Source organism: Seriola dumerili, unplaced genomic scaffold (genome assembly GCF_002260705.1).
Source record: "Seriola dumerili isolate Sdu_G_001 unplaced genomic scaffold, Sdu_1.0 BDQW01000025.1, whole genome shotgun sequence".
NCBI lineage: Eukaryota > Metazoa > Chordata > Actinopteri > Carangiformes > Carangidae > Seriola > Seriola dumerili.
In genome coordinates, this window is record NW_019174280.1 from 20850460 (window position 1) to 20964150 (window position 113691).

General features: G+C 43.2%; 5 protein-coding genes across 7 annotated transcripts; 3 read left to right on the forward strand and 2 right to left on the reverse strand.

Moving 5' to 3' along the window:
- The first annotated feature begins 8136 nt into the window (after window positions 1-8136).
- On the forward strand, window positions 8137-40358 carry ankrd6 (ankyrin repeat domain 6). Of its 3 annotated transcripts, none has more exons than XM_022770302.1 (16): window positions 8137-8389; window positions 17878-18215; window positions 25041-25139; window positions 26789-26887; window positions 27410-27508; window positions 28036-28134; window positions 29220-29318; window positions 29728-29826; window positions 31455-31532; window positions 32530-32634; window positions 34014-34127; window positions 34248-34418; window positions 34772-34924; window positions 36872-36985; window positions 37721-38024; window positions 38535-40358. In XM_022770302.1, the coding sequence occupies exons 2-16, from the start codon at window positions 18090-18092 to the stop codon at window positions 39128-39130; spliced, it is 2355 nt and encodes a 784-aa protein (XP_022626023.1). In that variant the 5' UTR covers window positions 8137-8389; window positions 17878-18089; the 3' UTR covers window positions 39131-40358. The 3 variants fall into 3 exon arrangements, with proteins under 3 accessions (XP_022626023.1, XP_022626024.1, XP_022626025.1); XM_022770303.1 differs by having other exon boundaries at window positions 37724-38024; XM_022770304.1 differs by having other exon boundaries at window positions 37772-38024.
- A 1012-nt stretch (window positions 40359-41370) lies between these two features.
- Window positions 41371-48406, reverse strand: lyrm2 (LYR motif containing 2). The gene is made up of 3 exons (XM_022770305.1): window positions 48335-48406; window positions 42010-42150; window positions 41371-41710 (listed from the first exon to the last, which is right to left on the reverse strand). The coding sequence occupies exons 1-3, from the start codon at window positions 48377-48379 to the stop codon at window positions 41630-41632; spliced, it is 267 nt and encodes an 88-aa protein (XP_022626026.1). The 5' UTR covers window positions 48380-48406; the 3' UTR covers window positions 41371-41629.
- Window positions 48407-48513: 107 nt separating this feature from the next.
- On the reverse strand, window positions 48514-91084 carry mdn1 (midasin AAA ATPase 1). The gene is made up of 102 exons (XM_022769056.1): window positions 90852-91084; window positions 90338-90564; window positions 88908-89132; window positions 87883-87990; window positions 87417-87609; window positions 87120-87329; window positions 86126-86257; window positions 85896-85999; window positions 85429-85543; window positions 85101-85285; window positions 83505-83586; window positions 83222-83317; window positions 82925-83037; window positions 82193-82341; window positions 82002-82062; window positions 81487-81698; window positions 81295-81398; window positions 80889-81033; window positions 80590-80686; window positions 80351-80464; window positions 79751-79898; window positions 79551-79658; window positions 79275-79426; window positions 77870-78048; window positions 76907-77115; window positions 76596-76742; window positions 76349-76490; window positions 76122-76256; window positions 75742-75880; window positions 75506-75638; window positions 75198-75328; window positions 74582-74720; window positions 74380-74494; window positions 73889-74149; window positions 73596-73793; window positions 72927-73135; window positions 72710-72832; window positions 72415-72612; window positions 72040-72147; window positions 71759-71947; window positions 71583-71672; window positions 71217-71480; window positions 70859-71123; window positions 70599-70758; window positions 70354-70470; window positions 70051-70259; window positions 69819-69967; window positions 69511-69710; window positions 69065-69288; window positions 68806-68919; window positions 68376-68505; window positions 68149-68255; window positions 67900-68033; window positions 67035-67201; window positions 66778-66898; window positions 66473-66686; window positions 65288-65528; window positions 65063-65186; window positions 64741-64905; window positions 64422-64636; window positions 63942-64329; window positions 63591-63703; window positions 62647-63313; window positions 62340-62501; window positions 61894-62176; window positions 61550-61788; window positions 61321-61416; window positions 61120-61214; window positions 60866-60990; window positions 60600-60752; window positions 60352-60461; window positions 60132-60205; window positions 59853-60042; window positions 59555-59693; window positions 59106-59252; window positions 58888-59014; window positions 58649-58754; window positions 58374-58489; window positions 57662-58069; window positions 57352-57578; window positions 57109-57246; window positions 56444-56631; window positions 56104-56265; window positions 55799-55936; window positions 55519-55654; window positions 55216-55388; window positions 54986-55117; window positions 54736-54877; window positions 54174-54472; window positions 53921-54073; window positions 53721-53822; window positions 53416-53614; window positions 53122-53295; window positions 52857-53014; window positions 52656-52745; window positions 52132-52247; window positions 51503-51677; window positions 51310-51383; window positions 51051-51165; window positions 50355-50421; window positions 49782-49924; window positions 48514-49695 (listed from the first exon to the last, which is right to left on the reverse strand). Exons 1-102 carry the CDS (start codon window positions 90945-90947, stop codon window positions 49510-49512), a joined length of 16566 nt encoding a protein of 5521 aa, XP_022624777.1. The 5' UTR covers window positions 90948-91084; the 3' UTR covers window positions 48514-49509.
- Window positions 91085-93206: 2122 nt separating this feature from the next.
- On the forward strand, window positions 93207-102182 carry casp8ap2 (caspase 8 associated protein 2). The gene is made up of 8 exons (XM_022766202.1): window positions 93207-93245; window positions 93375-93475; window positions 93772-93846; window positions 94191-94306; window positions 94449-96886; window positions 97385-100205; window positions 100949-101048; window positions 101148-102182. Exons 2-8 carry the CDS (start codon window positions 93413-93415, stop codon window positions 101208-101210), a joined length of 5676 nt encoding a protein of 1891 aa, XP_022621923.1. The 5' UTR covers window positions 93207-93245; window positions 93375-93412; the 3' UTR covers window positions 101211-102182.
- Window positions 102183-104987: 2805 nt separating this feature from the next.
- Window positions 104988-107633, forward strand: gja10 (gap junction protein alpha 10). The gene is made up of 2 exons (XM_022767005.1): window positions 104988-106388; window positions 107348-107633. The coding sequence occupies exons 1-2, from the start codon at window positions 104988-104990 to the stop codon at window positions 107384-107386; spliced, it is 1440 nt and encodes a 479-aa protein (XP_022622726.1). The 3' UTR covers window positions 107387-107633.
- Window positions 107634-113691: the final 6058 nt, after the last annotated feature.

A 113691-nucleotide genomic window follows, 5' to 3' on the forward strand; every position in this document is an offset into this window, starting at 1 on the left:
GGAACTAGGATCTGTGCTCAACGATGTGACTGTCCTCCTTGATCCTCCTCCAGTCAGTAATGACATTTTCTTCCTCTTTGAACTCTTGAATGCTGTGAGTGGGTTTGGTCTGGTGTGAACAAACAGCTGGTTTTGGTGTTCATTCAGTGTAATATTCCCCACACATATGTCACATATGATGTCATAATGATGTCATACACCACCAGTCTTCTTCTCTGGGGGAGTCCTGTCCTCAGGGTGCACCAGCGCAGTGAGCTGAAATGGTGGCGATGGTGAACACGTTAACAAACAGCATTATCATTCCTTTGGAACTTGTGTTTCTGTCCAGCTGATTAGTCTTTGTTTTGGTTTTCACCGACTCCTGAGAAAGACGGGCATGGTGCTGGGAATCTAGTGTACACTGGGTTTATCTGTGTTTTCTCACTGCTAACAGCCGCCTGCTGCTACTGGAAATGAGGTTGATGAGATATCCACACTTGTAGTATTTGGGAGTTTCTACTCACACATGTTTGGTTACTTCCACAAACTGCTCAAGCGTGCACTGAGACTGCAAATGTGCGTGGAGGTTTATCAGAGCTCACTTAGACAAACACTGAGACAAAGTTTTGTTGTTTTATTTAATTCCAACATAATGAGCAAATATATGGACTCAACCATACGGTATTACAGTTACAATCAGATGATCAAATGTGCGTTCAGGAGTTGAATGGAGTACCGACAACAAGCTATGTGGCACTACATGCACCAAACATGCATTATGTTGTGGATCTGGTTAACTGCAGGAGTAAATTGCAATTATTATGGTTATAATTTCCTGTCCTTGCCAGTAGGTGGCGCAACAGGGTTTTTTTTTTCATGTCGAACTATTAAAATCTGCTGTGCAGCCACGGCAACGGCGTTTAATGAAAACTCATAAACTTGACTAAAAAAGCATCACAAACGTCTTTTTCAGGCTTTTCTGACCAAACTAGAGGTGAATCTGGTCAACCTGCCAGGAGGAGTACGTGAAAGTGTAAAACATGTCATTTCCTGTTGCCAGTAGGTGGTGCTAAGACTATAACTGACTGTTGGTTGTTTTTTAGATTAGACTGATCATATATGATATCAATCTGATTAATCCAAGAGGCCCTAATAATAGCAATCAACATAACAGTTTAAGAGGGCCTCGCATTGGAGGGTGCTTAGGCCCTATCAATAAACATAGCCGTTTAAACTCCTTTCACCACGCCCTGCTGTTTGTAGATTCAAGCTGTGTGCAGCATTAAATCAGATCCCGGTTTCTCACAGTATAATGGAAAAAGGCCAATTATTGCCTGACTTCTTTATTAAAATTAGTTTTACTGCCGCCAGAATTCTGTGATGTGTAGTTTTAAACCATATTTTCTCTTACCACCAGTAACAGGCACCCAACCTCCACCAACTTGACTTGTAGACAGTGGTAAATTGTGGGATACACTTAGCTGAATACTGCTTCCAAAATGGTATAAGGAGAAGTGTGAGTCAACGTTTGCTTAAGTGTGTAAGTGTGTGTTGGCATATTTCAGACATGGGACACAGCAGCAAAGTTGTTATTCTGAGAGAAAGAGAACCGCAGAGTTGGTGATGATTGTCTGTGCGACAAGTCCTCTAAATTATACAACAAAATGTGTGTTGTCTGATCTGACAGCACCATCAATATGACAGCATTGCTTCACCAGAGATGAAACTGTTTTGTGATGTTGCATTGCAGTGGTTAAGGTTTGGTTAGATATAGGTGCAAAACCATCATGGTAAAAGTCAGAGAAGCGTCATGGTGTGGATTAAAATGACCTCTTTGTTACGTTTAGGGGATCTTAATCATCATGGTCACAATGATAACCATGTGGTTGCAGTGGTTCTTGTAGCTTTAAGTTGCTTGAATGGTTGAATGGTTTTAAAGGGGTCAAATGACATGAACCAGCAGTCGGTGGACGACCTGGAGCAAGATCAAGGAGGACGTTCACATCTGTCACCAGAGATACAACCACTTTGCATCATGGGACTGAAGTTTCATACTTGCATTAAATGGTGAAAAATGACTGATGAAGATTGTGACAGTTGCATGGAATATAAAGCACGAATCACTGATTATTGTTTCTAAGGCTACTCTAGGTTCCATACCATGAACCACAAACCATACAAGCATTAATTAAACACCTGAATCAACTCAACCATACTCCCTCTGATGCCTCGGATTATTCGACGTTGTATTCTGCTGACATCTGCTGGTTTTGCTCGAGTAGTCCTAGCTGTGTCTCGTCTAAATCCTCTTGTGCAACTGGCAGAAAATCCACCCTGGAATTTGAATGCAGTTCGTCTAATATTGTACAATTTCTTCTTAGAGATGAAAAGCAGAGAGACAGGCTTATTGTGACAGGAGACATTTTCAGATTCACAGCTGGAACCCGCGATCAGATAGAAAAAACTGTGATGAAAAATGTCTATCAAAATATTCTATGAACTTGCAGAGTCAGTTACTAATTCATTGTCAGTAGAACAACAAGAAAGCAGATGAAATGGACCCCTTCATCATACCTTTTTTTCCCCCTTGACATCCACTTAATGATTTAAAAAGTGTACAAAAGGAAACCTGTCAGTGGGAAAAGAGAGAGGAAGTCTGGAATGTCATGGCTGACTGCAGAAGTACATTTCTCTAACATTTTGCAGACAGCCTCTGTCCCTGAGCATGTGTTGATGTGTGACACACAAAGCATAATGGGGAAAAAAAAAAAAGACTGTCACTCCGTATCAAGCATCCAATCAGTTACTGTTGCATGCGTCGGGAAACGCTGATGAGGAAAGATGCGGTGGAGTGATGCAATAAAAAAGAAACATCAGTGTATCTGTCAGTGGCAAGACCTCTGCAGGCGCTTTCAAATGATTCAGGATGTCAGATTATGAGTCATATTTTCAGGTTGTTTTTCAGAAAAATCATGTTGTTGCTGGTTTGGATCCATATGACTGGGAGTAGAAAAAGAAATTCAGGGATGTTGTTCTTTCCCTCCCTTCACGCCTCACAATAGCTAGTGTAATGCCTTTTGGCAAATGCGTTGAGCCAACATTTCTGGGAATAAATAAAGGTTAAAGACGTGGAAAACAAAAATGGGGAGGATAATGGAAATGCCAAAGGTTATTCTCAGTGGCTTTAAGTGTTGAAATACATTTACTCAACTACTGAGTTTAGCTACAGTTTTGATTAAAAAGCCTTTAATGTCATTGGTCAGTACAAAATACAACTAAATTATGAGTGCTACTCCTGAACTGATTTAGTTCAGTTCATTTCGATCCTTATTAATATTTATACATATTAAATTAGGGAATATTCCTGTTTGAAAGGATTGATTACAGATATGTGTCAGAGGTTTCGCAAATATTTTTAACTAACAACGTATCAGTTTCAGTCCAGTCTGTCGTTTTTTTTTTAACGTTATCAAGTATTTCCTTCCATCAACACTTTCTACAGTTTACATATCATTAATGTCTTCTCCTCCTGTTTGATCGACTTCACAATCTCATTTGCTAAGATATATCTAATTAATTTGCAATTTCTTTTTTATCATTTATGATGATATTGTTTAATTTTTCTCTTTTTTTAATCTTTTCATCAATTCTCTTTTTTAATTACACTGTTGAGCACTTTCCATGTTCCTTGCGTATCATTCTTTCCAGCTATTCCAGCTTCTTGAGATAATATTGCTTCTTATTAGACCTCAAATTACTTATTAATCTATTTTTGCATGTTTTATATTTATTCTCTACTTCTTTTTCTCCTCTGTGTTTTAGAAATCTCATGCATTGTACATTCTTCGTCTTACATGCATTCTCGTATGTTTCATGGTTGGTATATTATATTACATTTAGTCATTTGGCAGATGCTTTTATCCAAAGTGACTTAGAAGTGAGGGACCTCACTGAAGCTTCAGCGCAGTAGGAGACCCGGGTGTAAGTACTGAGTGCTACATCTTTTTAATAAGTGCAAGGAGATGAGGTACAGCAGTGCACTGAATGTGCATAGTAAGTGCTAGTTAGGGATGTTAGGGTGTTAGAGGTGTTAGGAGAGGAGGTGCTCTCAGGGGAGATGAGTCTTCAAGAGATTCTTGAAGACAGAGAGTGTATAGTATTCGGGAGCTTGTTCTGCCGTCGGGGAACAACAGACAAGAACAACAGTAGGGTTTAAAACACTATTAAAAAAAAAGAAAAAGCTTGACACACATTCAACACAATCCTAATATAAAAAGATAAATATAAAGTGTCTCAGTGCAAATATGTTTACAGTGGAGTAAAATATGATTATTGCACAGTGGAAAATTACTCAGGGATGATGAAAGTTGCCCATTAGTTTTGTATGATTGTGATAAATAAGAGTGCAAATGGATTTACTTGAAGTTTACTTGATTATTTCCATTTTTTGGTGTCATACTTCTACTCCACTATATTTCAGAGGGGAAGGATTTTTTTAAAAATGATTTTAATGATGTCACTCACTCATCTCACCACAGGATGGCACTATGTGGTTACCAGACTCTTGAAGACTGATATCACAGTGATACAGTCTCAGGTAAAGTCTGGTTTATTTCTTTATAACTTTGTGACTTATTTTGTTTCTCATCATTCTAATATGAATTCAACTTCATCAAAGAGACTTAGATATTTAATTTCAATATGTCTTTGCTCGCACATAAACTTCTAAACAGCAATAAAAACTGAAACATTTACTGACGTATGCACGAGCAAACAACAGAACAGACCTGTTCAGGTGAAGGCTGCTGACTGGATTTCCCCTGAACTCAACATCTGGACATTCCTCTGCTTAAACACAAAATACAGCTCTGTCAGATTTATGGGAGCTCATCATGCAGGCATTAGCTGGCCCCAGGCAGAGGCAAACCAAGTGGCCAATTAAGGCCCTGCAGCAACCCAGCAGCAAAGCCATTTTGGGACTTCTTTGTCAGCTGTTTTCAAGCCTGTTTCACACTCAATTATAATTTAGCCTTCAGTCTTACACTTTAATGTGTCTTAATTAGATCATTAAGGTGGAAAGATGCCAGGAAATAAAGGAGAGAGAGATGCCGCAACAGTCCCCGGTCAGATTCTGTGTGTGAACCTGTAAACCAAAGAAACACCCCATTACACAATACATTTTAATTTAATTTTGGTGTCTCTGGAAAGATGAGAACCTCCAGGAAAGACTGGAGTGGGTGGAGAGGGGAAGTGTTGCAAGGACAGGTGCAACTGCAGGAAGGTTTGCAAGAGCACAAAGTGACTTGAGATACAGCAATCCATGACCAAATGCGGAAGAAGGAAGGAACAGCAAACCCCAAAGTGAAGCCATAACATCTCCGTGAGGCCCGACCCAGTATTAGTCTGGTGCTCCTAATAAAGCGCTCAGTGAGTGCAAACAATGGTGACATGTGACTGTCTGTCCTCCTCGAGTTTCAAGCTTTATCCAAATTTGTGAGAGAGTTTTGTTGACTAGCAGATTTGACATGAAGTATCACATTCCAGAGAGGGTGACGTTATTTTCCCTCAATGGCAGAAAAATACTTTGAGAAAGTTTTCTTCTCGCAAAACTTGAGAGCCCAAAACATGAAAGCTGTGAAGTCATGTAGAATCAGATTTCTGCTCTGCAATTTGAGACAAGAGAAATGAGAACGTCTTCACTGCTTTTGTTCGGAAGTTCTCCGCTGATCATCAACGATCAGAGGCAGTGAAGTGGCCAAGAAAAGCACTTTCACCTGAAGCCGTTGACATCAGCAGACAAATGACTCGGGGCTTTACGTGGGAGCACCAGGTCAAAAGATAACGCCGATCAGGTTTCAGAGATCTTTGCTCTAAAACAACACTCTGCTTCTTGACATGAACTAAAATTGCATTTGAGCTGCCTTAACTTCCTGCTGTAATTTTGTGTTTAACAGAAATGTGCAGCTGTACATATACATTTGCATTAAAATGATGGGGTTTTTTTTGTTTCTTGAATTCATTCATGTTTTGTTTTTCTATTTACTCATGTGTCATTTATGTGCCTATCATATTCACCATTTGTTTGGCTGTTGCTTGTTGTTGTTTCCATTTTGTGGTTGCTCTAATTTAAAGTCAGCTGTTTTTCATTTATAGACGTGTAAGCCACATAAGAAAAAGGAAAACATTTTGGAGACTTTGCAAGAGTTATATGCAAAGATTGATGTCAATCCATTGCCTTGATGTTCAGTTTGGAGCTGGAGATAGGATGTGGTTAGTTCTGTTCAGTGTTGTCCATCCCACAGAGCAGCAGCAGGAGCTCTGCCCGGCCAGCTGACATGGGGTGGTGGGAGTTGTCTGTGCTATTAATTAGATTTTATTCATTCATTCCTGAAATTAAAATTTAATGTATCAGTTTATATTAGTTTTTTATATGTTATTGAATTATTCATTGATTAGAATTAAGCACCGTCTATAGTCTATAATTATAACACAACACACAGAGAATCTTTATCTAAAGGCACTGAGTTGTTACGAAACTTTGCCACAGAATCTTCATCTTCATCGACTCTCAGAATCTACTTTTCCCCATACCCTTCACATAAGCTAGACTTGTCCCCCAGTCCTTTGCTTTATCCTCTCACTCTGAAATCAATACTTGCAAGCATATTATATGGGTTTCCCGTGGCTCTTTGCATTGTGGATGGATCGGAACGAGCCCCGAGGTGAGTGCGACACAATTTAGATCAGCTCTCGTTCCACCGACTCACAGGATGAGACAATGCTGTTTCTATACGGCTGAAGAGAGCGTGTCGGCGTGCGCGGAGGAATCACAACAGAATCATGAAGTGACAGTTTCGCTGCATATATTCTGCCCTTCTCCAGTGTCTAGTTCCATTCTTTGGAGAGCTATTGTCTTAGTCTGACAGCAGATGAAGAAGAGCACAAAGAGAAGAGGAATGAAACATCCAGGTTGCTGCAGACACACCCTTCTTCCTCAGGATGGGGGGGCCACACTCTGATCTCTGGGGCTTGGGGGCCGGTACTGTAGGTGCAGAAAGAGAGAGACAGAGAGTGAGACAGAGTCACAGAACAGCGACTTGTTTGGATGTCACCATTCTTGAATTAAATACAAAATACTATAAATCTTGAATACAAAAAATGTGAGACAAAGGTTCCCGTAACAAATGACAGCAGCAAGTTCAAACTAATTATGGCATTTCTTAAAACAGCAGGCATGTAGTGGTAAGGCTAAAGCAATTTGTTGACATCAGTTAAGAGCCTTATTACCTGTTTTAAGGAACAGCTGATTGTCAAGGGCTTTCATTATCTTGCATTTCACAAACCTAGATTTGCTTGTGATGCCCTTCTTCACCTTATAAGTACTTCCTGGATGCCCCCAAGGCCCGGTGTTTGGAGATGCTGTTCCTGTTCAGATTCTTTAAAAGCGGGAGTGGAGGTCTCTCTCTAGGCGATAATTGCAGGGGTCATCTTAGCTTGATCGGGGGGGCTACAACTGTGTAATGGAAAGTATGTGTTATAAACTTATGGCATGAAGTTTTAAAGACATCAGCGATATCATGGATTGCTCACTTTCTTTCCTGAGCTGTTAATTCTTCTAGGTTTCGAGTCTGTAGTGTCACCTACACTTGAAAAGTGCCAAATTTAAGTATACTTAAAATGTCTGTATTCATCATTTTATTTTAGTGGAAACAAAGTACCTTGCTTTTTGTATACAACTGCAAAAAAAGATATACTTTGATTACATAGTATAGTAGTATAGTGTAGGTAAAATTATAAGAGTATGGATGCATGTATGCATGTAGTGTCAAGTTGAATTATGGGAAATGTGGGATTTTACTTTGACACATACAGAATAAAAGTCAGTATTTAAGTCAGTAACTCCAATTTTTTTCATTGAATTGCAATATTAAATTACTGAAATATCCCTTTAAATAATCTATCTATTTTGTTGATTAATTTACTTTTAAGACAATACTAAGGGGTTATATAGCAGTTTACTTGCCAAAATTGGTTCCATTATGATCTTTTTTAGGCTTTAAAATGAAAGCTTGTTTCACTTGTCTAAATAGTGGACACACACATGGCTTATTTACTCGGCTCAGCAGCCAAGTAAGTCAAAAGTGGGCAATAGTTTTGAGCAGGGTTTCATTTCACTGGAGGAGGAAACTGAACTGTAACTGGCCAGTGTCTTCTTCCTCCCCTCATTTGAACGTAGCGACAGTCTGTTGACATGTAAATGGGACGGAGAGGGAAGCGGCAGCAGCAGAGACCGTGTGTGGTTTTCACTTTGTAGTTTCCCCTCAAACAACATGCTCAGTACGGGACGGTCGGACTAGCTAACAAGCGTCTTCGTCGGAGTGGACACTTTGTGCGACAGTTTGTTTTCGAGGTAAGCTTCTTTGTTTATTTGTGTGTGTGTGTGTGTGTTTTTTTTTTAATATGAGATACCTGGGTTTAAACGAATGGTTTATTTTGTACTACGTACGTTGGAGGTGACGACGTCTGTTGAGATTCTGCTGACTTTAATTAACGTCCGTTCGAAATTCAAATAATGTTAGCTAGTTAGCTAACGCTAACTGTTTGTTACCTTACTTTTATGTAACCGTCATGTTTTGGTGAATTTATTACGATCTCATCATAAATATATTCTTTCTTTTATCACTGCTGCTTCTACAGTACCTCCTCCCCTTAACTCCTTAACTACAAACCGCGGGAATATACTTACAATATTACAATAACTTATTAGCCTATATAGTTGTAACTATATTCGAGTTTATAGTGACTTTATTTAATTAAATACAACACTTTTAAACGTCTTCCACGCCTCTTTGACCTCCACAATGTAATATAAATCACTGTGTGTGATCCCTAGTATGTTTGTCAAACAAATGCAACTATTTATTTGGCCATTTTCTTAAAATAAGATAATAATAATAATAATTTGAAATAACTCTCTAAGAAAGCTGCTGCATTTATGTGTCTGTGCTGCTCACTACTGAGTGCACTTGCCAAGATATTCGCTTAGTGTTTTCATTATGCTCAAGTAATTCCCCATTAGGGAGTTACTGCTGTTACACAACATATTCCTACAAAATGTATCACTAATTAAAGGGTAGGTTTTGGTCAGGACTCAGAACTATGTCTGAAAATAACAATAAATTAAGCAAGGGAAAAATTAATCAGGACAATGGATAGCTAGTGCTGTATCTTATGCAAATTGGGCTACAGCCCCGGAAAAAAAATGCCAAGGAAATGTGATATAAAGTAGGCTTAGATTAAATCCTCTCCACACCATGGAACTTAGCCTCAGGCTTAACCTAAATATTTAAGTCTACAAGGGTTCACATTGAGGGTATTTAACAGTTAAAGATATGAGCTTATTAAGAAAGGCTGGTCAGTAATGTGTTACAATGACAACGTGTAGCACTGTACATAAACTTACACAGAGAAGGCAGAAGAGCTGTTGTTGTCAGGTAGTAATAAATAGCTTTGATGATGTGAATTAATATGAATGGGATTTGTTTATTGGGCATCAGTGTATTCAGGGTGATGTAAGGGTCAAGGGAGCCTGCAGGGATTCCCTGTACAACAAGGATTCTTTAAGGTGACTTCCCTCTGGAGAGGTGGACCTAGTGAGATAATGTAAAGCTTGAGTTTTCACTTTCTATTATATAACAACTATATATGCTCACTGGACACTTTATTAGGAATAGCACACTAATACTGGGTAGAGCCTCCCTTTGCTCTCAAAACAACCTCGGTACTTTGTGGCATGGAATTTCACAATTTGTTGGAAACCTTCCTTTGAGACTCTGCTCCATGTCAACATGATTGCATCACATTATTTGTGCAGATTTGTCAGCTCCACATTCAAGCTGCCAATCTCCTGTTCTACCACATTGCAAAGGTGTTGTACTGGATTCTGGTGACTGGGGGAGGCCACTGAAGTTCACTAAACTCACTGTTCATTAAACCAGTTTGAGACAACTTTTACTTTGTGACATGGTGCATTATCCTGCAGGAAGTAGTCATAAGGAGATGCTACATCTTATCTGAGTATTGTTTCTGACTATGTGCATCTCTTTATGGCCGCAGTTTGCATTCAAACATAGTGATCGATTGATTTCAGAAATCCAGATTCACCAGACCACGTTTTTCCAGTCTTCAACTGTCCTGTGTTGGTGAGTCTGTGTCCACTGCAGCCTCAGATTTTTGTTCTTGACTGACAGGAGTGAAACCTGACGTGGTCTTCTGTTGTTGTAGTCCATCCACCTCAAGACTGGATGTATTGTTCTGATGATTTCTCCATCTTCCCTGACTCCCAGTTTCTGTTTGCTCAACCCTTGGGCTTTTCAATTTCCTGTGATTTTCACATAAGCAAAAAAGACATGTCTTTATTTTTACAAAAACCTTTAGTTCCTAAGAATATTACATAATTTGGAGATGGACACTTTCCACCTGAATACAGAGACATGTAATGCTGCCTTGCAGTGTGTGCTCTGTGTGAAGCTGATGAATGCATCCATGCAGTTAGAGTACAAACAACAGCCTCATCCGTGTGTCCATCTGCTCATGTCCCCGGGGGGGGGTGATCGGCACAGCACAGTGCTGACGAGGTCAGAGGTCACCAGGTGCATAATGGGCACATAATGAGTCTTAATGGGCCACAGGGCGGGGGTGTGTGGTTGGGGGCACATTTTACAGGATCCAGAAACTTGACACTGAACGAGAGGTGATTATTAGATTTGTCCGTCAGATGGTGAGATGGTGTCCATTGTGAGCGTTTGCTGCCAAGTGCAAGTACAGATGCTGAGATCTGCTAAGTCCCATTATACTTTGTGAGTGAAAATCAATGTAAAAGCCATCACGTTAATTTTTATAGTACCTCTATAGCATATTAGATTTATAATATTGATCCTGTAATGTATTTTAAGGAGATAGTATTACTTTGTAATCAGATTTACACATTAGAATTTTAAACCCAGCCTCAGGTGGCAGTATAATAGGACAAATCCTGGGATTAGCACACTGTTTGTCATAGCACTGCTTCCCAGTGAGGCACTGGACCTGCAAGTGAATATCTCTGTGGCATAAGAAAAGGAGCTTTATTTAGTCTTTTGCCTTGCAGGGGCTCTAAATGCCACTTAACCCTTTGTTGCCTCAAAACAATGAACTCAACGGTCATGCGCAGTCTCTCGCTGTTTCTCAGACTCTGCATCTGCTTTCACTAAGTTTTCTCAGTGCTGAGGATTAAAGAAGTGGCGGGGTGGGGAGGGGGGTTGGTGTATGGATGCCAGGGCTCGACAGTGTGAGCGTGTCACTTGTATTTGTGAGTCTTATCGACCGCTCAAACTGCTTTACACTACAAGCCACATTCACCCATTCACAGTGCTTTTTCTATACATACAGGGCTTTTCTATCACACACTCACATAGATGATACATTGGGGGAAATTTGGGGTTCTGTGTCTTACTTAAGGACACTTATATTTGCGGACTGGAGGAGCTGGGGAAAAAAACTGCCAACCCTGTGATAGGTGATTTACCTGCTCCGCATCCTGAGCCACAGCTGCCCCAGGTATCAGTCATGTTTACTGGGGGACCGGTCCTGAATACCAAACAAGTGTGCATTTTCTGTTATTATTGTGGGTATAATAACAGGCTGTTGAGTTATTTTAAGACATTGGAAGAAGAAAACAGTGGCTCCAGAACTGAAATAATAGGTTCGTGCAATGGTTAAAATAGCATCTTACGAATATATGCTTAGCAGAATAGGTGGCTATCAGGAGGGCTGGGTGTCTGGGACTGGTTCTGGGTTTACATTAAAATGGAAGATAGTGTGTCCCACACATAGACTTTACTTACCCAACAGCCACTAAAGTAAATCCGGTAACCCGTCCTAGCATTTTTTTAAATTTCCATTTTTTTATTCGTCCGAGACAACACCAACCGTAGTCAAATAACCTGTCCCATTCCTGTTCTTTCACCCACCAAAGTCTGTAATTTGTGTGTAAGAAATATTTTTTCATTTCTCATGATCACATAAAAGATCTCTACTGTAGTGTTTTGCGTTGTTGATTCATTGTAGACATTATAGCACATTGATTCGCTCAGCCCCCTTGCCCTGTCTTTCTTTCTCTCTTTCTTTCTCTCTTTCTCTCTCTCTCTCTACCCAACCCAAGCCCGTTGTGACCCACTGGAACCTGCTGGGTTGGGCCTGTTTCGGACAAGAATTTAGAAATGATGTTTTGGTTCGGCTCAGGGTCAGTCATGTTGGCCTTTTCACGGTCATTTACAATTTCCCAAATTGTGTTACTGGTTTGTTTTGGTCTTTTCCTGTTGGTAAAAGCAAGTCATTGAAGTGTGCCGTGACTTATAGAGTTGTACTAAAAGGCTTTACATCTTATTTTTAGCCTTGTGTAGGTTGACATCTGTACTGTTTATTTAGATAGCTATCACATCTGGTTGAGCTGTCACATGGATGACAGACGGTTTATTTCCAGCATTGACCTCAGGATTAGCCAACAGCATATCAGCCTGCCATGTCTCTACACAAAACTGTGATTAAACTGATAATATAGTTGTAAATATCTGTCCTGCATTCTCTGGAGTATTTATGGTAAATTTTGTCCATCATAAATGCCCCAGTCAGCACAGATCTCTCTGCTTCACTGCTGCAGTGAGCTATCACTGAAACAAATCTTGGGATTAGTGAGTGGGTCAAAGGATTGTTCTAACCTGGTTTTGGCACTTTGTCCATAACTGGTGCAGAAAAGACAGATGGCTGAGATTTGAGTGAAATCTGCGGATAGAGGAAAGGGTGGTGGGGGACCTTACACTCTTGTCATATTGTCATCTCACTGATCCTTTGTATCTGTAGTATAAAAGGAAAAGCCTATGATGGCATTATACTGGCAAAATCTGTGAGAGCAAATGAGATTCACGCACGGCAATGTAGAGGAGCTGCACACGGAACTCAAACAGCTGCACACACACCTTATTTTTTGTTCAATCAATTTTATCACACAGAATAGTTCTGCTCGTGCAAGAATTATCGTTGCCTGCAAGGAGAAAACTATACTTTGACCCTGAATGCACGTGACTGTTATTCCAGAACACATACCTACTATTATTGATCTCCTGCTCGCTCTCATTGGCAGTACGTTTGTGGACCTAGTCACCCTTGTATTCCTAAATATAATTGGTTGAGTAGGTCCACCAGCTTGGGCAGCTAGGTACAGCAACACCAGTAGGACAAACCACATAGGCCACTTCTGTATGAAAAGTACCCTGAGATAACTTTTCTTGACTTGACTCATAGACTAGACCCCTAGCTCCAGTCAGCGGCTCATGCATTGTGGAAAGCAGTTGCAATGTTTTTATTTAGTTCTGACTATTGATTAACTAAAACTATGTGAAATTTCAACAGTGCCTCTCATAATTCAAAAGCTTCTGTTAATTTACTCACATCATACTTTCTGTGTGTGTGTGTGTGTGTGTGTGTGTGTGTGTGTGTGTGTGACAGAGAGAGATAGAAGCAGTGGGCACCTATCTGCAGGTTGGAAAGAGAGCTGGTGTGTGTGAGAACAAGCAAACAAAGAATTATGAGCTCATAGTGGAAGATTTAAGTTTCCAAGTTGGCCTCTTAGCAAATCTTTCTATACTACCTCACTACTGAGACAAAGATGCAATGTTTAAGTGTGAGTATATGCTGAACATTAGTAGAGAAATGGAGAGCGAGCGAGCAAGATCTGACTGAGTTGAAACAAAACTTGACAAAGAACAAAATTCGAGACACAAAATCAGTTCACAATGAAATCCAGCACTGAAATTCAAACACTTAGCATCTGCTAACACTTAGTCCTATTGCTAACTTTGCCCAGATCTCAGCCTTACCTGCACTTGATTGCACTTGCAAGTGACCAGATGTCTGTCTGTCTTTTCCACTTCAATAACATCAACCATATCCACTGTCGGAGGTGTGCAGTCCTGTTTTTCCTAGGTAGTCAGCTGGGTCGGGCCTTGCCTCTGTGCCTGGGTTCGACATGATGGAGGGATTCTACAGAGTTTCAACGTTCGGAAAAACAAAAGGGAATCGATCGCTTCCTGCTTCTTTTTGAAACTAAGTGGCTTGCAGTAATAATTAATAGGGTTACAAGGAGTTAATTAGCAGACAAACGAGTAGATTTTCTTAAAATAAAATGTCATTTAGCCATTGTGGGGCACAGTGTGACCTCAGGGTTTATTGATAAGGTTGCGTCACTGGTCACCATGTTATGGATGACATACTGTAAATGCTCTGGAGTTCCTACATCTATGAGGTCACAAATGTTAACATATCAACAGTTCTGTTGCTGTTGTATTTTCCTCTTCTTTGTAATTTTTGTCACTGTAATTTGTTTCTAACTCATCAGAAAAAATGCTTTTCAGCTCTTCCAACTTTTTCCAGGTATTAAAACAACACAGATACGAAGCAGTGAGTCTGCAGACAAGGCGGTTGTTTTTCAGAAGTGAGCAGGTTAATAAGTATTCTCCAGGGCCTCCTCCCTGAGCCATGTGAAAAGCGAGGGCTTGGCATTTCTTGTTTTTGAATTGAGTCCTGAGTTCCTAAAAGTTTGCACAAAAGCCCTGTTGCCTAGCGGCGTGTTAGAGGCCTCACTGCGACGGCAGAGCCTGCTTTGTGTGTGTGGGTCTCTGACTGAGCAGGATCTTCTGGAGAATCAACTGGAATGCAGCTCGGGAGAGAACTCCCCCCTTGGTTTAATCTTGTTCATTTTCAGCTGGCAGGAAGCAGTCATTCAAATGCTTTTTGCAAAAGCTTTTTCGTGCATTCTTTGGCATTCCACACTTTGTGTGGTCCAAGTTGAAATTTTTGGGAATGTTTCTAGGAAGTTTGTCAGGCACACACCACAGGTCACTTCTGCATGTCATCTTGAAATGTGGTGTTTTGTCCACTGTTTGTGGGCTTCTTTATAGATTTTATGAAGGTAGTTGACAAGGAAATCAAAGAACACTTTTTAATTTCTCATAATTTATTATCATTTTAGGTTCATGTGTGATGCAGTTTTTGACTGCACACATTTGGGATACTTTTCACTCCAGCATTTTTTTTGACTACATATGTTAACACTAACACAATTACATGAGGTGGAAATTGAGTTAAAAACTGTAAATGAGAAGCAAAGTGGACATTTTTTTAAATATAAAACGATCCATCTTTTGAAAACACAAACCCTAAACTAACAACTCAGTGTAAACCTTTACGTGATCCAAGTATCACACAGCAGTTGTTTTGTAAAAGAACTGCTTCTAACATCATCACCATAGGAATCTATCCAGCAGTTATTGTTTTCACTAAGGCCCCATGCTGTCATCTGCAACAGTGAGGCCAAGCAGTGCCAAAAAGACAGGGAACGACACAAACAAGTTAACCTCTGTCTTGTGCATAACTGGTCAGTCGGTCGTAGTCTTTGGTGGGGATGACTGGCACACATTATCCAATAACATTTTGAATTTAACAGTACATGAAAGACCATCATTGTATATAAAGTCCAATTCTCATAACTTTTACACACAGGAATTGACGTTTTTGTGAGTACTTTTGCAGTTTTGTTCATTTTTATTGAAATATTTGGTATTTTACAGTTCTAGTGTCTCAGTTATAATGTAGTTACGAGATCTAACGAGGTCTGTTAAACCACTGCTTTAATTATTCACGACTGACACTGAAGGAATCCAAACTGGGAGAAGCTTACAGCAACTAGTTGCTCTGCAACCATGGGTACTGTTTGTTTGTTTGTTTGTTTGTTTGTTGGTTAGTTTATTAAGATTCCCATTAGCCCTTGCATTGCAGCAGCTATTCTTCCTGGTTCTGTGTTAGCCAGGGTTTTTGAAAGTAGCACTTTTTCTTCTTCACTGGCTCAGTTGGTCTCTGCCCACCTGCACCTGCACCCTCTTTATCAGTTGTTGTGTCTGTGTTGGGACTTCTCGTTTGCTCCTTCTCTCCACCAGGCTCATTTTGCATGCACATGTTAATTTAGCAAGGGCTCCAGACTTGACTTTTCCGCTGGTAGCACCAACACGAGCACATGATGTGGTCTAACCCTATCCCTAACCCACTCGCAAGACTTTCATTCAAAACAAATAGAAGAGAAAAGAAACACAAACTCTTTTTGCTTTGGTTATGCCTCTGTGAATTGACTTGGAATAATTGTTTTTTCTAGAACAGTAACAATTTAATTTTGGGTATATAGTTTTTGTTCAGATAAGCAGTGCTTGTATTGCTTTACCAGAGAGTTGGTGTAAGAGGTGTGATAACTGTTCGGTTTTAAAATTGAGACTGTGTCTAGTGAAAATGATTTGGCAGGGAAACTGTATTGCACAGCTGTGTTTTATGGTTGAGTTGAGATGAAGGGCTAACGTCTTGGAATTAATCCATTTCTCTCTCTGGATTTAGCCATGTATGCCTGCAGCGCTGTGAATCTGTCTTATTGATGTCATCTGTACCATGTTGTCTCATTCTCCACTGTGTTTCCAGTAATGAAAAACACAGTCATTAGAGGGACTGTCATCACAGATTAGACTCCAGGGATCAGATAGGACATGCCTCTTCCTCTGCGGGGTGGAGCTGTACAATTAGTGATGAGTTGAAAATGTTGTTTTCACTGTCTCTCACATCCTGTGTTTGTGTCAGGTTACCTGTAGACTCTGTAATGTTCCTGTGAAAATTAATTGTGATGAAGTGATGATCCCTTTTACCACTCATCCTGCTTTTTATGGTGTTATTTTGTAAGATTTACCACTCCTTTCTAGACAAATGGTGTGTGTACCACAAAGGTTTTAGGGTTTTTCTTTTGGTAATTCATATTATTAACGATGTCACTGTGATTTGGAATGAGGTTTTTGCTGCTGTGGATGTTCGAGTTGGAATTGATTTTAACAATTTTATATATTTTTGGGAAGTTTCATCTTTATTCTGTTATATCTATTAAAACCTGTAAATAAACTAGTTACTAAAGTGGCAGGGAGATTTAGTGGGGTAAAAAGTACAGTTATTACCCCTGAATTGCTGTGACGTATAAGGTAGCCCAAATTGGAAATACTTGGGTGGGTTGCGATAGTCTGGTCCAAATTGGTGAAATACCTGCATGAAGAGGCCAGTGCGTGTGGCACACTTAAACTGAGATGCAACAGTCTCAGAGAAACTTCATCTCTGCATCACCCCTTTTTACCTATTAAAAGCCAAGATGTTTTTCACATTTATACAGCAACTTGTGCCCAGGGTCATTTTCTGAAGGTTACAGATAATGTCAGCAGTCATCGACAGTACATTGAGGCAAACTGGTAGATAACAGGAACTCTATGGGAGATTCATGAAATGCCTAACTAGGCAGGAATGTGTTCCACTGAGCTTGTAGAGACGGAGTTGTTGCATGACAGCTGGATGTCTGTCAGTTGACGGATTTAATGATGATGAGAAATAAGATGAGACACTTGAGGTGCGGCAGCCTCCTTCCTTTTAGTCACTGTCTTCCCTGTGGTTACACCAAAACCACAGAAGTGTGTCTGCGCTGTTTACGGTAGTTAGCACTGTGTTCTTGTGATTTTTTTTTTTTATGGCTCACTGTGTGAACGGCTTGCTTTGCTGTACAGCAGGCACTCTGTGACCAAATTTGACCCCTCTTTTTGGCTCTCATTGCAGATTATTTCTGTCCAGCTCACATGATCCCATGAGGATTGTATGGGTTTAGCAACCTGGACAGTGGTGATGGCAATCCACTCTACCCATTCCCTTGTTTTCCTGTTTGCCAGCTTACTATGAGTGGAGCACATGCTGGCTTGTTTTCACAGCATGTGTTTCCTGTTCTCTTCCCTGCAGCTGAGAGGATGAAGGGGACGAATCCTGGGAGTTTGTGGAGTTTGTAGCAACAGAAGAATCAGCACTGGCGGCCTATCCAGCTCCTGTTTGACACCTCTGTCTGAAAGGAAGCTTACCATGAGTTAGAGGGCATCGGAGACCGTCGCCACAGCTGCCTTCCCCACCATCTGCAGCACTGTGTCTGGAGACAGCAGCATCACTCGCCCTGCTTCATGAGCCAGCAGGATGCGGCTGAGGTCCTCGCACTCTCCGAGCGCCTCCTCGTAGCTTCACACAAGGGCCAAGCCGACAATGTGGTCCAGCTTATCAACAAGGGTGCAAAAGTAGCAGTCACCAAGGTGAGTGTGTGGACCTGAATGTGCTGATGAATACTGTTGTGTCTTGTGTGTTATTTACCTTTTTGAAGAGTTGGTCTGTCTATCTAACACTTTGGCCTTGAACAACTTACAATTATCTTGACAACTACTGACCATGAACTTTGATAAGGATATTCATGCTCCCCAGAGGATTTCTGATAATGTGGGCGACCCTGGAATTTTCCCCGATTACTGCAGTCAGTCAATTTGGTGCTTGACAAGGTATCCAAAAAAAAAAAATTTGTATTCAACAGATGGACCCATTCTTGATGAAGCTGAAGTGTTTGAGTTGGTTCCAACAACTCTGGTGTGTTTGCTTCTTTGGTGCAGTCAATGAAAATCTGGCGCAGGGAAAATAACTGGACTGAGGCTGGACTGCTTTAAAAGGTGGCTCTCAGCCTGCATACAGTCCAACTCTTGTGCACTTAGTTCGTGGTGTAAAAGCAAAACAGATTTTAACAGAAACTCAGAAAGCTCAACTATCATTAAATCCACCTGCTGCTCATTGTGAACTACTAGGGATGCGTTCTGATTCGTCAAAAAGTGACAGATATATATACTTGAAGATTGATCGAAACAGATTTGTCCTATTTCATGTTTTTTTTTTTTTGCAGTTTCTCATTACACCCCCTATACTGATCCCCACTGACTCAGTTCTGTATATGAAATGAACTGACCTCCATTGACAGTATTGTTGACTTGTTGATCGTGTCACAGTGAATTCAGTTACAGAAGCAACTGGTTTGCTCAATTTGACTCACTGACTTTATCTTCCTTGTTGGTGGCCTGTATTATAGTGTCTTGGTTTAAGGTGTCATTTTACTTCCATTGTGGAGTTGTGTGACTCATGGTCTAGTCTAGTGAAAATAGCAGGGACTGCAGGGACAGCTCTTTCGTTTGTGGGTTTTGGTTGGCTGAGTCATCAGTCAGACCTTCCTTTCACTGCAGGGTCACCACTGTCTCCTAGAGGTAACATTGTTTATTTAAAGAACGAAGCAGCACATTTATTAACTTCAGCAGACTTGTAAGGAGGTGGTTGGGAGGATGGCGGGTGTAAAATGCACGTGACTGACACACTGTAGTCGAGTTTTGGCATCCTCAGTCCTGTCTGTGGTTAGGGTTAGGCAACAAAAAAGGTTGAGTAATGTTGTAGTGGCTTATGAGCGGATATTTTATTGCAAGATTGTTTATTTTAGCGGGAAACACCTGAGAATATTTTACTGACGTGCTCAGTATCAACATAATTGCTACTAACCAAATATATTTAAGAGCTCATGTTTATTTGCTCTCTCTCTGGCCACGCTCCTGTTCAGACATGTTGGGCCAATCACAACCATTTATTGAAAAGATGTGTTTGCTGTACTGCCAACTTGGGATTTGGTAAAAGGTTAATTTACCAACTGGCTCTGCTCTGCACTGTGTCACATGCTTCGTTGCTCTGATTGGTTGTAGGTCTATCCAGTTGCGTCCAGAGTCATTTTGCTCTGCGACCATTAATAACACCCCTTGGAAAGTGGAAATGAAGTGAGGCTCCAGACCCATTTGCAAATGCAAATTGTTCTGATGATGATATCAGATCGACCACAGTGTTTTTTTTTTTTCTTTTCTTTCCCCCCTCTGGCTCATCTGCATCTCTTAAATGAGTTAGAAACAAAGCAGAGCGTGAAAAGTGTTAATAGCACTGGAGCTGCTGAACCTTGACTGTGCATGACTGTGTCGCCTGTGATATCAGTGAGGAGATAATACCTTCTCTCTAGATGTTTCTGTTGGATTTGCTCGGATTAGCGGGCTTTCCTTTGCGAACATCTGATTGGCCCAATGGGTCGGGTGTCATTTTGAAGTTTTTGATACTAGTGCCAATCTGATACCTAATTTTAAGTACTAAAGTTTTTAATTTTTTTATCATTTCCTTCCTTACTTCCTTCATCACGGCACAGAGTTTGCTCAGTTTCCATTTTAGGCAGTTTTTATCCCCTTTCCCTGGTAATACTGAAACATGAGCAAATATCTAAAAACCCTCCATGCTTGCCACCTCCTTAATGTCAGAATTTGGAAGCCTGGATTTACAATCAGATTACCATACTTCAGATCCTTGTACTGTACAGTGAGTTAATTTTCTTTTCCTAGATATTAAAATACAAAGGTTTCACCAGCTGAGAGTGAATGAAACTCAGATTTAGCTGACTGTGAATTGACCCAGCACACTGTCTCCACACTGAGTAACCCCCACCAGAAGTGGCCAGTGTATTGTATGCACCCAGATGTTTAACAGTATCACAGCTGAACTGCTGTGTGGCCAGATGGATCACACTGACACAGCTTTCAGTCTAAGAGCCACACACACACACACACACACACACACGGTGACACTCAGACACGCAGTCAGGCAACACAGCCCCCTGAGGCTGTGCTTTATTCTTTCATCCCAGCTCTCGCATTTCCTGTAAACACAGCAGAGTTCAAAGGTTGTTCACAAAGACATGATGTAATCCTCCCTTGTGCCAGTTAGTGCTAATGCTCAACTACAAAAATGGCCTTGATCTTAGATGAGGTTCAGTGAGAACAGGCAGAGTACCTCATCAGTGCTGGGTATCAAACCTCAACACGCAAAGCAAAGTTCTTGTACAGCTGCTTCTGTTTTGACTTTAAACCTCAGCTTATTATGTTGAAAGAAAAGAAGAAATTAGTTGTTTTTGTTTTTTTTAAGTAGCAGTTTGACACAGAAATCTACTAGCTGTTTCCAGAGCTTTTAACTGCATTTTAAGGGGTTCATCAACTATGGAATTTAAGTCACGTGATAACAGGTGGTCAGATGCTAATACCCGTCTCTAACCCCTTCGCTATGCCCGTTCCCCTTCGTTACTGTTGGCACACCTGTTAAACAGTCCATTGTGACATAGCATATATTGTACACAATTTACAACAACTTTCTTACCAGTGTAAAAAAGTGTAAACCTCCTGTGTTATGTGGTTACATGAGATCTGGGCTAGAGTGAGTATGCGTTACGTGTGATGGTACTATAGTTGTGTGTCTTGTTTCAGGTGTTTTGGGGGATTCTTGTAGCGTCCTAGCAGTATAGTATAATGTTACTACCAGACTAAAGTCTACAGCATCTCTGTCATAGATGGTTTACAGTTACAGTTTTATCAGACCTGTGACCTCACATTGTTTTCATGGCTCTGTGCTGGGCAGCTTGAGACTAATGTACCTGTAGTGATGTGAACAGCCTGTATCTGTGTCTCCATAATGGAGAAACTTAAGCTATCAAGGTACGGTGTAGATCAAAGCTTGTAGATCTCCACACAGTTTATCTTTACAGTCTGCAGTATGATCCTAATGACGAGACACTGGAATTTCTTCTCTGAGCGGCCGTCATAAATCTGCTTCTCCAGACACAGTAACGACAGGGGTTTTTTTTTGAGCTTCATGTTTCCTGGAATTACAACAAGTTTAACTTTGTTTTGATTAAACTGAAATAATTAGTTTATTGATATACTCTATATCAGATGCCTGAAATAAAAGAGATCTTATGTAAAGCCAGTGCTGAGTACTATTCACGTGTGACTGCTTTATCCTGCATGTTTTTGCATTTTCTGTTCTGGCACTGCAAACCAATTTTCCATGGGAACACGAACACATGGCATCATATTGTAACAGCTATAACAATATGACATGTGCTACTGCTCGCTCTCATGATTGTGTTCCAACTAGCTGTATTTGGGTGTTTTGGCAAGGCGCCATTATGAAAAGCTTAATCTGGGATAAAGGAGGTAGAGTTTCATATGAAACATTCCTCCGCTCAGGAAAAGGAATGTAGGGATAATATGATGAATGGGACTGAGAAAGAAAAACATAAATCAGATGAAAAGAAAAGAAGGCAAAAGGATTAAGTAGGGCGTTAGATGAGGTTAGTAATGAATATGGGAGGAAAAAGAGAGTGATGTTTTAGCTTCCAGCTCCTGATCAACTCCGGGTTTACAATCTGGAGAGTTCAGAGGTCGACTGTTTCAGCCGCTCAGTGAGAGAAACAGCTTGATTTTCATTTGAGTTTTTATTTGTAACTAGAAAAAACAAATGAAACAATGTGAACAAAACATCTCAACAATTTCATTTTCATACATACATTAGGTTTGTAGCTTCATTCTCAACCTTGGAAATGGTAGTTTGACACACACGCACAAAAAAAAAAAAAATCTGAACTCAAAAGTCCATTTACTAGCTTTTCTGGTGCTTTCAAACACATCTCATTTCTTCATTCAAGCTAGTTAGTTAGGGGATCTTAGTACTTTTTTATCAAACCTGCATGCACGCTGTTTATAACACGTAAATTTGATAATGTTCCCTTTAATTTATGTTATGAAAACGCACAGGTGTTTTCACTCTGGGGTCATGACACTACATGTACCAGTGAGAATGAGGAAGCTGTGAGTTGTCTCACCCTAACAAATGCAACACAAACTATCACGAGAATGAGGCAAAGTCTGTACACACCCACACACACAGTCTGTACACACCCACACAGATCACAGAAGAGGTCTTATCAGGAAAACTCCTCTATAGGCCTTTAAAGAATTGTGAATTGTGTTTTGACTGGGGAAAATTAAACTGTAGTCAACACACTATGGAATGGAAACTCTGTTTACATGACTTCAAACATGTCTTTTTGAAAAGCAATTTTTTTCTAGCATCCAGGCTTCCAGAAATGACAGGCCTCACAGTTTGCATGGAAAATGTAGGTAACCAGCAGTTGGAGCACGTCAATGCTTGGATAGACATGAAACTCTCTTATTTGGATCATCACTGCAAAATATAAACATCTGAAAACATCTGGTTCTTTCATAAAAAGACAAAGGAGATAAGACCAGGAGAAGAGAAGTCATCTATGAGAAACATCTGGTACTTTCTACTAAAGGTAGAAATTAAAGATTATTTTTAGTGGATCAGTTTATGTCAGTAATCTTTCAGATTTAGTGTTTTCTTCTCAGTTGCTACAATGAAGAGTTCAGAGTTTGACTGACAGGATATTATTATAAGAAATCTTTCAAACTGTATATTTTCACTTTTACAGGGAAGAAATCCTCCTCTTTTGCAAGGAGAGTGAGGATTTCAGGTTCCCGTTAAACAATCTTTGAACATATGCTTTATATGTTCAGAATTTACTTTTGGGTAATTTACACAACACAAACCAACAGAACATTAGGATGTGAACTCAACATACCGCCTGCCACCGAAAAACCAAACCCTCAGAGCCACAAACAGACCTTCAGTCAGTCTGGAGACAACAGAGCTGCTAGCTTGAGACCTGCTGTTTACCTGAGCTCGGTTGGTGGCTTCCCTCCAAGCCTGGCCCAGTGTAACCCAACCCCAGGAACCACATGAATGCAGAGCAGAGCCGAGACGCTCCCAAATAAAAGCACAAACCTTCAAACGCTGAGATAATACCTGGCGTGTAATGCGGTTTGTGCTGTTGTGTGGGAAACACACTTGATCTGTCATTAAACTGTATTTACTCAGTATAATTACAGATTAAAAGAGATTGTCTAGATCTTGTGTTTGAAGTTTGAGTGTTTGGCTACATCCTGCTCTGTCATTCATTCATTCATTCAACCTTTATTTAAACTCGGAAATACATTGAGATGGATGTTTGATGTAATGCTCAAAAAATGTCAGGATGTGTTTGAGGGGCTGAAAGAAAGTTTCCTGCTGTTGATGTCCCATATATCATCAAAACATAGAGAGTATTCAAACTGCTGCGTTTTCCATTATCACAGTGTCAGTTACAAAAATAGCATGTAAATAGTTTTTTTTTTTTTTTTTTTGTTTTACTTGTTTGTGGAAAAAAAATTTAACCCTCTTTTTAGCCCTTAAACAGATCTTAAACCGCAGTGGCTGTAAACCAGCAACCAAATCACATCACCCCATGTGCAATAGAAAATAACAACTGACAGACATCAATTCATTATATAACAGTTTACGACATTACACAGAGGGGTAGAAGATTAGAAACATATAGTGAGAAATACATATACCCTTAAATGTTTCACATTGACTGAGTAAATTAATATAAAACGAATGCTTCAGGAGCATCAACTGCAACATACATGTTATTAAGGCTGCAAAAAGCTAACGTCACTTTAAATTTTAAATTTAACAGTAACATGTTGTTCTTTATCTAGTTACTCTGAATAATCCATAGACTGTGCTGTAGGAAACACATTTAGCTTTTTAAAAAAAAAAAAAAAAAAAAAAATTTCAATCCTGTGAGTACCACCAATGAAATTCAATTTATTTACACTGTATTTGGATGGAAGCAGAGATCTTTGACGTGGGCAAATAAAACTAAACAAAGCTGTCTGCATGGCTAGACACGACCGGAGGCAAGTACAAAATATTAGTTTTTGTAATTTGGGTGAACAGATCCTTTAAACCTCCCCAAAGTTAAGTAACCTTTTTGCCTCAGTGCCCACCCACAGATGCTTATAGTGGCAGGATGCAGGGTTTATCCTCTACCCGGCTAACATGGACAGCTGTGCACTGATTGTGCACTGTTCTCTTAAACCATGGATTAAGGATCTGTTTGTTTTCTGTCGACTCATTACTGAGATGTATTGTACTCTTGTCTTCCGTCATGCCACCAGCTATCACCACGGTTACTTACACTGCAGCGATATCTGACTCACAGCACTGTGACTTGGTGTGTGGTAAAGCTGTGGTGGCGTCTTTTAATCAGCTTTGTGTGCTTACATTGCGTGCACTGCTGTGTGTTGTTTGGTGGGTTGAGTTGTTTGTGTGTTTTGTGTCCACAGTATGGCAGGAGCCCGCTTCACTTGGCCGCCTATAAAGGCCACATTGAGGTTGTGCGCATCCTGCTCAAAGCTGGCTGCGACCTGGACATCCAAGACGACGTGAGTAGACTCATCTGCGTCGGCCGTGTTTGCAGCTCTCATCCACCTCCGACTTGCACTGCGGTCCTGATTGATGGTCACCAGCAGCTGCTTCTCTTTTTGCTTTCAGCTCTATTAAATTGGAATAATTTTTTTTTTTTTTTTTTTTTTTTTTTTAGACTTTAATTTCTTTATTTTAACACAATCACAACTGTAGTCTAATGACCTCTAGTGGCCTTGAGTGGGACTATTTGGACTTCCCACTTGTGGGGTTGCCCTCAGGATGCAAGTCCCCCTTCCCCACAGATAGTGATAACCCAGATCTCTGGCGCTGCCAAATTCACTCTCTGTGGTCAGTGAGCTCTGCAACAGGCTGCAGTACATCCTCCAGGAGTGGAGGGAGCAGGAGGTGCAGACTGAGGCAGGAGGAGGAGGAGGAGGAGGAGAAAGAGGAGGAGGAACAGGAGGGGAGAAGACAGTGGAGGAGGGCTGGGGAAGAGCCTGGAGGATCAGGGAGAGTGAAGGAGGTTAGCCAAACCTGCTCCTACTGAGGCAGCGGAAATCTGTTCCCTCATCCTTCCTTCCCTGAACAAACGCTGCTCATCCAACGCTGCTGCTGCTGCTGCTGCTGCTGCTGCTGCTGCTGCCGCCGCTCAGTTCCTATCCAGCTTGGCTTGACCCCCCCACCCTCCTGTCCTTCCTGTTTCTCCTCTTTCTCTCGTGGAAATCACTGCTCATTGCTCCTCCAGCGCTCTAATTTCAAACCTGGCTTGCTAAATCTCATTCACCACTAATCTGCTCTGTGTGCAGAAATTCCATTTATGGCTTAGTATAAATGTGAACTGAACCTTTTTTTTTTTTTTTTTTTTCCCTGGGACTTTCAGTGCTTTCATATGGTTATACAGACCACAGTGGACTCTCAACAGCAACTAGAGCTATCAGAGATGGACTTTCTGTGGTCTGTATAACTGGCACACTGGGATCAAATTAACATCATCATTGCTTAAATCAGTAATAACTCTGCTGAGATTGGGGATACCTGCTGTGCTTATTAAAAGTTATTTAAGCTGTCAGCATGTAAAGGGATAGTTTGTTTTGGGGGAATTTTTTTAATACTATTTTCATAACAAAATTCATTTAATTTAATCCAGTTAGTGATGTCTATAGAATGAATATACAAATGAGATTAATATTAGTATTCTCATCTCACCCTCACAAATAGGGAGAAGTGTATTCGCCTGAAGGTTGGACTGTTTGTTATCTGTAAATCGAGACTTTACAAATATGTAAATTAGGGCTTGCAGACCAGATATCCCTCCCTTAAGATACAGCCATCCAGCTAAACTGACCTAATTTCATTCATTCATCCATGTGTTTGTTCAGTCAGAGGAAGTAGAGCTAAAACCAAAGTCCCCGATAACCAAACTATTTCTTTACAAGAGCATTTTCCTACAATTTTTGAATATCTTTGAATCTTTGAATAAGATTTATAAACGTTTGTGACATGAAATGATTGAGCAAGAGAACTGTAAAGTAACACTATAATAAAAATGTCATATTGGAGGTCCAAGATTTTTATGTGACAGAATAGATATTTTTTTCCTGTGGGTTGTTTTCTTGTCATGCTGCTGACTGATGTAGGCGTTGTGTGTTTCTGCCTCTGTTGACAGGGGGAGCAGACGGCGTTACACCGGGCTGCCGTGGTGGGAAACAGTGATGTTATCAGCGCTCTCATCCAGGAAGGGTGTGCACTGGACAGACAGGACAAGGTGCACTTCAAAAGACAGAAACACACACACATAAAAACACATACAGAGGCTAATGGTACCTCTGTTACAGTCAGTCAGACCGATAGGGGGCATTTCAAAGCCATCATAAGCCATCTGATGATCTGAGGGAAACCAATCTGTCTGTAATCTGCTCAACCTCATTCTCCCATGAAAAGTAGAGTAGTGTAAGAGAGATGGTTTGTTCACAATCTTAGTTAGACATATAGGGGTTTATAGCCATAAACACTCACATTATTTTACCTTGTTTTTCTATCATTTGATGTCAAAACTCTTTACATTGGTATCAAGGGGTCCAAAGTGTGAAAAGAAAACATTCCCCACACCATTACACCACCACCACCAGCCTGGACTGGATCAGTACCAATATAATTCACCACGGGTTCCCTAAAATCTATGAAGGACGTGAGTCTTCAGAAATGCTAGTATCTCAAAGATAAAGTCCAGGGCATCAGTCTAACTGTTGCTGTTATTAAAGTGTCTTTTTGTCTTTTGTCCCGTCAGGATGGCAACACTGCTCTCCATGAAGTGTCTTGGCATGGCTTCAGCCAGTCTGTCAAACTGCTGGTGAAAGCTGGAGCCAACGTTCACGCAAAGAACAAGGTGATTCTACAGTGGAGTGGCCACATTTGGACCACAGCATTGATTAAATATGTTCACTTACAAACTCAGTTCCAATAATCCTTCCTTCTGATTGGTATTCAGTGCCAGAAATTCATCATAAAATAAAGCAATTGTACCAACACATCCTTAAAACATCCTCCAACCTACTGTGTATAAACTCTAGTTACACACCATATCTGACTTGTCAGGATATACATTCTTCAGTGTCTTTAATAGTTGTTTATTACACTACAGAATGATGTCATGGCACAGAACTTTGGGCTCTATTTGAAGGTTTTCTATTCAGGACTAACAGTTTAAATGCCTCCGTATGTCTGGCTCAAACTGTAAAGCTCAAACACGATGAAAGTGTCAGCAGCAGCATGATTGATGTTGTCAAAGAATCAATACAGAGTAAACCTAAATGAGATGATTAAAACGCACAGCTGATTTTTGTGATGACAAAAAAACTCTACTCAACACTAATAAATGCTGACACTGACTCATTCCTCCTCCTCCTTTTCCAGGCGGGGAACACGGCTCTCCACCTCGCCTGTCAGAACGGTCACACTCAGAGCTCCAAGGTTCTGCTCCTGGGAGGCTCCAGGCCTGACAGCAAGAACCATGTAAGAGCTGAGGGTGAAGGGTTAGTGAAGGGTTAGTCTGAACTCTGTTTAGTCTGAACTCTGTTTCTCTGTCTCTCCAGAGACATCTGTGAGTTACTGCAGATACTGAGGAAGTTAAGACAGATAGAGCCCGACCTTGGATGTCCAGCAACAAGTGGTTGGCATTCTATGACTTGCACCTGGGCGAGCGTAAATCAGTTGTGTTGTTTATGGTTAATGAACCAATAGAATGATCACACATCCCTCTCTCCCCATTCCTTTTTATATATTATACCAAATATGGAGAATACACTATCTTTGCCATTCTTTGGGGCTACTTAAGGGAAAGACACCGGGACTCTCGTCAGAATTGAGGTGACATCATGCATATTTGCCTGTATTGATGATTCCTCCGTTCTCCTTGGCTCAATAAGCTCAATAAACATCTTCAGCGTAAGACATCCAGGCTCCACCGGTCTTTCCTTCTCTGAAAACCTCAACCATCGATAATAAGATTTTCTCCCTAACAACCACTTTATCTTTATTTTTCGGATGAGCGGTGCTTTTCAGTGTAATCACCTGAAGCAGAAGGAGCTCAAGTTTAAGACAAGTGGCAGCTTCTGTTCTCAGAATCAGAATCAGGTTTATTGCCAAGTAGGTGTGAGGAATTTGCTTTGGTGTTTTGTTGCATAACAACAAACACAGAAGAAGAAAAAATAGTTTTTCTAAAATAGAGACCACAATTCACATAAACTTTCTCCCAGTTGTACTGTGTAGGTGTTGAGTAGGTAATGCTACTGTAACTGTGTAACACATGTAGTCATAATACTGGACCAGTCCGTCTCCTGTGAATCTTTTGTTACTACTTATGTTTCAGCTTTTCAGACACCTTCAGCCCGAGTTGTTCTGCCTCTGTTTCTGCCAAGTGATTGTTTCCTCCAGCACCTTTTAAAATATACAGAATCCAGCCTGTAAAAATGATTAATTGTCCCTTGTATTTCTATAGTTCTATAATAATATGTTTCATGCTCTGCTGAGACACATCTTTTAGCTTTAACTGAAATTAAATTCTTGAAAAGTTGCTGATCTCTCAGTTTTATTTCTAGGGAGGGGACACGTGTCTGCATGTGGCAGCCCGCTACAACCATGTGGCCATGATCCGCATCCTGCTGGGAGCCTTTTGCTCTGTTTCAGAGAAGAACCTGGTGAGTTACTGACTGAGTAGAAAACAATCACTCACCACCAGCTAAATACTGAAGAATCCTGTCTGTGGTTATTGTGCAGTACGAGAATCTCTGGCGTTGGAGAGTATGGATTTGAACTGTTATCATATATCATCATCATAGATGGTTTGTAAAGGTGGCTGGTCTATTTTTAATTCACTTGTAATTAGGATGCATTCAAAAAAAAAATCATGTTCTTAAAGTATGTTTGTTAGATCTGTTGTCATGAAATGTGGATTATACAGTTAAATCATGTAGTTTATTTCTGTATTATGGAAGTGGTTGAAAAAGCATCACATCTGTGTCTGTCTGTGTCTTTCTGTGTGTGTCTCTGTGTCTGTGTCTGTCTGTCTGTGTCTGTCTGTCTGTGTGTATCTGTGTGTCTGTGCAGGCCGGGGACACACCACTCCACGTAGCAGCTGCTCTGAATCATAAGAAAACAGTACGTCTGCTGCTGGAGGCGGGTGGAGACAGCCGCATCTGCAACAATGTGAGTGCCTGCGGCCTCTTTCTACATCATTAATGCTCAGAGGAAGTGTTTGTGCACTCACTTTGTCTTTCTTCATCTTCAAGTCAGCACAGCATTTCTGTTGTGTTACCAGTCTCCTCTTGAGGGATTCTCAAAGCAGCTGTCCTAGCTTCCTGTCGTCTGTTCTAAGCATGAGGTTAAATTGGGATCACATTTTTTTAACATTAGAAAATAGGATTTGAAAGGTTCAAAGTAAATTTTGAAAGAAAAAACAATAATTTTGAAACAGAAAAGCAGGATTCAGACATTTGAAAATAGGGATTGGATAAATGAAGTTTTGAAATTTCAGCTCAAGTTTCAACTCAGTATTTTCATAATTTTCACTTACATTCACCTGTTTTTATGCACATTTTCAATTTGTGCATCAAAAACTGAAGTGGAAACAAAAGAAACCAGGAAAAAAAGTCACAAAAAATACCTCCTGACCTCTCCTGTCAGGTGTGTCACACTGAATACATTCATATTGTGCTTTCCTCCTCTGAGCATCAATGTTTTAAATCTTGGCCTAATTTCTATTTAGTTGTATTGATATAAAACAATGTTTAATAACAATTAAACCACGGGGAAGTTCGGACATTTTAAAAGTCATGTGAGTGCAGCCGTGGTTCCTGCAGTTGTACCTAACCGTGGGGGATCTAATTGAAGACCAGAATGGGCTGTGTCTCAGAGGACAAACCTCTAACTGAAGAATTAGGATGTCAGTCAATGAATAATTCACACTTACTTAAAAAGCCAGATACAAATGTATAAATTATAACCCACCTTTTAAAATGTTTATGCTGTTTTTGTCAGAAATAGAATATTATTTCACTATTTACTGTTGTTTGTAGTCACTATAAATTAAAAATTACATTTCACATTATTAATGTCAATGTATAAGCATTATTTATTTGATTTTTTTTTTATTGTTTTTGGCTGAATTCTCTGTTATAAAACAATCCGGCCAGGTTGTTTACTCCATTACTCATTAAATAAATTTGATGTTGGTGTCCACAGGCAAAGGGGTCACATCGTAATAAAGACTGGTCACACAAGTTCACTTACAGAGGTCTCCTGTTACAGTTTTACTATAAATAAACAAAATGTGGTTGTCAAACAAAAACTGAGTCTCAAAATATAGAATAAATACAGACGTGTCCGACCATAATTGAGCATAATCAGTGCTATACTTATACTCACCACTCTTTTTAAACACATATACTGTTTATATTCACTAATGGATTCCCTGTAGCTTCCACTTTGCTGTTTTTCTAGTCATTGTTAAGTTACTGTCTCAACAGCACGGCACTCAACACTTCTTTATAATTTGTTTCACCTTAAAAGCCCATCCAGAAAAAGAGGAAATAGTTGCCATTGAGCTGTTGGTCGATTTTTAATTTGAAACACCTGTGCAGGATGTGTGGAGTTAATTGATAAAAGTTTAAACCGCAGAGTGGTTTACATGACGTGACAACAGCATGAAGGACATTCACATTCAAGAGTTCACCTTACCTGGAATTAGGAATAAAGAACTTTCCGTAATATCAGTTTGTTCCAAATCTCTGCCACTGTTTTGCCCGTTTGGACTGTGTATGTTTGTGTTTCTACAGGCAGGTGAGACGGCTTTGGACCAGGCCAGAGAACATAACAACCCAGATGTGGCTCTTCTTCTAACCAAAGCTCCACAGGTGAAACCAGTAACTCCCAGTCTGACCAGTACACGCAGCTGTAAACAGAACTCATACTTAGAGATACATTTTTGTGATCATGTCAGTGAAATGTCAGTGTATTGCTCATATTATTATGATATGAAATTTGTGACATGCAATGTCTTTCCTTTTCTTTCCTTAAACCCTACATCTTATATTTTCCAAAATTCCCCCGACTAATAGATTTACAGATTTTAACGGTTACATGTTCAGGTGATTCATTTCTTAGAGGCTGATACACAGCGCTCAGGGGAAAATCACTAAAATGAATTTAATGCGTGATTGCATTTGCTGTTCTCAAAATATAAATGATAAAGGTTGCATTGTGTTCAGACACACCTCAATCTCCTGGAGAAAGGTTAACTCTGCTGTTTGAGTCTGTATCATGACACCAGAAGACACCACAGATTGGACTATGTACAGACTGTCAATAATACCTGGATAAAGATAAGAAATTATAGGAATGGTAATCTGACATAATTTCTCATAATCCAACAACAAACCACAAATGTCCCTGGTAAGAAAACCTGTACACAGACTGAACCGTAGAGATACTCAAGGCCACTTCTGGTCAACTGGAGCCAAACCAGACTCGAGGGAGGCTCTGCCCATACAAGAAGCTTCTCAGGAATTTTATTTCTCTGCACATCCCTGACTGTGTACCACTAGTCTACTACTGCTCTGAAATTAAAGACTTATTTAATCAAAGCAGAAACAGAAAGCAGCAAATTTATAAATAGTAAAAAGAGATTAAAGTCACAAAAAAGCAACAAAAATGTTTCAACTAATCTCATTTTAAAAAGTTGTTTGTGACCTGCAGTGTGTTTATAAAAACGAATGTTTACCTTCAAGGATTAATAATCCACTGTTTTATTTTATTTACTAACCACGCATTACGATGCCAGTTGTGATTATAATAATTGTCTGTGTGTGTGTGTGTGTGTGTGTGTGTGTGTGTGTGTGTGTGTGTGTTCAGGTGCAGAGCTTTGTGCGTGGCAGGAGTGTGAGGAAGAGGAGAGATAAGCTGAAGGCAGAGGGCAGAGCTCAGTCGGTGCCCAGAGATGAGATGCTGCCCTGTAAGGTAAGAGCTGGACCATTGTGTCAGAGTGAATGTAAATTATTGTATTCATAATTAGAATTAGATTCAATTTAAATATTAAAAAACGAGAGGAAAGCAGCAGCGAGAAGAGCAGAGAGCTGAGGACTGAGAGTTTCTAAGAAAGGAGATATTTAAAAGACTTTCCAATCCAGTGGTGAAGAAACAGAGAGGCAGTTTGACTGCTTCATAACCCACACACACACACTTATCCACTTAATCCATTTAATCCACTTAAACTGGAATGGGATGATGTTGATTGAAAGTTTGGTATTGGCATGTCTTCAGTTCTTTTGCCAGTGGACTGTATTTCTTCTCCTGATATTTTTTGAAAAGGATTCAGAAACATTTTGTGTTCCTCCTCATGTAAGACACATTTAATGCCAGTTCCTAACCTGGTGGCAGGAGTCAAGGGCTGAGACGATCTCCTTGTATGGTCCTGTGTGTTAGATTTAAAAGAGGGTGATATCACTCTCCTCATTATTACTGCTGCCCTTGGATTTAATAAAAACCTCCTCAAAGCACAATATTTTATGAAATATTTGCCCATTTAGGGCATCAAGAAGAAGAGAGGGCATCTATCAGGATTCTTTAATGACGATTAAGCCACGTGAGATGTAAAAGATGTCTGACCTTCTCTTCATGACTCCCTCTTGATCTGAGTTACGTGGTGGTAGAATCGGTAGAAATCGGTAGAAAAGCCTCATACCAGCAACCTTCGTCAGAACCTTTGAATGTTTCAGGCTGTTGCCCTAAAGAGCTGTAAACAGTTGTTAGGATAGGAGCCAGTTTGTCAACAAATTTCTCATAATATCGTGAGGGAGAACTGAACTGTCTAAACCTGGTGATTATTGGGTCTTCATTAATGAAACAGCTCTTCTACTGTTATGGGATTGTCTACATAATCTTTCCTGACTCAGTTAACACTAAGTGAAATTTCCACAGCCAAGACTCCATGTTTTTGTGGCTGCACATTTCCATCAAACAGAAATATTTCAGATGTCTTGTCCATCATTTTAGACACATTTTTTGGAAACGTTGGGATCTCCTCTACAATTCATATAAAAGGGAACAAAGTTTGGCTGCAGAGTGTGAATTAAAGATGGTTGAAGAGATTAAACAAAGAGTAAATATTACTAGGAAAGTAGCAGAGTGTTTTTGATCCTAGTGAATTTCCTTATTTGAATGATGGAAACATTTAGAAATGAGCTTCTTTCAATCAGCAGCACAAACCACATGTTTATGGGAAACTTTAAAACGTGCTTTGGATCTTTTACATTTTTAAGATTTTACAGTGTCCCGAGTGTTTAAACATTTCCAGGAAATTGCACTACTGAACCTTTCCTTCTTCCTGTTTCCTGCAGGACAATGCATCTGCTGCTGATGACACCCAGAGCAGCGACCGAGCTGCCTGCAAACACACTGAGGTGACGGAGTCAAATACCAGGAGGGGAAAGAACAGGAAGCAGAAAGAAAAGGTAGGTTCCTGCATGTGAGGTTTGAGAGGCTGAACGCTGCTGCTCACAAGATCTGGACAGGGTCAGAGGTCAGAGGTACGTTGGAGTAATTACTAATCTGAGGTGCTGTTGCTGTTGCAGCCGTTTATGTCTGAGCCCCTCCGCCGCAGAGAGACCAGGCACGGCGAAGCCTTTCACAAGAGGAAGGGTAAACTGCGAGGACTCTCCCCTCATGCAGCCGTCCCTCCACACAACTTTAAAGCCTATCAGCTTTACACGCTTTACCGAGGCAAGGATGGCAAGATCATGCAGGTACTGTCAGCTCACAAACACTCCCCTGTTGAGTCAGATTAAGACTGTTATTCATGTAGTTTCTCAGTTATGTGGTAAATTCATTCTTCAAATATGCAAATGATTGGCTCATCTATGGATGACTTCCATCTATCACTGAGCAGCTGCACCAGAGAGATTTACTGAACCATCTGCCAATTACCAAAGGGCACCATAAATTTAAATGTTTTATGTGATGCTGAATAAAACTTGTAAGAAAGACTCGTCCCTTTGACTCATGAATCAAAGTTTCTCAGTAAAAAGTAGGACTAACGGATTTTGTATAAAAAAACAACTGAAACATGAATTTGAGCAGTTTGATGACTGTGTCGCAGGCTCCTCTGAACGGCTGCCGCTGTGAACCGCTCATCAGTAAACTGGAGAACCAGCTGGAAGCCACCAAGGAGGAGATGAAGACTGAGATCCACACCGTCCAAGACCTGATGAACAGCAAGATGGGTCAGCTGGACCGCAAGAACAAACACCAGGTAAGACACACGAGCTCACGCACCGCAGCAGCTTTTACACGCTCCACAGAAGAAAGGAGTCATTTGGTCTGAATCATGCGCTCCGTCATAATCAACTGCAGTTTGTCCTTAAAAAGATAACATCGTTTGCAGAGACTTTTAATTTTTGTGCGATCACATGAAACATAGACAGGTCCCTATCTAAACCTCTGCTCTGTTATGTGACTGTTAAGCCTCACTCCCTCCGCCTCCAAAGATTTTTTCATCACCGCACAGAAAGGTGCTAATGAGATGAAGAAAAAGGAGTCGCCTCACCACCCTCACTGTTCAGTTTACATACAGCAGGTTACATTTCTCTGTTTCTGATAATGTGAAAATAAAAAAACATTTTATTACCTGTTTTATCCTAAGACACGACTTGTATCTGTGATGATGTTTACGAGAAGTTCAGATATGTCCTTACCCATCAGGAGCTACCAGGATCTGGCTTTCAGGCAGAGATATTCTGTATAAGACATAGCTAACGTTAGCATTACCAGCTGTTTACCTACTAGTCTAGAAGAATCGTTTCAAGTCCTTTACTCACCAAGAGCTGTCTCCAGTGGTGGAAAGCAAGATCAAAGTGAACACTAGTTTTGCTTCTATTTCTAAGTAAGTAAACAGCTGTTAATGCTAACAGTGGCTATGTAGCAATAGCAAAACTTACAAATAGCTCCTTTTAAATCATAGTGCAGTTGATAGGAGTGATTCCGTCTGACGGATACAGGCTTTAAACAAACTTACCAGCATGTTTCTTCAGAGTCACGTAGAGTTCAGTTGGCATCTACAAAAGCTTCACTGTGGCCGTGTTGCTGAACAGAAACAACACATCTCTGACGCTGCGTGTTTTAGGGGGTTCTCTTCCCTGTGTTTTTCACAGGGTGGGACATTGTAGTAACAGTACAGTGACTTTGGCCTCTTTTCCTCCTGGAGCCACTTCATGCATAATACATTCTCCCACAATACTGTAAGACGCTTCAGATAAAAGCTTCTATCAGCCGTTCATGCGTGTACTCCGAGCATCGCTGCTGCTTGAGAAAACACAACAGTGGGTGTAGGCAGGAATTCATAATCAGTGCGATCAGAACAACAGAAGAAGGTATGCGCGCTCAAGGTGAAGTATAAGGTAAACAATTCTTAGACTGAGGGACTGATAAAGCTCTGTGTGCTGGAAGGACACTCTCATACACACGCAACAACAAAATACAAAAATAGGAACTACCAACACGCACTGTGGTAAGGTTTTGATCGACCATGAGCTTCTAAAACGGCTCCAATGCTCCTCCTGGTTTTAATGATGGTGCTGGAGAACGCTGTCTAACACCACGTAGCATAGCAGTGTGTAATCCTATTTGGCTGTATGTGTGACAAATAATAATTTCTATTTTAAGTTCACTTTAGTTGAGTTACAGTGGCTGCAGAAAGTACCCCCTCACTTTTTACACATATTGTGTTGTGGATTTCATTTTAAATGGATAAGATTGCATTTTTGCTCATTAAGCTACACTAAATAACACATCATAACAAAGTGAAAGCATGTTTTTAGAAATAAATTTATTAAAAATCAAAGACTGAAATCTCTCATTTACCAAAGTATTCAGAGCCTTTGTTGTGGCTCCAAACTGGTCAAGTGCATCCTGTTTGCTTTAATTATACTTGATGTGTCTAGAACTGGAGATCACATGTGACAAATTGAATTGATTCGACATGGTTTAAAAAAAAAAAGGCACACACCTGTGCATAATTATAGGGCCCACTACTCACACTGCTGTATTCTAAAACATCCACATTTACTTGCATCTAGAATGTAAAACAGTGTATAATATATACAGAATTATGAAACTAGAGGACATCTAACAGCAAATAATTCAAACAACCAAGACGCCCTTGTGTATTTTTACCTGTATCCTTGTTGTTTACCCGTGTCAGATCTTGGCTCTTGATAAGATAACGGTGGAGAGAGTGTCAGCAGAGAGGAGCGAGTGTCTGCAGAGGATCGAGCAGCGGGCCCTGCAGGAGCGACTGGAGGCGGAGAAGAGACAGGTAACATTAACAGCAGTGCCACCCTCGTCTCTGTGCACACTCAGCTGGAGTCTGCAAGGCTCTGTGGTCGATGAAGTCATCATGGAAAACAAAATTGAACTTGGCATGTTGAAAATGTCAGTTCTGATTATACCTTATAAAAGATGGTCAGTTTTATGGTGGAGGATTTAATAAAGACACAGCTGCACTTTTTTCTGCCCACCTCTAACTTCTCTCACAATTTTGACTTGTCATAGAAGGACAAATGCAGGTGTGATAGATAACATCAATAATGGCTGCATGCCATTTAGTTTGACCAGCTTTTGGGACAGAAACACTGACTCAAAATGTGGTCTCTCTCTCTCTCTGAAGTCTCTTTTAGCTCTGGTTTGGTCTCTACAAACTCCAGAGAAAGATGTCCGTCTCTTTAGCTGCTAAATGCTCCACTATGTTCACCAGTTAGTGTCTGACTGTGTCTGTCTGCTGTCTGGTGCTGGGCAGGTAGTGTAGGGAGGGTTTATCAGAGGTTTTTCACTGTAAACAGCTTCATGTTGCCCCTGGAAACCAGATTGATAAAAAAACAAAAACAATGAATTCCATGTGCAACATCTTTTTACATTTCATTTTTCTATTCTTAAAAATTTAGATTACTGCCGCTTCAAATTTTTTTTTATGTTCAACAAATGTGACCTGAACTAAATGTTCAATAACAGTAATATCATCATGTCTTGTGTGTGGTTGTATCTGCCCTTTAAGCAGGCGTCTCTGGTCAGTGAGTTGAAGAGCTGGTGTCTGTCCAAACTGCAGAACATGGAGTTTCGATTCACAGGAGACCCCAGCAGCACCAAGCTGCAGCGCTCCTCCTCTGTGGCCGAGGGCCTGAATGAAGCCGACGGCGGCGCCGGGCTCACCGTGCTGCCCGCCGGACACGGGGACAGCTCCCTCTGTCCAGAGCTCCACCACAGTCCTACACTCCTGGACTCCAGCCGTGGGGAAGCCAGCGTGGCAGAGGGCGGTCCAGCCAATCACTACTTTGTGGTTCATGTGGAGAGTTCTCCAGGTTCGTCCTCAACAAACATATAAACTTTCTCATTAAACACAGACAGAGACACTGAGTCTAAATCTTCATTTGTGCCAACTGTTTCCTGTAAATTACAAACAGGAAATCAACGCTGAAATAAACGGTAAATGATGAACCTATTAAAAGTCACCATTGCTGTATATTGTTGTGTATAAGATACAGTATAAGCACTCTGACTGTAAATCATTCACCTGCTGTTATTTAAACATTGTCAAACTATATCACATGTAACTTCTGAACCCACATCACATTCATTCCCTTTCTGCAGTGGATAAAGGCTTCTGAAATGACCCTAAGTGCACTGTTTCTTTGTTGTGACCTTTTTGGAAGGAATATCATCACTGCCGGAGCAGAATATCACTGAGTTGTTCATGATTCAGTTATACTCGTTCTAATTAGCAGGATGGCATGAATAATAATGAATTATATTGTCCAGTGGTTTGTGTGTGGTTGAATCTGCTCACTGAGTCTCTTTTGAACTTTCAACAGATTGCGATAAGGCACATAACGCAGAAGTTGCCTCTCCTGCAGCAGCCAAGAGGTCACTGTCATCTGTCCAGGTGGTCCGGCCGAAGGAGCGTTCGGTGATCTGTGCTGACCCCCAGAGGAAGAACAAGGACCTGCAGGACCTGGACATAGTGGAGTGCGGCGCTAGTGGAGGCAGAGGCCACAGAGCCAGCAGCCTGTCTCCGGCCACAGAGCACCGCTGCAGCAGCAGTGGTGAAGCTGGGCTCAGAGACAAGGAGCGAGGCCGGGACAGAGGGAGGCGCCATAAAAAACTTCCCCAAGGCAGGAGTAAATCCAAAGGAGCCACAGGGCCCAGGATTCTGGAGGTCTTTGGAGACCAGCCCAGTGACCCCACCTTTGCTCAAGAGCGGGACAACATGCACGCCATGGAGGTGACTCAGTACTTCTTTGAGGCCGTGTCGACGCAGATGGAGCGCTGGTACGAGAGGAAGGTGCAGGAGGCTCGCTGGCAGGCCAACGAGAGGGCTCAGGCCGACAGAGCCGCCCTCATCGAAAGGATCGCCTACCTGGAGGACGAGCTGCGCCTGCTGAGGACTGACAAACACGACGACAGCTAACACAGAGCCCATCTGTCACCACCACACTGTACACACCACACAAAACCAGTGTGGGATTAGATTTGATGACATGATCTAGATTTATGACACAAAGAACCGAACTGTCACAGCCATACTGAGTTGTTAAGTGCTGTGGGGCCTGGATCCACTTTTCTTTTTCTTTTTTTTACAGATGACTAAAAATGTCCCACATCCAAAATCCTTTCCTGTTGGTTGTCATGGTAGCGGCGGGCTGGTGTGTTGAGATGTGTACATACAGTACTATAGAAATAGGGGCAGCTCTACACTGTGCTGTAAATAAACCAGTTAATTTAAAGCTAGCTGTCAAAACATTGATCTAATGTGCCATTTATAAGACTGGTGCAGTGCTCGTTTGAGGTCTGTGGATTTTCTTCACAACTACTCATCTGAAAACCTCACAGTCGACGCTGCACTTCCTTCACCCGCCAAGTTAAAAGTCAGTCGAATGAGCGGTTGTGGGGAGAAATTCAAACTTACAGACAGATTCCTCTACTTATAGTTAGATACATTACATCTCATCAACACTGAGCATATATTTGTCTAACAACACACTAAATCTACTGATTTGAATAACACAATGAGACGTTTATACATTTTATTTCTCCTGTTGCACATCAGACATAAATGTGCACATTAGTATAACTGAATCACAGTGAATTCTGTCTGCATGGAGGGAATTACAGTACAATAAGCTTTTTGTTGGTATCTAGAAGCTGGAATCAGCCTTGTGACTTTAAAGGAACAACCTACTGCTTATTTATGAGAATGTAGCTGAACTGACACTGTATATAAAAACCCTAGTGAAGGTTTGTTTTAAATGTATTGATATTTGATTGTGCTGCATGGTGTGATTTGTACGGAGGCTGGAGAATGACAATAGAAGACTTAAAGACTTTTACAGTGTTTAAATACAATTAATTTATTTTTAATTAATTTCTAAACTGATACAAAGTTTGAAAAGTAATAAATGAACTGATTAATTCATTGACAATTTAATTAAAAGTTTAAATATATACACACATACATATGTATTGATATACATCCAGACGGCTGGCAAATTAAAGGACAAACCAGTGATGCCTTGTGTCCTATGGATGTGGGTCATTGACATCCAGTTCAAGTTTTTAATCTAATTTGTCACCTGTCTGTTTTTGTGTGTGTGTATATATATACATGCACACACATTTATTATATAAATGTATATACACACGCACACATATATATGTAACATTTGGTTATTCTGGCTAAAAACAATGAACTGAAATGTTAAAATTAGTAAGTAAGTTCATAAGTAATTTCCAATCTTTATTTTTTGGTATTCCATTTACTAATTTCTCCATCTCACTTTTATTTGTCCCCAGTTTTAACATTTACAGTTTAATTTAAAGATGACTTTTTAAATAAAAATGTGATTGGCTCTGACAGGTACAATGAAGGAGCATTTAAAAACCTCTATTTTCTTTGTTTCAGTTTTAAAAAATATTATTTTGACTATAAAAAGGGACGTCTTTAATTGATTATATTAAACACTGTAAAAGCGCATTATTGTTCAGTTGCCACAGCGCCCTCCAGACTCCATTGATCTGACATTACAAACCTGTGAACTAATTTTAACTTCAAGCTAAAAAGTTGCTGCCACATAAATACAGTTTTGACATATCCATCCTCCTACTGCCATCCACACCATGTTTCTGGAGGTTTCTGTAGACACTCAACAGTTCAGCTGTGTAATGGATAGTAACCATATATATATATTAACCCTAGTGTCTTAGGAAGTGTGAGAGGGGAAGAAAGTGTTTACAATCCACTAAAATGGACAGTAAAAGATGATGCAACACTGGCTTCTGACACAAAACTATGACCTACTACAAGCTTGTGCCCATACTTCCTGTTTGTGGCTAAATCAGCTGATCTCTCACTACAGGTGACAACTATAAACCAAGTTCTGATCAGTTGAACACCGATAATCTGGTTTCCCTGCCAATCATGTTTACCTGTAAAGGACAATCTTGACCTTTTAAGATGAATTCAATCAGAAGATGTTGTATGAAGAAAGTTGTGTTGCAGTATTAACTGTCTGCTGTACATTTGATGTAGTGACTGTCTGCTCATACAGGGTTAGTTTTACATGAACTCTGTGGATATGAATAATACAGTCTGTATAATGAGGCCAGAAAACATATTTTGTATTAAAAAATGATTGTTCTTAAATCTGCCTGTTGTTTCATTACTTCCTGTTTAATACATATATATGTATACAGCACAAACAACAGCAGGACGATGTCTTCAGGTCAACACCATCAATCCATCCTTGACAAGTAAGTAGGTAATGATGAGTCACAAGAGTGAGGGGTTTCCCAATCTCCATGGTTTCCCTCAGCACTAAAGAGTCTCTTCTCAATAAAAACCACATGATGGTCTTCACTGAGAACTGTCACAGATAAGTCCACATCAGGGATTCCCAGCAGCTCTGAGTCCTTAACTTCTGGCCAGCGCCAGAGACTTCTGCAGCTCCTCCAGATGGTTGTTAGCTTGTGTGACCATCATGCGGATGGCGTCCTGAAAAAGCAATGAGAGGGAAAACGGTCGTGAAGAGGATGCTGGAAACATAAATACAAAGACTGTTAAATGTGGTTCAAAGCTCCAGGAAAAAGCCAGTGAGCAACAATGAGTTCATATAATTAGTCTGCCGAATCACCACTTCTTGATTTGATGTTGATACATTTTATACATTACACAACACTGTTTATTGTGGACAGGTGATGGAAAGTAGTAGTCATGACAACAATAAATATGTATGGACATGAAAACTGAGCAACAGCAATAGAAAGGTGAACACAATCTTACTATCTCTTTACCTGGTCTGTGGCGCTCTTATTCCTCTTGAACTCATCTCTCGCCCAGTCTCTGAGGTACTTCCTGTCCGCCTCGTCTGGTACCTGCCGTATGGTCCTCAACATGTTTCTGTAAATCCCCAAAATCCTCTGCCTCTGTAAAAACTGAGAGCGACTCAGCAGTTTAGACTCAACAGGACAGTCACATTTACTTTAAGAATCTAAAACATTTTTGACTTTTTTATGCGTTACTACACTATGTTGTTTTTTTTTTACATTTTTATCTTACTATAACTATGAAGTTTTTATGCCTTAATATACTGTGATGTTTTTAAGCCTTACTAAACGATGACATTTTTTGACGTTCTTATGCCTTACTATACTATGATGTTTTGTTGACTTACTACACTATAAATTTTTTTTTTTTACATTTTATGCCTTACTATACTATGACTTTTTATGCCTTACTATACTATGACGTTTTTTGACGTTTTATGCCTTACTATACTATGATATTGTTATGCCTTACTAAATGATGACGTTTTCTTACATTTTATGCCATACTATACTATGACGTTTTATGCCATACTATACTATGATATTGTTATGCCTTACTAAATGATGACGTTTTCTTACATTTTATGCCATACTGTACTATGACGTTTTTATGACTTTTTATGCCTTATTATACTATGACGTTTTATGCCATACTATACTATGATATTGTTATGCCTTACTAAATGATGACGTTTTCTTACATTTTATGCCATACTGTACTATGACGTTTTTATGACTTTTTATGCCTTATTATACTATGACGTTTTATGCCATACTATACTATGATATTGTTATGCCTTACTAAACTATGACTTTTGCTTTACATTTTATGTCATACTATACTATGACATTGTTATGCCTTACTAAACGATGATGTTTTCTGACGTTTTATGCCATACTATACTATGATATTGTTATGCCTTACTAAACGATGATGTTTTCTGACGTTTTCATACCTTACTATACTATGACTTTTATTTTTTTTTTTACATTTTATACCATACTATACTATGACGTTTTTTGACGTTTTATGCCATACTATACTATGAAGTTTTTTGATGTTTTATGCTTTACTATACTATGACTTTTGCTTTACATTTTATGTCATACTATACTATGACATTGTTATGCCTTACTAAACGATGATGTTTTCTGACGTTTTATGCCATACTATACTATGATATTGTTATGCCTTACTAAACGATGATGTTTTCTGACATTTTCATGCCTTACTATACTATGACTTTTTTTTTTTTTTACATTTTATGCCATACCATACTATGACGTTTTTTGATGTTTTATGCTTTACTATACTATGACTTATGTTTTACATTTTATGTCATACTATACTATGACATTGTTATGCCTTACTAAACGATGATGTTTTCTGACGTTTTCATGCCTTACTATACTATGACTTTTTTTTTTTTTTTTTACATTTTATGCCTTACTATACTATGACTTTTTTTTTTTTTTACATTTTATGCCATACTATACTATGACGTTTTTTGACGTTTTATGCCATACTATACTATGACTTTTTTTTGACATTTTATGCCCATACTATAGCTAATGAAACCTGTTTTTTTTTTAACATTTTATGCCTTACATCATACTCTGATGTTTTTGACGTTTTACTGCCATACTATACTTTATGACTTTTTTTATTTTTTTACATTTTATGCCTTATACCTCATACAAATAATTCTTTGGACGTTTATGCCATTACTATACTATGGAACCTTTTTTTTTTTTTTTAACATTTAATGCCCTTATATCTATGACCGTTTTAATGCCTCAATACTATACTATGAATATTGTTATGCCTTACTAAACGATTTGAAACGTTATTTCTTACGTTCATGCCTTACCCAATACTATGACTTTTTTTTTTTACATTTTATGCCTTACTTACTATTGAATGTTTTTTGGACAATTTTAATGCCATACTATACCCATGATATTGTTATATGCCTTAACTAAACGATGATTGTTTTCTGATGTTCTTCATGCCCTTACCTATACTAAGACCTTTTTTTTTTTTTTTACATTTTATGCCATACTATACTATGACGTTTTTTGACGTTTATATGCCCATACTTATACTATGATGTTTTTTTTTTTTTTTTTTTAACATTTTATGCCCCTTCTAACTGTTTTCTTTATGCTTTACATATACGTTTTTGTTTACTTTTATGTAGACTATACTAGACTGTATCCTTTTAAGATGTTTTTTTTCTGGCGTCATGCTTATATCTAATGACTTTTTTTCTAATTTTATTAGTCATCTTATACATTGTTGCCTATACTAACGTATGATCGTTTCTTTTGACGTTTCATGCTAACTATAACTTGACTTTTTTTTTTTTTACATTTTATCATCTATTATAGCTTATTTGACGTTTACTTATTTACGGACTTGTTTTTTTTTCAATTTAGCCATACTTACTAGACTCTTAGCTCCGATGAACAATTTTTTTGACATTTATGCATTACTATACTATGACTTCTTTTTTTACATTTATATGCCTTACCTATACTATGACGTTTTTTTTGACGTTTTATGCCATACGTATATACTTATGGAATATTTGTATGCCTTACATAAACGAATGATGTTTTCTGACGATTTTCATGGCCTTTACTACTATACTTGACTTTTTTTTTTTTTTTTAACATTTTATTGCCATACGCTCATTACTATGACTGTTCTTTTGATGTTTTAGCTTTTAACTATTAGCTCATTGACTTTTTGTTTTACATTTTTAGTGTCATTTACTATACTATTGACAATTTGTATAGCCTTTTACTAAACGATGATGTTTTCTGACGTTTTGCATGCATTACTGTAATACTAATGACCTTTTTTTTCTTTTTGTTTACATTTTATACATACTATACTATGACTTTTTTTTTTTTTTACATTTTCATGCCATACTATCAACGACCGCCCTATGTTTTTTGTTTGTGACAGTTTTGATTGCCATGACTGATTAACTATGACTCTTTTTTTTTTTTTACATTTTATGCCATTACTATGCTTTTTGTTTTTTTTTTTTTTACTTTTATGCCATACTATATACATAATGAAGACGTTTTTTGGACGTTTTTATGCCTAACTATACTATGGACTTTTTTTTTTACATTTTTGCTCTATTTACTAATGACGTTTTATGCCATAACTAATACTATGATATTTGTATTTTCCTTTACTGAAACCGATACGGTTTTCTTACGTTTCCATGCCTACTACTATACTATGACTTTTTTTCTTCTCTTTTTTTTTTACATTTCTATGCCATAACTATCTATGGACGGTTTTTTGTTGTAGCATTATATTGCCTCTAAACTATAGTATGTATTCTTTTTGAGATTTTATGCCATACTATACCATGATATTTAGTTTTATTCCTACTAAAACGTATGATGGTTTTCTGACGTTTATGCCCTTACCTATACTAAAGACTTTTTTTTTTTTTTTACATTTATGCCATTACTATGGGCTATGACGTTTTTGAACGTTTTCTATGCCATACTAATACGTTATGACGTTTTGATGTTTCCTATCCATACAGTATAGTACTATGACGTTTTTTGATGTTTTTATGCCCAACTATAACTATGGGAACTTTTTTTTTTTTTACATTTTTATGTCCATACTATACGTATGACTTTTTAATGCCTACTAAAACGTATGACTGTTTTGGAACTTTTATGCCTTTATAATACTATGAACGTTTTTTTTCTTTTCAATTTTATGCCTTTACTATACTATGATGTTTTTTTCACATGTATTATAGCCCTTACTAATACTATGACGTTTTTTTGACGTTTTATGCCATAAGCTATATCTATGACATTGTTAGTGCCTTCCTAAAGCGGATGAGTTTTCTGAGGTTTTCATGCCTTACTATACTATGACTTTTTTTTTTTTTTTTGTTTACATTTATTATGTCTTACTATACTTATGACTTTTTTTTTTTTTTTTTACATTTAATGCCATACTGATACTATGACCGGGTTTTTTGACGTTTTTTATGCCATACGTTATACTTATGTGCTTTTTTTTTTTAGTACAGTTTTTATGCATGACTATAATGCTATGACCCTTTTTGACGTTTTATGCCATACTAAATAACCTATGACTGTTTTTTTTAAACATTTTATGCTTACCATACTAATGACGTTTTTGACGCTTTTGATGCCATTACTAGAACTATGGACTTTTTTTTTTTTTTTACATTTTATGAACCTACTATTAACTATGACGTTTTTTGACGTTTTATGTCCATACTATCTACTGACTTTTTTTTTTTTTTTTTTTTACAAAATTTTATGCCTCACTATAACTATGAACGTTCTTTTGTTTTTTTTTTTAACATTTTTTATGCCTCTACTTATACATATGATATCTTTTATTTTTTTACATTTTATGCCTTACCTATTACTATGCTTTTTTTATTTTTTTTTACCATTTTTAATTGCAGATACTATCATATGACGTTTTTTGAAACGTTGTTAAAATGCCATACTATTAACTATGACTTTTTTTTTTACATTTTATGCCTTACTTATTACTATTACGTTTTTTTTTTTACATTTTATGCAACATATACCTATGACGGTTTTTTGACGTTTGTATGCCGATACTATACTATGCCTTTTTTTTTATTTCTTTTTTTCTACATTTTAATGGCCTTACTAGTACTATGGACGTTTTTTGTTTTTTTTTACATTTTATGCCTTTACTGATATATATGACGTTTTATGAATGTTTTACCGCCATTACTATAACTTATGAAGTTTTTTGCATTTTATGCCTTACTATACAATTGAAACGTTTTTTGACGTTTTTTATGCCATAGCATAACTTGACCTTTTTTCTTTTTTTTTACATCTTTATATGCCTTAATATTACTTATGACTTTTTTTTTTTGTTTTCACAATGTTTATGCCTTACTATACTATGACGTTTTTATGCCTATAATATACGTATGAATATGTGTTATGTTGAACTAAACGATGAACGTTTTTCTTACGTTTTTCATGCCTTACTACATACTATGACCGGTTTTTTTGACGTTTTATGCCCTCTACCATTTACTATACTTTTTTTCTTTTAACATTTCTTACTGCCTTACTATACTATGAACGTTTTTGACGTCTTTATCCCATAGCTATACCATATCAGCCATATGTTCTCTGATGCCCTTACTAAACGTGATGTTTTTCTGACGTTTTTTCAGCTTTACTAACTAATTGACTTTGTATGCTTTCTTTTTTTTTTTTACATTTTTATCTGCGCATACTAAATACTATGACCGGTTTTTACACTTTTAGTGCCTTTACCACATTACTCATGGACGTGTTATGTTATTTTTTACCATTATTATGCACTTACTTACATACTAATGATGTTTAAGTTAGACCATTTTTATGCCAGTTTATACTATTGTACGTTTTTTTACGTTTTATTGCTCGTTTTCCATACCCTATTAGCTTTGGACGTTTTTTTGACGTTTTTTTATTGCTTACACACTATCACCATGATATTTTCGTTATAGCCCTTTTACAGAACGATGATGTGTTTCTGTCTGTTTTCCAATGCGTCTTTACTATAACTATGGACTTTTTTTTTTTTTGTTAACACTTTTTATGCCATTAACAGTAACTATGACCTTTTTTCGACGTTTCTATTGCCACTACTATACGTATGAGACTTCCGTTTTTTTTTTTTTTACACATTTTTAAATGCACTTACCTATACTTCATGACGGTTTTTTTTTTTTGTGTCTTTTTTTTACATTTTTTTATTGCTTAACTAGGACTATGACGTTTTTTGACGTTTTATGCCATACTATACTGACTTTTTTTTTTACATTTTATGCCTTACTATACTATGACGTTTTTTTTTTTTTACATTTTATGCCTTACTATAACTATGACGTTTTAATGCCTTCATACCCAAGACGTTTTTTGACGTTTTATGCCATACTATACTATGACGTTTTTTGCCTTACTATACTATGACGTTTTTATGTCTTAATATCCTATGACGTTTTCTGACATTTTTGTCTTACTATAAGATGACGTCTTTTGACGTTTTTATGCCTTAGTATACTGTGTTTTTGACGTTTGTCTTACTATACTATGACAGTAGATGCCTTACTATACTACGACATTTTTTGCCTTGTTGAGACTGACCTACGCACTTACTACAGTCCCGTCAGTACAGACCAGCTCATCTTTAGGAGATGGAAACACTTCCACCTCCACAGCTTCATGTATTTACCTGTTTCAGAGAGAGAGCTGCGGTCGGTAACCTCGACACTGCCATGTTTGACTCCTCGAGACCAGTGAGCCTCTCAGGCGGATGTTGTGATGACGCTAACAGGCTAATGTAGTGTTTACTGCCCCCTAGTGGAGCGGAGGATGATAACAATGATCACAAGCACAGACAGAGCAGCCTTGTAAACTGTTTATTGTCAGGATCATTTGTGTCATGGTATTACAGATCGATGCAATGAAGAAACCATCTCTTAAATAATGTCGACATCTGCTCACATGTATGTCCACGTTACAAAACACAGAGATGATAATAAACATTTCATCGACACCTACTCCTAACAGACACAGTGACGAGCTCCGAGCTCTCGTTTAGCAGAAGTCACACAAGTTATGGATGGAAGATCAACACAGCAGATATGTCGTCTTTAAACCACAAAAACTGGTCATACTGGGGCATTTATTCAAAAGTGTTGTCTGCAGTCCCTGTGCTTCAAAGTGCATGAGATCTGAATTTCATTAAAAATCTCGACAGAGCTGTGGCCGCGCCTCTGATCCATCACCCCGACAGCTGATTCAGGTGTGAAGTGAGATGCAAAAACTGTTTTCCTCTCCCAAGGCACATGTTTCTTTGAGTTCTTCTGAATGTCGGGTCACGACCGCGCCGACAAGTTACGATTCAGTCCTGACGTTCAAAAACCCAGCTCTGTACATCTGCTGTTGCGTTCACATTGAAGATTTGATGATCTTTGCAGCACTGACTATAACATCCACACAAAGGAACAAATGATTTCAGGGGGAGGGGGGAGGAGGGTTATTGTACAAGGTGGACAGAGGTATTTACTGACTCTTCACTGAGGTGGTTCACACGCAATGAAAATCACATTTTTTTTTGTTTCTATCATTTCATCTGAGACGTGCAAGTTAAAGCAATCCTTGTGACGTTTACAAAAGAAACAGAGAATTACCCTGATAACAAAGATCAAAAAACAGCAAAGGTTGCTATTAAACTCTACTAAAATCTACAGTAAAAATAAGAAAATAAAGGCACATGTACAGCGGCAAATCCGTCTTTCTCTTTTCTTTTTCTCAGTTCTGGTTGAGAAGCTGGCAGCCGAGTGGCATTGTGCAGTTGGTCGCTGCCCGCTTCTCCCTTCCTGTGAAAGATGGCTTCTCGTTGGTCTACTGGTCGGCCGCCGTGACAAGCTCAAACCACTGCCGGAGCGCGTCGCTCAGGGTCTCCGGCAGGGCGTTGACATCTCGCAGGATGACGTAGAAGGGGAAGGGGAACTCCTCCATGTAGGAGCGGATCTCTGGGAGCTCTCCCGGCCCTTTGAATATGGGCACCTTGATGTCGAGGATGGAGTCCTGCAGCAACAGCACCACAGTTTTCGTTACACTTTGTGTTTAGAAATTTAGAAAATATAATAACTGTCAAATTCTGCCGTTCTCACCCGTGAGTTGGGGTTGTCAAGTACCACGAAGATGACGAACACGTTTGCGCCGCGTGCCGCTCGTACAGCTGCCATCACCCGCTCCTTCCCTTCCAGGAACAGCCCCCTGCCGTCGGACACGATGACCAGCAGCTGGGCCGTGTCTGTGGAGGGAGGTCAGAGGTCACAGGGGAACAGTAGAGGGTATTTACATGCAGCTCGTCATGGAAACTAAGTAGGTTTGTTTGCATAAGCTACATTTTTCCAAAGCTAACGGCGAAAAGAGAAGTTAAATCACGGGAGGTCAGTGAAATTATCATGGTTCCTTGTTCTTACTGACGGCTGGTTCCCTGGTTGGTGAAAGTGAATGAGCAAGTAAACAGCTATTTATTTTAACATCAGACACAAGAGCAACACTGGTGCTCATATTCACTCTCTTTCTAGCTGTTTTGTCTCCACCTTGTGATTGATTACAACAGGATTTATGAGCCAAAAACCCAAAACAACGAGCTAAAAGAGGTCAGAGGTCACAGGGGAACAGTGTGTGTGTGTGTGTGTGTGTGTGTGTGTGTGTGTGTGTGTATGAGCTGTTACCTGAGTTCATAGATCCTGGAATCTGCTGCCGAGCTGCGAGAAACATTTTGGTTGACGTCTCCAAAAACTACAGAGGAGAGAGATGAAGAGTCAGTCTGAGGGGAGGGACGTTTAACCGCGAGGTGAAGGGGAAATAGAGCAAAGAACTCATTTTGATTAAGGAAAAATAACATAATAAACATAATAGACTTTTCTTTGCCTTTTCCTTGTCTTCATCTGTAGCATCAAATGTGATTTTCACTCTCCTGCACCATTAAAAAAGTCTGTTTCATGTAGTCTGTTGGTTTAGAGTTGTGCTTATCATCTTTCTGTCAGTAACACCTGGAGGACCCAGAGAGATCCTCCAGTGCGCCACCTAGTGGCCGTACTTCCTTCATATCTCTGTTGACTGATTTTGTAAAGTGGAAAAATAAAAGTAAATAAAGTTTTCTTGAATTCCATTAGAAATATTTCTACATTTCTATGAGGCAGGGATGCTCACACAGAGAAGCTATGTTGTTTCATCTCTCTGTGGGAACACATTATCGAAGTCAGGAGTAAATCATGATTCGATATAAACGATTCTCCCTGACTCCCAGCATCCACTGCAGCATTCTGATCGCAGTCACTCTCATCACAAAATTCATGTTTAAGGATTCACGGTCGAGAGCCGGGACGTCGGGTTAGAGTGAACGACAGCGGGTGGAGGATTCTCACCTGTGCTATCCTGGTCTTCTTCTGCTGGAACTGACAGAGTCTGAGGATCCGAGCCCCGGACTCGTCACTGAACTGCTGCTGGAAGGGGTGGAGCAGCTGCACCTGCTCGCCAAAACTGTGACACGGGCAGATGTTAAACACGTCACATCAGTTCGTTCGATAACAAACTGCACATCTGCACGTCTCATCTTTTGCACCCGAGCATCAGCAACGTGCAAATAAACCAAAAACAAGAACAAAAAAAGAAAAGCGTTCTCACCTGCACACAGACACCTGGCCGACCTCCAGCAGAGTGAGAGCGTTGATGATCACTGACAGGGATTCAAACGCCAGCTGCAGCGCCACACACACACAGCGGGGGGTCATGTGTTAGATACTGACTTTCTGACTGTGTCTATTCCGTGTGAAGAGCAGCACGGCAGGTATAAGGTAAGACAACAGGGCAGCGTTACCTGTTTGGAGTGGTTGTCCACCATGCTGGAGGAGTCGTCCACAGCCAGGCAGATGTGGTACTCCCTCTTGCTGGGCTTGGTCCTCCTCAGCCAGATCTTGTCTTTGCGGAACTGGCTGGCGATGTAGGGGATCACCTTCCTCATGTTCAGACGCTTCCCCGTGCGGTAATCGCCTCTGTGGAGCAACAGCACGAAAACCATCAGCTCGACCTCCGACACATTCAACCACGCTGTGTCGACGACGGGAGGAACAAGAACTAATAGTTCATTGGAACAGCTACATACAGCGGTTTCATTTTTTGCACAATTTACGATGTTGAAGATTAAATTTTAAATGGATAAAAGTTTTTGCTCATCAATCTTCACTAAATAATCTTTAATAACAAAGTGAAAACATGTATTTTAGAAATGTTTGAAAATGTATTAAAAATCAAAAACTGAAATCTCCAATTTCAGTCATGTCAATGTGAAACAAAATCACCTCAAATTTATATAAATGTACTTTCACTTTGTCATTGTGGCTTATTGAATGTAGAAAAACAACAGACGGCAGAGCGTGCCTCGCGTGTGTGTGTGTGTGTGTGTGTGTGTGTGTGTGTGTGTGTGTGTGTGTGTGTGTGCGCACTGACTTGAGCTTGGTGGCCTGTGTGGGCTCCAGGACGAGGCGGAGCTGCTCACACAGCTGCTGGGACAGAGCGGAGGTCAGGGTCTGGTACTGATGCCACATGGAGGCCGCTGCAGTCTCCTGGAACACAGACGGGAAAACATCAGTCACACACACCGACATCCTGTCCCCAGGTGACTAATACGGTCACATTTATTGATTGTTATTGATTGTGGATTGGCTTTATTGGTTAAAGGTCCCCTGTGGAGGGAGTAGTAGTGGCTCTATCGTACGTATCGTCCTTCCGATGGTTAAACGATGGTTCCACTGATCCACAGGTGGAGGTCATGTGCGCCACGAAGTGTAGCAGCAAAGTGCCAACAAATACAGGAGAGAAGAAGACGACGACCGCTCACAATTAAACATGGATGTAAACAATCTGCTTTACAAAAGAGGTGCACTCAACAAACGAGCTGAAGGACACACGCTGAGTTTCAGAGACGTAAAGCCTTTTGACACCAGCCGGTTCAGACTCCTGTTCTCTCTCACCTCCTCCTGCGTTCCTGGAGCCAGTTTGTGCCAGGCCTCCAGCTGCAGCTCCATCTCCCTCCTGATCTCCTCTGGGTCTCTTTCAGCTCGCTGCAAACACACACACACACACACACACACACACAGGAGAGGCTTTAAAGTCTGAGCCTGCAGCTAAACAAGAGACTTCAGACGTAGCAGGATCAGCTGATGGTCTTGTACCTGCATGGCGTCCAGCAGCAGCTCAGGGACAGTGTGGATCGTGGACTCGTTGTCTCTCTCTGCTCGCTCTTCTCTGGGATGCTGTCGGTCCTTCCACCTCTCCTCCTCATCTTCCTCCTCTTCCCGCCGCTGCACCTCCATCTCCCCGCTGTCTGCACCTGCACGAGAGGACGAGGAGGGAGAGACGTCAGAGGATGTTTTACACGTTTCACAAAAAAACAACTCTGATCGGTGTCATCGTCAGGAGACGGAGATGTGGCGACACCTTTCTGGGAAGCCTTCGTAGAGTCCAGCTGCTCGGGCTTCAGCTCCTGGACCTCAGCGGCTTGGAGGTCTTCTTCCTGGTCCTCCGTTTCCATGGCGACGTCCTCGTCGTTCTGATCTTCGTCCTGGTCCTGCGGCGCCCCCGCTGCTTTCTGCTGGTCTGCGCTGGCCACATCTGGACACAGAGAGAACCAGCAAACGCCACCGTCATTCATCCGCTGAGACGCAGCTAAAGAGGAGTCACTGATATTTACGCTCTCCGCGCTGCGTCCGGCGCAGACGGGCGATCACTCACCATACGTCTGCGTGTCGTACGACGTCTCTCCCTGTTTGATGTGCTCGTACAGGTCCGACTCCTGCTGGGCGTCGCTCTGCCTGCTGTCTGCACTCCTGTCCTTGCTGCTCTCCACCGTTCGCAGACGCTTGTTCACGTGTTCGTTGTAGTCGCCTGTCGACCGCTCGTTGTCGGCCTGACCGGGTTTCCTCTTGAAGCTCTGGGACGGGGGGGGGGGGGCAAACACTGCGATGAGATGGACTGAGAAACAGAGGGGAGGTAGAAAATCTGGATCTGGGGTTAGGGTTAGAGAGAGTCGGTCGTACCTGAGTCTTGCTCTGAGTCTGTCTCTGTGAAGCCATCCTCGCCGTCAGCTTTGACTGGTGGCCCTCAGACTCGCTGGCGTCAGCTGCTCCGCTCCCGTGCTCCTGGCAGACGGGAAGATTTAGATTTCATTGAATGAATGAAGCACTGTGTGAGTGAAGGTGAAGGTGAAGGTGAAGGTGAAGGTGAAGGTGAAGCGAACCTCTTTAGCCTGGTCTCTCTCCGACGCCTCCCCTCCCAGCTCCACAGCTGTGTCGCTCTGGACGTTCTCCTCTCCGGTCTGACCGTCTCTGTCGTGTTCCTTCCTCTCCGCCGACTCCGGCTGCTCCTCATCCTCGGCCCCGCCTTCCTCCTCCTCCTCCTCCTCCTGTGAGCACGACAAGTGATGAGAGAGAGAAACGCAGAACAAAACCACATGTGGAGAACATCTGTGTTGACCAGGTAAAGCAGCACACCTTTGGTTTGTGACCTTTGTCATTAGGAACAGTCAGATCTTCATCTCTCCCTGCCTCCTCTCCTCTCCTCTCCTCCTTCTCTTCGTCTTTCTCGGCAGACTCTTCCTCTCCCTCCGCTCTCTCTCCTTCTCCCTTCTCCTCCTCCTCCTCTTCAGTCTTGGACTCCTGATCCTTCTCCTCCTCGTCCGCCTGGTCCTCCTGCATCTCCTCCGCTCCCTGCTCCTCCCCTCCGTCTTCCTCTCCGTCCTCCTTCTCGTCCAGCTCCATGGCTTTCTCATTGATGTCGAAGGGATTCTCCTCTGCGGACGGAAAAACATGTAAAGTTCCTTTAAAGTTTGAAAGCAAACAGGAAGCACCTGATCACAGTTTGGAGTTCTGCAGCAAAGTGTCTGAAAATTTGTCGTTAAAAGACGTTTTTGATCGATCTAAAATTAAATCTACAAAATTAAATCTCGTTTGACATTAAACTTCTTGGCTCCGGTGCTTCAGTAACTTCATGTATTCCAGAGCAATGACGCCGTTTCCTGGACATGTGTTTGTTTAGTTCAGCAGCAGGTCTCACCCTCGCCCTCGCCCTCGCCGTCGTCTCCAGCCTCTTCATCCTGGTCCAGATTGAGATCCTCGGGCAGATCCATGGCCTCGGGCTCGGGTCTCTTGTCCTGCTGACCGTGGTAGGGGTCCACTTCATTCTCATCGAACTCCCTCTGAGAAACGAAAGGGGGAACAGGTCAGACACAGTGAAGACTTAAACCCGAGGAGATGAAGTGAAAGGTTTGAAATGTCCGATTCTAATCCTGTATAATGAAAATGACCTCATCTCCCTGCTCGTGGATCTTCTCTTTCTCCTCCTCGTCCATCTGTTGGTCTTTGTCCTGGTTCTTCTTGTCTTTGTCGGGGTCTGCGGCGTCCAGGTTGTCGTCTTTGGCGACCAGCTCCGATTCGCCCTAACGCAGAATCCACAGCGTCGACAAAGGAAATCAGGGCACAGCGACAAATGTGACATCGAACTACATGAAATATATAAAACCCCTTGGTCCTGTACCTGGTCCATGCCCTGGCCAGACTCCTCCTCTTTGTCACTTCCTTCCTCGTCCTGATCGTCCTCATCGTCTCCCCACATTCTCTCGTCCAGAGTGTCGGTCTGGCCGTCGCCCAGGTTGCCCATCTTTTTGTCCAGCTCCTCCTCATCCTCTTTATCCGATTCATCGTCTTCACCTGCAAAACGATGAAAGGGGGGGGGGGGGGGGGGGGGATCTCATCAGCTGTGATTCAGGGAGACGTTTGTCGTGAAACCGACGACGTATTTTTCAAAAAGGAACCAGACGTCCGGAGACGTGGAACAAACCTGGTTCGTTCTCGTCCCCGTCGTGCATCTGGCCGTCGAAGTCCTCTGACATTTCGATCGCGTTGTCTTCTGCCTCGATGTTCCCTTTGTCCTGTTGCTCTTCCTTTTCCTGTCCCTCCTGAGACGTGTCCTCCACCTGGAGGAGGAAGAAGACGGTCAAACAGTTCTTCTTAAGAGATTCAGCTGTTACAGGTAATCACCATCATCAATACTGCTAAGCTAATAAGTAAAATTATTTGTAAAAAAAAAAATAAAAATAAATAAAAATTCCTCTCATCACCTGATCTTCGTTCTCGATCTTGTCACTGACGTCTTTGTTGCCCTCGCCCTCTCCAATACCACCACCCTCGTAGTCGTGGAACTCTGTGGCGCCTTCTCCGTCTCCTCCGGCCATCAGCTCCTGAGGGAGGCAGAAGCCCTGAGGAGGAGGAGGAGGAGGAGGAGGAGGTGGAAGAGAAAGAGGAAGAGGAGGAGGAGGAGGAGGAGGACACAACAACAACCGTTTATAGTCGCTGCTTTAACTCAATAATACCTGTATCATTATTTTGACAGTGAGAGTGAGAAAACGTCTGGATGCGTCCGCACCTTCTGAGCGAGCTCGGTGAAGATGCTGGCCAGGACGGACAGCAGCTTGCCCGTGCTCCTGTGGGCTCCCAGCGACACGGCCAGGTAGTAACGCACCAGGTCGGAGTAAATCCCCAGCAGAGGCTCCAGACGCACCAGCGTCCTGCACGCCCTGTCCACCTCCTGACGACACACACACACACACACACACACACACACACACACACACACACACACACACCGGCCACAGGAGAGACATTAAAGCCGCACGGACAGATTTTATGCCTAAAATTAGTAAATATTTTAATTCTCGGCCCTTTAAAATGACTCCAGATGTTGCATGTGGAGCTGTTCTTCGTACCTGGAGCTGCGCTGGTTGACAGGTGTCTCTGTGTGTCTTCAGGCCGCTCAGCAGCTTCTCCAGCCGGCCGTTAACATCGCCCACGCTCAGAGCCTCCACCTCAGCCTCCAGCTCCTCCTCCAGCAGACGAGCCAGGTGACCGGGCTTCAGCAGGTCCTCCACAGGCTCTTCATCCTCCTCCTCCACCTCTTCAGCACCATCTGAAACATCAAATAACACTGCGTAAGCAAAGACATCCATTAATGCTGTCAGTGTCCCATAACAAGTCACAAGTTACTATCAATATCTGAGTCCCTTTGTTCTTACACCTGTTTATCAGGCCTCTGGTGTGTTGCACCAGTCAAGTAGACCAGGGTCTCTAGTCTTCACATGAGAGCTTGAAATGGACAAAACAACTGATCTTAGGCGCTTTAGAAGTTGTATAAGTGAACCGGTTCCAGCACGTCTGCATTAAAATAAATTCTACCAAAGATCCTGTGAAATGAAAACAGTTGTGGATGCAGCAGGAATTCTGCAAACTAATCTGTGATAGTGTGATTCTGACTTTGTTTTCCATCCACCAGTCCTGCAGACAGCAGAGTCACAACACCTCCTACATGAACCCAGACAAGAACTTTGAACGAACAATGGCAATGGAGACATAGAGACCAACAGATCATTGTCACCTCTCTTGACGTCTCCTTGCTTCTCTTTCTCCTGCTCTCTCTCCCGTCTCTTCACCAGCGTCTGGACAGCACACAGCACTGTGTTGATGTTTGTCTCCAGCTCAGCAGAGAACTCAGTAGAGAAGGCAGACTGGTGATCTGTTAAACACAGAGAGGAGAGGTGAACGACGACAGCTTGTCTGCGTGTCTGTCGGTAACACCTGAAGGGGTGAGGGTATCAGGATGACGGGTCAGCACACCCACCTGTGTGCTGGTGTCCCAGGGAGAGCAGCTGGGTCTTCCAGGTGGTAAACTCAGTGATGGTCGCCTCCACCTGTCCTCTGACGTACTGCAGGCTCTGGGCGATGGTCGGCTGGCTGTCCGCGCTCCCGACACACGTGGCCGGGATGAAGAGCCGCTCCACGCCGGGCATCTGAGCCGCTACAGCCGCCAGCCGGTCGAAGCCCGAGCAGCACGTTACGAAATGGTTCCTGTGGGAAAATCACAGCGTCGTCAGGACCGTTGTCACCGATGCATCGCGTTCCAGACAAACTCTTGAGTGACCGTGTTTTACCATGTGTGGAGAACTCTCTCAGAGGTCTGCTGGGCCACCGTGTCCAGCTCCACCTTCAGGCTCTCCGTCTGCTTCAACATTGCAGTCACGCGCTGGTGTAGCTGGCACCAGGTGGCGTCTCCCCTCCTCATCAGACAGCCGGGGGGCTGACGCTGCGCCGCCAGCGGGGACGGGCACCTCAGGGTGTGCTGCCTGCAGCTGCTCGTCTCCTCCTTCTGCTGGAGGTCCTCGGGGCAGCACTGCAGCAGCCAGGCTAGCTGCTGCAGGAGGGTGGTGCACTGCGCAGCCAGCGCCTGACCTCTGCTGACCCAGCCCTGCAGAGAGGCCTGGGGCGGGAGGGCACAGCCTGGGTCCTTACTGTGGCCCTGGAGGTGGGCCCTGAGGCCCTGTATGCTGTGTGTTAGTCTCCTGGAGGTGGTGGGACATAAAGAAGACATTTTACATCTTTATAACTCACTGGATGGGTGGATTTAGTTTAATAATAATACACGTCTTTTGTGTTAAAAGAAAAAAAAATGAATGAAGAGAAAATTTCTGCCCATGTATTAAATAGTTTTATTGTGGGGAACTTCCTCCAAACTTTACTTCAGTCTCCTATACTATACATTTTGATAATAATTCCAAATATGGGTTTTATAAAAAAATAATACAACTTTATATAAAATCCTTGAAAAAATATGTAGATCTAAGTCTTTAAAAATCGGGTGCTGACCTGAGATGGACCCACTGCTCGGTGAGTTTGGCCAGCCGTCGCCTCTGTCTGAGCAGCAGCTTGAACATGTGCGAGGAGAAACCTCTACAGCGCTCCACGTTCCCCAGACCCAGCTCCTACAACCAGACGACACAACACACACTTCAGAGCGCTGGAGCCAGAACACACAAACAGCACTTACTGAAGTTAAAATCGGTGCTTCGTCTATAATCCCTGGGCTCGTTGCAGAAGATGCTACAAGATGCTTTACTGTGGATCGCCGGACGAACGCTCACCTTTGCGGGTTGCTGCAGAGCGGTCTGCATGGACGTTTTCCTGGCCCACGAACGGTAGAAGTACTTCTGACATCCGTCCCACGCCGTCAGCAGCTCCGTGAACAACCTGCAACATCGACAATTCAGTGTAACTGGTTCTAACCCAAAACAGCATCAACTGGCAGTGGGAGACCGCGCTAAAAAACAATCTCAAGTCAGCTGTCAGCAGCGCATGGTGTGTGTTGACATGTTTTATTTACACGCTCTCAGCCTGCTCCTGGTTGCTGACGGCAGACAGAGCGGTGCTCATCTCCAGCGGCTGCATACAGAGCGTCTTCTCCGGGTCGGCCGTCCTGTTCCACGTCAGGCCTTTACGGTACGACAAACCTGGGGTCGAAGAGACGCAGACAGACAGGTTGGTTAGCGTTGGTTTTTGTTTCTAATACGCGACACCTCCGAACGTGAGAGGGAAACTCACCTATCTCTGTGAGCATCTTGAACAGGTCGGACAGCGCTCTCTGCTTCTGCTGCAGGATATGTTTGACCTCTGACTTTTGTTTCTCTTTCTCTGCAGACATGTCGATGGTGAGGCTCTGCAGGTCCCGCAGGTTACTGATGACCTCCACTGCAGAGGAAAGAAAAAGTTCAAAAAGGGCATCATAAAAAACATGTGAAACTGCCATTTCTTTTTTATCGAGCTATTTCTTTCCTGCCGCTTGTTATCTGGGGGAATCGTCCATGTGCACAAGTGCATGAAGCAAAGTGAGACCTGCTCAACAATACACAGCTCCACAGCCAGTCCAGTGGTCAAAAGCTGCACAAAGTCCCTTTAAAATCAAACGGAGTCAACCTTCCAGCAGCCTGGTTTTGCTCAGTAAATATCACGTCAGTATTTAGATATTTATTGTGTAAAAGTGGTTTTCGTACCAGTGAAGTAGTCCAGGTCTTCAGCCAGCTCGGGCACTGGGTTTTTCTTCAGGAGCTGGACGCACATTTTCTTCATCTTCCTGGCGAGAACGGGCAGACGTCCCTGCAGAGACGACGCTTCGACGCCTTCCTCCGGGCCCTCGTTCTGAAATACACAGTTTAGCTCAAGGTTATCCATCGTTATTCACAATCATAATATAAAATCATATAAAACAACAGGGGGAGTGATTATCCATGTGTTATGGTGAGATGATGAACAACAATGGTTTAGAAAAACACTCTGTGTCCTCTATGAGACCTGTGCCTGCAGATCTCTGCCTTTCCCCGGCGGCGTGCTCTTCAGCGCCCGGTGAACCCGGTGGATGGGCGTATCCTCCGGGTTGGCGTCTTTACTGTCTAAGCTTGTGCTGCTCTCCTGTTCCACCAGAGCGGGAATACTGGGGCCGCTCAGAGCCTCCTCAAACTTCTTGACAAACTTGAAGAGAGTCCTGAGAGAAACAAACATGAGACACTGAGTCCTGCAGAGCGAGCGTTCAGCGTAAAGCTGCCGACGGGTAAAACCCAGGCGATGTCTCACCGATGTGTCTTCTCCACCGACTGTTTGATGGACCAGAAGCTGACGTCGTTCCACTTGGAGATCTTGACGAAGTCCTGAAAACAGCAATTTGAATGTTGACACACTGTATATTCATTAATCTGACATGTGTGGACAAGGTTTCAAAGTGCTAGTGAGCAATGGAAAATAAAATATATATAAAAATAAATAAATAAATAAATAAATATACATGTATATATACCTTGAGCTCCTTCTCGATTGGCTGTCGGAGCTGAGTGATTTTGGTCTGGACGGACTCGGAGAACTGACTGTAGTATTTGTGCAGGTTCCACAGAAGACTGGACAAAGACTCTGTGAAAGAGGCAGCACATTGCACAGCACAATATAATTAACACGTCAGAAAAAGGCACAACATAGTTTCTGAAACATGTTCAATCTAGAAGAGACACAAAGCAGATGTATTTAGTAGCAATAGCAGTGACGGCTGACCTTGTCCAGGCTGGCGGGGGACCAGAAGGAGGTGGCAGTGGAAGCTGAGCAGCATGGTCAGGCGGGTGTGGAACTCGCCCAGGGGGGAGCCCTCCATGAAGGCCTGGAGGGTGGAGGACAGCGAGGACAGGGAGAGGCGCTCCGGCTCCTCGCCTGAGAGGACAGGAACAGAGGTGATGTAAGTCCTTCATGTGTGATCGTTTCACGCGTGATCTGTAGTGTAGTAGTGTCAAAAATAACTATAATCTGAGCTCTGCTATTTGTACCTGTATTCGCCTCCACCCTCTGCTCCTCCAGATACCTCTCCACCAGCTGGTAGATGGAGAACCAGTGTTTGGTTGATTTCTCAGTGCAGCGCTTCATCGCGTTGTCCAGACTGCTCGACCAACAGCTACCACACAGAGGTGACAGGACACGTTTACATTATAAACATAACAGGACAAGTTAAGGACTAGCTTCAGTTTTAATATCTCTCTAAATTATCAGGGCACCGGCTGGATTAAATCCCACTGTGTCTTACTTGAGCTCCAGTTTGCGCCACTGGATGATGAGCTGGGTGACTGGTTCCAGCTCCTTGCGCAGAGAGACTGAGCGGCTGGCATTATTCTCCCAGTCCTGCAGACAGCACAGCAACAGTTGATCACATGCGTCAACACAACCTGCAACTCTAAAAATACACTTCTGTAGAACGCGTGGTGCACTTCTTGCTAGCGGAGCTCACCTGTGCTTTACTGAGCAGAATCTCCAGACCGTTAAGGAACTTGGCGAGCGGACTGGCCAGACTGAAAGCCATGATCCTCTCCATCACCACAGTCAGCTGAAAAACAACACACACACACAGGATTACACTTTATAGCAACCTGGCCCCGTCTCGCTCGTCTTGCTTCCCGTTACGTTCCTTGGGTTTAGACAGTGAATTCCCTCTTGCGTCCTTCTTCCTTCTTACTGACCTGTATGAGTGCGGGGTGTTCGGGCCAGTCGTCCAGCCTCTGCTTCACCGCCACACTCAGCTGCTCCAGGACGGGCAGACAGAGGGAGGCCTCGCTCATGTTGGGCTGCTGATAGAAGTCATAGGGTCCTTCTGCGGACACAACCAGACCGTCAGGACCCCCCGAGCCCTGCACCGTGTTCTGGAGGAGGGCCGACAGCAGCAGCTCACTGCCTGTCAGCTGCTGGTCCAGTTCAGCATCTGAATTTTAAAGTGAAATTTAATTAACAGCAAAGTTTGAGCAAATATTGAACAAAAAAATGCAAATAATATCCCTAATGCATATATACTGTCTTAGTGACCAACCCATCAGATGATAGAAGCGTGACATCACGGGGGCGGCGATCTGATAGGAGGAGACCAGGGCTTTGATGGTTTCCTTGCTGTGATTGGCTGTTGCCGTGCTCTGATACCACAGTGAGCGGGCGTATCCCAGACACAGGCGCTGGTGCACCTGGACCAGAGTGTTCATGGCGGCCGGAGACAGGAAGCCGCTCTCGACGGACTCTTCCTGGGCTGCGTCCTCCGTCTCCAGCTCCGTGTCTGCCGGAGCCTCCAGGGTCGGCTGGGACACGATGTCTGCGAAGTCCTTAATGAAGACGATGGACACAAACAGTGAGCTGCAGGGGAGGGGGGGGGGGGGGGGGGGGGGGGGGGGGGGGGGGGGGGCGTATGAACCCCTTTCCATGCTCGTGACGGGGGTGTCAGGACGACCATGTATGTTTCTACTGTGCACACAACTACTACAATACCTTGTTGAACTGGGGGAACTGGCGTCTGAAGTCCCTCTCCTCCTGCTCGTCCTCAGTCAGGCCTGAGCCGTGCAGTCGACTGCGGCTGCGGTACAGACTGGCCTCCAGCTGCTCTCGCTCCCTCCTCCGTCTCTCCTGCTCGTCCCACTCGTTCACCAGAGCCTGAGGAGGAGGAGCGTCACGACACAGTCGGCACAGCGACAGCATGAGTTTCAAAACTACTACAAAACAACTTGCAAAAATAGAAACCTGTGTTGAATTTATAAAAACAAGACAGTGAGAAAGACAGATGTTTCGAAGCTCTGACCTGGCAGATGTGTCTGAAGAGGCTGCGCGCCTCCTGGCTGAAGTCTCCGGTGGACAGTGTGTGACACTGCACATACAGCAGAGCGTTCAGCAGCAGCGTGGAGGACTGGGGGACCACGTGCTCAGGGTCCTGTTGGGGCAGAAGCCTCACCAGGCAGCGCAGAACGTCCATGCACGCCGTGGAGCAGAGGAAGTCGGCCCGGGACAGGTACGACGGCAGGCCGGCGGACAGAGAGGGGAAGGCCATAAGGCAGGACACCAGCTTGGGCAGACCTGGTACCGGTGTGAGTGAGGCGGCCAGCTGGGAGGCCACCAGCCTCATGCCGTGCCGGAGCTGGAGGATGCCGGTGCGCACTGGCCCGACCACGTCAGGGTACAGAGGGTAGTCCTCCAGCAGCCTCTGGCAGAAGCGCTGCTGGGAGTTCTGCCACACAACCTCCTCCTTCAGCAGATTGTGAACCATTGACCTGGGTTTGGAGGAGTCCTGCGAGGCCTTAAGCAGGTGGGACAGCAGGTCCTCCACTCTAGACGCCTGGCCGATGCTGCAGAGATAGTGCTGGAGGTCCTGGAAGAGTCGACCGTACTGGGGCTCATGAGGGCGGCAGGCCTGCTTCCTGGAGAGCTCCGCGATCTGCTCCTTCACCTGCTGCATGCGGATCCACAGGTACCTGCAACCACAAGTCAGGGAGGTACGTGGTTAAAGGGAAGGTTGGAATTTTTCATCTACATGCAGAGATGCTTTTCTGCTCAGCACAGCTGTAAAGAGTGGTTATCTGAGTTACCGTAGCCTGTCAGCTCCAACCAATTCTTAATTCTCCTCCCTGATTTAGTTTAGTTAAATAAACATTTTGAATGTTCCTGAGCAAAGTAAACTTACTGACCTCCCCCGGTTAAACCAACACTCTGGATTTTATGGTCATTTTTGAACGTGCCGCTGGCTCTGACCTGATTCGAGGATGCTGGAAGCCGTCGGTGGTGCTGCTCTCCTCCAGCTCTGCTCCAGTCATCAGCTGCGACGACAGGCTGCGTCCTCTCCACTCCTCCTGCAGCAGAGCCAGCTGCAAGAAGCACAGGGGGACACAACGATCCAGTCATCAGTTAAAAGTGTTTCCAGCTCTGACCGCCTTCTTCCTGCATGTAACGTGTAAAACCCTGAAGAGGTATTTGATACTTTTTGACTTCTGCTGCAGCGATTAGACCTAAACTGATAAATCAGCCAGGACAAAATACTATCTGTTTATATGTCAGCTGATAAGTGACAAGAAACTAGGGTTTAAAGATCTTTAAATTGCTGACCTCCTGCTGAGCGTAGTTGAGTTTGTAGGCCCTCTTCACAGCTGGGTCAAAGATGGTCTGAGGCGTCCACACTTTGATCTGCAGCAGGCCCATGTTGACCCAGAACACTCCGGAGCGGACCAGCGAGTTGGAGCCTTGGACCTTGCTCTGGACGTACTGCTGCAGGCAGGTGACGCAGGACTCCACCAGGCTGTCGGGGAGCAGGTTGGGGGGCAGGAAGTCTCTGAAGACCGTCTGGATCTCCTGGGCAGCGATCAGAGGGTCAGGATCCTCCACCAGGCTCTCGCAGCTCTCCATGTAGCCCTCCTGCAGGCTGGGAGGCAGCAGGTCTGCCATGCTCTGCAGCTGTCGGCGCAGGACCACGCCCTGGAGCCTGAAGTCTGTGCCCCTGTGGGTGAAGATGTGCAGGTGATTAGAAACTCATTTTTTAAGAGAATGAACACTTGAGGACCTGTGAATGTATGTTCTTTTCTAACCTACCTGAACTCAGCCAGTGCAGGGATGGCCATGTTGTCCCACAACACTGCAGACACGTCCTGCAGCTGCTGGATCCTCTCCTTCCACTCCCCCAGGGTGACATGGGAGAGGGAGAGGAGGGCCGTTGCCGACGGCTCCCAGCGACCTCCAGTCTCACTGCTGATGAGCACTCCCAGCATGCAATGTGACCACACTGCTTTACTCAGCAAGGCCGGACCCTGACAACAACACGGACAAAACAGCAGCAGGAAACGTGTTAATTATCTTTAATAGTCTGCGGCTAAAACCGTGACATCTACGGCAGATGGTAAACGGCCAGTACCATATTATCTGCTCCGTGGGGCAGCTTTGGACCCGGCTGGGTCTCAGGATTCATTGGGTCCCATTTCAGCCAGCGGTCTGGGTCCGAGGTCACACAGCTGGTCCACAAAGCAGCCAGAGCCTCTGACAGCAGCTCGCACCACACAAACTGCAGCTCCTCAGCCGGCTGGAGGGGAGAAGAACCATCAGCGTAACTGCTTAAGTTTGCAGCCGTGAATGATACTCTCTTATTTTTAGTGTATTTTATCTGATAGTTCATTAATTGTCAGAGTTGTTGAGAATTAATTTTCTGCTTTTGCAAAGAAAATCCTTATTCCACTGACCCTGTCGCTGCTGAGCAGGAACCAGAGAGCCTGGAGCTGACTGACGTTCATCGGCGTGGACTGGAGGCAGTAACGAAGATGCCTGGAAAGCTCCCGACGCAAGCTGTCCTCTGCCTCCTGATCGCTGCAGGTCAACAGGAAGAGTTCATTTAACAGTCGACTGGTTCCAGATCAGTCCTCACAAATGTTTTTGTTTTGTTAAGGGGTTTAAAAAAAGACTTTTACCCAGGAGACAGAGCCAAGTGAAGCAGGTCAGTGCTGAGTCGCAGCTGGTTGAGCACAGCCAGTTCTTCCATCAGGGGCCAGAGCTGGGCCCTGCGGCTGAGCTGCTGCAGCTCCTGTCTGGCCAGGTGGACTCCGCCTGCTGGATCCTCACCTTCAGACATGGAGCAGCTCTCCAGGAGACCTCTGGCGTTCATCTGACGCTGCTGCTGCTCCACACTCGACACCAACCTCTCCAACACTCCTGGTGTTGAGGAATTTCATATCAATTAACGGACTGAACCTTTAATATCACAAGTGAGAAGAGTTGAAACAAGACAAAATGTTCAGTGCTCCACCAGCATTGATGCTAAAGCCTGAACAGCAGAGGGAATAAAGTGCATACAGTCTTTTTTTTTTTACCACAGAAAAACAGTAAGATGAAGCCTCATGCAGAAACAACTAGTAACAAAATTTGTTCCTTCTTAGCATGTACGACTCATCACATTCACTAATTTCCCTGTATGTATAATTCAAATGTTGTAGAAAGTGAGATTTCCGTGTGTTTATTTGATTATAGAGCAGGTCCAGGTGCGAGATTACAAGACAGACAGATGTTGAGAACACGCTGCACAATCGTTGGATGTCAGGAATCGTAGTTAATCTTAGGGAACAAGATGAATCACGTATAGATATCATGCCTCTCTCCACATGGAGTAAACACCTGTTTGCACTTGTAAATTTTAATTAACTTAATTTGAATAAATGTGGAGTTTAAATATGATACTCAAATCAGCTAAAATAAAATAAAAAATTTACTGTAAAATCAATATTCTACCTGTTCACTGTATCACTGTGATGAACATTATGACCTTAAAGATATTAAACAACTTTTATGTGTAAAAGGACGATGAAAAAATTCTTTATTTGCTCTTTGGTGTCATTTTTATTAATATAATTTGGAGACAAACGCAGATGAAGACCCAATAATGAGCAGGCGTCATTCCTAATAAAGTGGTCCGCGAGTGTAGTTCTCCTTTTTTTGACCTGATGGTGGCGCTAGACAACAGACAATGTGTGGCCATCATTAGGAGGCTTTCCACACCGTACTGCTGAGATAACTTTGTGCTGGACTCTCGTTAGACAAAACTGTCAACCAACTGAACAACAACATCAAAACTCTCAGATCTTTCTGTGACACGAGCTCACCAGACTTCTGTGGGTCCAGCTGATTGTTCGCCAGCAGAACGAGGCCCCAGGCTTCCAGCAGACTCTCTTTGATGTCCAGCATGAGCCCTGCACCCTGAAGTCGGACCAGCTCCTGCCGCCAAGGACCAGCGGTGCCGTCCAGCCTCAGATCGCTCACATCTAAGGCTTTACTCAGGCGCCGCAGCCGAGACGCGCACTTCCCCACCGACTCCAGCTGCAGCAGGAGATGGAGAAGTGATGTTGAGTAAATATATACAAAGACTTTTGTCTGAGAGTAAATTAAAGTCGATGGAGTCTTTCCCCACCTTGAATGGCAGAGCTTTCCCCAGAGTTTTCTGGATGCCTTTCAGTGCAGTGGCCACAGACACCGGGGTGGACAGGACAGTCTGGATGGCTGCGGAGACCACCTGCAGCTCCTGGTGACCTCTGGACACGGCACAGTCACAATACATTCACTTAAAATCACACTATATCTCCAATGTTAGTTTTGTAGCAGCAAATGGAAAAAAAAAATTTAATTAAAATGTCAGATTCTGTAGATTATGTGGAGAAAAATATTTACTCGAATGTGGCCTCAGTGTCTCCCAGCAGCAGCTGTGGCAGCCGGAGGATGAGGTGTTTCTGCACCCACTGCCAGTGCAGAGACAGCACAGAGATGCCCTGGGAGTCGGCCGGCAGCGTGCTGCAGACGTCCCAGAAACGGTCGAGCCACTGCAGCAACTGCAGGATCTAAACGCACCACGGGTCTCATCAGTGAGGAGACGACAGCAAAGCCCTTATTTTAGAAGATGCCTGTGTAACCTCTGAGGATTTGTTCTCACTTCATGATGTGGCAGTAACTTTAAGCGTCATGGTCGGCTTTTAAATTATCTTACCTCATTGCATTTCATTCCCACTCTTTCTGTAATGACTAACCTGTTCTATTTATTGTTAATTACCTCACTAGCGAAGATACAAGCAGTTATAATAATATTATTACCTTAGGAGTAGAAGTACAAGAGGTAGTGAAGTAGTAGAGGTAGAGGTGTAGAGCAGTAGCAGTAATAATAGTACTAGCAGTAGCTAGTAGTATCAGTAGCAGATAGCAGTAATAAGAGAAGTAGGAAGGAATTTTAGCAGCTAGTAATAGTAGTAGCGTTGGTAGCATCAGCAGCTAGCATTAGCAGTAATAATAGTAGTCATAGTAACAGTAGCAATAGCAAAAATAGGTAGAGTAGAGGTAGAAACAAAAGCAGTACAAGTAGCAGCAGATAGAAGTAGAAAAATGAATATTATGTAATGATATTAGCAGTAACAGTAGTAGCAATAGCAGCAATAGTAGCATTAGCAGCAGTAATAGCAGCAGAAGTGACAGAAGGAGTTGCAGTAACAGCAACAACAGCAGCAGTTGTAAAGCAGTTATAATATTTTCATAAAGGAGCCGTCACCTCAAACATGATGTGGTCTGAGATGTAGGGCTGTCCACTCTGCACAGCCTGTAGAGTGAAGGAGTTCCACAGGTCAAAGAAGGTCTGGAGGTGCATCAGCACTGGATGGGGCAGGTGACCGATATCCACAGTCCCTGCGAGGGGAGGGTAAAACACAAGCTCATTATACCCAGTCGTGCAGGTGGGTGTCAGGTAGCGAGAGCTGTTATGGCCAGCAGTTCATAAATACACCAAGTGTCCGGTGCGTACCTTTGCTGAAGGCTGTGGCTATTCTCAGAGCACAGTTCTGAGCTGACAGGTTGACAGCACAGGTGCAGATGACGGACCTCTCCTCTCTGTCCATCATCAGAACAATCCTAACAACAAACACAAACAAACTCATTACACACATTATGCATTTCATTTCTAACTCTGTTTTACTGCAGTTAGGAGTGTGAATCTCACACATGCCAAGCGATATAAAGTCGATCTGTTACCTGTTGGCAACCGTGTTCAGCGCCTCCAGAAACTCCATGTATCTCTCCTCGTCCTCAAAGTTACACTTATTGGCTAAAATGTCCAGATATTGTTTGTTCCAGCGCATGTCCACCAGAATCCTGTATTCATCTGCAACATAACAGACAATGATTATTAAGTTGTTGATTGACAGAGACGTCTTTTAACTCTACGACTATCGTTCTGACAGACGGTTGGAAACTAAATTTATTTCTAAAAATCTAAAAAAGTTTTCAACACTGAAATTATTCTCTGAACTTTTCCAACTAACCTGAGACGGTACATACATGCACTCGCCTGCATTGAGTTTTCCTTCAAACCAGAGTTGCAGCGAGTGCCAACCTCCCTTCAGTTAACTTTCAAAGAGCAAGAAAAAAACTTTGATGGAAGATCCAGAAAAAAAGGTTTTACCTGTGCTGTGAGGCTGGAGCAACTCTGCTAGTGATTTGCCCTTAGAGGCAAGTTTGCTACCAAACACGGCCTTCAGCGCTCTGTTTCCCGCCTCCACCTGGACCAGCGCTGAATCTGGAAGAGTCGAGAACGGCATAGTTTAAGGATCCAAAGTGCTGGATAATTCTACAGTAAAATATATTGTCACTGCGCATGAACACCTTGTTTTGAGTATAAAACCTCTGTATTTTAAGTCTAAAACTGTGCAAGAGTAACAAACCAGGGGCGTATTTGTAGCTCTTCCCCAGGTGTGAGAGCCAGCTGCTGCGGAGGATCCAGTCTCCATGAGAGGCTCTCTCTGTGACCAGTTTCACCGCTGTGGGGATCAGCCTCAGAGCGTCTCCTTCCTCCAGATCCACCACTCCGTCAGAGAACACCAGGCCTTCATGGACACCGCTGCTCTGCAGCGCCCTCTGCAGGTCACTCAGACTCAGTGGCCGATTCCTGCGCACACAGACAATAATAGACTCATGACTTTTGACCATATTGATGTTGGGTGGGGCCTCACCTTTTACACTGCTAGCACCTTCTACAATTAGACTGAAACCGCAAACTCTTTAACATTTAAATTACGTTTCAGTGTTTCTACTTCATCTTTTTCTACATTGCTTCAGCACTGATGCGTCGTGCGCTGCAGACTCATGCTGCTGTTGTCGCCATCCTCACCGTTTGCCCTGCAGGCTGAGGGTGTTCAGGCAAAACGACAGGACCTGTCCGTCTCGGAGAACGGCGGAGAAGCATGAGTCCTCGGTGGAGAGGAGAGCGGAGGGGAAGCCGTCGGGCCAAACCCCCGCACACAGCAGCCCGCTGCCCCAGTCCTCCGTGTCGAGGATGGCCAAGTGCTGCTCAATCACCTGCTGGGCTTGCTGCAGGGGGAAAGAGCGCGGTGATGTTTATTCATGAATGTGCTCATTAGATTTAATTTTGCAGAAATATTACAGTAGGTAACGGTAATAACTGATAATAACCGATACCTTCTGGCTGGCAGTGGTGCGCTGGCAGAGGGAGTACGCCTCCCCACAGGCGTGCTGCAGGGCGCTGGGTAAATCCACTCCTCTGTGCAGCTGGCAGGACAGCAGGGTGGCAGCATGGAGGAGGGAGGCCAAGGAGGAGGCAGGGGAGTCTGAAAGACGGAAGCCAGAGAGTCTTTTGACTCTGCAGCCGGACTGACCGTCCATTCATCTGTTCGTGATATTCAGTACTTACCCCAGATGGCGGCTTTGATGCCTTTGTGTATTTCAATCAGCAGATCACACACACAGTCCCCGGTCACCCCAGCTGTGTGAAGCAGGGTCTTCAGGTCCAGTGAGTCCCAGCAGACCCCCTCATGTTCCCCGGGGATGTAGACCTCCACCCCTCTGTTCCTCATGGCTCTGGAGAGCTCCCCGTGCACAGGGTCCATGGTCAGGAACAACCTGCACAGCGCACACATCACCTGAGCACGGGCTTATTCAACGACTTCCACAAAAAAAAAAGAAGAAGAGAACGAGCTGTCATTATTCTCACTACCTGAAGTTTGGGTGTGGGGTGATTTGGGGGGTCTTCCCGTCTATGACGCCGCGTTCGTTGATGGTGAGGGATCCGCCAGGCTCCAGCAGAGCGTTGAGACGATCCAGGACGGAGGCACTGAGCAGATAAAACACAATCAGTTCAAATCACTCAATTTAAGCCGTTCAATCATCATCATTTAACATCACTGCATTTAAAGGGATTTAGAAAAAGACGGTTTTCTTCGAACACTTCTCCCTCCTCACCCGCAGAAGTTGACGTTGTCCATGAGCAGCCAGTCGCCAGCCTGCAGGGCCTGCACCAGCATGCCGTCCAACCACTCGAAGCCTCCGTTCGTCCAGCCGTCCTCCAGCTGAGCCAGACGTTCCTTCAGCAGCGTGAAGTCCATCTGCAGCTTGGACATGTCTGGACGACAAAACACGGACATTTCGCGGCAGTGGAAACACATTCTTATACTCTCTTGTTCTCATTCTTATGTCCAGTTTTCCCCTTTATCCCCCGTTACCTGTGAAGACTTTGAGCTTGGTGTTGAGCTTCTGCAGCAGGAGGATGATGACCTCCAGCTTGTTCAGAGCCTCCGAGTCGACCGTCCCTCCGGTTTTCTGCAGCCCTTTCTCCTTCAGCCAGTGGCAGAACAGGCCCCACGTCTGCAGCAGGAACTCTGTGTCCTGGATGCCCACGTCCAATGACATCAGGCCCCGTCTTATTACCATGGCAACTATGTAGTCCACACTCTCCAGCACTTGTTGCCAGGGTCGCATGATATCCACCTGGAGATGAGGAAGAGAGTGCAGGTTGATGCGGTCTGATGTTTTCAGATGGTGAAGCGGTCTGGGAAACTAGGATCATGACTTCCTGGTTACCTGCTCGAAGCCTCCCAGCAGCTCGGTGGTATCCATGGCGCTGTTCATGGCCATGACTCTGAGGCGGTGTCCTGTCAGCAGGGCCAGCAGTCTCACCAGGCTGGTCTTCGCGCTGGCTGTGGGGCCGACCAGTATCGTCATCCAGCCCATCTCCACACACTTCATCAGGGACTCCAGGGGCCGCAGGGCCTGGTGTGTGATGGACAGAGGGGGGTCCAGGGCCACGGGGGCTCCGCCGCTGCGCTGCAGGACCGAGAAACCCACCTACAAGGACAATCCACGAGAGAAGAAACCTTTAACTTTGTTCACAACAATCGCTGGCGAGAATCAGGACGAGGTTTCTGTGTTTTTTCTTTTTAAATTAACCTGCAGGTTGAGTGGAGTGATGTGGAACTGTCTGGAGCCGCTGTACGGCTCGAAGTCCTCCCCGAACACCTTCCTGAACACAGACAGCACCTGAGGGGGGACACGAGGACACGAGTGTTTTATTCACTTCACAACGCCGGGAACATAAAGCATCGAGTTCTGGTGGAGCAGAATACCTGAGCCTTGTCAGCCTCCGTCCTCATCCTGTCGGCGTACACCAAAGCGACATGCTGCCCGGGGCTGAAGAATCCCGGCGACTGGTCGGCCTGCATCAGCTGACACCACCGGAACATGTCGCGCAGGTTGAACTCCCAGGGGCTTCCCTTCTGACCCCACCGCCGCTCCACACTCACTTCCTGGACGAGCTGCGAGAGGCAGGAAACAGTTTTAAAACAACTACGGGAGCCGCTGCGGCAGAGAGTCAAAGACATACATGAGCGAGGGAAGAGAAACCCACCCTGTTACTGAACTCCACCATCTTGGCAATGATTTCCTTGTCAATGCTGGGGAAGATGGAGTCGGCTATGAACTCCATGTCTCTGCTGGTGAGCTGGTCGACAAAAACCTGGAAACGCAGAGTCAGATTTCATGAAGAGGGAGGAAAGAGAAACATACTCTAACACATTCACTGGGGCTCAGATGAGGATCAATAAGATTTTGAGTTTGACAAATTATATCAACGGTCAGGTCACACCAAGGTGTGTGTGTCTCACAAGTTCTTACTCTAACATGTGGAGATCTGTGACCTCAGTGGATTTGAGTTGTTTTATAGTTCAACAAATGGTTAATAAAAAAAGAAATAAAAGTATATGTAATCTCGACTGTTCCTGACCTGTGTGAATCTGTTGAGGAAGGATTTGGGAAGTCCCTTCCGCCCGCCGCCTTGAGTGAAGGGGTTCTGGCAGCCAAAGATCTTGGTCTTCTCGTGCTGAACCTGGAAGCTCAGGCCCAGTTCAGGGATGTAGATCTCTGCTCGGTGATCGAAGCAGGCGTTCAGACCCTCCAGCACCGACTGAGAGGCCAGGTTCAGCTGTGAGCGCAGGGAGCGAGACAAGTCAGCGTGAAACTACCGATTACATCGTCGCCGTTTTACAGTGATCTGCAACAAAAACGAACGCCGAACAAACCTCGTCCAGGACGACCCAGTGGCCTGCCTTCAGAGCCGCCAGAAGGGGGCCGTCACGCCACGCGAACTCCCCTCCTTTCCCTCCCTCCACCGGGAGATCGGTCCCAAACAAGTCGGTGACATCCTGTCGGAGGGCACACGCCGTCAGCATCAGAGCCGTTTAGTCTTTGAAGCTTATTTCAACGCCTGACGAAGACCTTCTGAACTTAAAGACTTACCGTTTGCTCGGACAGGTTGATTCTGACCAGGTGGTTCCCAGAGGCCTTCGCCAGCGCCGCCACCAGGCTGGTCTTACCGACACCCGGCGCGCCCTCCAGCAGCACGGGCCTCTGCAGCTTCAGCGCCCGCAGAAGCCTCTGGGCGTTCATGGCGGTCGTGCCCGCTGCGATGGCGTAGTCTGACAGGTTGCGGCTCTCGGTCTGAGGCCCTGGGTGGAAACACAGAGTCATGAGCCGTTCGATTCAGTCAGGAGGAGGGAAACTCAACTGCACCTTCGTATTAGTAAAGAAATGCAGAACAAACATATTTATAGTTCTGCTGGTTTTAAAGCTGCTTGTATGTGTTCTCATGCTTGGCCGATAAGAAGACGGCGCTTTAAATATGAACGTTCCTGCAAAAGAAGAATAATGGTTTTATGATGTCACAATGAGGTTGACCTTTGACCTTTTAGATATAAAATATCGTCTCTGCATCATTTTTTAATCGCAGACATTTGTGTGAGATTTCGTCATAATCAGCGAGTGAATTCTTGAGTTATGGCCCAAAAACGTGTTTCATGAGGTCACCGTGACCTTTGACCTTTGACCACCAAAATCTAATGAGGCAGTAAATGGAATTAAAATTGCATCTAGCGTCATAGATTTATCAGGAAACATTTAAATCCACACCTAAGGCGATGTAGAAGGGGTCAATGCCGAAGAAGTCTTCTCCCCACTGGGGTTTCCGCGGCAGGCCGCTGTCATAGACTCGCAGGGCGTCCATCATCTCTTGATCCAGCTTCGTCATCTTGCTCAGCCGCTGCTGCAGGAAGCCCAGGCACAGCCGGCGAGCCAGGAGGGCGTTGTCTGCGTAGGACACTGTGGTTCCTGCAAGAAAAAACGGAGACACCTGATCACATTTCCGAAACACGCCCTTCGACAGACGAGCTCTCGGTGGGAGTGAAGAGAAGCCGTCGGCGCACCGGAGCCAATGCCGTCTATGTAGACCAGACACGCGGCGTGGATGAAGGCGGTCACAGTGTCCAGTCTGAGGTCCCACTCCGCCTCCTCTTCGTCTTCCAGGGCTCCCATGGTCATGAAGCCGTCCTCGTCGCGCTCGCACACGGTGTTGAGGAAGTTGACCCACGACAGGATGTCTCTGACGCTCAGGATGCAGCGGCGGCCGAAGTCCTGCCGGGTCAGCCACTCGATGAAGTCCAGCATCAGCTCGGCGATATCGCAGCCTGGGTTTGGATCCAGAGAGGCAACATCAGTAACATGGTCGGGATTACGTTAATTGTTCTGCTTATGTATTGACCAAGGGCTGGATCGTTATGTAGCTTAAGACTAATCGTATATCAGCAACTGTGATGATGTAATGACTATGTAATAATGGTGTTTAAAAGGTTACCAGAGGTCAAACCTACGACCTGGACGTGTTTTGTTTTTAAACATCATCTCCGATCTACTTTACCGTCGAGTGAGAGGCCGGCGCGCAGGTTGTGCTGGATGATCTGCACCAGGTCGCTGCGGCTGTTGCTCTGAGGACACCAGATCTCTGTGAAACGGTTCCTGAGTGCAGGAGAGAGCTGTCCCCAAAAAAACAGACACGCACACCAAGTCAGAAAAAAAAAACATGTTAAAACACATGTGAAAGGTTCAAATTGACGTCTTACCTCCTTCTTGCCAAAGTCTCCTCCAGGGTTCATGGTGGCGACCAGGCGGAAACCCTCGGCTGCTCTGATCAGCTCCACGTTGTCGTTGTCTCCGCTGCCTTTCTCTGCCAGCACCAGGGACTTCTCCGTCTCCAGAACGCTGCCCACAAACGCAACACGTGTGACGACACGACACAAGCCTCATTAACTGTCATTAGCAGGTGCAGTAAAAGCTTCAAGTCTCATCCAAGTCCATATTTTAATGGGCAAAATGTGGTTTTTCATTCTATAAAAACTGCTATCGCTTTCGCTTCGTTCAATACTTCAATATGTGAAAATCTAATTACATGATCGTTACTAGATGAATTTAAACTTGAGTCGTGGGCCTCGTTAAGAGATGTGTGTGATTGTTTCTGATGCTGTGTGTATGTGTTTGTTATAATAGAATATAAAAAAGTATATAAAAAGTATAAGTAGATAAATACAAATAAGGTCAACGGTGGTTATAATAGAAGCGTCATCTAAGTGTAGTTTGTGATAGGAAATACAACTCAGGATGAAAAAAAAATCTGTCCTGAGAGTGTCGCATATCACAATTTATTGATATTAATAAATAAATGTGTGTGTGTGTGTGTACCTGTTGAGTCTTTCCAGCACCGAGTCGTCTGCCAGGGAGATCTCATCCATGAGGAACACCCCGCCCTCCTTCATGGCCAGCACCAGGGGGCCGTCATGCCACTGGAACAGCCTGCAGTCCTCGCCGTCCGGCTTCACACACACACACACACACACACACACACACACACACACAAAGTTTCAGGAATAGTGAGAAGGTTCACGTCAGCGTTTACTGTAATTGTTATCTTGGGGTTTGACTCTGCTTGTCTATAATTTTTTCTTCCTGTGCAGATTTGACATGTGCAGCTGCGGCGGCCTCGTCAGTACCTGGTGCGTGTGTCTGACGGGTCGCAGGCCTCCCAGGAAGTCGGACGTCTCCATGTGCAGGTGACAGTTGACTGAAAAAAACTTGTGTCCAGCCAAAGCGGCAAACAGCTGGCAGATTGTAGTCTTTCCACATCTGGTGAGGGAACAGGAAGAGAGATGACCGATGATCGAAATAACTGCTTGTGCAGAAAATAAACCAAGAAACGGTGTTACACATATACACACGTATTTCTTACCCGGTGTCTCCTACGAGCAGGACAGACTCGCCGAACCGAAGCGCCCGCCCCACCAGCACGGCCAGCCTCCTCATGCCATGCGTCCACACCACATGGCGGAACTCCTCGGGAACTCCGGCGATGCTGTCGATGAAGGGACCTGGAGATCGGAGCGTCAAGAAAACGTGACCGTGTGTTCACCAGACAAGCGCCATGCTCCATTATCTGCTTCGATTCTCAATTAAAACAGGAAGTGTGTGTCTGTAGCGTCTTTGTGTGTCTTGTTTGGTGTCAGGTGATCAACCGAATATTTGATTATTCATCCAAACTTTTAATAGAGTTCCAGTATGTGAACTGCAGCTGTTAATGCATCGGTGCGTGCGTAGTAATGTTCTACTCACTGAACTGGCTGGTCACCTGTTTCTGAGAGAACAGGTTTTCAGGGTTGACCGTCCTCTTGAAGTGCTTCTCCAGGATGGACAGGATGGTGGCCTCTTCCTCCGGCTTCCTGACCCGTCCTGCCAGCAGCATGTATCCTGTGCGGAGGAGGAGACGACAGCTTTTGTTTAGGGGTTTTTTTTTCCCCCCCCCAGTGGGAGCGTAGGTGTCGGCTGGTCGAAAGCCTCACCGTCGTCCGCCAAATGCTGCAGCCAGTCCTGGGAGGCCTCCGTCTGCTCCTCCAGCCTGTAGCGGTCGGCCCAGCGGAACAGGTCTCGGAGGGTGATGAAGCCGTGTTTCCCCGCAAACACGGAGGAGCCCCGGCGTAAGGACTGGAGACACAATCCGCACAGTTACAGACAGGATCAGCCAAATAACTCGGTGGGTAACGCGACGAGATAAGCAAAGTAGATATAAATACAGGAGTGCACTGTCACCTGAAGGTCTTGCATGACCTTGACCAGCTTGGCGCAGTAGGACGGGGGCAGGCGGCACCTCTGGTTCAGGATGGTCTCCAGCTCTCCACTGGGCAGCTCGTCGAAGTGCAGCTCCACAAAGCGGTTCCTGAAAGCCCTGGAGAGAACCTGGAGGAGGAGGAGGTGGGGGGGGGGGGGCATTATATTAAAGATTAAGGGGCGACCTGTGTCCCGTCTATCTTCACTGTCCCTTCAAATAAAGGCATAAAATCCCCCCAAAAATAACTTAAAAAAAGAGGCAGATTCATACGCAGCTTAAATTGTCGGTATACCTTTCTACCGCCGTAGAGCCCCGGGGGATTCTGGGTGGCAAACAGCTTGAACCTGGGGTGAGCCTTGATGACTTCCTGCGTCTCGGCCACGAAGAGCTCCCTGTTGTCGTCCAGCAGTCTGTTGAGAGCCTCCAGGACGTCGGTGGGGGCGAGGTTCAGCTCGTCCAGGATGATCCAGTAGCCTTTCCTCATGGCGTCGATCAGGACGCCTGGAGCGGACACACGAGCGAGCGGCGTGTTAGTCTAGGGCGGCGCCGCAGTTCGATAGCAGACGCGGGAAATGCTGCTGCGGTGTGTAACACTGGATGAATGGATTCATTATGCAAAGTGCCAGTCAGTGGAATCTAATGCATCATCATATAACTGCATCTCCACTTCACTGCCAATGACCCCGATGATCTTTGAGTTTTTAATAAATAAATGAGAAGGAAATGACTAAACGACCAAAAGTAAAGGAGACAATCAATAGACTTATCAATAAAGGAAATAATTGTCAGATGTTATCGTATCATGTAAAGAACATTTCAGGTCGCCGTTCTCTCAGAAAAAAAAAAAACCCCACTGAGGACGTGACCTCTGTATCCTCAATAGTCCCTACATCCCTGCTCCCTGCATCCCTGCTGCGCATTGATGTTTTAAAAGGTTTTTGGAGAAGAGTGGAGCTCTGTGGCACAAAGACACACACACACACACACACACACACACACACACACACACACACACACACAGCTGATAGCAGGACACATTCAGTGTTGATGTGGGTCTTTTCAGGGAAGAAGGTTTATTCCTCTAATAAATGAAAATGCAATGAAAAATGACTTTCTCTCATTGCTAATATCTGCCTTAAATCTAAAATCTGAGTTACTCTTAAATTTATTTACATCATATCTCACCTAGATATGAAAAAAAAAAAGTGTGTACTGCATGTATGAACGTGTGGAATCTGTGACAGAGTCCTCGTACCCTCTTTGAACACCAGCTTGCCCCTGTCATCCGAGGAGTAGCAGCCGATGTACTCCTGGATGTCGGTGTGCTCGTGGTTGTTGATTCTCACGCACTGGTTCCCCGTGGCCGCGGCCAGCCAGCAGATCAGGCTGGTCTTCCCCACAGACGTCTCCCCCTGGATCAGCACCGGGTGGGTCCTGTGAGGCCAGAACATGGAGAGAGAGAGAGAGAGAGAGGGAGAGAGTGATGAGAGGACAGACCACTGATGTGTTATGAGCTCAGTGTAGATTGATGTTGTAACCTGAGTGCACCAAATTGACCAGCCGGGGTATTGAGTGGTGAGGAGGAAGCGCTGACTCATGCAGCAGCCGGCGTTGACAAAAACAAATGAGCAAAATGAGAAAAATGTTTTAACATTCGATATTTCCCCACTTACTGTTGGTGACGAGAAAAATACGTCGTAACTTAGCACCTGATGACCTGATGATTATGGCCACAGAGTCCATCATCGATTTCAGGGTGTTCTGACACCACTCGGGTTCAGATCAGGCAGCTTCCTCCGAGTGAACCCCTCCCCAGGAACACTATGGAGTCCCTGGGTGACATCCACCCCACACACCTCAATAAGACCCTCAGTGCTCCGCCGGGGAGCTCATGAGTGAAGGTGAGCCCAAGTATTTCTAGTTGGTACCACTTCATCTCTCAAAAGCCTTGTTCCTTCCCCAGCCAGATGCTGCTGCTGATCATGTGCATCCCTAATGCTCCATGTCGCAAAACAAAAGGCGTCTCAAAGTGGTTTCATGAGCATGTGAACACGACGGGCCTCCCCAGTCGGCAGACAGCGTGAACGCGCAGCTGACAAATCTGCAGAAATGACGTGACGTCATCACGTCAACATGGAGCAGGATAAAGAGCTCGGTGAGTTCGTATAATAGAAGGAACCCAGATATCAGAGGAGTTTTGCCCCTGTAGCATTTCCCTTGATACAATCGTAAACTGTCAGCGAATGTACCTGCTGCCAGCGTGATAACTTTTTGTTGACAGTTTGTGTTTGTCTCTGTCCCCGTTCCAACGTGACCCCGGCTCCATCCAGCTGTTTGGGATGAACTGAAACAGTCATAGCGACATCAGCATCATCAACACCGACGGCCGACCTCGCTAATGCTCTTAGGAGATCAGGATGTCATCTGTCCTTAACAGAAGCCAAACAGAGGCATAAAAACTAATCGCCTCCTGCCTGCAGGCGGATTCAGTCCAACCACACTTCTGTCCTCGTGCACTCTGGTGCCTTCTTTCAACAAAGGGCCAGAATTAACTCCGGCAAAATGAACGTCTAGACACTCATAAATGAACCCATTGATTTGGGGGGGTGGGGGGTGGGGGGTCATGAGCAGGCGGTGAAGCTGGGCGACAGTTTTCCTACCCTGCAGATACCACTCTGGCGAGGTCACGGAGGTTGAGCTTGACTGAGGCGGTGAGGATGTAGCTGGGGTCTACCGCTGGCTCCATCTCCCCCTGGGACACCCAGTAGCCCTCGACCTCCACGCTGGGCTGTCCCGAGGGCGCCGGGATGGGCTGCAGGAAACATAACAAGAGGCTTTTCATTATCCTTCCACAAATACCAAAGAAATTACAGGCTCTAGACAATTTGAGAAGTGTCACTATCTCCACACTCTCTCCAGCTCTGAGAGTCTCTTACCTGTTTGAGACACTTGGTGTTTCCCATCAGGATGTGCTGACACACCAGTTTCTGGACCAGAGGGTGGGAGCTTCTGTCCAGCTGAGTCAAGAAGCTCAGGCAGAAACCCTGCAAACATGGAGCAGGGAAAAGGTCAGCTCCGAGCACATGCAGGCGATCGGGGACATGTATCAGACTGTTTCTGTCTGTGCGGGCCCTACCTCGTAGAGAGAGCGCTGCACACTGTTGCAGGGGTTCGCTGCCACATACTTCAGGGCCCTGCACAGGGTCCGCAGGCTGTAGTGGGGTCTGTGCCCCGTCCCATCCACCAGGTGTGAGTTGGCCTCCTTTCGTACCGCCAGGTAAAAACTGCACACGAACACAATCAGTAAAGAAAAATGAAGGAATCCTTTGGCAACCGGTTTGAGCCTAATATGGGAATCTGCAAAAGTTTTTTTCTCAACTAAGGAAATCTTCTAAGAGATCCTTCGGTGACTCCCTCAGCTAAGGAGAAATTAAACCTTAGGTTTCATACTTCAGTAGAACTTAAGGTGTTTTGTAGAAACCAGCCCCTGGGGCTTTACTGCCTTAAATTTTCTTTTCTTCTCTGGACGCCCAAAACTTTCTTCAGCCCCGAGTATTGCCTGAGGGTTATAAATCCTCTCCAAAAATAAAGCAAATCCATAACGCAATGTTCCCTCATGTTCTCTCTGCCTTACAAAGACATAGGGAAACTCATTTAGAGCCACAGTTTCTTTCATCACTGACTACAACAGTGTTAACTTGAATTGACCTGCTGCAGCGTTGCGGTACGTGCTGACCTTATGATGCCACTGATGACACTCCTGTGGGGATTCAAGTACTTGAGGTAGTCTGTGACCAGAATCCGCAGGTCTCCATCGTTCTCCAGCTCGTCCACATACAGCTCAGTGAACCTGCGACACAGAGAGAGAGAGAGAGAGAGAGAGAGATGTGGTGTTACTGCTGTGGTTAGGCGTTTCTTTCCCTCTTTAACATCTTTGAAAACTGAAATAACAGATCAGTCCAGCATGACGCTCACCTGTTCCTGAGGCCCAGAGGCAGGTTCCTCTTCCCCACATCAGTAGCTGGGTTCATGCAGGCAAAGAGTCGGAAGTCTGGGTGGCGAATCAGGGGCTCTTTGATTAAAGAAAACAAAAACAAACAATATTATTAACTCTCTCATACATTTCAAATACATTAATGACAGTAACACAACTCGAGGCCAATCAGTGTGATGTCACATCGAGTGTCCGTTAAGTGTTAAAGGCTCAATTTGAATGTTTTCATCACAGGATTTGATCAAATCTCATCAAACCCCTCGACCCAAATGTTCCTCACCAGTGTCTCCGCGGTCCAGCAGCACCAGAGACCCGGCGCTGCCCTCCAGGAGTCCGCTCAGACACTCCAAGGTCTCTGCTGCCGCCAGGTTGATCTCGTCCAGCAGGACCCAGTGACCCTTCTTCACTGCCTGAGCTAGCGTTCCCTACAGAGGAACACACAGGGGTCAGAGCAGCTGCACAGAGGACACGCAGGAATAAAGCTCAGGCCATACACACCTGTGCATGAATATGTGTGTGTGTGTGTGTGTGACAGTTTTAGACACTTGTTTAGCTTCTTATCGTCACAGGAGACATTCAGCGAAGGTCCCTGGGTGGAATCAAACTAATGACGCCGGGGTTGTGTTTCATGTGTCTTAACAATTAGGTTGCCCACTGTCCCTTTAAGAAGATTTTAAGTCGTTTACCTCCACGAAGGCAAAGACCATGGCGGTCTCACAGGCTCGGATCTGCTGCTGGGTCTGACTCAGCTTTGCAGCCAGCGCCTCCCACTGCTCCTGCAGCAAGGAAGCTGCACAAACACACACACCAAATATCCGTCATTCGTCGTGTTGCAATAAGCAGCACACCACACTGTTATCATCGGTCTGATACGCTACCGTTTGATTTCTCCTGCAGCTCCTTGGTGAGAGCAGACTTGCAGACGTGGTCCATGAGTTTGAGCAGATCCTGCCAGCGCTTCCCCCTGAAACAGGTCTGAACGTGACCCAGGAAGGTCAGGTTCTGCTTCCTGGAGTAGGTCTGGGAGAAGAGGTCCTCGAAGGCCTCCCGCAGGGGGAGTAGGATCTGCTTGTGGTCCACTGGCTTGTACCTACATTAGACAGAAAAGTTTCAAACTAGAGTTCCCAGAAATGTGGGACGAACTTTGAGGAACTCCTCTGAGACAATTCTGTAATTCTGATGGAGAATGGTGATCGACCAGGTCTGTGTTTTCTTAAAACTGTGCTGAACATTTTTTCCATCAACAAATGTGAGTATCCCTGAGGCCGAACAAAAATGTTGAATGAATTTTAAATTAATGAATTTTTTTTTTTTTGCTTTAAGTTTAAGCATAATTCAAATTAATTCGTTCATTCGAATTAGAGACTTGATGCAAAACGTTCATGTCACTCACCCTCCGAGCAGGTCAGCAGTGTCACTCTGCTGGTTCATGTTCACGACCCGCAACCTGTGTCCTGGATCGAACACACAATACAGCGCATTTGAATCAGTGGTGTGAACACAGTTATAGACATTAATAAAGCGATTTAGGGTTCAATGACATTTCAACAGGTGGACGGGAGGACTCAAGGGTCAAACCAGCACCTGTGACTCTGGCCAGGTGTTGCACAGTGGAGGTCTTTCCGGTTCCCGTCTCTCCCACCAGAAGAACAGGCTCTCCTTTGAACACACACTCTGCCAGCTGTTCCAGCAGCACAGCAGAGGGGCGAGTGGCAGCGAACGTCTGGTTTTCCCTGTTCGTAATAATAATAATAATAATAATAAACACGGTCAGTGATTACACAGTGGGCTGTATTTGGATGCGGATACTGGTGATAAAAGTTGGTGATAAAGTTACATTACTTTGTCTCCAGTGTAAACACATTTAATGACCTGGAAGTTGACAACTAACTAGAGAATATGCAGTGTCTAATGTGCTGTTCTAGTGAGGACAACCCTTCCTTTTCTGAACAAAGATGAATGACGGCTTTTTAATACATGTAATACATCAAAAGTCAAGTATAATGCCCTCAGATTACTTTACCACAGTGGCTGCACACACTGATCTCAGTTGTTGCATGCTACAATGAAAGTTCACACTTTGTTTCAGTCTAAAAGTTTGACACCCACTCATATTGGATTTGGGAAAGAATCAATGTGAATATTTGGGCGTCTCCCGATGGCGGAACCATTAGATGGGTTTGTTTATCGTAATGTAGTTCCAAATCGATTCAACGGTAATTCAATTTAGCAGCAGTGGGTCTATTTGTCTATTTGGTTCTATCAGTGGGTGAACAAAAGTCAAAGGGGGCCGGGTGCACAGGATGTCCCACTTACACACTCAGCTGCACCGCCTCGGTCTGCTTTCGAACCAGGGTCACTCTGCCCACTGAGACCTCCAGCTCGGTCAGCGAGATGCCGGGCTGATACATCTGGCAGAAGTGCTGGGCCTGGAAACAAACAGCAGCCGGGAGTCACAATTACAAGATGTGTTTTTTTTTTTGTATAAAGAGAAAAAAAAAATCCATATTGGTTACAGCAATTCTCAAACTATAAGGGGCTGAAATTTTCTTCATGTAGAGATCCCATTCACTGTATGCCAAAAACCATCAGTGCTGCAGGGTTGTTGCTGACCTTTTCTTTGGAGATGTTGAGCTTGCTTCCGATGATCTCAGCCATTCGCAGCCGACTCTCAGGATGAGACAGCATGGCTGTGAAGCAGTCGAGAGCCTAACAGGGAGAAAAACCACAAGAACGTGTCAGCCAGTGAAGATAAGACACAGGGAAACACAGCGACTTGTCCAGACAGCGCTCTGACACACTGGCTTGAATCTACAATCCATTTAAGGAGTGGTATAACCGAGCAATGCCACACGAATTACAACTAAATGCGCGGTTACGTGGGAAAGACACGAACCTCCTGGAAGACGTATTGTGCTGTGGCAGAGGAAGTGCTATCGAAGCTGACGCTGATCCGCTCGCACCACTTCAACAGGTCCCTGTGGAATCATGAAGAAAATGAAAATGAACATTTTTTTTTATGTATTTTGGATGATCACAGGAGACAATATGTTATATCTGGATGACGAATGAGTAGTGGAGTGAAAGGCATTTACTCAAGGCAATTACAATCCCCAAATCAGCCTGTTATTCAGGTGTATATATTGTATAGGATGATCAGGACAAATAAAATACAGCATGAAGTGGAGGCTATTGAAACAGAGCTCTGCATGTAGGGACATACAGGCAATAGACCTGTACGATGTGTAAGAGTTGGAAATGAACATTTAAAGTGAACCACCAATTTATAATTCCACTTTTATGACAACGACGGACTCGTGATGGAAAGTTTAAACAAAAGATGCAACTGGACTAGAGATACTGTGTTTTCTATTCCACATATGCACTAGTAACACATGAAAACATGTTGTTAGTGTGTATGAAATGAAATGAGCTGAAATGAGCAGAGTTTTCCTTTATCCTGGAATGTGGAAAGCTGGTATTACTAATAGCTTAAAGGCTTATGCTGTTTAACAGTGAATGAGCCTTAAAACGAGCCGTCATGACTTCTGTAACTTTGAAAGTCACCACTTTCAGCCACACCCCAAACCCCGCCCACATGGACCCACCATCCAACCTTGCAGAATTTGGTTTCTTCAAGTGTTTACCTGAAATCCTCTATATTTTTATTCAGCCAATCCGAAGAGAGGCTCAGAGCCTCCTCTCTTCTGATTGGCTCACCGACCTGTTGTCACTAGAAGCCTGAGAGAGGAGATGTAAAACTACACTGAGATGGTTTTTGGTTCTTAAAACCACAAATATATCTTTTTATGGATCAACACTTCAAATAAAACACAGAGGTGTAAAATACGGGACCTTTTACACCATGAACTCCTAATGACCGAGACCAGCACAGATGAGCATCGCCAGCCGAGCTATAAAGTCAATTACACTGATCCATGAAAAGCAGGCAGGGCATTGATTTGTGTCTGAATCTTCACCAACACATCACCAGACAGAAAGCTTATGGAAAATTCAAAAAGGTGTCAGGGCGGCTGAGCGATGTCTCTGAGTGAAGAGGTATTAATAAAGCCGTTACCTAATAAGGATGGCCTGATATAACCAGGAGAATCTGTGATTCCAGCCCATCGTCCAGAGGACAGTCCAATCAATAACCTATTGACCACAGCAGCAGCTAGTGGAAAGCTAATTAAAGTCACGGAGGCTGCTGCTGCAGACTGGCTGGTGGTGTGAGTTGTGACGGGGGGGGGGGGGGGCTGACAGATGTAAGGACAAAGAGGGCTAAAGCTTTCTATGTTTGCCCTCACTGATGAGCACAATCGGGATGACCTGCTGCTGTTAGACAGTAACGGTGCAGATAATGCTGACAAGTGACTGGCGGTGGATAAGAGTTAGATGTAAATCAGTACAAGACTTAAAAAATAAATAAATAAAAAACCCCACAACAAAAACACAAACACACTGTCAGGCTGACTGAATAATGTCTAATGACCTCAGCGACAGGGCCCTCCCCTCCAGCGGTGTGCCTTTGTTCTCAGACTTGTGCTGCTGCGAGTCGTCGGGGGTTTGGACGCCGCTTGTGTCCGAGTCAGAGTGTCTCTCCCCGGTCAGCTGGCAGTAGATGTCCAGGAGACGGTCTGCCACCACCGTCAGCCTCGGGTACCTGCTGATGAGCACCTGCACGCAGAGAGAGACGAGGACAGATTCTGTGATCAGCAGCAACTTAAGACAAGTAAGATTGATATTAAGGAAACTGCTGAAAAATAAAATATGATTCAGACAACATACTAACCACGATATTAAAGCCAAGCAACACTCACCTTCTTCAGCTCTTCTCTTGTCATGTTGCCCATCTGCAGCTTGGTCCAGTACTTGTCCAGCAGCACCGCGTGAGAGTTCTGCGGCTTGTGCCAGCTGCCACCACTGTGGTACATCCTGCCGATCACAAGCATTACTTTACTTTACCTGTCACTTACGTCTTGACAACTTCTGTAACGTTTCAGAACAGAAAATTCAACAGCCATTCAGTGATAAAGGTAAATAAACATTGAGTATCATGTGTAAGCGACTAGGTGAAAATGTGGTTCTTGTGTGTAGCCTGTCGATTCTAATCTACAAAAACGCACAAAAGACACAAGAGTTTTGGGGAAACGAGCAGATGCAGCTGAGAGGAGGCGACAATGGCGAACTTTCTGACTCTGGCCATTAAGAACAGGAACCTTTAAACATGGTCTGACAACAGAGCTGCTGTTGCATACTTACATTCAGGTGTTAACGACACTCTTACCTTCTTGTTGCAAAGAACTGAAATCCAGGCGCAACATCGATGCAATCCTCCCGTCCTGGAATCATCAGCTTCTTATTCTCCATTAGAGGCAGGAGCACAGAAATCTACAAGAGAACAGGTCAGTCCAGAGGTGGGTGGTGGCAAAGTTACAGAAGGTTTAGTAATAAAACCTCTGTCCGGGCTGAGCTATACAGAGTATCTACACAGTTTCTCAACAAGTTTCAACCCACCACGTCCAGAGGTGCGTGGTCGATGTCCTCCAACAGGATCCAGTGGCCTTTAGACACCGCCTGTGTCAGTGTTCCCGGCTGCCACACAAACTTCCCTGGAATATCAGTGCAGCGGTACATCCCCAGCAGCATCTGTCCCACAAACACAACACAAGGGCAAATTTTCAGCCTGTTAAAAGGGCACTCCGGCAATTTAGTACTGCACTTCTATAAAAAAAAAAAAAAAAGGAGGGGGCTCACAAGTGACATATTAATAAAACATGGTCACATTCGAAGCCGAGATTTCCTGACTTTCAGTTTCCAGCGTAGGGATCTCGCAATTCCCATAATGCAACTTCACAGTGTCTTTACTTTGACCGTAACTGCCTCTTGAATGCTCACTACTTTCAAACCTCCTCGTTTGTAGTTCAGGCTTTGTGTTAGAAAATCTTACGCCTTAAGTCCAAGCACATATAAAACTCAATTTATACAGCACCTTTCATGTAAACATGTAGCCCAAAGTGATTCTCTCACACACACACACACACACACACACACACACACACACACTCTCTCTTTCTGAAGATAACAAGAGATTTTGCCGCTCCACAGTTCAGTGGCATAAAAACAAAAAGCAGCCTCAGCAGTATTTCACACATAAAGGAAGATTTAAAAGAAAGGCAGTGGAGGACCTTAGTGATGCGGGAGGAACATAAAATGAAAGACAATCTCTGACACAGGGAGGACAGAGGCCGTTTAAAGCTTCAACAAGTAGAAGAACTTTAAAATCTATTCTAAAAAAGACACAGGTGGCCAGTGCAGAGTCTTAAGTCGAGGGGTAATGCCATTTGTTTTTTATTACAGATAACATCACTCACAACTTCTCCAGAGCCTGTTTCAGCCTGTCAGAGACTGTTTTCAGAGAGCAGCACTCCTCAGAACCAGTAAATCTAATTTGTTGTGTAAAATTGTCGGAATGAACCTTTTAGTTTAGATTGAATCCACGCTCTCTCACCTTGCTGTCGGTCTGATCCCCGAGCTGGACCTTGAGAATCTCTGTGGCCTTCGTGTGTCCCGTGACAGCGGCCGTAAACTCGACCAACGCGGTTTTACCGCATCCGATGGGACCCTCGAGGAGCACGGGCTTCTGGGAAGCTACAGCCAGCGCCAGTCTTCTCAGGTTACGGCAGGTCGAGTCCACCAGCACCAGATCTTTTTGGTTCACCTATGAACAACAACATTAGGTATTGGAATTGTAAATTATGGGAAAAAAAGCAGAAGCAGCAGCAGTTTCATGCGACAGGGCACGTACCTGTTCGGCCTGTCTGGGAGCTATCCTGGGGAGCACAACCCCACAGACTGCTACGACGCTCTGGGAAAGGTCCTCTGACACCACCTGGCCCCTGGTAAACTTATTAGCCTTCTCCTGGCGCCACATCACAGAGCCCTGATTGGCTAACACCAGGGCCTTTTCTACCTCCAGCTGCTGAGTTTCCTCCAAAGCTCTACACAAGAAACAAAGGTCATGACATGCAGCTTAGAAAACATAATTACAGAATCATTTTCCTTATTACAGATGGCTAAAGGCAAACAATGCTTATTTCTTCTTGTAGTTTATGAACTCCCTCTCATTGACTCATCCATTCATCAAACAGGGATATTAAAAGGAATATGTGTACAAGTATAACTATATGCATACAGTACACTGTGCTGTTTTAGAGCCATTCAGAGCATCCAAACTAAATATTTGAATGAATAATAGACACAAAGGTACGTACTTGATCTTCATGTGCAGGATCTCATCATTCGACAGCACCTTTCTCAGAAAGATGGTTTTCTGATTATCAGTCATGTGAGAGACCAGTGCTAAACAGTGGGCAGTGTACCTGTTGGAGACAATGGGAAAACACGGTGTGTTTAAATAAGCAGGGAGCAAAAACATTGTACAAAAGGCATACGACAGTTTAATATTGTTGTAACAAAGACCGATATGGGAGGGAAAACACAGAGGGTCACAACCATAAATTGTAGAAAAATATGACCACATGATGCGATCAATAGTTTGCTGAAGGGATATTTTGAGTGTAGATTATTGGTTTACTGCTCGCTGCCAGGTTTCCTGCCTTATTTACTGCCACTGTGGTAAATGAATCATGTCAGCTGCATTAAAAAGGATGTATCACAAACTTCTTTCAATGCTGACAGAAACTTACTCTAATTAAAGCTGAGACTTGGCGCTTTAATGTAGCATCCATTACTGTATTTCAAACTGAATGTGTTGGAGCTCAAATCATTTTTGACCATTTTCTAAAGCATATCATGGATGTTTAGATTCTTGGGGAGATTTTCCTTTCTAATAATAGACAATCTGACTTGTGATAATAAGAAAAGCACAGGTGCGACTAATAACATTAACAACGAGGGCTCTGTTCAGTTATGACAGTGTGACAGTGAGCCAGCACCTGGAGCCTATAACTGAGGCAGCTAAACAGAATACAGAACATCAATCAATTAATTATTTACACCTGAGCTTCTCCTACTGTGACACGGCAGCATGTCTTCTGTTAAAAAGGCTTGAACCTTATTGAAAAACCCATCACAGTCAACATCATTTCAAAGCTAAATTATTATCAGGCGGGAAAATCTACCGGAAAATGACAACATTACTTTGACAAGCAATGTTTCAAGTCCTTGCTCGCTGACTGCCAAAACTTAATGAAGTAGAAATAATGACTAGAAGAGTTACCCTCTTACGTGTGGACCACGAAGCCTCTACAGGTGTAAAGAGGAAGCAGGTACGTACCCTCGGACCATGACGTCGCTGGTGAGCAGCTGGGACACGCAGGGACTCCAGTCCCAGAGCATTCGAAACTTGGCACAATCGCTCTGTAGGAAGCGCAGGGTGGCGCCCATGAGGTCCCGCATCTTCATCCTCCGGGGGCCATACTGAACAGTTGATGACTCTTCACTGGTGAAGAAGAGCCTCTGAAACACTGGGGGGGCATTGTCGAAGTACTTTGCAGCAAACCTAACAGAGAAGAGTAGAAAATTAATTATTATTAATTAGGAAATTAGAATAATTTTTTTTTTCTTCTTGGGGGCAGGGGGGTCCTGTTGGGGGTCCAAGGCAATGATAGGGGGAACACTGCACTTAAAGTTAATAGTTAGCAGAGAAGAACCATATTAATCTCATGTCTGTGTGTTAGTATGGCCTAGCTTAGCATAGCTAGCCTAGCTCTGTCCAGAGTTCAAGTATACTCCTACCCACACCTCTAAAGCTCAATGAATAACACGCTGCATCTCATTTATATAATCTGTACATAAACTGAAATGCGAAAACACCTACTTGTGATTTTAGAGGTAGTAAAGCGCTGGAACTACTTCCTGACAAACAACAGTGTATCCATCTGCCTGACACTTGTGTGCAGAGTCTCTGGCCACAGCACAGGTTGCCTAATACAGTCAGTGAGCACAGATTTTTAATTTTGCTCTCCTGACAAGCACAATGGCACCAAACCCAGGAACTTCACTGTGATGGACAAGACTTCAGGAAGCCATGCACAGACACTGCATCCAGCTGTTGTTCGCCTAGAAATAGTTCCAGCAAATAACTCCCCTAAAAGCACACATTTTTAAATTTTTAAATGTTGGTGCCCCGATTAAACAAATAAGATAAATAATGTAAATATGACAGCTTTAGGGTTACTGAGGGGTCAATTTTTGAATTTTGTACAGAGCAAGGCTAGCTTTTTCCCATTGCTTTCCAGTCTTTATGCTAAGCTAGGCTTACTGCATCCTTACTTCAGCTGTGTTTAATGCACAGACCCTACATTTTTCTCCTTATCTCACTCTCAGCAAGAAAACTAGTAACTTTATTTCCCAAAATGTTAAACCACTCCTTTAATGTTCAGGCCCTGTGTTGTAAGGGGGGGCCCTAGTCATAATACCTTTATTATTAATATTTATAATCTGCTCAAAAATGTCATATTCCTAGATATATATTTATTTTGACTATGTGAAGGTGAAAGGAAACAAAATACAGACAGAGAAAAAGTGGTCGTAGAGGGTGTGAAAAGGTCCCCCCTGACACATTTTTCCCAAGGGGCCCCAACCAGGTTAATCTGGCCATGTGTACAGATGCAGCACCAAAGTCAGGATCAGCATCTTTACAGGTAGGATGAAGTGAGTGAACATTTCAAAAGGCACAGTGTGGCGAGAACAGGGTCCACTTACGCCTGTGCATCGGGACTGATGCTGAGGAGTTTGCTGAGGGCCACACACAGGCGCTCATGGAGGTCGTGGTTGATCCTGCCGCCAACTCTGACCCTCTCTGCGTTCCGCTCCAACAGGTCCAGAATCAGCGGCCGCAGGTGTCGTGCTATCAGCAACGTATAATCCTTCTCCAACAGCAGCTGGGCCAAACACTCCAGAATACACTGTCTGTCCTGCTGGTTCCATATCTGAGGAGAGATCACATGGGCACCAATGAAATAATTATATTTTTAAAGAAAAAGTCTGATATAAACCAATGTTTCTTCAAAATATTTACAGTTTAGGCACCAGCATTGATTTAGCACAACATACACACAGAATATACAAAAACTATCTGATTTGTGTACTGACTACTAACATGTGAAGGGAAGGTTACTGTTTGCTGCGCAGAGGACACGTTTTTGAATCACAGTGTGAAATTAAACTGTAAATACATTATTATGTGCCATGCAAGCCAGGAATCAACATATCTTACCTGTTTTGACAGATATTGGCTGAGTTCGTTGTGACTTTTGTCAACATGTCTGGATATGGTGCCCAGTGATGACAGGCTCAATTCTAAATTTTCCATCCTATCATTTGTCGCTCGTGGGGGAGCGATCTACAGCGGAAACGGGCTCGCGCGGTCAACAAACAGGTGTCCTGACTTACTGTTATTAAAGCAAACTGTGAGGTTCATTACGAGCTTGTCTGTGTTAGGTTGTATCACAACACACAAGCACGTTCCCGTTACTGCTGTTAAAATCCTGTCCACATGTGAGTGAGACACAAATCCTTCCGGGTCAACTACGTCTCCGCTACCACCCCGCCCCTGTCTCCAACGTCGCGCTGTGATGACGTAGGCGGATAGCGACGCCCGGCATAGTAGTGCAATTCTCTCTGCGAGAGAACCAACTTTCGCCCGACTGAACTGCCACATCTGCTGCTATTTATTGGTGTTTTTTTATATCCGGTGGCCGCGGGAGAATGTGAACCGCCGGGGGAGACCGTCAGTCGCGGTATAATTCATCTCATTTAGGGTTTGGCTCTTGTTTTAAGGATATTTTTGTGAAACCGAAGAGCTGCAAGAATACACCCACGGCAGTGACAGACCGCGGGAAAATGTCGTTACTTCCTGTGCAATAAAGTCTTGGCGCGACATTACGGTTGTAAACAACAAGAGGACACACAACAATAAGCACGTACAAGTAAGTCAACCAATTCATAGTTAGCTTATAGTAAAACGATGTATTTACGTAAACATCTAGCTGGTGTTTAGGCTCTTAACTGACAGACGGAGCACTTTTCTCCGGTGTAAGTTATACAACCAACTGTTGTTTAAATGTAACTGACCCAACGTTGATGATTAACAACAATAAAATACTAATAATGCAAAAAATTACATTACGATGTTCTAAGAAAAAAAATAGACATGGAGGCATTTTTCATAAAATAAGCCTAAATATCTTAGAGACGGGATGAAGAAATGTGTTAAAACATCCTTCAAGATAAGATTATGAAATAAATGTTAAACAGAGGTTATGTTGGATTGGTCTACATCCTGTCCTTTTTAGCACCTGATTCAAGTGCAAATTTCAGGACAACTTTATAAGTCGTGTGGGGTTGGAGAGTGTAGCAGCTATAGTAATGTTAATGTTTGCTTTAGCCAGGGTGTCAAATGCCAGATTAAAGCCATGGGTAGAAAGTTCAAAATGAAGCAACACATGTTCAGCAAGAACAAAACTAACATTCAGATGAAACTCTGCAGTGTACTGCCTCTTGTCTGAATTTCTGTCTGCTGCTGAAAAGCTTTGTTCTGTGCTCTTTGTTTGGACAGTAGTAAAAACAAAAGGGGTCTAGCTAGACCACGATGTTAAACATGCTAACAACACGGTTAGCCTCAGTTTGTCCACTACAGATAATAGAGCTTACAGTATGTATGGGCAATGTGGACAAATCCTCTGAGATGGCAAATGTAGTTGTTTGTTGCCACAACAATATAAGTTGTGACATAGTTTATCATAGTAAATCTTCAAAGAAAATAAACTGAGAAGCTGTTTCATAAAATAAAAAAAGCAACCTACCTTTTTTTTTTCAAATCCAGCAAATTGAATAACTGACAAATCAAAGTGCTTCATTACGTTGATGCAAAACTTACATATATAACCAAGGTCATATTGCCCAACTCTAATTGTCTGTGTTTTTGATTAGCTTGTATAAACTTTGTTCTTTTGTTCTGTTTTGTAGACTTGGCATTAGCATTTTTTTTTTTCTTTGCATTGTTATCAGGTCCTCCTCAAGAAACTGAGGCGCAGAGATATTTGGAACAATGGAGGACACTGACACCAATGATGCTTCTGGTCGTAAGTATAAGTCTATTATATGCTACATTTAGATTTACATAGTAGTATTTGCGCATTATGAGGAATTCTGGCTTGTATTAAGGCTATCATGCCATATAATGTGTACTGTAGATGTTTCTACCAGTGGCTTCAGGAGGAATGGTGTCACTTAAGTTCTTAGGCACAAAGTGATTATCCAAAATATCCTTTATCCTTTGCTACTTATTGCACTATATTTACTTGCATGCATTCATGCAATTTCATTTTTGTGTCTCAATTCAAAGGGTAAAAATCAATGTGCTATACAGCACCTTAGAAAACTTCCTTAATGTAACAAAAATATAGCATCCATAGCATGTGGGTATGAATGTCGGAGTGATTTTGGACATTTTAAGTCAGGACTTATGTGGAAGAAGGGTTTATTATAACTGATGACATGCATTTATATTGTAACACATGTATGATATCCACAGTGTTGGTACCTGATGGTCATGAAGATTCTGTGGATATCTACGATGGCCTGGATGATGGTTTTAGCAGCAATGCAGGTAAAAATCCTCCATGAGATAGTTTCAATATTAGCACAGTTAGACAGAGACAGTCCATGACAAATGAATTTGTTCATCATTGAGGCTGACTGACAATCTTATTTCTTGTCTTATTTTGGTTCATCACAGAGAAGTTGCCTCCAAGTGCTTCTGAGCTGAAAGACTCGATGGATCTCTATGAAGAAATTGTCACAGAGGAACAGCAGAGCAGGGAGACGTCGTACACTGAGGTGAGTGGCTGTGTGCTCCGTGCTTCCTTTCTCTCTGTCATACTAGACCTTTCTTACTGAAGCAGAGGCCTGAGATAAACCTGTGTTTGTTGCTGTTGGTGTGCAGAGATCAATACACTTGTTTTGTTTTTTTGCTTTGCTCTGAAGCCTTTTTGCCACCCGGGGTTTTTGCAGGCTGGACAATGCGTAGCTGTGATATCTGAGCTGTGAATAGGTTGTTGTCGGTTGTTAGTTGCTACAGGATTAAGTCAGTAACCCGATAATAAATACAGACTTTTCTTTTTGTGTGTTTACAGTTGAAGTCCAGATTCCAAGCAGCTCAAAACCAAATCAAAGAGCTGCGCAGGAGACTGGAGCAGGTGGAGATGCAGGTTTGTTTTGTTTTCCTTATTTCTTAGCTGCTGAAAAGTATTAAGATTTATATGAAGAATAGATTATTGTATACTTTTTAACTAACTACTAATTTTAATAGTCGTACACTATCTGTTATGTAGACTGGCCACAAGCAAAAACTTATTTCGAGACAAAAACAGATACACGTTTTTACTGACAGACAGTTGGGAGGTATTAGTCACCCATGGACCCTGGAGTAGAAACCTGGGCATTCCAGTAAAGATCAATGTCAAAATCCACTTCAACTAAAAATTCACCAGCACTAACGTGGTTTTTCTGTCTCTCTCTGTCTCTCTCTGTCTCTCTCTCGTTCTCTCTCTAGAACACAGGGTTAAACACTGAGAACTGCCGTCTCAAGAAGAACATCTCTGCACTTCTACGAACAGCCAGACAGGAAGTGACAAGAAAAGATGCTGAGATTCAGAGGTTGAATCAATGGTATGTTTTTTTTAAATAAATAATAAATAATTGGCGACTCACTATAACTTTCTGTTTTACAATGACATGTTGGTCTGTAGGTTAATGTAATTGTAAAATACGTTCAAGCCTAAATCAGTTCTTAAAACTTTGTCTTCCGCAGGTCAGAGAAAGGTCGCCATCATCATCAGTCTCACAATAATCTGCGGGACCAGACCTCCTCCAGTTGGACCTCAACAGGCACCTCCAGCAGCAGGCCACCTCCTCCACCGCCCTCCAGTCTTCCACCTCCTCCTCCTCCTCCTCTTCCTCCCCCATCCAGTGCTCCGCCTCCTCCACGTCCACTGACTTCATCTCCCAGGGAGATCCAGCCTTCAAGGGGTCCTCCTCATCCTTCAAGGACAGAAAGTAACAGTTCGACCAATCACCCCGCTGGCTCCTGCATTGAGACAAAAGCCTCTAAAGCATCTTCTCACAGTCATTCAAAAAGCTCTTCAAGAGCAAACTGTGACAAACAGACTGAGCACTCTCTCAGTAAATTCAGCAGCAACTCATCGACCCAGCAGAGCGATTCAGACAAACACAAGTCCAAGCACAGAGAGGAAAAATATCAAAGTCATAAGCTGTCTGATTCAATAGATAGGCGACCTAGAAATGGTTCATATCCCAACAAGGACTTTCATGCCGCTGAGAAAAGCGGGTCTCATAAAGTGGACAAAGACGCAGGACGAAAGCATGACTCCAGGTCCGGTAAAAGCAGGAACTACCTAAATGATGAGGGGCACCGTAGATCAGACAGGACTAAAAGCCCTCCACCAAACTCCTCACACAGTGCAGCTTCCTCTGATGACACGAAAGGGAGAAGTCGACAAGACAAAGCTAAACTGGCCACACCAGAGTCTGTACAGAGTGACTCTCGCAGCTCTAAAGAAGTCCACAGCCGGGATCATAAAAGAATCAGGACGAGTGACAGGCATAGCAGAAGTTCAGACTCAAAGGACCGGAAAAAGTCCTCTTCAAATCAACATGCCGAGCGCCACGCTGATTCCTCCAAAGAGAGGGAAGGAGAGCGACTTTCAAAGGATCATCAAAGGAAGGAAGAGAGACGGGAAGACGAAATCAGCCGAAAACACAACAGGAGCACAAGCAGAGAACGCGAGAAGCGGAGATTAAAAGAATCGGACCAAGGCAAAGTGGATGTCCGCAGTAAGGAAAGACAGGAAAAGACACACGAGGCCTTAAAAAGATCATCTAAAGAACCACATATCACTGTGAAAAGCTCTGTGGAGGAAAATAGTCCAAACAGGAAACTCTGTTTCATGGAAACATTGAATCTAACCCTTTCACCAATTAAGAAGCCGACGTTACCCTTCGATGCCACCCAGGACGACCTCACTCCAGCGGACGAGGCAGTAGAAAACAGACCGGAGAATGAGAGTCTGCAATCTTTGTGTGTCGAAGACATGTGTGTCGTTGACGAAGTAGACAGCAGTGAACTGGAAGCAGGGTTCAAAGATGTTGCAGAGCAGTCTTCAGATATCCCCAAAGATTCAGGCTGTGAAAGGACACACAAGAGGTGTGATGATGCAAAAGACGTCCAGGAAGAGGACAAGAATGACCTTAGTGAAGCTGCAGCTGGCGAACAGCTCGAAGACAGCACAGTCCAAACTACCTCAGCACAAATCCAGCCAATTCAGACAACTGTGCATCTCGCACCAAAATCACCAGAGAGTGTTTCTCTAAAAGCAGCAGAAGAGGACATTTCAACCAATCTTGCCTCAGACAGGGAGGTAGGTAAATCTGTTCCACAGGAAGCGACAGACGGCGTCACTGACGTTTCCAAACAACACACGAGCAAGTCTTTACCAAAGGTGAACCCGGGAAATAATACCGAGCAAACTGTTATCCCCGACCCCGTTGTGCTTGAGTCAAAGGTGGAGCCTCTGAAAACCTCAGTACAGAAAAGCTTCCCCGTGGATTCAGTTAAAGGAGGTGCAACTGCTTCGCCCTCGAAGGAAAATCCAGTAGCTGACGATGTTCCCAAAAGTTCTCCCAGTACTTTACCACAGGACTGTCAGAAAGGTCTGCATCCTCCTGCTTCAGTCAGCCCCCTTCATAAGAAAGATGCTTGCCAGAAGCAAGGTAGTCCTAAAGATACGGATGCTGTATCCAGCACAATAAGCCTGGAATCACTTCCTCAGGAAGGGCTGAGTTTACCCGAGGCTATTTACGTTTTAACGCAGACAAACGAAGAGGCCAGCGACAGCAGTAGCATCACAGCTGAGCCGAGCTCCTCCAGCGGCTGCATCGGTGTGTCCAAAGTCAGCAGCACGACAGAGGAGACGCCGCCGCCGGAAAAGTACAGTGACCTCACGTTCACGCCAAAAAAGAGCTTCAGTCCTGGGAAGAGTCACGAGAATAACGCGGAGCCTTCCAGTTCGGTGCCGTTACTTCACGACGAGGACTCCATGATGCGCACGCTGAGCAATCTCAAGAGAATCCCTGACGCCATAAGCCCCCTGAGGAGCCCGATACGGATCGCCAAGAGAAGCCATCTCCATCTTCACGCCAAGCCGGGTCATGTCAAGAGCCTTCAGAAAGGTAATGTAAGCCTGATGATAATGTCGTGTCAAGTTTTACATTCACACAGATTAGAGTGGATTGTTTTGGGCCTGTTAACTTGTAATCACAGCTTCATTATTATTTCTCAGGCAGGCAAATTAGGATGGTTATTCTTTGACTTTGACTTTGTGTGTGCATCGTTGACATATTACTGGTAATGCAACTCTTTAACATAACTGACATCAGTTTTATTCCAGTGCTTCAAACCAAGGAGGTAATAAATGCAAATTACATTTGCAGGTTCTGTCATCATAGTTCTGTCATGGTCTGTCATTTAGAAAGGCAGCGAGTGTTAATCTCATTTCCTTTTCTCTTTCTAATTCATGAATTACAGATCTCATAAATACAAGATGCAGATTTACAAGACAGATCTTGTAATAAAAAGATTGATTTTCCATGATTATGAGATGCTAGGCCATAATTCCTAGAACATGTAAGTCTTTAAAAATGTCTTTTCTCTCTCATTTTCCTCTGCAGATTTCTCGAGCACAGCCGTCGATGTCAACTCAAAGAAGTTGGATGTAAACAAAGAGAACAAATATCCAGGTTCTCCTGCAAACCATGACACGCAAAACATGGCGGACAAGGTATCCGACCTGCACCCGCGTCTCTCTGACACTGAACTGGAGGAAGGGGAAATTTTAAGCGAAAGCGATGAGGCGGCTGCAGGATCCCCTGTTCCTGCAAACAAGAGGGCGAAGTTAACACGGGCAGTCAGAAATAAACCAAGTCCTCAGTCTGTGCTCAAGAGGAAATCTGAAGACAGGTGTGTTGCTGTGAAGGAAGCTAGTGAATCGCCAGGTTCATCAACACGAAGCCCGAAGAGTCGTTTTAAAACCGTTTGCCCTGCAGCAACCAAAGCGTCTTTTTCCAACATAGAGGAAATAATGGAGACGTTCAAGCTGGTTCGCACAGAGATCCGAAAAAAGTACATGAAGCTTCATAAAACGTTTCCCAGGAAGAGCTTCTACGGCATGATGGAGAATTTCCAGGAGTCTTTTTTAGAGTTTGTGGACGGCGCCCACTTCGGTCAAATATGCGGTCAGGCAGAGGAGCTGAAGTCCAAGCTGAAGAAACTCGTCGCATCCGTGTTCAGCAAAGTATCGAACAACGGTATAGTGAAGCGCATCTTTGAGCAGCAAGCGGTGGATCTGAAGCAAAAGTTGTGGGACTTTGTGGATGTCCAAGTGGACTATCTGTTCAAGGACATTCACACGACACTCAAGAGCCTTTGCAAACCAGCGAGAGCTCAGGCCGAGGAGAAGAGGCCCAGCGGGAGTGAGAGCGTATCCAGACAGCCCTCTGTAAAGAATCCACAGCTTCAGCAGAAGGAAGCGCAGTCTGCTGCAGCCAGCCTGAATCAAGTCAAGCCTTGCGCTGTGGTGCCGTACAAAACGGGGCTCGGAAGCAGAGGCAAAGATATCAGGATCACACACGTGGAAAAAAACTCGCATCCAACAGACTGCCTAAATACACAAACTGTAATTGACTTCCTTCCTCCTAAAAACATCTCCTCAACTCCAGAGAAAAACAGCATGACCTCTTTGGTTGTCTCTCAAAGCGGCTCTTTGCTCGACAAAACCGACTTCGAGCTCCTCACAGAGCAGCAAGCCTCCAGTTTAACCTTCAACCTGGTGCGGGACTCTCAAATGGGAGAAATCTTCAAATGTCTCCTCCAAGGATCAGACTTATTAGAAACCAGCGGCATGACGGCAGACAGCGCGACCTGGTCGCTCGGTACTCCGAGGAAGGACGGAGAGAGACTCATCAGCATCACCACTCCGCCTAAATTCAGCTCTCCATCTAAACTGCTTTCCCCGACCAAATTTAACACACCCTCCAAACTTATCGCCACGTGGTCCAGCATTTCACCTCGCAAGATGTCGTCCCCGCGATCAAAAGATCCGATCCCGCTGAACCCGGCTTTATTTGATGAAAGTTGCTTGTTGGAAGTGCCGTCAGAGAGCAGAGCGATGCTGCCGTCTGGCTTGGCTGCACAACGGTCTTACTCCATTCTTACCGAAGATCTGGCGGTCTCCCTCACCATCCCGTCACCCCTGAAGTCCGACAGCCACCTCAGCTTCCTGCAGCCGTCGAGCATGTCAAGCATGCACATCATGTCCACCCCGGACAGCGTCATCAGCGCACACATAAGCGAGGATGCTCTGATGGACGGGGAGGACGCCACGGAGCAGGACATACACCTCGCCCTCGACACGGACAACTCCAGCTGCGGCTCCAGCAGCAGCGTGGGCTCGGTGGCGCTCGCCACGTCTTTCACTTTCAAGCCAGACTTGCCCATGCAGGCGCTGGTGATGGAAAAGTCCAACGATCACTTCATCGTGAAGATTCGCCAGACGGCCACAAGCACAAACAGCACGCTCCTTGCTGATGAGAGCTTGAGTCAAACACTAACAGAGGAGGATCAGCCACACGGAGAAGAGGACGTCGCAACTCCAGGAAGTCGAGCAAAAGCTATTTTGTCAAATGAGCCACAGAACAGAAGCACCGCTTCATGTGCCGTACCATCAGAGAGCAGTCTGTCGAACTTTGCTGAAAGCTCCGGGATCTGTCAGGCTGCCACTGGATCAGGGAGCTGTCTCACCCAAGATGAAGGCTTAACACTAACTAAAGATTCGTGCCACAACAAAGAAGATAAGTCGGCTCAACAGAGCACCTCAAATTACTGCTTTTCTCAGGAGTCGCAGAAACTGCCAGAGTCTCTTCCTTTAATTCCTCCTTCAGAGAACAGTTTGCACAGTGGTGCTCAAAGCTCTGATCATCTCCAGGCAACCACTGGAGAAGGTGTCACCGCTGATGAGAACGCAAGTCAAACACGCCGCGAAGAAGACGGCGCGCAAACTCAAAAAAATCCCTCCAAAGCTCGGAAAAGGATGAGTCCCTCTAAACCTGCGGTGTCAGATAATAGTCCTCATCGTCCTACTGAAATCTGTGAAGCGAATCAAAGGAGCCGAGCTTCACCGTCAGACTCGCAGAGAGAAGGGACGGAGGTGTCGGAGTCCGACAGAAGTCTCACCATCGCAGAGGACACGGGCAGCACGCCAGAGAAAGACCGGAGGGATTCTGACAAAGGTAGAAAAAGGAAGAAGCATCAGGATAAATTGAAAGCAAAGCGGCCCAGAAAGGAGGTGGAGATCACAGAGGAGAGGGAGTCTGACTCCAAGCAAGAGGAGACGGATAACGAGTCCAAATCCCCCTCAGAGCCGCTGTCCCCCAACAGTCTCTCCGCCAAGAATGTTGTGAGGAAGAAAGGCGAGGTGGTGATGGCATGGACAAGGTCAGTAGCTGATTCTGTATTGTACTACTACACCCCCCCCCCACACACACACACACACACACACACACACACACACAGAAATTTGTGAGTGAAAGAATGATTACATCTTAAGCGAGTCCCCACATTATTTGCAGTATCTCGTGATCTTCTACAGTCCTCCATAATATTTGAGCAAAAATTTTTCAAATTTCACAATTTTGCATTTTTCTCTGCATTAAAAGAATACTAAGATAGAAACTCTGACTCTTGCAGACCAAATATAACTTTTGCTTTTGCTGTTTTACTCGTCTTCAACTGTCATAAAAGAAAAAAGAAAAAGAGCGCCCTTTATACAGCGAACCTCGTCTACAGCTGCCAGGTTCCTGCGTACGTTGGAGCATCCAGCGTGTAAATGAAAAGCTGCTGCTGTGGCTCTGTTTTCATTGAATAATGGCTACACAGCAACATTTGGGACAGGGCAAGTGAGCTGGACGGGCTAACTCGCCACTGAAATGGCAGGGGGAATCATCGCTGTCTGGTGGCTCTTGCGATTGGTGCTTTAAATCCACAAGCGTTGGTGCACAAATGCTGCGGTTGTTTCCACAGACTGCTCTCCCTTTGTGGAGTTTATTTTGGGCCACAATATTCAAACACATGGGACTGTTCTTTAATATTTGTGTAGGAGGCACTGTAAGAATGTGGTTACATGTGAAGATGTTGTGATGAGGAGGATCACCGCTCATTGCCTTTTATTCTTCTTGCAGAGATGAAGATCGAGCCATTCTGGTTGAGCTCAAGACAAAAGGCGCTTCACGTGAGACGTTCTCTGCCTTGTCGGAAAAACTCAATAAACCATCAGGGCAGGTAAGTTTGTCTCTAGTTTTTTTTTGTTGCACTATGATATGCAACAGACACAGGCTGCGATGAAGGAACATCCAATAACTGTTTCCTCCCTCTCCTCAGATTGCTCACAGATTTTACCAGCTCATGAAGCTTTTTAAGAAGCAGGAGAAGATGGACACCTGATCCCTCGCACTGTTGTGCTTCGTTTCATGCAAATAGTTCTTGTATCAGAGCGTTTCCATACACCTCCTGTAGCTCCGACACAGGTATGTTGGCTGCTGTTCGTGTGACGTAGCGAAGGAAGGTGTGAACGCAGGGGCGGCTGCGGACGATCGGGTTGGGTCACATGGATCCGCACATCGATTGCTGTGTCCAGCAAGACCTGATGGTCTTCAACAAGGACAGCAGTATCAGCCAAGCATTATTTTTCAAAGGAAGGTTGGAAATCCAGTGACTGACTGTGGAGAGAGTTTTGTTCTGGATGATGAGCTGAACCTGTTAATTCTGTCTGAAAAGAATTCAAAGGATGACGCACAACTGACACGATAAATATATAAAGGATTAAACATCCACTCACTATAAATACAGTCAACATCAGTGTTATTGTTCTTGATGCACTTTTGGTTTTTAGTAATCCACACTGCAACCACTACTTCACTAATCAGTTCTGCATATATGCTGATGTCTGGTCCTCACAGAAACATACGACTCCCGTCTCCTGACATATCGCAAAAATGTTCATCTCAGCTAGACCTCAAGTTAATGTTACATCTAGTCCTCAATGTCCGGTTTTCTCAAAATAGGAAAAACTGGGATAGTTATTGGTTTCAGTGCAAGTATACTCGATGTTTTCTAAATCAGGTGACATTTTTATTCCCTAAAATTGGCGGACAAGCACTGGAGCCAATCTGAGACTTCACCGAGACCTTGACCTATAGGACTGAGAGTTTGGGCCATTTATCATTAGCCTCGGATATTTTGGATGTTATTTTAATGGTAGTATTGTAGGGGGGGGGGGTTTGCGGGCGGTGCTTGAAATGTTTAATGGTTAAAATGATTACATGTCCAAATACATGTAGAGGACGGTACATTTGTCTCTGTTAATACGAATTAAAACTTTTAAACAGCATTTTGTTTGACTCACCCTATTGCTCATAAACAGCATGGAATGCAATATTGTTAATATTGTACATAATTCTTTATTGAAAATAAAGTTTTATTTATTTATTCTGGTGTCTGCTTTTATTACCTTTTTTGAATTTGGAAATTGTGCAAATTAATTTTGCTAACTTGGGGAAATAAAACATCTACAGCAGCTGGTAGCAGTGGAAGACGATCCGCATTCACCATGACACAAATATTGATGAAGTGGGCCACAAAGTATGGAAATTGAGGCCATTGCCCTGGGGCCCCGTTTATAACCAGCAGACCAGACAGTGGCATAAAGCGGAGCAAACACAGATGGTGCAAGAATTTATTGTGCCAAATTTTTGGATGAACTTCTCATACTTCACCATCTGACTAAATATACTACTCATTGTTATTCACACATAACCACAGATGAGTTATTGATTACATGTCAGGCAGGAAAATTGAAGTCATTCTAAATATAAATTAAAGCTAGTAGTTTTTACCTAGTTCTAATATCTGACCATTTTACTTCAGAAGAAGTAGATCCTCAAGTAAAAGTACTAATAGTGCAATGTGAAATAAACCATAACAAATAAAAGTCCTGGTTTCAAATTTCTACTTTATTAAAAGTATATAAGTATTAACACCATAATGTATTAATAATATCAAAAGTAAATGTATATAAAAGTATATTAAAAGTATAAAATTGTGATGTAGTGAGGACACACTTTCACTGTCACAGACACTGAAGTTTGACACAATCAAATACAAACTGATACAAATACAAAACAAATGTGACATATGAGCCTTTCATTTAGTCAAAATTGCTTTCAAATTAATGAACTGTATGTTTATGAACGTTGTGATTATTATTTATTAGTAACTTCAACTTCGTGCAGAGCTGCTGTTGGACTTATACTTGCAGTTTAGCTTCACTTACAGCTGCAGTTGATTGATTTTTGCTGCTGTTTGTGGACTTCATGCTGGTTCACTCTGTGTGTAAATGTATCTTTTAATTAAACAGCGTGTTATGTAATCTGATTCCATCCTGCATCTAAGGGAAGGGCTGGCGTGGGGCAAATAGAAGGAAATTAACAAACGCCGTTCAGGCCCACCGCCAGAACCGTAATGGCCGTCGAGCATATGTCCTGTGCTTCAGGCCTGGTTGCGGGTTGTTGGACTCCGAAAACCAGAGAAGCGGTTTGGCCAAAACTGAATACGTTACATATACTGTACATACATGTATACATACATGTGTAGGGCAGTGGCCTAAATAAGCCACTGAGTGTCACAGTTGCGATGTTTATTTCCAGGTGAATCCCGGCTTTGGTGTTGTTTGGCCGCTGTGGGACACCGTAGTTTTAAGTTGCGTTCCGCGCGGGAAACCATTTTGGTTTAATGTTTTCTTTTCTCCCGGTGCAAGGGAAGCGATGTTAACTGCAGCCTACATCATCTTAAAAAACAGCTTAGTTTAAATCACACTTCCAGTCCGCCTGTTAAACTTTTATGTAAACAACACGCTAGTTAACAGTTTGCCATGGGTCTGAGTCGTGAGCATTTGTATTTCCCGTCTTAAGGTTGTTTGTAATATTAGCTAGCCGGTTAGCTTTCCGTTCGTCACTGATCTGGTTGGTTACGGGTAGGCACGCTATTCATCTGCTAGTTACTTTAGCTCAGCCGTTAGTGATGGCTTCTCTCTGTCTCTTGCTCGGTGTTTTTGAAACTTATTTTGAAAACTTATGTCGGGACTGCATTTCCTCTTTCATCCCCGAGCGCAGTGTAGCCGGGTGTTTTACAGCAGGTCTGTGCTGGACAGGTGGGCAAGCTAGCCGCGTCCCCCTCAATTAGCATTAGCATTAATATTAGCAGCTGGCTTACTGGCATTGTTCACTGATGAATGAATTAAACGATTTCATTGTAAGATTGCAAAATAACCTATAAAAAGTGACTGGGTACTTTCTAAATGCACTGTATGTCTAATTGATCTGTCAAACAGACATCTCTTAGTATTCTTTCCCAACAGGTGATTCCCACCAGGGAGTTTTCCCAAGGATGAGCTGTAAATTCAGGCAAGTTTATCAGAGTTTATGTTCTTACAGCTGCTATCATACCACTGCTGTGTGTGTATTAAATTCACACATAAATATTAACATTTAAAACCTTTCTCTTCCTTTTAGTTTTTGCACATCAAACACATGGAATTATCTACAACACACTCTCCTAGATCGACATGCTCACTACGCCTGGACAATTCAAAATGATGATCTTCATTGCAAATGAGGGAAACCACAAGGTTGAAAAGCAAACCAACCACAAAACAACCCAAAACCCAGAACAAGGTACAAGGTCAGTGGTGTCCACATATCTTTGGTCATATCATATACATTATAAACAATAAAGCAAAAATGAAAACATTGTCCATGGCTGCATATTGACATTTCAGTTTGTGCTATTTCCAGTGTTGTGTCCTGTTAAAAGTTGCAGGGTGAAACCAACCTCAGGGCATTATAGGGTCATGTGGTGGATCAATCACTTCAAACTGGAGCCCTACTTTGCCACAGCAGTGAAATAGTGTCAGCTACACTGCACAGTGGGGTCTCGTCTGTCTTCAGGGGATGACAGTTGAGCCCCATTGTCCCACTAATAAATCTGCTCTTTTTATAATGGCTTCACACTAAAGCACATGAGACAAGGACCCTGACAAATGTAAGTAAAACATCTTTATTGCATTTTAACTTTTAACATTTGATAAAAGATGTACAAATTTATCGTTTTTTTTTATTTTTTTTTATTCACCCACAGATAATTATTCTAATAATGTGACAGAAGATGGGGGATTGGAACTTATTAGGGAGTATCTTAGAAGAGGTCCACATCCATTCCACCATTGTGGGGAAGATCTGGCTCACCATCCTCTTCATTTTCCGGATGCTTGTGCTCGGTGTTGCAGCCGAGGACGTCTGGGATGATGAGCAGAGCGAGTTTGTTTGCAACACGGAGCAACCGGGCTGCAAGAACGTCTGCTACGACCAGGCCTTCCCCATCTCCCTCATCCGCTACTGGGTCCTTCAGATCATCTTCGTGTCCTCTCCGTCTCTGGTCTACATGGGTCATGCCTTATACCGTCTGAGGACCCTTGAGAAAGAGAGGCACAAGAAAAAAGCCTGTCTGAAAGCCGAGCTGGAGGGGACAGACCCCATCCAGGAGGACCATAAAAGAATTGAGCGAGAGCTCAGGAAACTAGATGAACAGAAGAAAGTAAGGAAGGCTCCCCTCAGAGGCTCCTTGCTGCGTACATATGTTTTCCATATCTTGACTAGATCTGTGGTGGAGGTGGGTTTCATTATAGGTCAGTGTGCTCTGTACGGCATCAGGCTTTCTCCTCTCTACAAATGTGAGAGGTTACCTTGCCCCAACAGTGTGGACTGTTTTGTGTCACGACCAACAGAGAAGAACATCTTCATGATCTTCATGCTGGTGATCGCTGGAGTTTCTTTATTTCTCAACCTCCTGGAGATTTTCCACCTGGGGGTGAAGAAGATCAAACAAAGCTTGTACGGATACAAATATGGAGACGATGACAGTGTGTACAGGTCAAAGAAAAACTCCATGGTGCAGCAGGTTTGCGTGCTCACCAACTCCTCACCACAGAGGTTGATGCAGCTCACACATATGACCTGCTCTATTGTGCCTGATAATCAAGGGGAAACTCCGCCTTTGAATTTGCCCCCGATGGCCCCTCAGAATCAGGGGCAGTCCAATAGTTCCAATCAGCAGCCTGCACAGAGCCACGCTGACATCCAGGGTCTGCAGCAGCTGGGGGCTGTGGACCGACGCTACACTCTGGAGAGCAGGAAACCCTCATGCAGCAGCGATGAGTCAAACGGACCTCATGGCTCAGGCCAACCGCAGTACACGGGACCTCGACCCACGCTGATGGCCGGCCACATGGAGATCCCAGCAGCCCTGAAGAACCCGCAGAGGAAGCAGAGCAGAGTCAGTATTTGTAAGGAGCTCAGTGACATGAGTGATTCTCCCGAGAGCGACCACTACCCCACAGCCAGAAAGTGCAGTTTTATGTCCAGAGGAATGTCAGAGGGAAAGCTGGCCACTCCTTTTGACAGTGCCGACTCTCAGAGTGGAACAGACACCGAGGCCCAGCACCTCAACCAGGGAGAGAGTCCAGTGATGACCCCGCCGCCTCCAGCCGGTGGGAGGAGGATGTCCATGGTAAGAACATGTTTTTATCTTGCACCCTATCCTAAAGCAACAAATGTCACTGCATGGCTATCTGATGAGTTTAGATGAATATCTCAGTGAAGATGTGGAGTCAATTTAAATGTAATTTTACTAAACAAAAACAGTTTTCACTGTGGAAGATTTAAAATGCCAAAAAACAAGCAAATTAAAACAAAGACATAAAGTCAACACAAGTACACATTGTTATATGTATGGCTGCCATCGGCGTGTTTCAGTGACAGTAAGCTCTGACCCCAGGCTGATTGGACAGTTGATTGCTCTCCGTTTTGGACAACACATCTCCATCTCCAAAAGAGAAAAAGCTCCCTTATATCTCCTTATGAAAACTAGTAACAGCACTTTGTATTTACTATTAAAGGTCCCATTTAAAAAAAAAAAAAAAAAAAAAAGGTAGATGTCCATGTGTTCATGTTTTTTGGTTCTTAAAACCCCAATATATCTTCTTATGAACACTTTTAATAAAACATAAATGTGTATCTCTTCACTTCCTTTTCTTTATTGTGATTTTAATGTTGCATGTATTAAATTGAATGCAAAAAGCTGAATAATTATGTTTTTCATGTAATTATGACACAGTAAATGCATACTTAAAATGAATTACATATAACAATGTGTATTGTACTGATTTGTTTCCATTTAGTCATTTTAAATCTTCTATATTCACTCCCCTCTCTTGTTGACACTTGTAGGTCTGTTTCACCCTTGACTGCTCTCTGGTGGGTGTGGTTGGATGTGGTCAGCATTGTGCTCCATTGCACCTGTAACCACACCCACCAGTGATGTCACGGTGTACTGACATACCTTGGTGTTTGCTTCTTACATCGGTGCATCAGGGTGACAAGTTTAAACCACAGGAGGTCCGATGCTGCTGGTGAGAGGAATGTGTTTGTGTCTGTGACTTGAATAATAACCACCTTTCTTTCTTTCAGAGTATGATTCTGGAGCTGTCTTCAATCATGAAAAAGTAAACTGAAGATGACTGTTTTGGGACCAAGCCAGAGACATAAGTCATAATGCGACTGAAGGATCCTGATCGCAAAGCAAATCTCATCCTGTCTCTCAACTGCAACTTTATGTTTTCACAGTTTATACAGTATGTATTGTGCATGAACAAAAGCTTCGGTTAAATATGTCAACACGTCATTCCACAGACAAAAGATGCTTAATAATTTGCTTCAGGTTCTGTACCAATGATATCTCCAGCATCTTTTATACTGACAGTTTGAAAGTTTTATTTGCGGTTTAGGGTTGAATTGTGTTTTTTTTGTTTTTTTTTTTGAGACCACAAATCAAATATGATTCAAAATTACATTTGGCTCAAAGCACATGTGACTGCTCATAAAATGAGACCAAGAGTAAATATATTTGACAGAAGATTGTAATTAAAGATTGTGGAATTGGCAACCACAAAAACCAGTGTTTATGGTTTATCATACAGAAAGAGCTGCAGAAAAAAGGGATCTTCAAATTCAAAGTTTCGTTTTGACAGAGTAGCCTAATATTGTTTATGAATATATCTGACAAACTTAAGATGTTGTTGCAAATATTTCTGTTGTCCTGTTGTTGTTTTTTTTTCTATTAAACCCTTTTTCCTCTTCAGCAGGACTGAACTGTCTTGTCTAACCAGTGTGTTGTTTATAGTCACTTCAATGAAGCATGAACATGGCGATCTCAGCCACCTCTGTACCTCTGCAAAACTTTGTCCACAGCAAGATATCTCATCTCTGCTGGGTAGGTAAATTATAAATTCATTTTTAATTAATTCAGTATTTCTTATATATTCAATAAATGGAACTGACCAACATTTTATCATGTTTTTGAAAAAAAACCTTCACAAAACACAAAATGTGATATGCATGTTTCTTTATTTCATAAAGAGAAATGGTGTCTAGACAAAAAAGTTGTTTAGATAACACTAGCAATTGAAATTAATGAAAATTGGGTTTGCACAATACTGTATTTACAATGGTTATTGAAGTCATTTTAATTAATTAGGGTCATGTAGCATTTAAAAATTATAAAGGTAAGAACTCTTAGTAGAGAATAAGCAAATAACAGCTATTTCAAATTGACAATATTAACACAAAACAGTCATCTAGAAAAATGAAAGAAAAAAACAACAACTTGAACTACAAGCTTAAGAGCTATTACATTAAAAATGATGCACCAAAATCGACTAATACAATAATCCATATAATCTGTGTAAAAAGCATGTAGAAAAAACACCTGATGCAGTTTGCTGATACAGTCATTGACCAGTTATGAGAGGTATGAAGGATTTCACAGGTAGATAAGTGTGAGAAAGTCCGCACTGGTGACTTGGGGATGGGGGCCCAGGCCCCTGTATACACTCACTTCACTTGAATGTGAACTATGGCCTCTGCACGTTCTAAGGCAAATATCGGAGGTGCACTTGTATTCATATAATGCTAACCCATCCCGAAAGTTGGATTAAAGACAAGGTGAGGAAACTCATTCTTTGTCTCTTTACACAACACCAAGAACCAGTCGAATTGAACCAAGTGATTTTTACATGGCAAAAATCAATCATACATGACATGACACCTATTTGTAAACATATTCCGTTTTTCATATTTTATCTTCAATGATCTCGACCTGCGCATTCAACCAGGATACCAGATTTTTTTTTTTTTTTTTTTTCTCAATAAAGTTGAGCAGTCTGTGAGAAAGGCATGATTTTGTTCATATTCTTTTATAGAACAACCTTTGGAGTTGAAAAGCCAGTGTTTGTTTCAGAGAAGCAGCAGCAAAAAAAAGTTAAACTTAAAAAAAAAAAGAAGACAAATACACAGCAAAAAAGGTAAGAGCATCCAATTACAGAGTTACAGCAACAGCAAAATTGTTCACTTAAATCAACCTGTTGTAATGGCTATCAAATAAAAAAGTGCCTGGCCTGCACAAAATAGCCTGAAAGACTCCTCATATATAAGAATCAAATTCATTATGTCATTTTAGGTGTTTTTTTATGCTCGTAATTACTTATTTTATCATTTTAAAATCAATATTTGCATACGAAAAATGAATCAGATGACTGTGTGCAATGTGTGGGGTCGAACGTAGTGACGAACCAGTAAATAATTACACAGACCCTGCACTTCCCTTCAGCCCTGCAAAGTTTTTCAGCCTCTTTTAGCTTTACAACCAGAAAACTCAGTTTCAATCTCATTTCCAGTAGCAGCAGTTTGCTGCTTTTAAGCTAAAAGAAAAAAAAGGTCTGATACACTCATTGTGTGCTACATTCCCACCACCAAATGGCAGACATGCAGAGTTATGACTGTTTCTTATAAACTTGTAAATAACCAACTGTTTGCTGACACATTAGCCATACCAACCATATATGGTGATAATAAGCAAATGCAGGTGGTTCTGCTGCCCCCAAGTGGCCGATACTAGTTAATCGATTAATTCAGCTTTAAACGATATTAACAAATCATTTTTAAACATCATCTTCTGAGCAGATTTAAATATCTGAGCCACTCAAGGGTCAGTTCACCTAAATGACAAAAATCATGTTTCAATACTAAGTAGCTTTGGTGTCATTTGGCAAAGCTTTTAAGAGTGTTTGAAAGTTCTGCCGATACCACAATTCAATGGAGTTTTCATTGGAACTACCAAAGGCTTAGGGCACTGTTCATGAAATGAGATGCTGCTGTTGATTTTTTTTTGTTTTTTCAGTGATTTGAGCACCATGAACAAAATTCCTCCATTGTCCATTGTATTAGAGTGGATGCAGAAATCTCAAGAGACATGTCTCCCAAAACCTGGACATCTGCATGGCTAGATGCCACCAGAGGTAAGTGACATTTCAATGAACTGACCCTTTAAACAGCAGTGGAAATAATAGTCTACAGGGTGTAAACCAGACATTTTTAAAGGAATAATTAAGATGTTGACATTGCTGATGTTAACACCATCTCACCATTGAGGCTGAGGATGGATGGAGAATCATAGTTTGACTGAAACAGTCGGTACTGGAGCATGCAGCAAGACTCAAAGAGCTCAGAGGTCTCCTGACTTGAGAGTATAATTCAGGGATGTCTGTTCGCTTCATCCTCTATGATAATCTAAGGGCACGTTATGTTGAATTAGCAACATACATTATGTATCTTCGGGTGACAGAAATTCTGCTATGCATAAACAAGAATGTCACTGTGGTGTTATTACACATCTGAAGAGATGCCCAGGGTCCTTTGTTACAATAGTTACGCTACAACACAAACTTCATGAATTCATTTTTCTCCAAACAGAAAAAAAAAAAAACATAAAACCAAAGAGTCTGTGCTCTCCAATGAAACACCAGGGTTCCTCGATTTAAGGTCAAGCACACAAATAGAAAACGTTGCATATTGTTTGCGGAGAAGAAGCGTCTGTAACGTAAAGTGTTCCACTTTAATTTTCTGGCTTTAACCTGGTAGAATCTCCACGTGGGTAAATACTGTTCTGCTTCAGTAAATATGTGCACAAGAATGAAAAAGAGCTCAAACGGTAAAAAGGGCTGAACAAACAGGAGAAACCACACCAGTCGACGAAGAATTACTACCGCTCCGCGCTCAGGCTGTGCCACAATGTAAGTACTGTGTGTGTATTTGTATGAATATACTGTATGTGTCTGTATGCATGTGTTTTGTGCATGTGCGGGTCTATGTACTCTACAATATAGAGACCAGTCTTAACATTTTTAAAGACAGGTTTGTAAAATACACTTAAGAGTTACTCTGTTCGGCTGTATCAGAAAAACAGTCTCACGTGAGATTATACGCTAAACTACTGTTTTAAACTCTAAAATTTACATCAGTAAAAGTCAGGGGGTAGAACTTCAAAATGTTTTTATCCAAACTTTAAAGCCCCAATCCGAAACACTCCCAGCATCCCACCTGATGCACCCGAATAAAATCACAAAATTGAGTGAGGAAGTAGGTGGGTGTCAGGGGGTGTGGCTAATTGCTATCTTAGTAGCACCCACATTTTTCCTGGTGTTTTCTATCCATATTCTTTAGATCAATTATTATTAGAATTAGAGCCTTTTGTGATTTTAACAACATATTGTTTAGCAAATTTTTGTTGCTAGTCTGCATTTTTTAGTAATACAGTAACATTACAAATGTTTTCTGATGTCATCAAGTTAGCTTCGTAGCTTTAGAGGTTTTTTTCTGTATTGCTAACAACATTTAGCCGTTACGGTTGGTACAATTCCCTATATTGCAGTCAGATACAATAATTTTTTGTGTTCAATTACTCTTGGAATAAAATGTACTTTGTGCAAACAGCATTTCCTAAAAGTTACAAGAGCTTTACATGTGTAATAGTATCTTTTTTTGTAAGCTTACAAATTCATTGTTTAGCTTTGTTAAAATGGTTTGAATTTTTAATACCAAATACTGAAGCAGATACTTTTCTTATGTATGGCAGTATGGATACCAAACTTCAGGAACACATCTTTTGTTTTTTCAGAGAGACATGCCAATAAGAGATCACAGAAGCTAGCAGGACAGCGGCTAGCCCAGAGGTGACATTAGCTTAAGCTTGCTATTAAGCTAACAGGGGCGCCATTTTGGATTGGGGCTTTAAAGAGCGACAAAAAAAAAGAAAAGCTTCACATTCCAATTGAATCCCACCTTTGTACTAGAGCATGGCCCTGCCTCCAGTGACAGTTGAGATAATTCAGCTTGTTTATACATAGAAATATATATATATATATATTTAAAAAAAAAAATCCTTTTAAAAGCAGACTGCTCCAGAGAGAACTCGTGAGGCAAACAGAAGCTGGACAAACTAACTAAGCTTATAGCTATAGGCAGCATGCATGCACATCACAAAGTAGGTGTTCAAACAAATGCACAATTAGGGCAAACATGTTACTATCTAATATGATTGTTGCTCAATCACTCTGACGACATGTACACTGCTTTCACGTCAAATGAATTCTGAATTAGCTTATTCAAGTCCTAAAGAAATACAAATATAAGGTGTGAACACTCTTATACTAAAACATTAGATTCCTTTTGTATTTAGTTTTCAGATACGTCTTCTTCATAGAGATATTTATTCATATAATCATATCAACAAGATGTTTCCCCTTGAAGTGCCAATTTAAGTGCTCCGGTCTCAGATGTTTAAAGGGTCTAAAGACCCTCATTGAAGTGCTAAATGGCTCTGTGGCCGGAAACAAAGTGCCTGAATAATTAGTCAAATTTGTTGATTTTTTAAAAAAATCTTTTTGCCAAAAAGGTGTTTTCTCTTATTCAGGATCCATTTGAAAAAAAAGAAAGAAAGAAAGTATCTGTCACGTAGATGTTGGCTGCACTTTTCACTGTCAAACGGCATCAAACGGCAACACTGAAGAAACCCAAAGCATGTCTGCGAGAGTGTATACACAAATAGCATTTTTAAATACTGATAAGAAATAAGATTTACTCCAAAAAACACAAGGCAAAACTCTTTTTTTTTCACATTTAGAGAGGAGAGAGAGAGAGAGAGAGAGAGCGAGAGAGAGAGAGAGAGAGGGGGAAAGAGGAAGGAAGGAGCTGGCCTGAGCTGCGCATTACAAATACATCTTGAATGTCTAAATTTATACATGCATGGGGCGAAAAATTTTTACAAGTGTGTGTCGACGCATGTGTCTGTATGTGCTGTGTTGCGTGTTGAGTGTCTACATGTGTGTCGAGCTGATTTCCTGAGTATAAGAACACCCACCATGATGGGGAATATTCATTAGGCAGGACAGGAAACAGCAAAGCAAAGATTTTTCCCTTAGCAAAAAGGTGCTTGATATAACCCCGGTGAAAAAAAAAAAAAAAAAAAAAAAAAATCACTGTTACAGTCATCATGCTCCATACTATATACATTTCTGCCAAACAAGCACTTGAAAGTCAGTCACTGTTACAACATCCAAATACAATGGTATTGCTGATGAGTGGGAAATAAAAATAGTCATTTAACCACCTGCAAAAACCCTTTTTCTTTTTTTCTTTTTTTTTTCCTTTCAATTCAGTGCTGAGGAAGGCAAAGGAGGAATGTTTTCGGTTGCAGCCTGTACAAAGTTCTCCTGTACAGAAATACAAATGTGAGACGCTTGAAGACATTTTTGCATATGAACATTTTACAGTCTAACTGCATCGTAACTTCCTCGTGTACAGAAACTACTGTATTCTCATTTTTCATGAATTAGTTTGAACATTCAGAGGATTTTTTTTTTTTTTTTCTTATTCCTGAGTTTGAATTGCTGTGACGAAAAGGGCCACTAAGATATAGT

What these genes read in the sequence shown, in the direction of transcription:
- ankrd6 (XM_022770302.1), top strand. Translation starts at nt 18,090, where the DNA reads ATGAGCCAGCAGGATGCGGCTGAGGTCCTCGCACTCTCCGAGCGCCTC. An exon ending in ACAGCCGCATCTGCAACAAT is followed by an intron (nt 29,827 to 31,454) that starts GTGAGTGCCTGC and finishes GTGTTTCTACAG; the next exon opens with GCAGGTGAGACGGCTTTGGA. An exon ending in AGGATGGCAAGATCATGCAG is followed by an intron (nt 34,419 to 34,771) that starts GTACTGTCAGCT and finishes ACTGTGTCGCAG; the next exon opens with GCTCCTCTGAACGGCTGCCG.
- lyrm2 (XM_022770305.1), bottom strand. Translation starts at nt 48,379, where the DNA reads ATGGCAGTGTCGAGGTTACCGACCGCAGCTCTCTCTCTGAAACAG. An exon ending in CAGCTCTCTCTCTGAAACAG is followed by an intron (nt 42,151 to 48,334) that starts GTAAATACATGA and finishes AGTCGCTCTCAG; the next exon opens with TTTTTACAGAGGCAGAGGAT. An exon ending in ATAAGAGCGCCACAGACCAG is followed by an intron (nt 41,711 to 42,009) that starts GTAAAGAGATAG and finishes TTGCTTTTTCAG; the next exon opens with GACGCCATCCGCATGATGGT.
- mdn1 (XM_022769056.1), bottom strand. Translation starts at nt 90,947, where the DNA reads ATGGAAAATTTAGAATTGAGCCTGTCATCACTGGGCACCATATCCAGA. An exon ending in CAAGATGCTCACAGAGATAG is followed by an intron (nt 59,015 to 59,105) that starts GTGAGTTTCCCT and finishes CTTCGACCCCAG; the next exon opens with GTTTGTCGTACCGTAAAGGC. An exon ending in TGGACAACCACTCCAAACAG is followed by an intron (nt 51,384 to 51,502) that starts GTAACGCTGCCC and finishes GTGGCGCTGCAG; the next exon opens with CTGGCGTTTGAATCCCTGTC.
- casp8ap2 (XM_022766202.1), top strand. Translation starts at nt 93,413, where the DNA reads ATGGATCTCTATGAAGAAATTGTCACAGAGGAACAGCAGAGCAGGGAG. An exon ending in GGGAGACGTCGTACACTGAG is followed by an intron (nt 93,476 to 93,771) that starts GTGAGTGGCTGT and finishes GTGTGTTTACAG; the next exon opens with TTGAAGTCCAGATTCCAAGC. An exon ending in ATTCAGAGGTTGAATCAATG is followed by an intron (nt 94,307 to 94,448) that starts GTATGTTTTTTT and finishes TGTCTTCCGCAG; the next exon opens with GTCAGAGAAAGGTCGCCATC.
- gja10 (XM_022767005.1), top strand. Translation starts at nt 104,988, where the DNA reads ATGGGGGATTGGAACTTATTAGGGAGTATCTTAGAAGAGGTCCACATC. An exon ending in GTGGGAGGAGGATGTCCATG is followed by an intron (nt 106,389 to 107,347) that starts GTAAGAACATGT and finishes TCTTTCTTTCAG; the next exon opens with AGTATGATTCTGGAGCTGTC.